Here is a 133,859-nt window from a genome sequence, read left to right on the forward strand (position 1 = left end):
CATAACTTAGTCATCATTTTTTCTTCTTGTTTTCAACTTTTGGCCCAGAGGGGGCGTTGAACTTATTTGGCAAAAGGCGTTCCGATTGCCACAGCATTCAAATGGAATCTCCACACATTTAGACAATTTATGAGCGGCCCCAAGATTCCGATCTTCAATTATGAATACAACAACAATAAGTGCTGCCGGCCCTTTATGGATAAAAGCCATCACAGACAAAGTATGTGCTAAATGCTTACACAATTATAAATGCTCTCAATTATTATTAGATGCTTTGATCGGCACACAATGCACATTGTTTATTAGTATGTAATGTACATATAGCAAATATTTGATATGGTATAGTCAGAGCAGAGACTATGGCAATACGATTTCATGCCCCTCAAACAAGTGCTATCGGCAACAATTGTTAATCAAGCCTCAATGATCTTTCACAAAATTGTAACAAAGCTTTATCATCATATATGCTTTGATAAATGCCGCCCAAAAAGAATATTTCCAATTATTGCAAACTCTGTTGTGAACTTGAAATGTTGTAGAAAATCAAAATATGCTTAAAGCTCTTCAACGAATTTCTAGGGTACTAGAAGTACATAGGCTAAAAAGATTTCGCACTGCAGTTGATTTAGTTTACAATTTAAGCAAACGTGAGCGTGTTAAAGAACCCACAAATACTGGTTTACATACACGGCCATAACACTTAAGCAAAAGGCTCTCAGGGTTCGCGGTGCACATTTAAAATTCAATGCTGGCACACAATGCAAAGCAGAAATAAAATTTTCTCAGCTCATATTTCACCCAGGCTGGGCATAATATTACGCCCAATTTGGCGCTGGCAACGGTGCTGGACCTGGAACACGTCTTTGGCTGGGGCCCCTTGTTAACAACAGGCAGTTACAATGGGACAACGTTAGCTGTTTTTGTTTGTTATACCCTACAATGAGACCTAAGCGGGTATTGTCAACTAAATTGATTGCATATAACGGTAAACAGCAGGCTAGACACACAATCAATTCAATTTGTACAGCAGCTTGGCAATTGGGTATTGGCTTGTTTCTAGTATTGGTGGATAATTGTTTGTAAAGAAATAAAAGATCAATATGGAATATGTATTAATTTGCTTTCGATACTGAGTACCTTTTATTCAAGTACTCTTTATACATATATATTTATTAGAAATTTATAAATAAAATCAATCCATACTATAGAAGGTATATTTTTGATTTCCCACTTAAATATATAGCTTGGCCCATTCACAAGCCTGGGGCTAAGAACCAGGCTATATGATCAACTTAAGCATTCCATAACTAGACAATTAAGCGGCCCTGCCCCAACGGGGCTGGCAGTTAACGAAATTGTATCATTAACCTGAGTAAAATCACTCGTACAACGGGCAAATTCAAAAGCTTTCCGCTGCCGTTAAAGTTACTAAATTATACAGGGTATCGAATGTGCGGTCCCGCAAGCTCTGCTGGCTGTCTTATTTTGTATGTTTTTGGCAACTTAATCAGCAGGCAAAGGTAAACGTTAACGGATGCTTTAGAATTCACAGAGTCAGCGAGAAGCGAAGGCATGGAAACACGACGAAGCTCAACGCTTGCGGTCCACGACCCAACCATAGCCAGCTAAGCAGGCAGCCAGTTGGGTTGGCAGGCAGTCAGAGGGGGAGGAAGCCAACTATTCACATCTTGCAGCCAAAGAGTTATTGGTAGCTTCTCTTTTTTTTGGGGGGGTTTTTTTTTTTTGGTTGAACCTTAATTGCACAAAGCAAAAGCAGACATATGCGACGTAATTAAAAGTATTTTTCGCTCATTAATTTGCAAAGCGAGCAAGAAAAAACAAATGACTTAGGCAACAAACTGACACAAAATCAGCGCATTTATTGGCCATACAATTTGCAGCTGCTAACGAAAGCGTCGCAATTTTCATTTTCACCCCGAAAGGAAAGTGAACAGCGATTCTTTTTTGGAAACAACAAACAGCCAAATAATGCACCTGCCGTTGGCGAATCGGTTGTCAAATCTTTGAAGCTCATCAACAAAATCGCCGCTGCTTAAAGCAGCTGCCTTTTGTCATTGTCACAGACATTTCTTGTTGTTATTGCTGTTGTTTTGACGGTGAAATGCAAATTGCCTTTCTCAAATACAATAACAAACTACCAACTAAATACTTGTAAGTAAATATTTTCGGACATATTTGATGGTTTGCATTTCCGCTATCATCAAATGATGAAGTGCGAATACTTAAATAACATTTGAACTTCCTTGCGCGACACATTCATGTCCATTGCCATTGCTATTCCCATTTTTATTTTCATTTCATTTAGCAATTCTCGCCTTAACTGCTGCTGCTTTCTCCAGATCGTGATGATCATCTGTGCTGTACCCAAGTAGACGAGCCCATCAGTATGCGGGGGCCATTGTCGCAGTCATTCATTGAAAGCGAAAGGTCGCCGTTTGATGGCAGCAGCAGTCGCAAGCGCAGTCGCAGCTTTAGCCACAGCAACAGATCTTTCATCAAATTCAAATTGATTCATTTTGAGTTTATGATGGCCTTTTCTTGATTTGATGCTTTTGATGTTTGTTTACATTTCAAATAGACGAGTTCATTGCTTTAAGCTTTTAATCGTTAAATTTATGAGCTGAATATGCAAATGTGTTAATTGAATTGTTCGATAAAATGTTATCCCACACAATTGGACTTTCGTTTTCACACAGGAATCAATGTATATCAACTTTCTTCAGCATAGGCATCTCGCTTAGTACCCATAAAGAATATATTGTGAATACATCTAAGTTTATGCATTTCGGCCGTTACCTTTCTCTAACAAAGCAACTGACTTCGTTTTGGGCTCCTAATTCAAATAAACTGTGTACTGCTGCCGGACAGTATTTTTCTGTGCAGTTTTGTAACTTTGTGGAGCATAAAACGCACGACAACCAACACCGCCTTTGGCTGACCACAACTTTGTGAAGGCCCAATAGAACGTGTGCAAAAAAAACTATAGAACACAGAAAATATGGAAAATGTGTAACGAAAAAAAAATGCATAATTATAATTTTCATGTACCAATAACTCAGCTAAGTGTACGGTGTCTAACTTGAGAAATTGATTTTCTTTACCAACTTCTAGGTTCCCAAGCCGACCATGCACTGGTCTCAATTTAATTAATGATTTTGAACGTCGTGTGCCCGTTTTGAACTTTTCCAAAGTGGATTTTGTAATCACTTGATGGGCTCTAAAATTATGAATGAAATCAGGCATACGGAAAAAGAAAGAGTACTCCCAGCAACACACACGCGCCGCGAAGAGAGATTGGGAGAGCGCGCACGCGAGCGCAAAAGAATGAAGCAAACAGCTTTTTCTGACTGCGCCGAGTGAAAAGCTGCACAAAGTCTAAAGCCAATTGTGACTTTTCCACACTCAAAAGCAAACGCAAACTCAAACACGAAAGCAAACACAAAATGCAGCTCACACTCAAAACGTTTGAGCGGTTTGCTTGTCCGCGCGCTCATTTCTTTGGCTTTCTTTGTTTGGTTTGCTTTGTGGCTTTCTTTCGCTGCGGCCAAAAGCAACGCTCGCCGCTCAGCCCCAGCTCACAACCATTGCCATTGTCAAGGCGAGCGCACGGCCAGCCGGAGCAACTCTCAACAGCAGCAGCAACACCAGCAGCAGCAGCAACAACAGCAACAGCAGCAGCATCAACTGCATCAAAGCCTTCAAACTTATATAACGACCGATTAGCCCGACGTTTACTTTAGTTATTCGGTCAACTCTCGACGGTCAAGTTCGCAACGCGACTCGACTAGTTCGCAAAAAAAAATAAATAAACAAAAAGAATTTGCAATAATACGCACTAAATATATGCATACACATATTTGCCAGGAAGCGTGTCTTAACTTTCAAGTGCAACTGTAACAACAACTAATCCTATCTAGAGTGCAAAGTGAATGAAGCTGTGCAAAGAATTTAAAAAGAAAACAGTGCAACATTTTAAAAGAATAAATTAAAACTCCGATTTTGTTTGCAAATATCTCAAGGATATTTGGCGCTGGTGACTTTTGGCAACATTGCAAGAATTCTTGTAAATATCAAGTGAGTGTTTAGAAATAAAAATATTAAATCTTAGCTGAAAACCACAATTATTATCCTTTGAAATTAAATCAAGATTTTTTTAAATTGTATGCAAATGAGCTCAAGTACTTTCTGTGTCCAAGACAAATCATTTTTCACAGACCACCTTCCGAACCTTCTGTCAAACATATTTTTGTTGGAAACCAGAAAACTTAAACTAATCTAAATCTATATCATTTAAAGGAACATATTCTTTTACCTAAATACTAAAATTCCACTATACTTTGCATTGTTAAGCATATATAGATTTCAAACAAAGCATTAAGAACTAAAAGCATACATGTTTGCTTTTATATTACTTATGAACATTTTCATCGGATAGTTTATTATAAAATAGAAATATATATTTTTTTCAACTACAATTTGCAGTGTTTGACTTTTGTTAAACTCACATAAAATATATATAACATATTTTAAATTTAATGGACTTAGGATAGGAATATGTAATATTTTATAAATAGGGTGCCTTATGGTCGAACAGTCTGAACTAAGCTATGTGAGATGAGATTGACAAATGGGTTCTAAGATCTTTTTTCTTTTTCTTTTTATTTAAAAATGAAGTTCATTTTCTTAAAAATTAGAAGCACATCAATTTTTTTTTTGTAAATCTTATATACGTACGCCAATAAAAACAAAGGAAATTTTGTTAACAAATTTACAGTTTTTCCAAGTTTTTTTTCAAAGATTCATACAAGTTATTTTAATAAAAATTGAGTTGGCCTTGGAAATCTTTAAACAAATCTAAAAATGTGTAAAATAAATGCACTTGTGGCAGCTGCATTTAAATGCCAATTATCAGCTCATCTTGGAGCACCCTTTGGAGATTTTTATAATTCTTTTAGATAATCATGAATTTCTCAGGGCCCTATAATTAATGTAACACAACTTGAGGGCAATTAAAATAATCAAGACCTGCGCACTTTTGATATGGTGTGAAATCTGCAATGAAACGTGTCAAAATGCTAGACTCTTGTCTCTGAGCAAGAGATGGACAAAGACCACCAGCCGAAATGATGCATTGAATGTCAGATTGAAGCAGCTACTGTCTTAGCTAGGGTTCCATTACCATTACCATTACCCAGTGCCTGCCACTGTCATGAAGATGCCACCACAACAACAACCTGCGTTGGTATTTAAATTTGCTCACATAATTGCACTGGCCATGACTGGGCTGAGCCGCAATCGCAGTTGCTGCCGGAGTTGGAGTTGCACTTGGAGTTTAGCTGGAGCCGCATCATCGTCATGATGACATGACAGTTACAACACAAAACCGATGGGTAATCTTATCTGCCGGGTGGGTTGGCTGTTGGCTGGGTTCCTTGGTTAGCCGGCCGGCTGGCTGGTTGCCTGCCTGGCAGCTATTAATTTACGCAGCCTGCCAGTCGCTGTTGATTAGACGAAGCGTGCGCTTTAATTGCCGCCAAATGGGCAAATCTGCAACACGCTCTTCGCTGGGCCCTGGCTTGCAATTTGTCATGTGCATTTAATATTTGCCCAGCTCACAAAGGCCCCACTGTACACAGGCACAATGAAAACAATTTGCGTTTGTTTGTCCAGCTTGTTTGTTGCAGTTAGCGTTGATTAGCGTGCAGAGAGGCTCAATCGCAGTGCAGGTTTCATTGCAATTACAGCTATAGCAACGGTTGCAACAGTTGCAGCTGCGGTTTCTTGCGGTGGGCAGTGGCACGCCTCTTGGGCAGCATTTAACGCAGCAGCTGTCAGTCAGCAAAACAATTTCAAATGTCCAAACACACACACACACTCACACACATTAGATTGGACCCACCGCATTTAGGCGTTCTGCTGTGAAATTGAATGAATTGACATTTGGCGCAAGTCTTCCTTTTACTTCCACCAAACCAGCTGGTAACCGGAGTTGTCTTCTTTTTTTTCACTAAAACCGCTTTTCAATAATAATTCTGACATTCTGTAATTTACTTTTGCGGCTGCTGCTGTTGCTGCTGCTGTCGCCAACTAACTAATAATGCTCATAATGGCAATCGAGCGGCTAATCAAGCTGTCGTCAAAGAAATCGGCATCGATTCTGAGTAAGAGCCGCAAAATAGTGAAGCGTACGGTGTGCGGCAATTGTCATGATTGATCAAATTATGTTGCGAAAACCGCTTCCGTTTCAGTTTATTAAAGAAAATTGATTGAGTCGCCGGCATTGTAGAAAAAGAATTAACCAATCTCTACTCGAATACGGCCTTTGGGCAAACTTTTCACTACCACTATTTTTTATTTTATTTTTCTTTTTCTTTTTTGCAGTTCTTAAGATCTCGTTTTTTTACCGTTTGCCTCGTTTGCCATGCGCCAAATTTCCGTTTCATTCATTTAAATAGTTGTTTAACTTTTGGGTCAGTTGGTACAACGGCCGTTGCTTGCTTTGGCAATTAGAAATGTCTGTCAACAATAGATGTCTGGGGCCACCAAACCTAACTGTCCAGATCCGAGAGAATCTTTGTCGCCAAATGGGTTAATGCTAATTTCGCCCATAACCCAGGGCCAGTTTTCCTTTTAACAGTAGCTAATTTATGCCTAAGTAGCCGATAGTGGGAACCATTTGATGGAAGGAAACTGACAGACAACAAGAAATTGCAGTTCATTTATATGCAAAAATCGAAAACTGAAACTTTCGTTTCAAACAGGAAGACGGCAATTAGACCCTAAACAAAGGTTTGCGTTGCAAGTGAAAGCCAGACAGAACAAAAAAGCCAAATATGCAACTTTGTATAAACTTCAAATAGTTCGATAACAGCGTGAATAGTTAAGAAATCTTTAAACATAAACAAACTGGTAAATCCAAAAGGGCTTTAGCGCGTTGACAGATTTGATTGGCTTCGATTAACTGTGTATGAATCATAAGTCAAATATGCAAAATGCATGCCTCCCAACGAGGTCATGCGGGTTCGTTGCCGTCGCTTAAGGCAAATCAGATGGTCCGGCCGTGAAACCAACCCACATTTCAGCTGTCACTCAAGACACGAAGCAGGCAGGCAGGAGTTAAAGCTGAGAAGCTAAGAGTCAGGCTGATACTGAGACTGAGACCGATACTGAGACTGAAACTGAGACTAACACTGAGACTAAGACTGAGGCTAACTGCTTGTTTGCCACTTGATTGGTTGGCTTCGCTTTCATTGCCAAATGTCTGGGAGCTGCAGCTTCACTTGCTCGACTTGACATGCAGTTTGGCTAATTCATCCAGAAGTGCTGCCCGAAATAATTTGCGGCTGTGTGAAAGTATTTTTTGTTTGTTTGTAGCAGTATTTTGCTTTAGCTTTCGTTTTGCCAGTGCTCTATAGTATAGTATTTTAATTGAATATTAATTGAAAAATAAAAGTTTTGCCACATGCAGCAGCAGCATCTGCACAGCTGGCGGCCAAATACCCACACCATATATCTAAGTTCATATCTGAATGCGGCTTTCAAGAGTTTCACTTTTCAAAATATCAATGAACTTTTGCCAGCTGAACTTATCCCCGGGCTGGCACACACAATGGCAGGAGTTGAAGTTGTGCCGCCTCCAAACGCCCAACTCAGCGGCAATGACACAAAAACTCTACAGCAAGCGGCATCACGACAATTTTTGGGCAGAAGCTGCTGCCGCCAACAGAAATTACAAAGAAATAATCGTCGAAGAATTTGACTTTCGCTTGTTGGTGTCTACAGCTTGGCCATAAATAAAAAGGCCCCCCCTAAAAGATTTGTGATTGTCGCCGATTAAATGCGCGAAAAATTGCCAAACGAAATGCACACAAGAAAAAAAAATAAACGCTTTGGGTGCAACTCACAATTGCCACGACGCGGCATAAGCAATGGGAAATGGGGAAGGTAGAAGCGTGGATTAATGGTAATAATGATGCCTAGTCGTTTGTATTTGTTTAAACTTTGACTTTTGGCAGCTGTGGCTGTGCATATGGTCGCATATATCCCATCAATATGCCAATAAAAAAGTAAAAGTCCACTCAATATTCTTCAAGACTTGGTTAAGCTTGGAAAAATGATAATCCTTAAAGAGTTGAATTTATATGTAAGATACTGAGTAAACAGTTCACGGAAGAAAGATTGATGAGAACTATAGGTTATCTGAAGAATATTTTTATTGAATTAACATCCAATTTTTAAATTAAGTTAATTACCAACATCTTTAGAACAAACATAGTTACAGATGATTAAGTTTTTTGCTATCGCGAGCTTTTTCGAATCGGAAGTTAATCAGTTTCTCAGGCAATGTCTGATGCCCGGTATTGCTAGCCTTGAACGCCAAGGAATATTATTTATCTATATACAATTTTATAACCTCTTGTATTCAATACTGGTAGCACCTATTTATATTTAACCTCTGACTCATAGTTTTTTTCGTAGGGGGGGAACACCACTCCAAAAAGGTTTCACCTATTTCGATGGCATTCAATTTCGCTTTCAAAAAATTGACTCTGCTTATATTTTTTTGCGCTTCTTGTTAAATTGACAATAATCCAATAAACGTTAAACGCGCCAGAGTCGTGACAAAAATTCGATGCCGCGGCGTGAAAGCGCCAGCTAAACACTGTGAGTCCAAGTCAAAGTTTTAGTGTCCCCGCTTCCCTCCCTCGCGATATCGCATTTAAGCGCTGTTAACATTTTGACATCGACGCGTTCCATTATAAACTTCTCCCAGCTGACCCCCGTGAGCACATTAATAAGCTCGATTTTTTTTAGTCGCAGTGTTTAATGCGCTGTTCAGCTGAGCCATTAGTTGGAGCTCTTCTTCTTCTTTCTGAATGCCGCTTGGAATTCAGTTGGCATTGCCGCTTCTGTTGCTGCTGCTGCTGCTGTCGGTTGCTCGTTGCCGGGGCAGCGGCTGGCAACGTGCCTGCCGCTTGAGACTTCTATTTGTATTGTGGTCTGTTTTGCGGTACCCATGCATGTTGGCACTTGGCCGCCTTACGACTTTGGCTTTGAGCCACACAACGCACAAGTATTTCTTATTTTTTTTTCCTCTGTGCCTGTGCCTCATTCTACGCCCATTCAATGGCATTTTTTAAGTAGTCTTCTACTTTTTTTTATTATTTCTTTTTTTTTTTTGTGACCCTAATAGAAAGTGTTACAGTTCAATGTCTGTTGCTTCCGTTGCTGCAAGTATTCAGTTGATTTAAGCAAGTAGATGGCTCTTGTTAAGCATGCCTGACTAAAAGACAATCTGTAGTCCGATCTGAATACCCTAAAAACTCACACACAAAAGAACTTTTCCTCTTTCAGTATTTAGAGATCAGATGCAAGCATATACTTAGAGCGGATTAGAAAGTTTTCCTGATCAGGATACTTGAAGGACCATTATCTTGTTAGCCCTTTTTCATTGCTTTTTATTACAGGGTATATAAATATTCTCAGCACCAGCTGTGACTTTGATGTGTCTATCAGAAAAGCAAAAGTGCAAATCTCGTTGAATACAAGTAGTTAGAATGCCGGCACTCAATTTGGGCAATTTGCATTTGGAAACACAAAAGAAAGTTGCCTAAAAAAAACTGAAAAACCCAACTGAAAACAAAATCAAAAAAAAAAAACATCAAGAAAACACTAAAATCATGAAAGACATTTCGAGTTGCTAGCGGCGCGTGCGTTGCATCTTTAATTGTATATATTTTAAGTTATTTAGCTCGATTGAGCTGAGAGAGTTGACGCATTGCGCAGAGTCCTCGCGATTTTAAGCTGCAAATGTGTTAAAATTGGCAGCCTTTTTAGGCAAGTGGCAGCCGCTGTTGCTGCTGCTGTTGCAGCTTGCTGCTGGCCATATTTAATTTCGTTATTTATAAGCAAATTTGCTGCGCTGAGTTATGCCCCGACCAAGGCCTAGCGACACCGTCGACTAGGTCAACTTTCGCTAGCATGGAATGCGAAATGCAACAACAGCAGCAGCAACATGAAGCTACAACTGCAACAGCAACATTTGCAACAACAGCGACATTGCCAGCCAATAATAAAGCAAAAGAAGTGCTCTGGCTGACTGACATTGTCTGACTTGGCTGACTTTGGCTTGACTTGGCTGTGATGCTGCCACAGGGAGCTAATAATACGCCAGTCGGGCCTTTTTTGTCCGGCACGAAGTCAAAAAGCGGGTTTGCTTGGATTTCTTTGCCTGCTTCGTTTAAATAGTTGCAAATAAATTGTGTGGGTAGCGACGAGAGATGTGCAACAGCAACTGCAACAGCAACAGCAACAGCATCAGCAACAGCAGCAAGTAAATTACTTCAATGTCACCTGCTGATGATTCAAAGTTGAGATAAGCGATCCAAAAGAAAGAACCTCGTCGTCGTCTTCGTCTTCGTCTTCGTCGGCAACGTTGTCTTTGGCTCCGTAGTTGTCGTCATGACGGATATTTTCAGCATTGCAATTGCCTTAAGTTTTCTCTTATAATGAAATTATCGCTGCATCTCATTGTTTGACTTTTGTTGTTCTTGTTGTTGTTGCTCATGCTGTTGCTCTTGCTGTTGCTGTGGCGTTGCGCTATCTAAGATTTTGTCTGTTAGAGCAGTGGTAAAATTATTTATTTAGTTCTCGTTTTCACGTTAAACGTTGTCACACTAAACTCAATTGCTGAACTACAGATGCCTATCGTCAGTCAGGCCACTGATAAGACCAGACACTGGAAATTCAATGCCCGCTACCCCCACTCTCCCACATTGTTTTCCACCACCTTTTGTCGTTTTATCGTGCAGCTGAAAAGCCTTAAGTGGGTTTCTGGCTCAGAACGTACTAGTGTAGCCGTACTCGTACTCGTACTCGTACTCTTACTGACTTCAAGCTAATATTTATACAATTTTCATTTGTTTGCTTGCAGATCACACAGCATATATAAACGAATTCTCTGTTACGAGTCGAGAGTGGGGTGCATTAGATTCCTGCAACGTTTATTTGGCCAACAATAACAATAGCTAAGGTATGTGGAAAGCAAAGATAAAAGGTTATGTTAAGTTCAGAATATGTTACAAGATGCAGCGGCGATGCCAACCTAATAAAAACTAAGAACGGCAAAACTCTAGGAATTTTGAAATCTATCTTACAATCACCCAGTTAAAACTTGCATTATGCAAGATAAATGATATTATAATCGATAGCGGTCACCTAAGGTCTAGGCGTATCTGATGCTTGCCCATAAAAAGCATCATTTTGACATTATGCAGCAGTGCTGTCAACTCCACAGAAATTCAAATCATGCAAATCTTTCGAAATAAATAAATAAAAAAAAAAAACGTAATAAAATTGTCGTAGGCGTACCTAATAATAATTTACGTTTGGCCGTAATTGCTAATGCCACGGTTCTATGCAAAAGTGCTGCCAATCTATTGAAAATGCGAAAATTTCAACTTTATAGATACTTCATAGAAAATTTTATGATCAACTACAACTTACTCTTAGCGTAGTCGTGTCTGGTAGCATTTAATAGTCAGCTGTTACCACTTTTATGTTTTCCCATAAATATTTAACAATTTGCCAAGCTTAAATTTATAAACAAAGGCGTGCTGATCCATAGACGTTAAGCAAAGCCGACCAAAGTACACACACACCTTCAAGCTAATCCCAAATGCAAATTGAGTTCTGTGCAGATGCAAGACAAGCTGGTAATTCAAGCTCAGCTCAAAACGTTTTTGGCCAATCTGTGGGCCATCGATAATGTTTATTAAATGCAAACAAAGTGAAATCCGTTTTGGTTAACTTCTTTATTCAGACAGGAAATGTGCGCTGGCCGCATCTGCTTCTGCCTTGACTGCGGCTGCAGCATTCCAGCCGGCTCCAATGCCCGGTGCATATCATCGACCCAGTTTTGGCTTTTTCTTAGCCAACTTGAGAGCAGCAAGCGGCGTGCTAACTGGGCGCTGAGCACAGTGTTTAGTTAAATAGAAAATAATTTGGCGTGGGCCGCTCTAAAATACAGATACAAAAGTAGCTAACAAGAACTAGGCAAAGCATCTGAGGCCACCGCTGCCACAAACTAAAGTAATTTCTTTAGAAATATTTTTGTATACCCTGTAGCCATAAAATGGGTAACAAAAATGGGTATAATCAAGTTGTGTAAGTTTTTTGTAACAGGTACAACAGCCGATCTAAAGAAGAAAATGATTTCTAGTCAAGAGCTCTATATATTTCTTATATATAAGTATAAGAGCATAAATGAGCATGAACGTATGCTAGAGCTTGTTACAGGCTATCTTTTAGTCGAGCACAGTCAACATCCTCTAACTTGGGTTTCTATAGACGCTCTTTTCACACAATTCGCACACAAACACTGAATAAATTAGCGTGCTATATAAACAATATGTATATTGTACGTATATATAAGGCAAGGCGTAATTGTGCAATGAATATCAACAGAAATGGAGAACTCTGAGGCGGCAGCAGGAGCAGCAGCAGCCTCTGCTGCCACTGCACCAACACCGCAGCCTTTGCCTCTTAGCCAAGATTGCATGCGCCTGCAAAGCCGTTGGCTGTCCCACTTGTGCGCGGCCTTCAATGGTTTGGCTGGCTGGTGGTGCTGGTGGTGCTGATGGTGTTGGTGGTGTTCCAGAGCCTCGTCTCGTATTCCACAATAAACGGCACGCAGAGCAGTGACTTTAATATTTATTGCGTTTTAAAAGACGCATTGAGAACGGTGGCTTTTGGTGCCCAGAAATGGGCAACTGTTGCTGCCAGCCTATTGCCCGTTGCCTGGTGCCGAGTGTCTAGTGCCTGCCAGTTCCCCATAAATCTCATCCAGCTCGGCCGCCAATGGCTTTTTATGTGCAAATTATATAATGAGTGCTGCACTTATGCGGGCTACTGCAATTGGGCTACTGGCCATTTTTGGCCAAAGTGTTTGTCTACTGTTCCAGTTGACCAAATTGCCTCTATGTTTCTCTTTTTTGGCCATGACATTTATCTCTTCCGTTGGCAACACCTGAACCGGAAGTGCAAAAAAAAATATAAATAAAAATAAACCGCAGCTGGGTTTGAGATATTGATTTTGATTGCCCGAGAGACGATCGGTATGGCGTGTGTGCATGTATGTAATGATGGCTAATAAATCAACAGAGATTGCCTGGAATCTGGAATCTCTGTGAGCGCTGGCCACGTCGTCGGCATTTTTTGTCTGGCATGCAGCGTCTGCATTTCCTGCGCCGCGTTGCCAATGCCAACAAATTAGCGCAACGGCGTCGGCAAAGGCAAAATCATAAGGCTAAAGCCCCAGCCAAGACAACAGCGTATAGACCAAGCAACAGTTGGCATAGCGCATAGAACTCGGCACTCAGTCTATCAATCAGTCAATGCAACTGGCTAACAAAACAAATGCAATGGCTTTGTTGTTATTGCAGTTGTTTTTACCTGTTCGGCGAGGCCAATCTTAATGTTTGTGCAACCAAGTGGACACGACAGAAAAAACTTGTTGCACTTCTTGTTTGAGCTGCCGAATGCCGCTTAACCCATCAAATGCCACAAAAACCAACAAACAGAAAATATATATATTTTTTTGTCAAAGGCAAGAAGTTTGGGCTATAATTGATCTTAAGTTGAACAAACGCTCGATCCGAAAGTTGAATATACGTCTGTTAGGATAAAATGTTTGCTCTCATCTGAGACTTATATCTCAAGAGGTGTCCAGAGACAGAGGAATACAGGCAAGTGTACTTTAGTCAAGTTTACTTGACTGCCAGATACCAGCTGTTCACAGTTCCAGTATTTACATACATTCCATACAGTTATACACACACTCAAACATGCACATACATGGGTATTTAGGAGCGTGCGGTGCCTGCTTTCGACAGAGATGCAGCTTCATACCAAACGCTGTAGTACTGGAATTTTTTGTTTCTTTAATAAATCCTGTATGTAGCATGATTTTCTTATCAAATTTGTAGAATTCATAGTCGGCATATTAAGCTAAACATATACTAATATTCAAGGTTATATCTTAATAGTGATAGACATAAATATAAAAAAATTATATATATATACATATATTATATATGTATCGAAAGATATGTAATAGTAAATTCTTATGGAAATTTGCCATTACTTGACAACTGCCTGATAGTTTCTGCTCTATTGAATTATTAATGTGTCTGAATCGAGGTTTGTTAAATCTCTGAAATTGTTTTTATGTGTGTACCATAAGGAGGATCGTTGGTCGTCGAACGGTTAAGGCCGAAAAAACTTGTATGCAGTTTGAAAGTTTTGTCGCCTGTTTGTTTTTTATTTTTATTTTTATTTTTCTTCTCTTTTTTTGTACATGCTGTGTGCATCTGCCGTGCCATGGTTAGGCCAGTTGGAAATGGGTTAATGGCACATTCTAATAGTCAGGCCAGGAAAGTAGGCAGGCCGTCATTTGAGCTAACAAATTTATTAGTCAGCTAGTATGCAGCTACTCAGCTTCAACGTTTGGCGTTTGGTGTTCGGCGTTGAGAATATTGTTTGCCATGAATATTGCGCTCAAATTGGCTTAAATGCCAAGCGTTGGCAATTAGCTGCGCAGCCGGTGGGTGGGTGGTACAGTGCAACAGTTTACAGTTAGCTTGCGCCATGTTGACAGTTACGTGCACCGATGCTCAGCAGCAACTTGGCAACAAGGCAATGGCGTTGCATAAATTAGCCAACAATGTGGAGCAAAGTCAGGCAGCCGCATTGTTGTGGCCGTTGTGGGTTGCGGTGGTGCGCTGTTCGGTGGTGCGGGGGAGCAAGCTGCTGCTGCTGCTGCCGCTGCCACAATTCACAGCCTTTTGTACTTGCGTAATGCATTTTCACGCAATTTATAACAGTTTGTAGAATTAGGTCAGAAGCAGGTGGCCGCCCAAAGAAATGTGCTTAAAAATGCATTTGCATTTGATTGAGTCGTAAATTGGCAACGCACACACACACACACACAGATATATATATGCTACAGTTAGACATAAATCTTTGACTGTGGGAGTTGCCACCCGTTTCGTCGTTCTTAAATTTATTTATGACTGCAACTTTGCCGCTTCGACCTGGTTTCAACAGCATCATTTCCAGCAACCGGAGCCAGTTGTTGCGACTTCGACTGCGACTGTTGCTGCTTTGGGCTGCAGCTGATGATGATGCGGCTTTGGCGTGCGCTTTTCAATTTGTTGTCCGCCGTTTCCTACTCATTTTTTTTTCTTTTTTGTATGTTTTGTGTGTGCAACATTTGGATTTATGTGTGCTGTCAGCTTTTCGGCTCTTCCAGCTTTATGAATTTTACTTTTAGGCCAAGAATTTAGGAGCCGCAGCAACTAATTATACGACACGTGCTAAGCTACAGCGCTACAGCGTGCCATTAGAAATTGCATACAGTTAGGAAATGGAAAAATACACCATTTTGCCAACAGTTTACATTTAATTTGCCTAATATCCGCTAGCTCTCAGCTTTCTAACTATGCATAATTCTATGATTTGAGCCAGTTTTCTAGAATTTTTAATTGTGCTTAAGCGTTTTTTTATTGACTCAAATTAGCGCTCAAGTAGAATTCGATGCCACGACGAATGAAAGTGTCAACGCTTCGAAAGAACGGCGGAAAACTAGGCTGCAACTTTCATAAAGCTGGCCGCGTCGACGACCCCGAGCCAAGGGCCAAGTTAAAGGAAAGCGAAAAGTGTGTGGCACACGCTGCACAGCGATACGAGTTGAAAGAATGCAGGCTGTAGAATCGCAGAGCCGCACAACCTAAAGCCAGTTGTCATAAAGTTCTCTGTCACGTACCTCAAATAAAATGTGTTTTTATGGCGCGATTAGTGCTGGATTTTATGGTGCCTAAAGCATATCACAAACAACAACAAACAACAATGTCCACAAAAAAAAAAGTGAAAAGAATGTCAAGTGTTAATTGCCTACCTATGGACGTGTCTCTACTGTCTGGGCGGCTGATGAAGATTAAGTTGTAGCTAGTGTCTTTTTATGGGTTTCTAAGTGTTATGCTTATGGGCATGCGGCTCAAACATGGCTCGATCCATCAGCATCACAAAACGTTTGTGTGTCATTGCATTATAAATGATCATAAATGATTATAAATGGCAAACACAATTAGCCAAGCCAATTGGTTATGTGGAATTAAGGGACAAACGGAAAAGTTTTCTTGTTTTCTTAAAGAGATAAACCTACAAAGCTAATTTCTAGAAAAATATGGATAATGGATATGCAGCTCCTATAAAAATTATATACCGTTAAAATTGTAAAACAAATAACGATTCTTATACACCAATCACAATTCGATAAAAGGTTTTATAAAGTTCTCCATCAACGTATTAAAAACATTAAAATAATATATGTCAAGAATATATATGGCTTATGGCTTTATATGTATCTACTAATATCTTATTTTATAGCAAGTTCTTCAACCAATTGAAAAAGAAACGGTCCGGGTTAAAATCCTAAACTAGGATCCGACATTGCTTTAACTCATTTATACGCAACATTAAGCTTTCTTATATGTGTTTTTCCATGCTTTCCACATTTTTGTAGGGATATTATCCTCATAAGGAGAACGCAGCATCTCCTAAAAGCTTCATTATATTTCGCGAAAATATACAGAAGCCTCACAAGAATGAATTTTACCTTGACTAACATGGGAAAAACGGCTAATTAAGTTTTTTAAAATAATTAAACGCCCCAAAACCCATCAAGTGCTTTGGAAAATGCTCAAACAACTTTATAGGAAACGTACCTATGGATGAAGAAGTGTTTATATTTCACGTGCATATACAATTGATTTGCATGCAAGGCCCAAAAGTTTCCAATTTTAAATTAACATTAAATTGATTGCTAATTGACTTTTAAGCCATAAAATTCAGGCATTTTAAATATAGTAAAAAAAAATCCACACTCTCCCATGCACAACAGTCAGCCACAACACAAATGCACGCAAACGAACCCAATATGAGATATTAGGCAAAAGCTGAGAGCCCATGATAATAAATAGAAGCCTTTGTGGTGCGCTGAAAAATGCACGGTCAGGCAATGCTGGAAAGGAAACAGAATATTATCAAAGCTGGGCAAAGTGCTGACCGTGAGCAGAGCAGCGTTCAAGTCGGCGGCATTATCATAAACTAAATATAGCAGCAAATATCAATTTGATTGTGCGCGGGGAATTGCGGTCTTGCCGGCAGCAAATTGAGTGTGCAGTGCGGCTGTGCATTGTCTGTGGCAAGTACCGTTGAGACCGTTGAAAAGTCTGGAGCAGTTCACGTGCATGTCCGGCTGCTGGTCAGTGATAAATTATCACTGTTGGCTGGCCATTAGTTTTCGGAAATGTACGAGGTGAGCAAAAAGCTTGCCGCAGTGGCCGCGTGCAGTCAGCGGTCCGTGTTACCAATTCACTTGACGCTAAAACTTATTGCCGGCAATGAGAATGCGCTTTACCTAGGGCAAGCGCTTGAGCTGGACAGGCCAGTCAGGCCAGGAAGGGGCCATGAGCATGGCCAAGGCGTTGGCGTTTATTATGCAAATATTTCAGCTTTAAGTTGTGTGAGGTAAATTAATATGCTGGGCCGATTTACCTGCTGGCTTTGACTTTGCTTTGGCTTCACCTCGCTTGGCTACACAATGTCGCATTCATTTAACGGCACTTGGCTGATTGTTATTTAAAGTTCAGTTCATAACAATTGTTGCTGTTGCTATTGCTGGTCGACCGTTGCAATTTATTGCTTTGCATAGTTAACAACTTGATTGGTAGCGCTGGGCACTTGGCTGACATTGAAATGTAGGCCTGCCATTGATGCCCGCCAATGATTGTCCTCCATCGTTGTTGTCTTTCGTTGTCGTCGAGATGTTGCAGTTGTCATGCAGTATAAGTGGACTCCAGCTGTTAGTTGTTTCTGCGCGCTGTTGTTGCATAACTAACAATGTATGCAGCGCATAAATACATAGCGCGATTGGCCAACAACAGCAACTGAACGACTGAACCAGCTAAAGTAACGGGAGCCCCACACAAATGCGCCTGACATGCAAAAGAATTTCAACAATGCGCCGCGATTATGCGGGGCGAAAAGGATAGAGAAAATGAGGGGGGGCAGTGAGAGATACAGAACGGGTCCCCATTTAGCAATGCAAATGGCGCTGTTTAGCTTAAAGATAATGTCATTCACAATGCAAGAAACTATGGCAAATATGGTTAAAGAACTCGAACATGTTTTCAACTCTGGAACTCTATTTCGGATGCTGCACATTGATAACAGACAATCGTAGAGTCGGACAGATGACATGCAAAAACAATTAGCGAGTGCGTTTAAGCATGATGTGCATAATAATTAAAGAGCTTTTGATTAGTTAAGCACGAGTAAGTTCGTTGCCTAAGTCATTTGTTTTAATGGTCAGCTCCAATTGAATTTGATAAGCCCTTCGGCTAAAGGTCTAATTGAATTTCAATTTAAATGAGTTTGAATTGGAGCTTGTGGTGGTGGCCATAGTGTATGGGCCTGAAATTGGGTTAATGGCCGCGCAAAATCCATTCACAATACAATTGCAAGGCCTAGATCAAATATCAATCACATCATGTTCGTTGCCTAAGTCTTTTGTTTGTGCGAATCTAATGATTTTAGATTGAGGCAGAGAAAACCATTAGCCATGTAATGGAACGGTGAAGCAACCCTTCACTTATGATTATCTTTAGGATTAGCTGCTTAGTTCAAGTTCTTTGGCCAGAACCTCTCATACAGCACACATAGCTCATCGAATAACTCAAGAGCATTAAGCTGCTTACAGGCAGCCACAGACATCAAGCCTCACCCCAAAGAAAGACCTGTTTACAACGTGATTGATAGATGCGCCGAACAGAATCCATAGCTGGCAGCTACCGGCTCCCAAGGCGATCGGCTTGTTAACGTTCAATTAATGAAATTGATAGACATATCTATGGAAAAACATCAACGGAAACCAAAACAGAGTCCAGAACCAAGATACGCAAGATCCAAAACAGCCGAAACGTTAAACCCCAAATTACTTCAATGTTAATTAAAATGTTTTTTTTTTCGCTTCTTTGGGGACTTTGATATGGTCACTCAGATGGAAATTCGTAATACGCAGCAAGGCCCCCGGTATGAAGCGTCGACCACAAGATTCGATTCTAACCGCATGCCACACACATACCGCATGCGTGTGTACCGTTCGTTTCTTAGTTTTTTAACTTATATTATTATTTTTTAGTTTTTCCTTTTGTTTTTTTGTTTTTGTAAGTAGCTGTGCCCGCTTTACGGGGCGCTCGGTCAATGGCTCATTATATTTGTGGGTTAGCAGGTGATGCCGGGTCTGAGGCCGCGCAACAACAATGAAACTTTTACAAATCTTGCCCAAAATATAAGCACAGCCAGTGGGTTATTAAAAGCGTGTCGGTCGATGGGACGCCGCTTGCCTGGCAGCCTATAATTAGCATAAATTCATTCATAGAACTAATTGCAAGTGGAAGTGAGTGTTCCCGTAATGAATCGGGTGCCAGCTGAGTTTTACCAATTCCGCAGCCCGCACTTTTTTCCCTATTTTTCTAGTTTTAGTTTATGTGTGTGTGTGTGTGTGTGTGTGTGTGTGTGCGAGTATTGTGTTTCAGTACAGGTCTTAAGGCCTGTTATTAACTTAACGGTACTTGTCGCTGTTGTTTGGCTTTTCATAATTTATGTGTGAGCGCGGCAGGCGGTGCACTTGTTTTGCATGCCACGCCGCTAGATGGCGCATCGAACGCACCCCCGTAATTAATTATGTAACAGAACAACAAGTGCCGCCGCGCCGCACATTATCATGGAATTCTATCAAAACATATTTCCCACGCCACCCTCTTATTAACAGCAAAAGCTGTTGTTGCTGCCAGTGTCGATTGCCTGTTGCAAATACTGAGCAAAGATTATCTCACAGCTGTTGCTACTACACAGACGCCCGGCGAGGTTTTTTGTGGCCTTTTGTTTGCCACTCAACACACACTCGCACACACAATTAACTGTGTTTTGGCCATAAAACTGAACACGTTGCAGAGCAATCAGAGTAAACAATCTGCGCTTTTCACTTTCACGCAGTTAGGATTGCCAGATTAATGACAGACATAAAAAGTGTGGACTGCCAGCATTGTAATGTATGATTGCATAAGCGAGAAAGCTTACAAAACATATATTGCCAAAGAACTTAATTCAGCCCGTACATAGAAAGCATTGAAGATATCTTCCAGATTGGTAAATGTGTTGCTGATGCGATTTATATGGCCGTAAAATGTTTTGATTTCGTGGTAGGTGAAAATGGTGTCTCACAGCTTGATATCATTTCAAAACGCCTACACACAGACTCCCCCGTAAGCTGGTTGCTCTCGATTGCGGGTCAACAAAAAAGTGGCTCTACCTTTCCCAGGCGTCAACACATTTCACACATCCAACTTGCCCGTAGCGGCGGCCTTAAACATTTCTTTTTATTGTTGTACAATAACAAGCGCAAACATTGCTAGCCAACTGTTGCTTTAATTAAACTCTGTAAGACCTTACAAGCCAAGCAATTAATGCTTGCGCACACACAGCCAACGTGCAACATCTGCCGGAGACAGGCGCACAAGCAGGAACAAAAAAAAAAAAAAAACAAAAAAAAACAAAAAAGTGCCGTTCGCTCAGTTGTTGTTGTTATTTGTGCACCACATGCAGCGTGGCAACCTAATATGCAACAACTAATAAAATGCACAACAGGAATTACATAAATTACGCGTAACGTGAAATTAGTTAGCCTAATTAACATTTTGCCAATGCCCCCCGACTTACGCCTGCTCTCTATTTTTCTGTCTGCTCTCTTCTAGGCAAAATGTTTCTACGCCGTTGCACTTTTCTGCTGTTGCTCTGCCTAATTGCGAGTGACGCCAACGCCGTGCGCAAAACGAAGCGTCCTGTCAAGCCGGCCAAGCAAACAATTCCACGCACCAATGTGACGCCAGCGCCGGCAGCATTAGCTGCCACAACAAGCAGCAGTGCCAGCAGCAGCAGCTCCACGACAACAACCACCACCAGCGAACAGAGCGTGGAGGCAGCACCGCTGGTCAGCAGCACCAACAGCGCGATTAGCAACAGCGAGCTGCCCAAGCCGCTGCAGCCACAGAATGATGCACAGCCGGAGCCAAAGACAGACAAAGCGCCTGAGACGGACGAGGAGTGCGATCCAGATATGATTGGCTTCGAGATAATTACGGGGTAAGTGTCATAAGCCTAAGCAGAATGCCAAAGCAAAGTCAAATTTCAAAGCTGACGCAATTGAGAAATGTGTCTTATTTTCACTTTTACTTATATTCCAATCGGGCTTATTTCCAGCCAAATTAATGTATGTTAATGAACTGCAAGCTAAAGTCTAAGATTTAGTCCAATTAACTAATTTGCATAGGATTGGGACCTAACGGCATCCAATGCAAATGTTAAAAGGCCCAAAGCAGGTGGCAGGAATTACGGCGGGAAGGGGTCGTTTTATATGGGCGAAACGAGGCTTGTCTAATCACATGGTTTGTTTGGATGTCGGGCAAGCACAATACACTAGAGGCGCCGACGGCAGCTGTTTATGAGCTTTCTTTCATCGCAGCAGCTGCTGCCGGCAACAGCAAGTTCGTTGCTTGAGTCTTTTGTTTAGCCGCTTACTCATAAGCCAGTTATGCGGGGGCACCATGACGTTATATTTGGTAAATGCGATTAAGGTATACTTTCGTTTTTCTTTTCGACACGCTCGAGCTGTTACTGGCTAATCAAATTGGATTAAGAGACTTTACGAATTAATCAATTTAAATTAATGTTTACCGCTTGGATATTGATGAGCATTTGAAGTATGGAAAAAATTGGTCTAGTGTAAAATGGAAGTTTGTGAAATGTGTTTGTCAGAGCTTAAGATGTAATTCTTCCAAATGACATACAAAAATTCGTTGTTTACTTTCGACACCAGCAGGGATTAGTGTCATCAAGTTTTGACGCATTATCATCTCTTTTCATCTCTTTTCTCTCCTGCAGCTATGTATTGTCGGCACCCTCAAAAATGTTGGATACACTACCCGGCACGCTGATGCTTACGGACTGTTTGGAGGCTTGTCAGAGCAACGAGTCCTGCAGTTCTGTCAACTATGAAACCGGCTTGTGTGTGCTGTTCAAGACAACTGCCGATAAATTGCCAGGTGAGTTAGAAAGTGTGAGAATCTGTTGCTGTTGCAACTTGTGCTGTTGCAGCTGCTGTTTTGTGTGCCAAAGAAAGTTCAATAATTTAGTTGGCCACTCGTTCATTCAATTATTGAGTTCTAGTTCATGGTGGCCAAAGCGCTGGCGAATAAATCACCAGCGTCAGCAGCAGTGCGAAACACGCCTTTGGTTTTACGCATGATTTGGCAAGCAAGCAGGCAGGCAGACAGAGCGACGACGACGGACGGCAGACGACAAACGACAGACGACAGACGACGGCTCCAAGTTGGCCTGGGCCCAAGCAAACTAGATTTTGCCTATTCTGCAAACTGGCTTTTGGCATTGGCGTTGCGCTAACGCATAATTTCAGGCCAGCCTTGTCGCTGTTGCCGTTGCTATTGCAGTTGTCGTAGCAGTTGCCGTTGCCGTTGCCGTTGCATTTACTGCTGCTATGTTTCTCAACGCCTGTTACTTTGCAGTGAAGGGGCGTGTGCGTAAAACGCACCACACGCATTATACGCACCACATGCACCACACACTACTAGCACCATTTAATGTTTTTGGCTTGGCTCTTTTGCAGGTTCACTTTCGCGCTCACAATTTCCGGTTTTCACGATCTACGCACAGAAATCGTGTTTGGGTGTGCGTCCTTGCTCCAAGGCCTGGTGCGTTGATCGCGTTCAAGGTTACCGCCTGCCCGAACATGTCAAATCTAGTCAGACGGTGCTGTCACGTCGCGACTGCTTGGAGCTCTGCCTAGGTGAAACAGAGTTTACGTGCCGGTAAGTCAACTGAAGATGAACAGGATGCAGCCATCAGCTGTTTAGATTGCCATTACATAATCTCTACACAAGTTGATCCAGTTATGTATATTCAGAAACATGATATCGCGATGCCACAGGTGTTACTAGGCTACTAAACAGACACTTTAAATTGAGAACTGGTTCGATCAAGATAAAAGTGTAAATGAACTGTAAAATCCGATACCAGAAATGGCATTGATTTGTGATAAGAAGCTAAGCAGAAGCGCCTGCCAAATTGATTTAGATTTCAATTGAGATAATGTTGAGTGCAGATATTATTGATGAAGTACACAGAGGAAATCCTAACTCTTACCAAAAGATAACAAAAATGCACACATATCATATAAACACTAACGATATACAGAATAATTTAAAAGAAAGATTGCAGTGATAAAGTTTATAAATACAAGAATCTCTGTAAGGTTAGTTCACATTAGAGACTTGTTTGGATAAAAGATAAAGTCAGGAGATAAATAACAGAATTAGCGAGCTAAATACAAAAATGTTGTAATGGCTAAGTAGAACAACGAAAACTTAATTTAGCTATCTACTCTTAAGTATTTCCTCTAATTACTGGAATCATTATTCTATTTTAATTGAGCTAGCTTAAAGTAGCCTGCATAGATATGGTTTAACGACAAATCTTCACTTGCTTCGAGTAGCTTTCTATATAACTGGCACCTTTCTACACACTGTACCTAATGCTATATCTTCGCATTCTTTCTTTATCTTCCTCTTTCTAAAAACAAAACAAAAATATCTTCAACCTATTCTACTGCCTATCTCAATGCGTACACCTCTGCCGCTCATAACTCTCGCCTTGCGCAGCTCGGCCAACTTTTATCGCCACTCTGGCCTGTGTGAGCTCTCAGACATGGATCGCATCACGCTATCGGCGGGAAACAGCGTTGAAGCTTATGAAGGCGCCGACTATCTGGAGAATAATTGTGCTGAGGAGCCCAGCAAGCTGTGCGAATTCAAGCGTATCTCGGGCAAGATTCTAAAGACAGTGGATTCCGTTTATCAGGACATTAACACAATTGATGAATGTCGCGATCTGTGCCTTAACTCGCCCTACAGGTAAAGCCAGCGCATTAAACAAGTAAATGAATGGTTCTCACAGCTCCGACTCTGACAGATGCCACTCGTATGACTACAATGACACTGGCGACATGGTCTGCCGTTTGTCGCATCACAGCCGCGCCACATTGACGGATGTGATGGATCCCTATCTCGATGTGCCCGAAGCAGCCACATATGAGCTGTCCGCCTGCTACAATGTGTCTATCGAGTGCCGTTCCGGTGAGATGATCACCAAGATACGCACCTCCAAGCTGTTCGATGGCAAGGTCTATGCCAAGGGAGCACCCAAGTCTTGCTCCATAAGCGTGGACAAATCGCTGGAGTTTGATTTCCGCATGGGTTACAACGATCTCGAATGCAATGTGCGCCAAAGTGCCTATGGTCGTTATATGAACGATATTGTTATACAGCATCATTCCATGATTGTCACCTCCTCCGATCTGGGCCTGGCTGTCAGCTGTCAGTATGATTTGACCAACAAGACGGTGCTGAACGACGTGGACTTGGGTGTCACTGGCGAGATCGAATCGTCGCTTAGCGAGGAGATAACCATCGATTCACCGAATGTCATTATGAAAATCACCTCACGCGATGGCAGCGACATGAAGCGCATTGCCGAGGTCGGTGATCCTCTGGCGCTCCGTTTCGAGATCGTTGAACAGAACAGCCCGTACGAGATCTTTGTGCGCGAACTGGTCGCCATGGATGGTTCGGACAGCGCCGAGATAACTCTGATCGATGCTAATGGCTGCCCTACCGATCAATACATCATGGGCACCATACAGAAGCTCTCGCACAATCGCAAGGTGCTGCTCTCTCAGTTCGATGCGTTCAAGTTCCCATCCAGCGAGGTGGTACAGTTCCGCGCCTTGGTAACGCCCTGCATTCCACGGTGCGAGCCTGTCATTTGTGATAGTGAGGATGGCGCCAGCGGCGAACTGAAATCTCTTGTCTCCTATGGCCGCAGGAAGCGCTCCGTGGTGAATGGCACCGATGGTGGTAAGTATCGCCCAGCTGCTGACTGACTTTTGGCTTCTGGCGGTGGCTCATTACGTTGCTAACTGCTTGCAAATTCACAGGCGAGTTCATGGTCAGCACACGCCAGCAACGCGAGCGCCGCGATGTTAACCCAGCCCCAGCCGATGATAACATACTGCTCGTGCAGTCCATACAAATCACAGACAAGTTTGGCTTCCAGGCCGAGGATGGCAGCGACGCCGGCCAGAATTCTGCCGAGCCCCATGAGAAGGCCTACGCGGGCGTTCCTCAGGACAAGCTCACTTGTCTTAATGGCTATGGTAAGTTTTGCTCCCTCTGTGAAAATGCCCAATCAAGAGCGAATCAAAGCATCCAAAGTTGATGCTGCTGCTGTTCCCGCTTCAGCTGCTGCTTCTGCGCGCTGATTTGCATAGACAAGCAGCCGGAGAACGTTGTTGACGTCGTGCTGCTGCAGCCAGCGGGTGGCGGATGGCTGCAACTGAGGATGCGAATGCGTTTTGGGGGCTGCGGCCAGCTGTCCGCCTGCCAGATGCCTGCTGCGTCGTGAGCCAGCGGCTTGTTTTGGCCATTGTTGGCTGCTCGCTAATTTTGATAATGAATCAATTTTTCATCATTGCCACTGACGACTGACTGCATGAGAAATAAATTGGATTCTCTAGCTATGTGGCTCATGTCCAGAACGTGTACAGCTCTGGCTGCCAACAAGTTATGATGCAAATGCTAATGCCGAAACCAATGCCGATGCCGATGCCGATGCTGACGCCGCAGTGTCGCCGGCTCACGACCAGGTCACTGGTTCAATGTGATGTGCTGCGCCAGCTGTGCAGGATGAGATGCTGTGGCTGCGGCTTTTGCTGCCGCTGCTGCTGCTGCCGCTGCCGCATTACTGCACGCCTCATTTTCGTGCGGCGCGAACAGTTTGCACAGTTAGCTAACCCCCCGCGCTGCCCCCCTTTCTCCATCGTTATGCAGTTGTCATTGTGGAGCATTGTGGAGGTTTGTGGAGCAATTTCCATGCGCGTTGGACATGGAGCATTAATATCAAATGCAGCGTTGAAGCGTTAAATTTACAGCTTGTTAGACGGCAGCAGGTCCAGCTGCTGTGGCTGCTGCTGCTCTAGGTCCATTTGGTCCCCAGATGCAGCAGCGGCAGCCACATCAATTTCTGTTGCAATTACGCGCTGCACAACAAAGCGAAGCGCGTCGAGCTCATTGGCCGCAATTAGAGCAACGGTTTCCTCCTCAGTTTAAGCTCATTTACCACACACATTGAAGATTTAGAGCGAGAGCTTGAGCTTAAGCTTGAGCTTGAGCGAGTGCCCGGTTAATATTAATGCGTGTGGCATGTGGCATGCGCAATCAATCTAGCGGCCAGCTCTAGCTATACTCCATAATTTATACAAATTTATTTGAATTATGCATTCTTCATAACTCCATTCCAACGATTCTGTCTGTAATCTACCTGGCCATAAGCTTAAACTGATCAATTTATAAGACTACAATTTGAAGTTTATAGAACGCTTCAATTATCATTAAATTTGTTTTGGTTAAGTTATTATGTTTGATGTGAATGCAAACTATTGGGAAATTTAAAAAGAAAAATGGCCTAAAAACATAAAATTACTCTACACACTTATTCCGACATATTTATACGAAAAATCAATGATCTTATACTCATAATTTAGTTAATTTTTATTTAGTTTGATTTCGATTTTGAGCCTCGCATTTTTCTTAAGCTTCCACATAGTAGCGTTTACACAGAACAAGAACAAGGATTCTCTTTATGAAAGTAGGTTTTAAATAAGTTCTGTCAATTTCATATTACTTTATATCTTTCTTAAACTTGTATAAGTAGCAATGTTTTTTGAAGCTCATCTTAAAATACTTTGTAACGGGCAGGCAGAAATCAGAAGTCATTAATTAAAATGCAAAAAATTTCCCGAAATCCCCCTTTTAATTCACAGTTCCTATAGGCAGACTCATAATGTCTCTATTATTTCTTATTGCACTCAAACCCACCGATTGACTCTCCTCACTTTCATTTAATATCCCTTTTCCTGATTGGTTTCCTTCACTTTCCCCGCCAATAATAATAAGTCCAATGTTCAGCTTTTTCAATATGTGTCCAATCAAGTTTTCCTCGCTTTCATCTCAGATGCAACATGATGCACGTCCGATTTGTGCACTGGTTCCCATAGTGTTAAAGTCGAAAACAACAACGTGCCGATCTTGTTCATTGTTCTAAGCTGTTTGTCTTTATTGTTGTTGTTGTTTTGTGTTTATTTTGAAATTGTATACTATTTGATTGCTTTTGTGGGTGCCCCCGAGCTCACTAACTTACCGTTTATCGTAATTGTAATAATTTCATGTATTTGTTGTTGTTGTGCGAGTCATACGCACAGGCAGACTGACAGACAGAGAGAGAGAGAGAGAGAGGCAGACCGACAGACAGACAGACTGAGCGAGAGGGTGAGAGAGATGGACAAACAGATAAAAGGTAAACCAAGCACATAAATAAAGGCTCAAGTGCGTGCGCTTTGTTATTGAAACTCGTTAAAGTCATTGCCAACAGACCACGACAACGATGACGACCACGACAACAACAACAACATTGTTATTTGTTGTTGCTCTTGTACGTTGGGTTACATTTGGCTGTTTGTGTGTGTGTTTGTTGGCCTTAAGCCGTCGGCGCTTACTTTTTATGGGCATTTGATGTACAACACCACCAACAACAACAGCCACAACAACAACGGCAGCATGCATATGTACGCTGTAATCTGTGATAGTCATCAGCAAAGTCGTCGTCGTCATCATCATCATCATAATCATCATCATTGTCGTTGTCATCGTTGCTCTTAAATTCAGAATTTCGTGAACTGGACGACAACGCATGCAAGCAAACGAACGGAGGAACAGTTTGCTCTGCACTTTGTCGGCACTTTCACCCGATTTCTACCATTGGCATTGGCATTTCGAATTTCCTCTGTCCATTGGCCGTTGGTTTTACTCCCAATCTACCATCTCCGGTCTCTCTGTTGCGGCTTATTTATGTGGCATGTTGCACTTTTGAGTGCATGCCCCGCCGCGTGTAGGAGAGCATGAAAAGTGAAGCCTTGGCCGAAAAAAAAAACAAAAAAAAAACAAAACAAAAACAACAAAATAAATAAATAAGAAAAAAATAAAAGAAATATGCAACTCATGCACTAAATTGTCGCTGCTTTATTTTCTCATTGTTTTTGTTGATCTTCAACTTGTTGCTGTCAAAGTTGGTCACTTGGTCGGTCGTTGGTTTCGTTTTTGTTCGACGCGGTAGCCCAAGGCAGCGCCGCTCTTGGCCAGAGCTTAGCGAGTGAACTGGGTCAAGTGGTGTACACTTTTGTTTTCTTTGATAACTAAGTCGGTTGGTTTCGTAGTTGCTTCCTTGTTGCTTGCACTGGTTCCTCATTATCTGCCATTCGCTCTTGCTCATTTTCCTGTTTTGATAAGCATGCCGTTAATCCAGTTTGGGTTCTAATCTAACTCTTGCTCTCTCCCATCTTCATTTGCAGGTCTGATCTTTGCCGGTTCACTGTTTCTGCTCGCCCAGCTAAGCATCTTTGGCATTTGGAAGACCGTGCAGCGACGCACCCGCAAGGAGCGCTATCTGTATCAGCAGGACCCCACGCCAACCATCACATATGGTGCGCCCACCATTCTATATGGACCACCCCCACCATCGGGTGGCAACGCTGCAGCGTCGCATGTGAGCAGCGCCAAGGATACGCTGAGCAAGCTGTACGACAGCGGCATGAATGGACGCTATGGTCAGCAGTACTAAGATGGGTATCGGATAGCTCTCACAATTAGCTGGGAACAAACGCAATATGCCTCGAAAGCTTCAAAAGATTCGATGAGACTTGAATAGCACATATACATACATAATCGCCAAGCAGCGATGCATGAAAATCATTTGAAAAATTCATAGTTTAATTCTACGTAAAATTTAGTTTAAGCTTAATTTAATTAACACTTAATTTAATCGAATACGCAATCGAATACGCGAAAATTAATCGAACTGATTGCATTTCAAATGCGCGCTTTTAAATGCACTGGAAGCAATTTTCCAGCATTTTAAAACTGCGCATTGCATAGACAAAATCAAGAATTTAGCAGCAAAAATTGTAGTAAATTTTTAGAATTCTTCTCTCTAGCGGAAATTAGGCTAATTTTTTTTTGTGTGTAGTGAATATCTCTTGCATATGAGTATCTAAAATCTAAGTCTATAACTGAGGCAAATTGAAGTGCATTTATAACTTTTATTCTACCATTTTATTTATTGATTGTATTATTTATTGATGCTTCGAGCTGCTTTATACGTATATGTAGGAAACGTAGCCATAATATTTCCTGCAGATTTGCCAAATAATTTTGTATCAAAATGTTTGTGTCAAATTTCATGCATTCGGCTGCGTTTCAAAAACTCGAATCGACTATTTATTGTACTTAACTACTATTTATCACTAATTTATTTATTGCTAATGGCTTAATGCTAATTTATTGCCGAAACGCAGAGAGGTGCTAAGTTTTAGGTGCTTAGTATGGGGCTACACATCAGCAAGACATCAGCACAAAAAGGCTAAAGTTTAAGGATCTTAAGTTTAAACGAGACAATTCATACACATGAAGAAATATATATTTTTCTAAACAAATTGTACTGATTAAGTAATGCAATAAACTCTATAAACATCTCTAAATATCAAGTGTGTTTTCATTCATATAAAAAGTTTTGGTTTGTGTGTTGAAGAAGTTTTTGTATAAATAAAAAAGATTATTTATATATAACACTAGCAGGCCTTGCTCGTGGCACGTATAAAATAAATTCTCTCAAAGATCTTTGAAAATGAGTTTAAGGCCGATCGGAAAGTTAGCAACAACTTTCATACAAACGTTTTTCACAAATTAACCACTGTTTTGGGTGAAATTTTCCCAAGTCGGTGTAATCCGCATTCATAAAGTTCTTGTGTAGAACTTTGAAATAAGTTTGGAGCAATTCGAAATATACAAAAAACTTCTCCAAAAAAATCTTAGAATCGCACTTTCCAACGAGGAAGTTTGGATTCTGTGAAACGAGTGAAACACGTCTCAAATGATTTTTCATATAGATCCTTGGAAATGAATTTGAGCGCAAAACGTCACCCACTAAATCTTTAACCACCATTTCCACCAAGGAGAAATGCATTTTTCAGCAAGTGTGAAACACCCCTCAAATGAATTTGAACAAAGATCTTTGAAAATGAGTTTGAGGTCGGATGGTTAACAAAAGACAGAAAGTTGCATACAAAAGTTTTTAGCGATTTTTCCACACTTGCGGGCGAAACCACGTCTTAACGTGCACCTTCATCACATAAGGTAACTACAGTGAAAATGTAAGCTTCCTAGCTCTGTGCGTTGATCACCAATCAGTCATTCTTAAGTCAGTCAGTCAGTCAGTCAGTCAAACAGTCAGTCGGGACAAACAGTTCTATAGAGATGAAATAGAAAAGAATACAGGCTGTTTCATCTTCCCAATATACTCAACAATATAATATATGTTTATATATATATATATATATTATATATATATAGATATATATAATGATATATGTATAATTATGTTTATTTTGTGAATTATTCTGCAATAAAATGTAATTAATTGTAATTTCTCAAATGCATAACGTTTGAAAACTACGAGATTTGATTGGAATTGAATTATTGATCAGGCCCGCATTTTATTCCATCAAGTTTAGAATCAAACCCTGAGAGCCACAAATCATAAACCAGCGGCAATATTTTGCATATTATTCAAAAATAAGAAACAACTCTTATTCTTAACGAAAGTTTATGGCCCATTGTTCTAGTAAAGTGAAAATAATATTGTAGATAAGGTTTTTTTTTTGTATGAGGAACTCTTTGAAGCGCCTAGTTGATGAGTTTTCTAAAGTAAAACAAAAGAATTTACTTCTAAAATAAATGCATTTTTACCGGAACGAAACGAAAACGGATCGACTGGGTCCAAGTATATAACGCCTACAGTTAAAAAATCAGAGCTCGACTAATTTCTAGACGAATTTGCATAAAAACACACAGTTAGAGAAACGTACAGACGGATATGACCGTAGCGACTGGGCTATTAATTGTGAGTACATCATTCCAATAAAAATTAGAATACTCAGTGAAATTGTACAAAAAGCATATTGTATTTATGTAGCTACGTACAATAGGTACTGAAAGAACGGCTCCACCCGTCATGCCCCATATTCATAATGATATATGTGTTTTTTTTCCGCATCCATTCTTTATAATCCAAAACACGAGTCAGCTTAATTAACATTCTGTAGTTGAAATTGGCTGACAAATTGCTGGTTGAATAAATGTATTACCACATGTAGCTGCTGCTGAGGCCTCTTAATGGCAATATGTCATTAAAGCAATTGATGGATTGACAGAGTGTCGACAGTAGCAGCCCTGCAGACAGACTGACAGCAACTGGCAACTGGCAGCTTCTCGTTAGCAACTTTAAGTTTTGTTTGTCAAAGCAGTTAAGCCTGAAGTATGACAAGTGCGTTCGCAGGTTAAGTGAAATGCTAAAATGGCAACAAATTATAATAATTTCACGGCTTTGTAGGCAGTCAGGCACACTTCGGGCACACAGCACACAACTGCCATATCACTCACACACACACACTCGGCTGCTGGACTGGGCCAGCAGACCAACATAAGTGTTAATCAAATTATAAAGCATAGCAACAAGTTTACCGAGGCGTTTTACGATCTCTTTAACGCTTCAGCTACGCACGCCATTAACAGCGAGAGGCTGGGCGCTGAGAACTCAAAAGCCGAGCGGCAACTGATCAAAAATTCAGAGTTGTAGCACTTGAAAAACTGAAACTGAAACTGAGACGACGGCGGCGGCATCCATTAATCAAACGCACACATCAACGATCTGTGCGAATAGTTGAGACGCGTGCCGCAACGCTGAGCGCTAAATAAAGACATCGACCAAAAGATCTGGAGGACCGAGACCTGAAAGCGTGTCCGAGTAGGTGCCAAGACGCATGTGCGTCGTGCGTTGGCTTGAATAAAACGCCCCTATTAAAAAAGCATCAACAACGCGTTGAGCGTTGACAATTTTTATGGCCAACTCTGGTGCGTATTTGGTCTTAGACCGAGCTCGTATAGACCAGGCCACTCTTGTCAGCGCGCCGCATGTGGCTGGCTATAAGAGCCGGCTGCACGACGTGGCCAAGTGTGGGCATTAACGCTGACAGCTATGCAAATACCTGGCCATTAAGTCTTTGTCATTTAGCAATGTCTTTTAATTAGCGGTGTGGCCTGTGGCCTGTGGCCCGCTGTTGCCTGCAGTTGACTGTAGTCAATATGCCCAGGACTAGCTTTCTAAATACAATAGCTTTTTGGCTGAAGTAGGAGGAGGCCCAGTAACACCCACACTTCTTGACACTCGGTTTGGTTGCATTGACAAACGTTTTGCTCGCCTTTTGGCCCACATCGCTGCATAAAGCTCGCATTGAACACCCTCACGCTTTATGGCCATTTGCATTTGCATTTAAATGTTTTTGACGGAGCTGATTTTGTTGCACAGCGCTTCCTGAGAGCGCATCCGCCAGCGTTTGCCATGTTGGCCACATCACGATTTCTTGGCCTGGCCGCCTGTTGCTTTCTTGGTTTCTTCATAGTTTGCCGTTTGTTTACAGCTGCTCGCATTGATTGAAAAATTATGCACTTGCCATGAGACGATGGGCAATGTCAAATGCCAAATGCTAAAAAAGACCAACAGTGAAATTTTCACAATCGGCACACCGAACCTTATATGCCCAATCTGGCATAGATACATATATATATGGGAGTATATACGGTTTCAAAGGGAAGCCAAACTTATTCAAACTATGCCTCAGACCAGTCATATTTTAAGGCATCCATACACTGCACGAAAGCAGTTGCTCATTTGTGGTGAACGGCCTTTTTTTTAATAGACAAAATAACATAGGACACCTTAGAAGGCTTTTTCAAGCAGTAAAAAAACGAATTCACCTTTATTTCACGAAATTACCAGGCGCAGCCAACTTATTGCACCAAAGTAAATGTGCAGTGTTGCCAGATTGCTTAAATAATAACTTGACGCATCTGAATTCAAATTCAATTCCAGCCAAATGCATTTTATAGAAGGCAAGACAAACTCTTTGACAATGTGATAATACCCTTTCGTACAGGGTATGTTGCAGCCGTTGGTAGCTAGGAATTTTAGCACTTCAAACGAACAGCATTTTCCATTTTGGCAACCTGAAAGCAGAAAGCGAGGCCGGGCCTGCTTACTTTTCTTTTCGCCAGCTTGTCCTGCTCATTAGCAAAGCAGGCAGCGGTGTCTTTTTAGCCCATGGGCAATGCCAACACTGGCGACAGCTGTTAGCCAGTTTTCACCTAATTAAGCAAACAAACGTGTGGGAAATCGACTACATAGCCGCTGCGCCACACCACACACACCCCACCCCACTGAAGCTGATAACTTTCGCCTAGACTAGACTGTTTGGGGCTGGGCCAAACTAATTGCCTTGAACATGGGGTTTAAGTAGGCCCAAGGAATGCATCCAAACATTTGTCTCTAATTGCAGCGCTGCCCAATTGGGCAGGCCAAATTAAATTAAATGCAGCTCGAACCAAGCAAACGGGCCCAGGGGTGTGGGGGCAAAGGGGCAACGCGCAACGGCAACTGGCAACGGCAGTGGCATCAACAGCAACAACAACAACAACAACAACAGCGAGAACAGCAAACAGCAACAACAATTTGTGCAAAAATACAAATTGGAACATTTGTAGAAGCTGTGCGCAGGCGCAACGCTGTGAGAATTTATGGCCCTGCCGGGGTCACTGCCTAGTGGGGATAACATCTGTTGACGCGTCGTGCGCGCAATGCGCATGCAAGGCGCACCAGACCAAAGGACATTGACCAGACAGGGCCCACTGCCAGTGCCAGTGCCAGTGCCCAGAGCTCAGAGCCAGCCAAGCAGCCGTAGAGCTAGCCGAATTGGCAGACAGACAAAACCGTTGCGGAATTAGAAATTGCAAAATGGTTCAGTTCGGCCGCAGTTTTTTTACTGGCAACAATGTGCTATGAGCCAGAAATGCCTCCCAAATGCCGTTGCGAAAAGATAAAACGACCGCTACAATGTTCGAGTCCTTGAAGTCTTAATTTACAGGACAACTAAGTGTGGGAATATGCTTATCATGGCTCCTACTAGAGCTGACAATAAGAATAGTGTGTAATCTAAGCGCTACTTGGACTTTGGTAGTAATAATAGTAATAGAACTCATTTATAAGCGGTGTAAAATGGATTAAAAAATCACATTAGACACATTTGCTTAGTTCTCTTATTCAGTATATTCGGCTGCCGTAGCTTAGATTAGGAAATAATTTGTAACTCTAGAAAGCGTATGAAATTTATAAAATTCCCAAAAATTCTTTCTTGCATAACGATATGTAAATAGGAATGAAAATGGAAAATAGAAACAAAACAATGTTTAATACATAATAATACAATAGTTTAATAAAAAAGAAGTATTTAAGTACACACTATTATCTAGCTGAAAGCCCTGGTTGCCTTCATTTATTATTTACTTTTAAGTCTATAATAAATGAATATATATAAAATAACTATTTTTTAGGTTCATGAATTACTATATGCCTTGCCTCCACATTTTATGCATTTGCAAAAAAAGTTTCCTTTTTTTGTAAATTTTTGAATTTTTCTAGGGTTCTTCCCTACTACTTTGGACAATATGTATTCATTTATTATTGAATACAAATTTTAAGAAACAAAAGCAAAACTAACCCTATTTTCATCTCAAATTGCAGACATCATCGCGTTTCTCAATCATTAAATCCTAATTTTAACATATTGAAAAACTTAAATTTTTCCTTTTAAGTTTTGATATTTGTAGATCTATTTAGGAAGTATTATAACAAAATGCAAATGATTAATTGCAGTTATTTCTTAAGGCTGTTGATTGAGTTTGCGTTTGCAACCCTGGGCAAAGTTACTTCCGCTGCCCGATCTTGCAACAGTTGGTGGCAACTGTGCGACCTTTTGGTTTGCCGAATGGTGCTGCGTATTCAATTTGGCAATGGCTTGGGATCTTCCTTGTGGTTGAGGGCGTGCGTGAAGATTGCTTCGCTGCACAAGGAAGGCCGCTGGCTAGTCTCCCTCTTCTGAAACCAGCATGGAGAGCATGGAACGTTGGTCCATGCCCAGGCCCGAGCTCAGGCTCAAGTCCAGGTCTGGGGTTCGGGTTCAGGACAACAATCGCAGTAAGTGATTACGTAACCAGTGCATTGTTCTTTGGCTGCGTTTTTATTTCATTGAACAACGCAATGGAGGAGCGTCTGGAGGCCGCTTATCAGCATCAAACGACGCGAGGAAGCTGCAGCGAGCCAAGAAGAAGCTTGCAGCTAGCCAGAAAAATAATTTATTCACAGCCATTATGCGCTGCGAATTTATGCCACTTCCTGGTGGAACAACTACAAATAGCCATTTAAAATGCGATAAAAATAGCGCCAACGGGCGCAAAACCAAAACCAAAAGCCAAACGAAGATGCTGCACAATGCGCTCGCATCGCATCACACACAACTGGGGCGTGGCCAAGGCGTTTGCGGCGTTTTGCCGCAATGACTGCCAAGCATGAAACCGTAAAATGGTTTTTCAATAAACAGGCCCAAACAACAACGTAGCTGGGCCGAGTGTGCTGAGCCAGAAACTCGTAGCCGGCCAAACAATGCGACAAATATTTGAATATGTTAATTAGTTTAGCAATGTTGCAGACGGTGTTGTTGCAACTGGCAGTTGCTGTTGCATTTAGCTGGGCACGATCAGTTCTATCGGCGGACGTGCATCGGGGCAGTCTAATTTCATGTGTTGCCATCTTGTTAGGACAGTTAGGAGCAGTTAGTGTGTTGCAGTTGCAGTTGCAGCCAAAGCGTTTTGCATCTTCGCACCACAAGACTAACGAGCTCGAACGCCTGCCCCACGCCTGCACTTGCATTGCGATTCATATTTACGAGTATGCCACATTCGAGAAGTCGTACATATTTATGATTGGTATGCACTGGCCGGCTTTTGCTTCTGCTGCTGCATTTGCTTTTGCTTTTGCTTTTGCCCGGCTGTCATGCCCAGCGGCCTATGGCCACACACATGCAGCCAGGCCCAATAAAGCTGCCAATGAGCCGGGCTCTAAACAACTGACAGCCGACAGCAGCAGCAGCCTTATAAAGTCACAGGCCAGACCGAACAGCCAAGCGACTCCGCATTTTCGCCAATTGCACGCAAAGCTCAGATGGAGATGCTTCAGCTGATCTGTAAGCGGATGCCTCTGTGTGTGTGCCGCAGTGTTGGGCTGCACAGAAAGCAAGCTAGTTCTAGGAGAGCGGAGTGAAAATAGCTAGATTTTTGCATTGAAAAAGCGCTGCTTTGAGTTTTTTATAATTTCTTTTAGCATAATCAAAACAATATCTGCTTCGACAACACATTCATTTGCCAATTATTGGGTAGATAAAAAATATAAATGAAATTTTGAATAAATATTCCGCAATATTAAAAAAGAGAAAACGGTAAAACTCTAAACAAGTTTTAAGTGAAGCTAAAACTTCGGCCAATCCCCTTTGTCAGCCTTTCCAAAAAGCTTAGATTTGGCCAAAAATAAGTTGAGCTGGCAACACTGGCGTGCTTGCACACTCACCTGTGGCATTCTTTGCGTGCTGCGGCTGTAGGTGTTGCCCGGCACCAGCTGATGGCTTTGACAGCTACTAAATTCAGCTTTAAGCGCGCGAGACGCACGTTCCTTGTCCAATTTTGGGCAGCGGCCAAATGGTTTGGCCGGCCGGCGCTTATCGCTTGCCCATAAATTTATGTACGTCGTTGTTGTTTGCCAAATATTGCCAACTCGGAGGTCCTAGGCCAATAACTTGCCAAGACGACACGCAATGAAGTTGTTTGCCTTTGCCTGTTGCTACGCGCGGAATTTTGTTTGGCGTAAAAATGCAATTAACGGCACTTGTTCGCCATCGCTTGAAATTGTTGTTCTCCTGTTCTGTTGTATTTTCACTGTGACACAGCGCACACGACACGACCGAACACGTAACAGCATACACAAATTGCACGAAATCATTATAATAAAAATGCACTGATTGATTTTAATTACATTCCATATTTCACCACACTCCTATTTTACACTTGCACTCATTTTTTGTCATTTTCAGAAAAAAAAAACAATTTAGTGTTGTCAAGCGAGTGCGGGTTTGAGTATTAGCTAGCAACTATGTTTGCCAACCACTCAAATACAGCGTTGCCAATCATGTGGAAAGTACGTTAACATTGAACTGCATGTCATGATAAAACAAAAATGCTGTGACAGCGCTGTATTCAACACTTTTTCAATTAAAATGTCATTAATTAAATAAATAGTTAAAATTAATAGTATAGTGTATAGCATTAAAATATATACGATTTTCAAAATAAGCGGCACTCAATTAACAATAGTAAACACAGCAGTGTTGCCGTATCACCAAAAAAGATTTCGCTCTTCCGCGTGCGCTCTCACTCGCTCGCTCTCATATTATCTCTTCCTATTAGTATCTCAGGTAATTTTTAGCGTATTTCTCAACAATTACAAGGCATTTTTTAGCGCATTTTGCATGTGTATTACAGTGAAAGTGAAACCTGCGCCACAGACGAATAAAACACTGGCTACATTTTTTTTGTTCAAATTTAAGAATTAAACAAAATTAGGCAATTATAAAATAGCACGACAAAACAAAAGTTCAAACAAATAGCAAAATGTGTGGTGGTTTTACCTGCTCCAAGAACGCGCTCATTGCGCTTAACATTTTGTATGTGGTAAGCAGAAAACAAAAACCAACAACAAGAACAACACGAAAATTGCGTTGTGTACACAGGAAAAAAATTTGAAAATGTGCATTTACTCAATGCTGGTTAATTTGTGATTATTTATGATGGCTTTTGTTTCTATTTGGCATGATATTTTTCAGATGATTGGTTTCTTGCTGATTGGCGTCGGTGTCTATGCACGGGCGGCCTCCGTTGTCACGAATCTGCCAATTGTTGGTGGCATCCTCGCCTGCGGGGTGATACTCATCTGCATATCCATGCTGGGCCTTGCTGGCGCCGTCAAGCACCATCAAGTGATGCTCTTCTTTGTATCCTTTTTACAACGACAACAACAACAAAAATGCCCTACACACAGGTCTACATACCATATTTATCTTTGTATGTGCAGGAAATCTGCACGCACAAGTGAGCTTTGTCTATGCAATGTGCTCCTCCAGCCGCAGAGCTGAAGGTCAACGTATGTCGATGAGGCTGACATTTGCTCTAACTACACACATCCGCACATTTCAAATAGAAGCTCATAATTATGAATGCCCGTATGTGTGTGTGCAGGTCTGTGTGTTAAGTGTATTCCAGTTGGGCTTCAGCATGACGCAGCTGTTGGCATGAATCTAGTTACTTGGCTAATTGCTTTCCTCGGACTTCCGTACATTTAGCTATTGCGTCAGGTGGGGCTTATCAGAGCGTCTGTTTATAATAATAATATGAACTGATAACCAAATAGGTTAACTAAAGTATCGATAACATTATCATTCGTTGGTTGACCTTAACTCTGCTCAATGCAGTACATGATCATTTTGTTCATGCTCTTCCTCATCCAGTTCTCGATTGCCAGCTCCTGTTTGGCCGTTAACTCCGAGCAGCAGCAACAGTTCGCCGAGCAGGGCTGGAAGACGGTGCCACCCAAGCTGCGTAAACAGGTGCAGGACAGCTTCCTTTGCTGCGGCTTCAATGCCACCAGCAACAGCGTCACCAATGGCGAGGAGCCCAGCTGCGAGATAATCAATAGAGAGTGCTGTGCCGACTCAAAGGATCCGTTGTGCCGTTGCAGACCCTGCGGCCCCTTGTTGGAGGATAAAATTGATTATGCCTTCAAGCTGTGCGGCGGTCTGGGCATCTTCTTCAGCTTCACTGAGGTGAGTGTGTGGCGTAGTTCGGTTTCTTATATTCCAAACTGTAATCTCTTGCAATTGTATCTTCCCATGGCATGCATTCAGTTCGTTGGTGTCTGGCTAACAGTGCGCTATCGCAATCAAAAGGATCCGCGCGGCTTGCCCAGCGCCTTCCTCTAAATTGCATACTAAACAAATAATATAATTAACAAATACTAATTGCAGACGCACAAGCGCTCAAAACGCATGTGTCTCTACTGAAAAGAAAAATTAATGTCAATGTGTAAATTTCATATTCATGCAACAATCGTGGGTCTATCAGATCAACTTTGTGGCTAGCTGCTATCATACAGCACACACATACGTACACGCATACATAATATAGAAACATATTTATATTTACACAGGCATCTCTTACACATGCATAACTGCATGCCAACATACATACTAGGAAGTACTTTGTACTTACGGGATGTGGTCAAACATAACTAAGTACGCATTATGCATTAGGCCATACATACACACATTTACAACTCTAAAAATACTACATATACATCTAGAATACTACATATATATAATATATATATATATACAAGATATAGATGCGTGTTTAATCCTTTATAACAAACACCAGCAATCAAGTGTTTTTCGGTACTGAACATTAAACATATTTTACATCCACATACTTGCAAACATCTGTATGTCCCATATAATTCTTCATACACTAACAAACTCTTTGGCGAAGTATCCTAACTAAACTAAAGTATCTTAGAAAATTTAAACTCGGCTAACGCATCTGGTGAGACATATTCATATAATTATTACAATAATGTTTGGTTTTCTTAAGTTATTTCTATTCTTTTGTTTTAACATTATATTTATGTTTATTTCGGGACATATTTTCTAACTCATTTTCCACATTTTCCACAGGTTTTGGCCGTTTTTCTGGCGCGTCGCTATCGCAACCAGCACGATCCCTGCTATTTGCCCGCACGCGCTGTTTTTCCACACAACTATCAGTACTAAGTGGGCCACATAGGAGCTGCATAAGATCAAAGAGCCAAGGCGCTGGCAATTTTTAGTCAAAGGGACGAAGGCTGATTTATAATTGTGTACACAAATTTCCTAGCATGAACTGAGACAAAGCTAAATTCAGAGACCTCGTCTAAATGTCCTTTGAATATGTGCATTAAGCGCTTGATCAGTTTCTAGTTTTAATTGTTAAAAAGTGTTTAAGTTACCCAATTGAGATTATAAATGTGTTTGCTGTTCACTATGTAATATTTGTATATTTTATTATAATTGTACAATTTTTTCTTAATTTTTTAAGTTAGCTTATTATAAGTATTTTAGTTCTGTTTGCAACTGGCAACAATCAGAAAACACAACTGCTGTACCACTAATGAACAAAAAAATAATAATGAAAAATAGCTTAAAAACCATTTCGAACCTGATATAAGCGTAGAACCAAGTCAAATGTAACTAGCAACTGTAACTGTGTTTTAACAAAGCGTAACATATACATAAAGCAACTTATATACATCTACATACTATATATATATATATATACATATAAATATACATAAATAATTCAAGATATAGATGTTAGATGTGTGTTAAAACTTTGAGATTAGTTCTTATATTGCATAAAAAAAGAAAACCAACAATACATGTCAAGAAATATTTCTAAAGTCTTAAAATATCAAATACCCTTCCAAAGATAAAACACCTTGAGCTATGTTTTGCCTTCTTTGCTTCATTTCTTCTCGTTTTCTTACATCATCTGCATCTATCTATACATTTTCCAATTACTCTGCGGCGCCTACTGCTGCCTCCGCTGCTTGCACCCACGCAGGCAAACACACAAAGCCTTTAGCTATGCTCTTCTTCTTGCCGAACAACAACAAACACCTAAACCAATACATGCACACACACACACACAAATACAAACACCCACACACACAATACAACCAACAAGTTGAGATAGTTTTTCTCATGTGTTTCGTTTCGTATTTCCTTTCGAGCGACAAAGAAACCATTAAATAAAAATTCTCTGTATTCTGTGCTGTGATTGAAGTAAACATGATCTTTAAAAACCAAATAAATGCTCGAGTTTCATTTCACAATTTTTCTTGACGCTTAATTAAGCAAGCTGCTGTCTGTTGCCTGCGTCCTTCGCGTAAGGTTTCGGCTTTCTAAATGGACGCTGTATCCTTTTATTATTTGTGGTCGATAGGAAGCACTGTGGATGGAAGTGATTGCATGAAACAGAGTCTGAAAGATTAGTTAAGTGAAAACTAAATTGAATTGCTGCATACTCAAAGGTAGAATTTTCAAAAAATGTATTTTTCACTGCATAGCTGGGCAAGGATTTAAAAGGTAAAGCCTTGATATAAGCCTTGATGACTGGCTGAGCGACTGAATTATTGAATGACTGCCTGACTGATTGATGACAAAAGCACGCAAAAGTTTATTTTTTGGCTTCAAGTTTATAAAAAGACTAACATGTTTCCAACTAATGGTTTTTCATTCTACGAACATTAAACATATTTTCAGACAGAAGTGGACTTCAAGAATTACAGGCAGAATTGAATTTCCACGGAGGGAAAACTGAGTGAAAAAGTAATATTTAAAATCTCAAGCACAAACCCCTATTTATTTGTCATTATTTGGAATTATCTATAAGCATTTCCATCATACTCAATTCCTGAAACATTAACGGCTTATACAGCTTCAATTAAACAGTGAAAATGTTTTAAATGACCAGGTGTCGGCATTATTCTGCTGGCACCTATACTTAAATCCATTATGCAAATGAGGACCACGGTGCGCATGGCCGCATACCACAAGCCTGCCCTAGAAGATTAACGCACGCAGTTTGTTTGACACCTCCCCGGGGAGCTGGACTGGGAGTTGCTCTCGCTCGGCGTGTGGATAACATTTTGGGCAGACTTGACTGGGATGACGCAGCGTGGCCCAAACACATACCTAACTAATTTTCAGTGGGCACATGCCCCTGCGCTGTCACGAAGAGGCTACCAAAAGTGTTTCACTCAAACTTTTGGCCAACTGCGCTCAAACGAGGCCAAGTTCAACGCACTCGCGTCCGACTGAAATGGTGGAGCGCGCATTTAAGAAATCCCAGCAAGAGAGAGAGCGCGGGCAAGCTGAGTGAGCGCAATTTTTGTGGGCCAAGCAGAAACTGTTTGGGTTATGTAACGGATGCGCAGTCAGGTGGTGCCAGCTGGGTGGTGCTGGAGTTTCAGGGCACGATTGTGGGTGTCGGCTGAGCAGCGGGCTGTGGCTTCTGGGTTCCCAGACGATTTTTTTTTTGTTATCCTTCGCAACGGAAACGGCTGTTTGAAACAACATTTTGCTTGAGCTGTGGGCACTTATTCTTTACATGTCATGTTAACGAATGGACATGTCATGCACTCTTGCAAGCCCAAATGGGATATACATAGAAATATATATATATATTTAGCTAGTATCTATCTAGACTCTAGTCTTTGTGTGCACAAGTGTCTCTAAGGCAATCGAGTCCTGACGTAAATTCATTTATGCGCATGTGATTATCAGTTGCAGCTGCTCAACAGTGCCTATTATTGATTTTAAGTGAATCTATTGTATTTTCAAGAAATGCCCATTAAAAATATACATAAACATATATATGTGCATGGCAACATTCCATTTGTATGCGTGCAAGCATTCCACATGCTGAATAATAAATGAAATACCATAAGCTGTCCCAATGCCCGAGATCCTTAAAGCCTGTTGTCTGCTTATTGCCGACTTATGCGTAAAATGGAGGCAACGTTGCGTATGAGCAATGCTTTACGCGTCACGTTTTTTTTTTTTTTATGACATACTTGAGTAATGAGCGCACAGTGGGCATGGCACTTGTCGGAGCTCATTGATGTCGCTGTAAAACGAAAACAATAACAAATTAACTGGGCCGACGAAACAGCGTAAAGATAGCTTTAACCGAAAGTAGATTGTCTAGTCTGTTATTGAAATAGAAGAGGGTATATGTAACACGAGTCGAGCAGTAGTTTTTCTCTAAATTAAAACACATGCCCAAAATGACATCGGTTCAGTTTTGGCAGTTATACATAAAAGCTTTAAACTATACAGACTTCTTATTATGACTTGAGAACTATAAATGTTAAGAAAATCAAATTTGCAAATTGCAAAGGTATTTCTTTATGTATATCTCGTCTGGCTTTTACAAGTTTCCAAATTCAAATTGAAAGAAAAAACTGCTTGTCCAAAAATAAGTAACTTAAGATCTAAGAAATGTTGACGAAATTTACTTTATAAGCTAAGTTAAATTTCGAAGCTTAGGGTATTTTATCGCCGTCCCAAACACAATGCATAAAATATCTCGTCTGGCTTTTACTCGTTTAGCGCGCTGTCACAAAATATATTCGTTGTCTTCCGTCTGTCTGTTTTCTATATCGCACTTGCTGCCGGATCTTGATTCATTTTATGTCTCTATTTAAATATACTTATGCATACATTCGCCATGTACTAGATAAATGTACCTAGTCCCATCCCCTCGGTAATCGTGTGTACTGTTCCAGAACGGTGTCGTTGGCCGTCGGGCAGCCTTTGAAGCGTGGCGAGGCGTGGGCTTTGTGCGTGTGTTTGCGGAAGAGCGACAGAAAACTAGAAATAGAGCAATAAATAAAATTTAGTTGAGTAAAAATTTGAATGTCAATGTCAAATTAAAGTCACACTGTTAATTAAGTAGGCTAAAGCCGTCATAAAGTAAATGCACGATAATTAGTGAGGCGCCACGTGTTTTGTTCTCATGAGTATTAATGTAGAATTCGAATGGAGCTGAAGCTCACGTGAGAATTCTATGCCAGGTGCTAACTAAGCTAGCAATAAAAAACAATAGTACTTCTTGTAAACAATAGTTTAGTACGCGAGATATTTGGAATCGATTAAACCAAACCGAAGTTTGTTGGCATTGAAATGGTTTCTTATTAGTTGGAGATCTACTTTATTATTGATTTGTAAAATGAGCTTGAAACAATATCAGAATTCAGTTAATACAGGATATCTAGTTGTCGACTGCTAGTCCAAGGCATTTCAGCATAAATACTGCCAACATGCCAGGCAAATATATACAAATGCAAATACATATCCATGCACATTAAGTTCCCGTGAATGCTTTTTATGAACGCGGCACATAAAAAAAAATGAAACAATTTTCTGTTTTATGAGCTGCAAAAGATACGATTTCCATTTCTAAGGCAGCTGAACTATGTTTAATACAGCCTGCAATGAAGGTATTTTAAATTAAATCTTACGGCGTATGCGCAACGCATATTACGTATACGCCCATTGGGCCGCTGGGCAGACTGGACGCTTAGACTGGACGTTAACGCTTCGGTAGCTCAATGCGTGATTTAATAAGCGCCACATTTGGCACTTAAATGGAACGCTTTAAGAATAAAAAACCATTAATGTCTCGTCCCCAACACCACCCGCCACACACTTTGAGGCAAGGACGGTCTTTGAGGAGGGAACAGCCGAGTGGTAGCATCGCTGCGCAGCTGTTGCACGCAGCAGGCAGAGCAGCAACTGGGCAACACGCCACACCCCCTTATCATACCAACAGCTATGTGACCGAAAGTGAGCGAAATTTGAGCACAAATTAAAAACAAAGCCAAACAAAAATGTAATTTGTCTTTCTTTTCTATGAACATGCTTTTGTGTGTGTGTGTGTGTGTGTGTGTGTGATAATTGTCGGTTCATGTTTGTAGAGTATAATTAAATTTTGCCGTAACGCACGGAAATTTAAACAATTCGCTGAATCACACTACCAATTGTTTAACATTTGGCGTCGTTTGAGTGAGTTTCATGGCAACGAGCTTCCTGTGGAAAGTTGAGTTGAGTTCAGTTGGCAGCAGCGCAGCGTCTGCAGGCAGCAGACAGCAGGCAGCAGGCAGCAGGCAGCGGCAGCATTTGAGTTTTTATTGGTCTCTTCTCTCATTCAGTCGACGTTGAACTTCGCCACGCCACGGACGTCAACGCCTCAGCGAATTGTAACAGTGTGCGTGTGCGTTTGCGCCAGAGTAAGAGAGTGAACGCGAGTAAGCAAGAGAAAGCTCCTGATATTAACACGTAACATTGTGGTTGTCGCACGTGAGCCGCAGCAGACAAGCAAATAAACAAAGCAGCAGCAAAAGCGCAAATAGCTGAAGCAGGACGCAAAGACAAAAAGTCGATTTACGCGCGTTTTTCTGTTGCAGCCAACTTTGAACAAATCAAAGCTCGAAAACTTTTACCTTTACGTAAGTACAAAACATTGTTTTGGTTTTTATTATGTTTGTTGTACTTCGCTAAGATAAACAAAAGCATTGCCCACGTTGTTTGATTAAACGCTCAAGTTTTCACGTTAGAAAATCAATAGCTCGTTATCCTAAAAATGGTTTGGTTTGCTTATATGGCCTGCTCTTTGAGCATGGCCTGACACATCTGGACTTGTTTTCGTATGCCAACAGCAAGAGAGGGTCTTACTTATATCATTAATTGAAAAAGTTTTCCTGCTTTAAATATGCGCCAGTTTGCAGAGCTGCTAACGACAACAAATGGAAATTTGCATTGTTGATGACTCTGCAATTGTTCATTGAACAGTTCAGCAAACGATTTCAAGGCTGTTCTTATTTACTGGGTCACCCGCAGCCTGCAAAAGGCTTGCAAACAAAAAAAAACACACACTCGAGCATACAAAAGTTTTCCTCGTCAGCAGTTCCACGAATATGCTAAGGATAATAAAATAAATATGCTCTCCTCTGTTGGCAATATATGATAAGCAAAATATTTGTCAAAGAGTACGGTCGAAGAGTATGGTCGCAAATGTGCATATGTATGTAACAGGAAAGAGAGAGTAACATATACCTACCCTTTATGTTCTTGATCAGCAACCCCCGAGTCGATCTACTCATGCTCACATGTCTGCCGCGTTGATCTAAAGAACTTTTAAGGTTTTAAATAGAAAAATGAATTTTACGGCAAATCACACGAGGTTTAGGGTATCTTATAGTCAAGCATTCCCGACTTCAGCATTCTTATTTGATTATGTAGACTATGTAACATATTAAAATAGTTTTAACTATAGTCATATTATAAATCTCAATCACAAGCGTCGCAAAGTATGCAATGATTTTTGACAATCGAAAATGTTCTCGAACCGCGCTTGCTGTTGTCCTATAAAATTTATTATTTAAATTATTTAAAAGCTCTTTGCTCAGTATCAACAAAATATTTAATAGCAGAATAGCGCCAGTCAACGACACTCAATTTCCGGCTTTTCTCCCTAGCATCAGCTTATGGTAGCCTTGAACTTTAGCACTAAAAAACTCAACGTCAAGAACCACAGCAACGGTAACAAGTTGTCCGACTAGTTGAATACCCTGCAACAAGTTCCTGACTTTAAAATAATGCCAGCCTGTGAAATTGTTTCGCATTTTGTAAGATAGAGCTGTAGATAGAGTGTATCTCTATATGTAAGCTAGGGCATACACTTCCCGCTTTCGACTTGCTGTACAGGGTATATAAGCTGACAATTTAAACTGTAGCCTAACTTTAAACGCGTTAGACGCATTTCGGACTGCTTAAGCTTTCCCTGGCACACGTCGGACGTGTTCAATCTACCAAAATCTTGTTTGCGCAGCGACTTAATACAAAATGCAGCAGAGTACGAGCCTCAAAATAAAGCATCTCAACATTGGGCCCATTGGAGTGCTTGCTAGCCGCGAGAAACTAGTGCAGCAGCTGTGGAATTTTTCAAGGACTTTACTCCTGTGCGGGCTACTGCGGCCAGGCGACTGCCAATTACCTAAACATACACGCACACTCACACAAGCACACACACGCATGCCACAACGATGCCCGTCATAACCGTCGTGGAACGTGACGCTTTGCATTGTCGCTTTTTAATTAAAAGCTGTCAAAACGCGCTCCGTTTGCCCCGGCCCCCAACAAAAGTCATTCAGAGTTTTGTTTATGTCAGGACTCAGGCCTGCGCTACTTGAACCTCTACTAGTTTTTTTGCTAATACACTACATAAAACTCTCCTAAAGTTTTCTTCTGGTATTTTTTATTTACAGCGCCGACCGCAAGATGTCGCTGCTAACGGGCAACAGTCACTCGCTGTCCGAGGAGGAAATCGATGAGTGAGTGAAAAAAAAAACAAAAACAAGCCAAGTAAAACTTGCTGCTATCAATTTAAATTGCATGGCACGAACTTTTGTTTAGTCAATTTTCAGGAAGAAGCACAAGAACAATGCGTCAGCTTTAGGCAAACAATTTGCACTTAGAACTTTTGTGTTGGCTTTTTGGCGGGGGCAGCTGCAGCTAAAGTTTTCCTAGTTGTTTCTAGCCATGGGCCAGAGGGGCGGGGGCAGAGTGCAGCTAGAACGCATTAAAGACAAAAATAAGTAAAGCTGAAACGCAATTGTTTTGCAAAACAATTTCTGTTAAATTGCGACTGGAAACAAATACTTAGCATACTTTTCGGCGTTGGCCAATATAAATTGTGTTAAGGCCTAAGCACTTAATATGCCAAGCCACAAAACTGGTCAACTTAATTAGTTCAACTGCTGTCAAGGGTGCGCAAAATGTGTCGGTGTCTAAAATTACACATGCCACAAAGCATTCCGTTCCAAGTTTGTCAGCATTTACTGCCAACTAGTGTGCGTCTGTGTCTGTTTGTGTGTGTGTGTGTGTGTGTATGTGTGTGTATGTGTGTGTATGTCAGCGTGTATCATACGGGATGGGGAGCTTGGGAAACGTTCAACAAGCTTTGATAATTCAAAACCGTCGTAGCCCATTGGCATACACATGAACATAATGACGTTTATATTGCTCATACGCACAGTAGTTCGCACTTAGTTAAACATTTTAGTATGCGACCAAATACTACCCTGTAAGCACACGAAAATAAATGTGCTAACTTTTAATTTCGAAAATATTGGAACCATTCAATTTCACAATATCTATATATCCACATCTATATCTATGTCTATAAAAATAAATATTTAAAGTCTAAATATCTTAATGGGATTCTCATCATACCCCATTAAGCCGCAATCTGCTGGCCATACGAAAGCAATATCAATGACAATGCCCATGCCAATGAGTTTAAGCCCGAACAATGGAAACATTATCGATTGGCCTTTTTGCCGTTGTATTCGAATTTTGACCAACGGCCATCGGCCCGTCAAACAAAATTCTGCTTTCAATTTGGCAGCAGTCACGCGTAAATAACGTAAATTCTATTGATGGGATTGGGATGACATGACACTTGCCTCCTGGTTGGCGCTTTGACTTTGAGCTCCTATCACTGCCGTGGTACATAAATAAAAACACTTTGCCCAAGGATTTGCTGTTTGCGTTTCCATTTCTCCTTTGGTGGCATATATTCCTTTATTTTTCCATTAAAGCTTACATAGCCAACCTGCTCCTTTGACCTTAACCATGTTCTTAATTTACTTAATCTGAGCTGTTTGCATTTTACTGCACCCTTTGCAACTACGTGATAATTGTTGCGTAGGCTCCCATATGAAATGAGAAAGGTTAGAAGCTCTAGTAAGGTGAACTGGAGGATACCTTGTGATAAGCTAAAGTGCAGCTTACATTTACAATTTCAAAACGTTCCTAAAAGTATGCCCTATATTAATTCCGAAAGTATTTTCTATTGGCTGTAACATATCTTACGGCAACTTACAGGTACAACCTTTTACTCATTTTTTAGTTGTATTACAAGCTTACCTGCAGCTTAACGTGTTTGCTTTTACTTATTCTAGAGCATTGCCCTTATCATTTATTATGTAATGCTTACACGGATTTTCATGTGATTTATGATATTGAAAGGAACCTACATAAAGTCCATGGAATGGCTATGCCAAATGAGAACTCAACGAGCTGGCAAAGGCTTTCATTTCTATTCAACCGAGTTATGATAAATTTGTACTTTATTATCACTGTCAGCTGCTCTGCTCTGCTCTGCGTGGGAGCAAAGTGCAGCATGTATGTGGTGTGTATGTGTGTGTACGTGTAAAGCTTGCATGTATGTGTTCCTGTACACATCCTACGCATATAATTCAAGGCCAGGCATTTATATGACTCACCAGCTCGAAGGAACTGCGGCCACAACAACTGCTCAAACAAAGCAAGGAAAAATTAAATAACAATTACGTTGGGTATCGGAAAGGGAAGAAAAAGCATGGCAGCAAGTCGACCTGTATATGTTGCATTGACAGTTGACTTTTCACTTTACAATTCGCTGACCTACATACATGCATCTCCTATTGTTATATCGAAGTGTTCAATTTATGTGGAAATTTAAAAGTTACTGGCTTTTAAATTGGTTTATAGCGAATCACATGCCACAACACATGCATGAGTTTTCTCAGAAAAGTGTCAATAGAAAATCGAAATGCAATTAAAGAAGCATTGTTTAATTCGTTTCATTTATACGTGCAGGTGCAATATTTCAAGTTTTGTCTAAACAGGCTTAAACATGTTGTCGGGTACGCAATTTGGCTTACAACACACTGTTGAGTACCCAGACAGACCTTTTGATTAGATTGCAAGATAATGCAGTTGCGTATTACAAATACAGCCAGGTTAATGAATCAGTTAATAGGTGGTTACACTATACTTAAAGAGCATATGCGGACCCCTTTAAAGTTAAAACCTTTTCGACGACCTCCAAATTTGGCCGCGAGTTGTCACGTAGCTGAATGTATGCCGCAACTTATGTAGTCTTACTGGATCCCCGGTCCACTCATTTTAAGCTTTGTCTCAATCTTGCCCCCACTTTCTCTCTCTCTCTCTCTCTCTCTTACTCTCTCTCTTACTCTCTTTTGCTTAGGTCTAGCTGCAGAGTCGAGCCCCCTTTTTGTACCTACATATATTGCTTTGTTCGACTGCTCATTGACTCTGTTTTTACTCTTTTTAGTATATACAAGTTATATTTTTTCGTTTTGTTTGTGTTTATATATTCGCATTGGCGGCCGCCTTTGGTCATGCTTCGCTAAAAGCGTGGTATATACATTTGTGCACATACATATATACGTCTAAATGTATATTTTATGAGTTGGCTTAAGAAATGAAAGCCATCGGCGATGACGCAGGTCACTTCTCTGCTATATCAAAAAAGCACTTTGTTTTGAATGATGCCAATTGTAAATAAGCATAGCTTCATACAGGGTGCTTTTGGATTGGATGGAAGAAAAAAAAACGCATTAAGTCAAAAATGAAACAAAACTTTCTGCAAAAAATTTAACAATAAATATATATACTTTATCTATAAAAATGATGTTTAATTTGTAGCAACCTCTTTGTGAAATATCAAAGTTAAATATGCTAATTAGATTTAATAGCACAGACCGGTTGAAATACGCTTTAAAGATCATTGAAAAAAATTGGCACAATTCATACACATGGCTATCGAATGTACGAACATTTGGGGCACCTGGTGACATATTACAAGTCAGCACCCTGTATTCTGAATGAAAGCATTCAAGACTCAATAAAAGCTACGCTTTAATTGCAATTGAATTGTGAAACGACAATTGCATTGCACAAAGTAAATTACGCAAAAGAGTTATTCACGCTATGCTGTAATCTAGTTTAAACTGCCATCAATTACGAATAAGATGCACATAGATGCCTATTCAGGCAACCTTGTAATATAGAGCATTTAAATATTTCTAAAACTAATGTCGTTCTATTCTGACATTTGAACTTCCGTCAGAGTCTTATCTATGTTATACGCTAACATGCGCAGTTAACAGTGGCTTCGGCATGTCTCTCTGTTAGCATGCCTATGTACATTAACAGTCAGGCAACCTATTGTGTGTTTGTGGCTTTAGATGTATTGGTAAGCGCTGCCTATATAACAGCCTGCCGCGCTCAACAAATTTTTTAGTTTCTCGACTTCCGTCGGCGTATACAATACGTTTCTTGTTGTTGTCTTATAATTTTTTTTTGGTCTTGCGCTCATGCGCAAACATTAAGTGTTAAGAAATATTTAGGCAGCTGACGCAGCTGTCGTATGATGTACTAGGATACACTTCAAGGACAATCTTAGACTGACATCATGCCACCCACAATTCAGGCGCATGAATTTAAGGCACACTGTCGTACAACGCCAAAGGACGATGAGGACGAGACGGATGTACATATGCGTAGCAAAACGCGGTAAGAATACAACAAACTGACAAACCGGTCCAAAAGAAATGCATATAGACAGCTGCCGTTGCCATTCCCGAGGGTTGCAGTTGTTGTTATTGGCGGGAAGATTGTCTTAGGCAAGCGTATTTCGCAAATACATATACAAGTAGTTTGTATATAGCTGAGTTGGCAGCTGACGCAAAAGTCTGTGACGCTACGTGGTTATTAAATCGCCTAAAATGCGCGACAAGCGTAAAACTAAATGATAACAAGTCAGATTTCTCTAGACAGCAGTGTCTGACGAAGGGACACCCTTAACCCTCTGAGGACCCACGTTCAAAACTTCAAGTGTGCCGCTCTAATAGGATATGAGTTCAACGCGTTGTTCATACATACGGACGCACAGATTCCCAGTCGGACAAACAGGACTAAATCGATTCGGATATAATATTCTTTGTTAATACACTGCTTTTTCTTAAATGTAAACTGTAATCTGCTTCTCTATAGCCAATCTAACTGTTTGCTTGTGATGTGACCTTTCCAAGTCATCCTCCGGTCCAAAGTTAAGCCAAGGTACTTGATTGTACGATGGTGACTGGTGGACAATTCAGTTTGCTTTCATAATGGTCAATTGTAAGATCGAAGTCCGTACGTGTGGAAAGAGAGTTGGATCTGGAGAAGGCAATTCCCAGAATGTCCGGAGTTTTCAGGATATCGGTAGACCAATATGTCGACTGTCTAAAGTGTTCAGCGAATTTCCTTTGGGGTCTGAGACTCTGTAGATTCACCAATCGTTTCTGGAATTTGATTTGGCTTCCTATTATAGAGCGGTGACCAAAGTGCTCAGGCACCTGCCGGAACATAAGGGGACTGATTAAGTGATTTGGCCGGAAAAAGACTGCCGCCACCTTGAAGTAGCTCGACACGGTTCTGATAAGGTGTACGAAATGAGGTAAATAGATTGCAGAAGCACTTGAACAAACACCCACACACCTGCAAACATTTATTGAAGTGGGTGTGTCGTTTCGATATCAAGACCTAGACCTACACCTAGAACTGAACACAGACCTCTAGATCCCCTGCTGTTTTTGTGTTTTGACAGTTATTAAGCGCTCAAATTTCATTTGTTGAATGATTCGGCAAAATTTGTTGATAAACTTGACACCTCTGGATCTATGAACCTAGCTAATTTATGGATCAGATGTTTCACAGAAATCTAATCATTTTTAAAATTTTGCTATCAAGGTTAATACATATTTACATAAAACGTACATATACAAACACCCCAACATATTAAAATCTATATATTCAGCTCTTTTTAGCTACTCAAATATTTTGTTAGGTGGTTGATAAGGCTAATCAAATGACGCGTACAATTTTGGGGCTGTGCTTTGGCGGGCTTGTACGCATACATAAAAGTTGGCTTCGTATCAACTTACATTCATGCACCCATCCATCATATATGTGCAAATAAAATGGAATGTTTGGTGATGAACTCATATGGTACTCTCTTTTGGCAACTTAAATTTGTGTCCTATTGGAAATTAACATCCAGATGGTCGAAAAACGGTTCTATTTTTTTGTTTTTTTTTTAGATACTCATTGAAAATAGGTAACAAAAAACGGTGAATTAAACTTGTGCAAATTTATGTAACAGACAGAAGCGGGCTTCTCTACAGTTTAAAGGATAATTATATTATTTCTCATCATCTTGTGTGACCGACAGAGCTTTTCAGGTTTCGCTTAAAGTTGTTTTATTTAAGTGTTTTATTATACCGATCTAGACATATGGAATTTATATTGTGTATGCCAAAGGTCGTTGGTTCGAAACTCTTCTATTATTGTGGAGCTAAACATCGTCTCTGTTATCAAAATTGTCAACTAAACATAAGGATCGAATATCGACATCCTGTTTGTTTTTTAACCATATTTGATATACAGAACTTTATTCTTTTTTTGGGATACACTCATTCAAATAGTATAGTTTGGTCTTTACATTTGGTTGCCATTATGTGCTCTGAAATTCTCTAATGTTCAGAAAAATATATTGTAAATATAGTTCACCCTAATAATTTGTTAAAGGGTATATTAGCTTTATGCGATGGTTCCAATTCTTGGAATTCACAATTCTCGGAAATAACAATCTTATCGGGAAATCAACTGACGCTTACTATAATTTCCGTCTAAACATGTTTACGAATGCACTTTATTAATAACTGATTACTTTTGATTGTGCATAGTGAAATATTTTATATTAAGATTATTTGTATTATTGATGAATTCACCTTCTATTAAAAACAAATATGTATATATAAATTATTATACAGTAGTTGACATTGCGCTTATTGCTTGCAGATACGCCGATGGCACAGTTAAATTACGCAACCCCAATATTGAACTTATGGATCAGGATATCTTATATCACGTAGCGCTCGGTAGCGAGAGCCATGATCTGAGAGAAATGTTTGGCGATGTTAAGGTGAGTGTTGAACAAGCTTTGATCTTTTAACGATTTCTTCTTAAGACTTCTAATAATAAATTAGTATTTTATATGTACATATATGCTTTGTTCAAAGTTATGTCAAGGTTAACTGACATTTGATTGAGGAGAATGGCTCATAGTCACCATTATCATAAATACTTTGGGTTAAGAATACTTTGCATTCTAAACACGCTAATTAGTGGTATACAACTAAACCCGATCAGATTACGCAAGTGAGAGTTCGAAAAAAAAAACAAGTTTGCCGTTTCCAGTCTTAACTTAATATCCATTATCGATTCACTTTATAAGACATGTTAATTGCCCTTGATAATGAAAATCAAGTTAATATTTTTAATTTTTTCGAATTATTATTTAAATTTTTTAAACGGTATTTCATATTCTGCTCTTTCAATGCGTTCACAACCAGTTCGTTTGCATGGGCGGCACACCAAAGCGCATGGAGAACTTCGCACACTTCATTATGGATGAGATCGGCTATAAGCTTCCCGCTGGAACACAGCTGCAGGATATTAGCGAGTTCTCGTACCGCTATTCCATGTACAAAGTCGGTCCGGTGCTATGCGTCAGTCACGGCATGGGCACCCCCTCGATTAGCATACTGATGCACGAGGTTATCAAGCTGATGTACCATGCCAAATGCATTGATCCCATATTCATACGCATCGGCACCTGTGGCGGCATTGGCGTCGACGGCGGCACCGTCATCATCACTGAAGATGCGTTGGATGGGCATTTGCGCAACTCTCATGAGTTTGTAAGTGCATGTTGTCTGGGCTTACTGCTGATTTATTTATGATAATTGTCAATTCTCTATAGACAATTCTGGGCGAGACTGTGCATCGTCCGGCTAAGCTGGATAAGAAGCTGGCACGTGAACTGAAATCGCTGGCCAGTGCTGATGATCCCTACGACACCATCATTGGCAAGACGCTGTGCACAAATGACTTCTATGAGGGTCAAGGACGTCTGGATGGCGCCTTCTGTGAGTTTACCGAAACCGATAAGATGAACTATCTGGAGAAGCTGCGCGACAACGGCGTCGTCAACATCGAAATGGAGAGCACCATCTTCGCAGCGCTAACACATCATGCGGGCATCAAAGCAGCCGTTGTTTGCGTTGTGCTCCTGAATCGCCTAAATGGGGACCAGGTCAATGCGCCCAAAGAGGTTATAAATGAGTGGCAGCAGCGTCCACAGATACTCGTCTCCAGGTATATACGCAAGGTGCTCGCCCAGCATGGCCAACTGAAGTCGCTCTTTGGACAGCATGGATCCATAAAGTCACCGAGGCGCTTCAAGCTGGTACAGCAGGAATCACAGGCCCATGACTAGAGCTAGCAGCCAAATACAAAAGATCATTGCATATACATCGGATATATGATTTCAAGTTACCTTTTGACTCATATGTCAAACCAACTCTCATGTATACAAATATTCCTTTAAACACTCCATAGTTTAATTCACTTTAGGTTCTTATTTTATTTCCCCATATGTGTATCTATGTACTATACGTATATCCACTTCCTCATTAGCTTATTTAATGACAAGCATACTGCAGGTATTGGCGTATAAACGCTAAAAGCTGAATGAACTTATCCAAACTAAATATTAACATATTAATATTAATAATAAACTCAATGTGACGTTGTGTTTCAATATAAACTAAATCAAATTGTTGTTAATCGCATCGCTAATTGCAACTATGGTAATAAAGAAAATGCAAAAATATAAAAAAAAAATTGTTAATTGTTATGTTGCATATTCCAAATGAGGCAAACCAAATATTAATATATGTATTTCAAATCGTAATATAAAATTTCGTAAATTATTCTATTACACATATTGTGCTGTAATTCCAAAAACAATTGTTATGCGCATTCGCATATTCGCATGTTGCTAATCATACGCTATATTAACAAAAGTTGATCTTATTCAATTCAAAAAAAAAAAAATAAATAAAAAATCAAGTTGTACACGTAAAAATTCAGCTGAAGCAAATATAAAATCGGTTTAAATGAAATCACAAACATTTTATGAAACTAATTGGTATATTAAAAGCAAAATGTATTTCAAAACTTAAAGATTGTTTGCTTTGTCGTCTGCGTAATCTCTTTGTCATATTGTGCGCTGGATTTGATCAGGAGGATTTGATCAAGCGCAGGACTATGAAGCAAGGGCATAGTTGTATGTACACTGATGGGATATTTACAATGAAACTCTTGTGGACATAGCCTAATAATGTAAGGGATTCAATCGATTGCCCTAGTTAGTATATCGCAGGTATATCTTTAGGGAGCGCCGCTCTGTAGTAGGGTCAGTCAGGGCGGCTGCTGAAGAAATCGAGATGATCTCCGAACTTTGTTAGGCGCAGACCTGCTTCGATGGCATCGCTTGTGCCGCACCATGGGATGCCGGCTACCTTACGGGCTGCCTTAGCTTGAACCATTCTTTTTCGATGAAGCTGTTGTGCTGATGCTGTGCCTCAGGCTTAGCCGGTGTGGGTCCATCATTTTGATGAGTAGTGCCTTTGCCTGCAGCAGTCATTCAATCTTTTGCAGCCTTTTCAAGCTTCTGGCTCTGCTTGTACGAAACGAGGCACAGTGACGCGTGCCACACTTGCCTTAATGCCTTTGAGATTAATGCTGAAGTTCGTATAAAGTATATTATCTATATAAAACTTTTTGTCCTGACAGACTGGCCATCAACGCTCAGCTCAAACCTAAGAGCTGGGAAGCTGAAATTTTGACTGTAGCTTGATAAATTCCAACCCTCAAGTGTAGAAAATCGCCAAAAAGAATTGTATGGATATTTTTGGCTCACCATCCAAAGCCCACATAATCATTTTCAAATATCTATGGCCAAATTAATTTGAGTGATGTTTCACAGTTGAGGGAAACAACAAAAGGAAACTTTTATTTTTGTTTTTATTTCTCGATCTTTGTTTTCATTTGGTACTCTTAAAAAATTAATCAGACTTTTCTAAGAGTTTAAACTTTGTCAAGATCTATGAAATATGTATCCTTAACTTCTTGATGTGAGAATTTACTCAAATACAAAACTTTTCTAAATTCTAAATATATTTCAGCTATTCAAAATTCTTTTTCGGACTAAAATCAAATTCACTTAAAAGCTTGAAAGAATGACGACCAAATGTAGTAAAGATATTGAAAAAGATGTCTGCGAACTGAAAGGTGAGCAAATATTAGTCTTGTGTGTCATTCCTATAACTCAACTATGCAGCCATGGTTAAATCACAAAATAAACGCATTGATGAACTCATAAAGCACATCAAGGACGGTTGCAACCCCGAAGAACCGCAAGAATTGGAGTCCACTTTAGGCAACATAAACCCCTACGTCGAATGCCTTAATCCGGATATTTTATACCATCTTAACTTGGATACAGTAACAACTGATTTTCCAAAGGTTTTCGGAGATGTGCGCGTAAGTTGAGTTAAGTAACGCTTCTTGGTAGGGTTGCCAATTGCTGAATTGGCTTTTGCATCATTGTTGATGATGAAATAGATGAAATAGAAATGTACATCGATTTACCGGTGAACATCAAAGCTCAATATCGATGCATTAGAATAAAACATTGATGCATATTGTTGTGGCTTACATTTTGGGCTGCCGGAGAGCTCTTTAGATAGAGTAAGGTAGCAATCTTTCAAACTTATATGCCTCACATAATTTCCAATTCGAGAATTATATTCACTCAGTAAAAAATTATAATCGATTATTGTTTCCAGCGGCAACAGGCAAAAGTCTTGTCGTCTGTCTTTTGTTCCTGTAATTTAGTTTAAGAAATAATATTTGCTAATAATAATATTTGATAAATGCGCACAATTATACGCACATAGTGAAAAAGAAAATGTCCGGCAAAAAATTCGTTAACGTTAGGAAGGGGAATGCTGCCGTTCGAATAGAAGTCATCTGGAATATGGAATTTATGTTTGCTGATAGAAAATAAATTGATCATTACCACAGGATAGGTTTATGTGCAACGGCAACAACAAGGAACCCGCCGAAATTTTGTTAGCTTTATTTTTGCATTGTTTTGTCACTAGCCTTTGTTTACGTTTTTGAGTCAACTGCTTAGTGATGTGCAGATTTAGTTTAGTGTTGTGCGATTGTTCGTGACGGTGGGCAGGAAATGCCCATCCCTAAAGAGAGTACTGGCTGGCCGGCGTTGCCGTAGTAGTTAATGTAGACACATAACAAACGCTAAGTATCGATGCTTCAACAAAACAAAACAAAGTAAAACATCAATACATTTTTGTAAAACTTCGTCGATTCTCAAAACTGAATGGAAGGAGCGCGTTTTTGGAGAGTGACGTTAAAAAATCGGCATCTACTTTGTATGCACACATACATATATTGTAAATCGGTCGTTTCTATGGCTATTTTTTCACTAATAGATAGAGGCTTCAAAGGGATCTCAAATATTTCATTCAACTGTAAAAAGAGAAGCACCGCCGACCCCTATCGTCCGCGTAGTACATGGTTATTTCCGATAGCTTGCCCTGTTTCCAATCAATCGATAAAAATTGAAATTCTATTTTTGAGCGAATTTCAAATATTCAGGGCAAGTCACCAAATTTGTATGTTCACATCAAGTACTTTTATTTTTTAGCTATCGTGGAAAGGGAGAAATTCATTTATTGTTTTTTTTTAAATTTATTTTTTATTAATGCTAAGGCATATTATTGTTCGGCGTTACTCATTTTAGTACGTATATTATTCAGTTTTTGGAAACATCCTAGTCGGACATTATCGACTAGAGCAACCTTTCTTGCTTATTTATCAACTGTCATGGCCACAGTTCGTATGCTTGGGCGGCACGGAATCGCGCATGGAGAAATTCGCCAATTTCATCATGAAAGAGATTGGACTCAAGATGAGCCAAAGCGTTCAGCTAAAAAACATTTCCGCGGAAGGCCATCGATACGCCTTGTACAAAGTTGGGCCAGTGCTGTGCGCCAGTCATGGCATTGGCGGCCCCTCAATCAGCATAGTATTGCACGAGCTCATCAAGCTCCTGTTCCATGCCAAGTGTCAGGATCCTGTCTTTTTTCGCATGGGCACCAGTGGTGGCATTACTGTTGAGCCTGGCACCGTGGTGATTACTTCAGAGGCTCTGGATGGCCAATTGCGACCCGTGCATGAGGTGGTCGTTCAAACTCAACCCCAGCTACGGCCCACAACACTGGACCAGGACTTGGCCAAGACGCTTAGATCACTATCTAATCCCTGTGGAGATGGCTATGACACTGTCTTGGGCAAAACGCTCTGTACAAATGATTTCTATGAGGGACAATCACGTCTGGACGGTGCCTTTTGCGATTACACGCCAGAGAAAAAGATGGCATTCCTGGAGAAATTGTCTCAGAGTGGAGTTGTCAATATCGAAATGGAGAGCACCACATTCGCAAGCCTCACAAATCAGGCCAATATTCGTGCCGCTGTCGTCTGTGTGACCCTACTCAATCGCATGGAGGGCGACCAGGTTTGTCTAATCTATGCCCAGTCGCGGACACTGATCATCGACCTCTTGGCTTTTTGCAGATAGACTCACCACCAGCGAGACTCAAAGATTACGACACAAGACCTCAAATACTAATCGCTCGCTACATACGGAAGGCAATGTACGGAGAGCCCCCGGCTGAAGACAGTTCTTACACATGTGATTGCAGTGGCGATCAGAACTAGTTGTCAACACTAACTGTATAAGAATGTACTCCTTTATTTATTTATTTTTCAGTAAAATGTTTTTTTTCTTATGACAACCAGTTTCAAGTATATGAGCGAAGTCTTAGTTACAATTGCACTTCGCAGCATCACTGTATGCGAGAGATAGAGTGAGAGGGAGAGAGAGAGAGCGCGAGAGCGAGAGAGAGAGCGAGAGAGAGAGAAAAAAAGCGAGACCTCCAGCCGATCAATGCGAATTGTATACTGCAGTATTTAAAGCGACGTCGTAGCGATCACAGCGTGAAAACTTCAGCAAAATGTAAGTGTAGTTTTATAAATAGAACGTATTGAAAGTGTGTAGAACAGGTTATATAGTTGTGACAACCGAGCCAATCTAGTTGAATGTGTGAGCCCGCGCAGATCAAGTCAAGAGCTTGTAACACCAAGTCATGTCTAATTTACACATATTTCGAATAGTTCACTTTTTGAATACCTTAGCCGTTCCCTTCAACATTTTAATAAACTTATTTGTAAAACTGCGACCGTGATGTTTGGTATTTACATATATTTAGATTTATCTCTTAACAATTTCATAAAGATCGGATAATAGGCACCGAATTATATCCCAAAATAGTAGCCGGAGACTTTCGAATAGATCTATCTTTCTTGTCTAAATATATAAATATAAATATAAATATAAAAGCGTGTATATAAAGTTTTGTAGATAAGATGTATGTATGTGTAAGTTCGTGACAAATATTGTTATTGATTTCTTGCCGCTCATTTTTTGCCCTTTAGCGAGGTAGTTTTAGATATTTATTTGCTTTACTGCAAAGCAAGAACGAATGGATTGCTGACTATTAAATACCATTGCATATCTGCCATATATGTTGTTTTGTTGTTTTGTTTACGTCCCAGCCTTTCACATGGACGGTTCTTGAAAGAGCTTTCCAAAATAAAGTGGTCCGAAAGTGATAAGATTTCGATCATATATTAGGTACATTATGAAGCCCATGGCAACGCAACTGAATTGAATTGAATAATAACCAGAACCTATCGAAAATGGACAAAGGGGGTAAATTGTCTTTGTGCAAATGTAAATAACACGCAGTAGGAAGCATCCCCGACCCTCGAAGTATACAAATATATATACAAATATTATAGATCGAGTCGATTCAGCTATGTCTAAAAAACCTAGGCAACAAATTTGTCATATAACTATCCTTCAATACATTTCAAATAAATAAATCAATTAGAACTGTCTACCAACTTAAGACAAAACTTTAATGCTATTGTCTTTTTGAGACTGTATAAACATTCTAGTACAATTACATCAAGTTCGGACAAAAAACAAAGAAGTGTGCATTTGCATTCCACATGCTGAATGCATGTTCACACACATATTCATGCGCGTCAATTTGAATTCTATAAATAGCATTGCAATTGTATTGTAATGCATTCGTTGACATTGTGACATTTTAATAAGTTTTATTATACCCTGAACCCATTAAAAATGGGTATAAGGGTATATTGTATTTGTGCAAAATCCAAATATATGTAACAGGCAGAAGGAAGCATCTCCGACCCCATAAAGTATATATATTCTTGATCAGCACCAATAGCCGAGTCGATCTAGCCATGTCCGTCTGTCTGTCCGTCCGTCCGTATGTATGAATGCAAGGATCTCAGAACCTATAAGAGCTAGATACTTTTAGATGTAGATAATCCTAGTTGCCGCGCAGATCGAGTTTGTTTCCGATAATCGATAACCTACTCCGTTTCCAAGCAATCGATAAGAATCGATATCGATATCCTGTTTTTTGCGCAATTTTGGTAAATAATAAGAGCTAGAGTCACCAAACTTGACACAGCGTCTAAAATAGAATATATATATGCATTTGATGTTGAAAGAAGAGGGTTCAGGGTATCCCCTAGTCGGGAGCTCCCGACTAGAACCTCTTGTTTTTTTATTGCAGTTGGGTCGTTCGTCTGGCTGTTAAGTTGATAGCAAATATTGAAATTCTTCAGAATTGCCATAAAATACGTGCATTTTTGCACTTCTCTTCTTCTTCAGCCAATGCAACGAGTCATACAGCAAAGCATATATGCATACGTATATTTACACAGAAAAATGAGTATAATAAGATAAGGGGTCTCTGTTGCGATTCCGCGACGCAGCAAAAAGTCGGGCGATAACGCTATACAGGGACTGCTCTTGTATCGGAGAACAATAAAAATATATTTAGAACCTTATTATGAAGTTAATGTCGAGATAGCAATTGAACTTAAGTTAAATTAATATAAAGATAAAATATAATATAATATATATCAGTCTCCTTCTCTCAGTTTTAAAGCTATCGTCTTGGAACTTTGCACTTGTCCGTCTTTCTGCGGGCAGTACATATATCGAACAGCCCGGATGGGACAACTATATATCATAATAGCTGGCATACGAAAGTGCTTTTTGTTTTTCAATATATCTAGACCAAACTCGGCATTAACTAAGCTGTTTTTATATGAGCTAAGTCACATCAAGATATAACTACTATTTAATGTAGCTCTATAGAAAGAATCGGTCGAAAAATGAGGTTCATTAAAGCCTTTTTTATTTTCATCCAATCAAACTTTACGAAAATCCATTCTGTTATGTCAAATGTAGGTTGAAGATTTTACAGGCCACTTATACAAGTTAGATAATAACATTATTTATAAGCTTTAAGCTTATAAGCTATCGTCTACCCATTTTATTTACCAATGAAATAATATGACATTATTATCTTGAAATTATTTATAGCGTTATCTAGTACTAACACACAATGTTAAGAGGGTAAGTGGACATTGCGTTACATGGCAAAGTGCATACGAGCTTTAAGTATTTTACCCACAGCGTAAATCTGAAAAATCCCAATCTCAATAAGATGCCCTCTGATTTTCTATACCATCTGAACATCAATGTGCCCAATACAGAGGATACTAGCGATATTCAAAAGCGATTCGGCGATATAGTCGTGCGTGAGATCTTCGAATAAATTTGATTGCTGAAATATTTATAATCCTTCCCCTGCTTAGGCCGTATGCGCGGGTGGCACTTCGAAGCGTATGCGGGAGTTGGCTATTTATTTGCGTCCCATATTGGGCATAAAGGACGACAGCGAACCTGTTGATCTATGCGAAAGTGGACAACGCTATGCTGTCTACAAGGTGGGCCCCGTCTTATGCGTCAGCCATGGTGTCGGCTCCTCAACGTTCTCGGTGGTGCTGCACGAGCTGCTGAAGCTGGTCAAGTATGCCAAGTGTCAGGATCCCGTATTCATACGCATTGGCACATGTGGCGGCGTGGGCGTTGAGCCGGGCACCGTTGTAATCACCAAGGATGCGTATAATGGTTACTTAAAAAACGAACATGAGATTGTAAGTGTGCAAGTTACGGAGTACCTGCTCACTCTTAATGATTTCTTGTTTTATTTCTGGCGTCTGGCTAGGCCATTCTGGGAAAGCGTGTGGTGCGACCCGCCAGTTTCCCAGACACACTTTGCCAGGAGATCCTAAAATATGGCGCCAAATCTGACGATGGCTTCAACACCATAATTGCCAACACAATGTCCACCGATTGTTTCTATGAGGGTAAGTGCTGACCACATGAAATGACGACAAATATGCAACTTTATTTTATCTATGCAGGTCAAGGACGCACTGATGGCGCTGTGTGTGAATACAGCGACGATGAAAAGATGGATTTCCTGAAGGAATGCCAAAAGAAGGGCATATGCAACATCGAAATGGAGGCCACCATGTTCGCCTCGCTGACTCAAAAGGTTGGGGTCAGGGCTGCTGATGTTTGTGTAACGCTCATTAATCGCTTGAACGGCGATCAGGTCAGAGTCCTTCCAAAACATATGGTTATATAAAGTTCAGCTCTCCTTTAATTTGTTTCTGCGCATAATTTTTTCACAGGTGTCCATTACAATGCACGAAAAGGAAACATTTGAGCAGCGCCCGTTTTATATTGTGGGACGTTATATACAGCATTTATTACATTGAATTCAATAAATATCATATATATCAATAAATATTATTCTTATATCATAGTATTTCCTGTATTAAGAGCTTGTTGTTGTTGCCACTCTTGTTACTCTGCGGCAGACGCAGCTCCGCCTGCGCTGTGGACACCCCTTGCATCATCTGCTGCAGCTGCTCCTTTTGGGCGCTGGCAACGGGATTTCTGGTTTTCAGTGTGCCTCCTAGTGCTTCGGCAGCACAAGCTATTTTGCTTTTAATGACCCGATTTGGCTTGACCAGCTCGGCCAGATCATAATCCTTGGGCGGCTTCTCCGACTGCCCAATATGTCGACTGTCTAAAGTGTTCAGCGAATTTCCTTTGGGGTCTGAGACTCTGTAGATTCACCAATCGTTTCTGGAATTTGATTTGGCTTCCTATTATAGAGCGGTGACCAAAGTGCTCAGGCACCTGCCGGAACATAAGGGGACTGATTAAGTGATTTGGCCGGAAAAAGACTGCCGCCACCTTGAAGTAGCTCGACACGGTTCTGATAAGGTGTACGAAATGAGGTAAATAGATTGCAGAAGCACTTGAACAAACACCCACACACCTGCAAACATTTATTGAAGTGGGTGTGTCGTTTCGATATCAAGACCTAGACCTACACCTAGAACTGAACACAGACCTCTAGATCCCCTGCTGTTTTTGTGTTTTGACAGTTATTAAGCGCTCAAATTTCATTTGTTGAATGATTCGGCAAAATTTGTTGATAAACTTGACACCTCTGGATCTATGAACCTAGCTAATTTATGGATCAGATGTTTCACAGAAATCTAATCATTTTTAAAATTTTGCTATCAAGGTTAATACATATTTACATAAAACGTACATATACAAACACCCCAACATATTAAAATCTATATATTCAGCTCTTTTTAGCTACTCAAATATTTTGTTAGGTGGTTGATAAGGCTAATCAAATGACGCGTACAATTTTGGGGCTGTGCTTTGGCGGGCTTGTACGCATACATAAAAGTTGGCTTCGTATCAACTTACATTCATGCACCCATCCATCATATATGTGCAAATAAAATGGAATGTTTGGTGATGAACTCATATGGTACTCTCTTTTGGCAACTTAAATTTGTGTCCTATTGGAAATTAACATCCAGATGGTCGAAAAACGGTTCTATTTTTTTGTTTTTTTTTTAGATACTCATTGAAAATAGGTAACAAAAAACGGTGAATTAAACTTGTGCAAATTTATGTAACAGACAGAAGCGGGCTTCTCTACAGTTTAAAGGATAATTATATTATTTCTCATCATCTTGTGTGACCGACAGAGCTTTTCAGGTTTCGCTTAAAGTTGTTTTATTTAAGTGTTTTATTATACCGATCTAGACATATGGAATTTATATTGTGTATGCCAAAGGTCGTTGGTTCGAAACTCTTCTATTATTGTGGAGCTAAACATCGTCTCTGTTATCAAAATTGTCAACTAAACATAAGGATCGAATATCGACATCCTGTTTGTTTTTTAACCATATTTGATATACAGAACTTTATTCTTTTTTTGGGATACACTCATTCAAATAGTATAGTTTGGTCTTTACATTTGGTTGCCATTATGTGCTCTGAAATTCTCTAATGTTCAGAAAAATATATTGTAAATATAGTTCACCCTAATAATTTGTTAAAGGGTATATTAGCTTTATGCGATGGTTCCAATTCTTGGAATTCACAATTCTCGGAAATAACAATCTTATCGGGAAATCAACTGACGCTTACTATAATTTCCGTCTAAACATGTTTACGAATGCACTTTATTAATAACTGATTACTTTTGATTGTGCATAGTGAAATATTTTATATTAAGATTATTTGTATTATTGATGAATTCACCTTCTATTAAAAACAAATATGTATATATAAATTATTATACAGTAGTTGACATTGCGCTTATTGCTTGCAGATACGCCGATGGCACAGTTAAATTACGCAACCCCAATATTGAACTTATGGATCAGGATATCTTATATCACGTAGCGCTCGGTAGCGAGAGCCATGATCTGAGGGAAATGTTTGGCGATGTTAAGGTGAGTGTTGAACAAGCTTTGATCTTTTAACGATTTCTTCTTAAGACTTCTAATAATAAATTAGTATTTTATATGTACATATATGCTTTGTTCAAAGTTATGTCAAGGTTAACTGACATTTGATTGAGGAGAATGGCTCATAGTCACCATTATCATAAATACTTTGGGTTAAGAATACTTTGCATTCTAAACACGCTAATTAGTGGTATACAACTAAACCCGATCAGATTACGCAAGTGAGAGTTCGAAAAAAAAAACAAGTTTGCCGTTTCCAGTCTTAACTTAATATCCATTATCGATTCACTTTATAAGACATGTTAATTGCCCTTGATAATGAAAATCAAGTTAATATTTTTAATTTTTTCGAATTATTATTTAAATTTTTTAAACGGTATTTCATATTCTGCTCTTTCAATGCGTTCACAACCAGTTCGTTTGCATGGGCGGCACACCAAAGCGCATGGAGAACTTCGCACACTTCATTATGGATGAGATCGGCTATAAGCTTCCCGCTGGAACACAGCTGCAGGATATTAGCGAGTTCTCGTACCGCTATTCCATGTACAAAGTCGGTCCGGTGCTATGCGTCAGTCACGGCATGGGCACCCCCTCGATTAGCATACTGATGCACGAGGTTATCAAGCTGATGTACCATGCCAAATGCATTGATCCCATATTCATACGCATCGGCACCTGTGGCGGCATTGGCGTCGACGGCGGCACCGTCATCATCACTGAAGATGCGTTGGATGGGCATTTGCGCAACTCTCATGAGTTTGTAAGTGCATGTTGTCTGGGCTTACTGCTGATTTATTTATGATAATTGTCAATTCTCTATAGACAATTCTGGGCGAGACTGTGCATCGTCCGGCTAAGCTGGATAAGAAGCTGGCACGTGAACTGAAATCGCTGGCCAGTGCTGATGATCCCTACGACACCATCATTGGCAAGACGCTGTGCACAAATGACTTCTATGAGGGTCAAGGACGTCTGGATGGCGCCTTCTGTGAGTTTACCGAAACCGATAAGATGAACTATCTGGAGAAGCTGCGCGACAACGGCGTCGTCAACATCGAAATGGAGAGCACCATCTTCGCAGCGCTAACACATCATGCGGGCATCAAAGCAGCCGTTGTTTGCGTTGTGCTCCTGAATCGCCTAAATGGGGACCAGGTCAATGCGCCCAAAGAGGTTATAAATGAGTGGCAGCAGCGTCCACAGATACTCGTCTCCAGGTATATACGCAAGGTGCTCGCCCAGCATGGCCAACTGAAGTCGCTCTTTGGACAGCATGGATCCATAAAGTCACCGAGGCGCTTCAAGCTGGTACAGCAGGAATCACAGGCCCATGACTAGAGCTAGCAGCCAAATACAAAAGATCATTGCATATACATCGGATATATGATTTCAAGTTACCTTTTGACTCATATGTCAAACCAACTCTCATGTATACAAATATTCCTTTAAACACTCCATAGTTTAATTCACTTTAGGTTCTTATTTTATTTCCCCATATGTGTATCTATGTACTATACGTATAACCACTTCCTCATTAGCTTATTTAATGACAAGCATACTGCAGGTATTGGCGTATAAACGCTAAAAGCTGAATGAACTTATCCAAACTAAATATTAACATATTAATATTAATAATAAACTCAATGTGACGTTGTGTTTCAATATAAACTAAATCAAATTGTTGTTAATCGCATCGCTAATTGCAACTATGGTAATAAAGAAAATGCAAAAATATAAAAAAAAAATTGTTAATTGTTATGTTGCATATTCCAAATGAGGCAAACCAAATATTAATATATGTATTTCAAATCGTAATATAAAATTTCGTAAATTATTCTATTACACATATTGTGCTGTAATTCCAAAAACAATTGTTATGCGCATTCGCATATTCGCATGTTGCTAATCATACGCTATATTAACAAAAGTTGCTCTTATTCAATTCAAAAAAAAAAAAATAAATAAAAAATCAAGTTGTACACGTAAAAATTCAGCTGAAGCAAATATAAAATCGGTTTAAATGAAATCACAAACATTTTATGAAACTAATTGGTATATTAAAAGCAAAATGTATTTCAAAACTTAAAGATTGTTTGCTTTGTCGTCTGCGTAATCTCTTTGTCATATTGTGCGCTGGATTTGATCAGGAGGATTTGATCAAGCGCAGGACTATGAAGCAAGGGCATAGTTGTATGTACACTGATGGGATATTTACAATGAAACTCTTGTGGACATAGCCTAATAATGTAAGGGATTCAATCGATTGCCCTAGTTAGTATATCGCAGGTATATCTTTAGGGAGCGCCGCTCTGTAGTAGGGTCAGTCAGGGCGGCTGCTGAAGAAATCGAGATGATCTCCGAACTTTGTTAGGCGCAGACCTGCTTCGATGGCATCGCTTGTGCCGCACCATGGGATGCCGGCTACCTTACGGGCTGCCTTAGCTTGAACCATTCTTTTTCGATGAAGCTGTTGTGCTGATGCTGTGCCTCAGGCTTAGCCGGTGTGGGTCCATCATTTTGATGAGTAGTGCCTTTGCCTGCAGCAGTCATTCAATCTTTTGCAGCCTTTTCAAGCTTCTGGCTCTGGTTGTACGAAACGAGGCACAGTGACGCGTGCCACACTTGCCTTAATGCCTTTGAGATTAATGCTGAAGTTCGTATAAAGTATATTATCTATATAAAACTTTTTGTCCTGACAGACTGGCCATCAACGCTCAGCTCAAACCTAAGAGCTGGGAAGCTGAAATTTTGACTGTAGCTTGATAAATTCCAACCCTCAAGTGTAGAAAATCGCCAAAAAGAATTGTATGGATATTTTTGGCTCACCATCCAACAGGCCCACATAATCATTTTCAAATATCTATGGCCAAATTAATTTGAGTGATGTTTCACAGTTGAGGGAAACAACAAAAGGAAACTTTTATTTTTGTTTTTATTTCTCGATCTTTGTTTTCATTTGGTACTCTTAAAAAATTAATCAGACTTTTCTAAGAGTTTAAACTTTGTCAAGATCTATGAAATATGTATCCTTAACTTCTTGATGTGAGAATTTACTCAAATACAAAACTTTTCTAAATTCTAAATATATTTCAGCTATTCAAAATTCTTTTTCGGACTAAAATCAAATTCACTTAAAAGCTTGAAAGAATGACGACCAAATGTAGTAAAGATATTGAAAAAGATGTCTGCGAACTGAAAGGTGAGCAAATATTAGTCTTGTGTGTCATTCCTATAACTCAACTATGCAGCCATGGTTAAATCACAAAATAAACGCATTGATGAACTCATAAAGCACATCAAGGACGGTTGCAATCCCGAAGAACCGCAAGAATTGGAGTCCACTTTAGGCAACATAAACCCCTACGTCGAATGCCTTAATCCGGATATTTTATACCATCTTAACTTGGATACAGTAACAACTGATTTTCCAAAGGTTTTCGGAGATGTGCGCGTAAGTTGAGTTAAGTAACGCTTCTTGGTAGGGTTGCCAATTGCTGAATTGGCTTTTGCATCATTGTTGATGATGAAATAGATGAAATAGAAATGTACATCGATTTACCGGTGAACATCAAAGCTCAATATCGATGCATTAGAATAAAACATTGATGCATATTGTTGTGGCTTACATTTTGGGCTGCCGGAGAGCTCTTTAGATAGAGTAAGGTAGCAATCTTTCAAACTTATATGCCTCACATAATTTCCAATTCGAGAATTATATTCACTCAGTAAAAAATTATAATCGATTATTGTTTCCAGCGGCAACAGGCAAAAGTCTTGTCGTCTGTCTTTTGTTCCTGTAATTTAGTTTAAGAAATAATATTTGCTAATAATAATATTTGATAAATGCGCACAATTATACGCACATAGTGAAAAAGAAAATGTCCGGCAAAAAATTCGTTAACGTTAGGAAGGGGAATGCTGCCGTTCGAATAGAAGTCATCTGGAATATGGAATTTATGTTTGCTGATAGAAAATAAATTGATCATTACCACAGGATAGGTTTATGTGCAACGGCAACAACAAGGAACCCGCCGAAATTTTGTTAGCTTTATTTTTGCATTGTTTTGTCACTAGCCTTTGTTTACGTTTTTGAGTCAACTGCTTAGTGATGTGCAGATTTAGTTTAGTGTTGTGCGATTGTTCGTGACGGTGGGCAGGAAATGCCCATCCCTAAAGAGAGTACTGGCTGGCCGGCGTTGCCGTAGTAGTTAATGTAGACACATAACAAACGCTAAGTATCGATGCTTCAACAAAACAAAACAAAGTAAAACATCAATACATTTTTGTAAAACTTCGTCGATTCTCAAAACTGAATGGAAGGAGCGCGTTTTTGGAGAGTGACGTTAAAAAATCGGCATCTACTTTGTATGCACACATACATATATTGTAAATCGGTCGTTTCTATGGCTATTTTTTCACTAATAGATAGAGGCTTCAAAGGGATCTCAAATATTTCATTCAACTGTAAAAAGAGAAGCACCGCCGACCCCTATCGTCCGCGTAGTACATGGTTATTTCCGATAGCTTGCCCTGTTTCCAATCAATCGATAAAAATTGAAATTCTATTTTTGAGCGAATTTCAAATATTCAGGGCAAGTCACCAAATTTGTATGTTCACATCAAGTACTTTTATTTTTTAGCTATCGTGGAAAGGGAGAAATTCATTTATTGTTTTTTTTAAATTTATTTTTTATTAATGCTAAGGCATATTATTGTTCGGCGTTACTCATTTTAGTACGTATATTATTCAGTTTTTGGAAACATCCTAGTCGGACATTATCGACTAGAGCAACCTTTCTTGCTTATTTATCAACTGTCATGGCCACAGTTCGTATGCTTGGGCGGCACGGAATCGCGCATGGAGAAATTCGCCAATTTCATCATGAAAGAGATTGGACTCAAGATGAGCCAAAGCGTTCAGCTAAAAAACATTTCCGCGGAAGGCCATCGATACGCCTTGTACAAAGTTGGGCCAGTGCTGTGCGCCAGTCATGGCATTGGCGGCCCCTCAATCAGCATAGTATTGCACGAGCTCATCAAGCTCCTGTTCCATGCCAAGTGTCAGGATCCTGTCTTTTTTCGCATGGGCACCAGTGGTGGCATTACTGTTGAGCCTGGCACCGTGGTGATTACTTCAGAGGCTCTGGATGGCCAATTGCGACCCGTGCATGAGGTGGTCGTTCAAACTCAACCCCAGCTACGGCCCACCACACTGGACCAGGACTTGGCCAAGACGCTTAGATCACTATCTAATCCCTGTGGAGATGGCTATGACACTGTCTTGGGCAAAACGCTCTGTACAAATGATTTCTATGAGGGACAATCACGTCTGGACGGTGCCTTTTGCGAGTACACGCCAGAGAAAAAGATGGCATTCCTGGAGAAATTGTCTCAGAGTGGAGTTGTCAATATCGAAATGGAGAGCACCACATTCGCAAGCCTCACAAATCAGGCCAATATTCGTGCCGCTGTCGTCTGTGTGACCCTACTCAATCGCATGGAGGGCGACCAGGTTTGTCTAATCTATGCCCAGTCGCGGACACTGATCATCGACCTCTTGGCTTTTTGCAGATAGACTCACCACCAGCGAGACTCAAAGATTACGACACAAGACCTCAAATACTAATCGCTCGCTACATACGGAAGGCAATGTACGGAGAGCCCCCGGCTGAAGACAGTTCTTACACATGTGATTGCAGTGGCGATCAGAACTAGTTGTCAACACTAACTGTATAAGAATGTACTCCTTTATTTATTTATTTTTCAGTAAAATGTTTTTTTTCTTATGACAACCAGTTTCAAGTATATGAGCGAAGTCTTAGTTACAATTGCACTTCGCAGCATCACTGTATGCGAGAGATAGAGTGAGAGGGAGAGAGAGAGAGCGCGAGAGCGAGAGAGAGAGCGAGAGAGAGAGAAAAAAGCGAGACCTCCAGCCGATCAATGCGAATTGTATACTGCAGTATTTAAAGCGACGTCGTAGCGATCACAGCGTGAAAACTTCAGCAAAATGTAAGTGTAGTTTTATAAATAGAACGTATTGAAAGTGTGTAGAACAGGTTATATAGTTGTGACAACCGAGCCAATCTAGTTGAATGTGTGAGCCCGCGCAGATCAAGTCAAGAGCTTGTAACACCAAGTCATGTCTAATTTACACATATTTCGAATAGTTCACTTTTTGAATACCTTAGCCGTTCCCTTCAACATTTTAATAAACTTATTTGTAAAACTGCGACCGTGATGTTTGGTATTTACATATATTTAGATTTATCTCTTAACAATTTCATAAAGATCGGATAATAGGCACCGAATTATATCCCAAAATAGTAGCCGGAGACTTTCGAATAGATCTATCTTTCTTGTCTAAATATATAAATATAAATATAAATATAAAAGCGTGTATATAAAGTTTTGTAGATAAGATGTATGTATGTGTAAGTTCGTGACAAATATTGTTATTGATTTCTTGCCGCTCATTTTTTGCCCTTTAGCGAGGTAGTTTTAGATATTTATTTGCTTTACTGCAAAGCAAGAACGAATGGATTGCTGACTATTAAATACCATTGCATATCTGCCATATATGTTGTTTTGTTGTTTTGTTTACGTCCCAGCCTTTCACATGGACGGTTCTTGAAAGAGCTTTCCAAAATAAAGTGGTCCGAAAGTGATAAGATTTCGATCATATATTAGGTACATTATGAAGCCCATGGCAACGCAACTGAATTGAATTGAATAATAACCAGAACCTATCGAAAATGGACAAAGGGGGTAAATTGTCTTTGTGCAAATGTAAATAACACGCAGTAGGAAGCATCCCCGACCCTCGAAGTATACAAATATATATACAAATATTATAGATCGAGTCGATTCAGCTATGTCTAAAAAACCTAGGCAACAAATTTGTCATATAACTATCCTTCAATACATTTCAAATAAATAAATCAATTAGAACTGTCTACCAACTTAAGACAAAACTTTAATGCTATTGTCTTTTTGAGACTGTATAAACATTCTAGTACAATTACATCAAGTTCGGACAAAAAACAAAGAAGTGTGCATTTGCATTCCACATGCTGAATGCATGTTCACACACATATTCATGCGCGTCAATTTGAATTCTATAAATAGCATTGCAATTGTATTGTAATGCATTCGTTGACATTGTGACATTTTAATAAGTTTTATTATACCCTGAACCCATTAAAAATGGGTATAAGGGTATATTGTATTTGTGCAAAATCCAAATATATGTAACAGGCAGAAGGAAGCATCTCCGACCCCATAAAGTATATATATTCTTGATCAGCACCAATAGCCGAGTCGATCTAGCCATGTCCGTCTGTCTGTCCGTCCGTCCGTATGTATGAATGCAAGGATCTCAGAACCTATAAGAGCTAGATACTTTTAGATGTAGATAATCCTAGTTGCCGCGCAGATCGAGTTTGTTTCCGATAATCGATAACCTACTCCGTTTCCAAGCAATCGATAAGAATCGATATCGATATCCTGTTTTTTGCGCAATTTTGGTAAATAATAAGAGCTAGAGTCACCAAACTTGACACAGCGTCTAAAATAGAATATATATATGCATTTGATGTTGAAAGAAGAGGGTTCAGGGTATCCCCTAGTCGGGAGCTCCCGACTAGAACCTCTTGTTTTTTTATTGCAGTTGGGTCGTTCGTCTGGCTGTTAAGTTGATAGCAAATATTGAAATTCTTCAGAATTGCCATAAAATACGTGCATTTTTGCACTTCTCTTCTTCTTCAGCCAATGCAACGAGTCATACAGCAAAGCATATATGCATACGTATATTTACACAGAAAAATGAGTATAATAAGATAAGGGGTCTCTGTTGCGATTCCGCGACGCAGCAAAAAGTCGGGCGATAACGCTATACAGGGACTGCTCTTGTATCGGAGAACAATAAAAATATATTTAGAACCTTATTATGAAGTTAATGTCGAGATAGCAATTGAACTTAAGTTAAATTAATATAAAGATAAAATATAATATAATATATATCAGTCTCCTTCTCTCAGTTTTAAAGCTATCGTCTTGGAACTTTGCACTTGTCCGTCTTTCTGCGGGCAGTACATATATCGAACAGCCCGGATGGGACAACTATATATCATAATAGCTGGCATACGAAAGTGCTTTTTGTTTTTCAATATATCTAGACCAAACTCGGCATTAACTAAGCTGTTTTTATATGAGCTAAGTCACATCAAGATATAACTACTATTTAATGTAGCTCTATAGAAAGAATCGGTCGAAAAATGAGGTTCATTAAAGCCTTTTTTATTTTCATCCAATCAAACTTTACGGAAAATCCATTCTGTTATGTCAAATGTAGGTTGAAGATTTTACAGGCCACTTATACAAGTTAGATAATAACATTATTTATAAGCTTTAAGCTTATAAGCTATCGTCTACCCATTTTATTTACCAATGAAATAATATGACATTATTATCTTGAAATTATTTATAGCGTTATCTAGTACTAACACACAATGTTAAGAGGGTAAGTGGACATTGCGTTACATGGCAAAGTGCATACGAGCTTTAAGTATTTTACCCACAGCGTAAATCTGAAAAATCCCAATCTCAATAAGATGCCCTCTGATTTTCTATACCATCTGAACATCAATGTGCCCAATACAGAGGATACTAGCGATATTCAAAAGCGATTCGGCGATATAGTCGTGCGTGAGATCTTCGAATAAATTTGATTGCTGAAATATTTATAATCCTTCCCCTGCTTAGGCCGTATGCGCGGGTGGCACTTCGAAGCGTATGCGGGAGTTGGCTATTTATTTGCGTCCCATATTGGGCATAAAGGACGACAGCGAACCTGTTGATCTATGCGAAAGTGGACAACGCTATGCTGTCTACAAGGTGGGCCCCGTCTTATGCGTCAGCCATGGTGTCGGCTCCTCAACGTTCTCGGTGGTGCTGCACGAGCTGCTGAAGCTGGTCAAGTATGCCAAGTGTCAGGATCCCGTATTCATACGCATTGGCACATGTGGCGGCGTGGGCGTTGAGCCGGGCACCGTTGTAATCACCAAGGATGCGTATAATGGTTACTTAAAAAACGAACATGAGATTGTAAGTGTGCAAGTTACGGAGTACCTGCTCACTCTTAATGATTTCTTGTTTTATTTCTGGCGTCTGGCTAGGCCATTCTGGGAAAGCGTGTGGTGCGACCCGCCAGTTTCCCAGACACACTTTGCCAGGAGATCCTAAAATATGGCGCCAAATCTGACGATGGCTTCAACACCATAATTGCCAACACAATGTCCACCGATTGTTTCTATGAGGGTAAGTGCTGACCACATGAAATGACGACAAATATGCAACTTTATTTTATCTATGCAGGTCAAGGACGCACTGATGGCGCTGTGTGTGAATACAGCGACGATGAAAAGATGGATTTCCTGAAGGAATGCCAAAAGAAGGGCATATGCAACATCGAAATGGAGGCCACCATGTTCGCCTCGCTGACTCAAAAGGTTGGGGTCAGGGCTGCTGATGTTTGTGTAACGCTCATTAATCGCTTGAACGGCGATCAGGTCAGAGTCCTTCCAAAACATATGGTTATATAAAGTTCAGCTCTCCTTTAATTTGTTTCTGCGCATAATTTTTTCACAGGTGTCCATTACAATGCACGAAAAGGAAACATTTGAGCAGCGCCCGTTTTATATTGTGGGACGTTATATACAGCATTTATTACATTGAATTCAATAAATATCATATATATCAATAAATATTATTCTTATATCATAGTATTTCCTGTATTAAGAGCTTGTTGTTGTTGCCACTCTTGTTACTCTGCGGCAGACGCAGCTCCGCCTGCGCTGTGGACACCCCTTGCATCATCTGCTGCAGCTGCTCCTTTTGGGCGCTGGCAACGGGATTTCTGGTTTTCAGTGTGCCTCCTAGTGCTTCGGCAGCACAAGCTATTTTGCTTTTAATGACCCGATTTGGCTTGACCAGCTCGGCCAGATCATAATCCTTGGGCGGCTTCTCCGACTGCCCAATATGTCGACTGTCTAAAGTGTTCAGCGAATTTCCTTTGGGGTCTGAGACTCTGTAGATTCACCAATCGTTTCTGGAATTTGATTTGGCTTCCTATTATAGAGCGGTGACCAAAGTGCTCAGGCACCTGCCGGAACATAAGGGGACTGATTAAGTGATTTGGCCGGAAAAAGACTGCCGCCACCTTGAAGTAGCTCGACACGGTTCTGATAAGGTGTACGAAATGAGGTAAATAGATTGCAGAAGCACTTGAACAAACACCCACACACCTGCAAACATTTATTGAAGTGGGTGTGTCGTTTCGATATCAAGACCTAGACCTACACCTAGAACTGAACACAGACCTCTAGATCCCCTGCTGTTTTTGTGTTTTGACAGTTATTAAGCGCTCAAATTTCATTTGTTGAATGATTCGGCAAAATTTGTTGATAAACTTGACACCTCTGGATCTATGAACCTAGCTAATTTATGGATCAGATGTTTCACAGAAATCTAATCATTTTTAAAATTTTGCTATCAAGGTTAATACATATTTACATAAAACGTACATATACAAACACCCCAACATATTAAAATCTATATATTCAGCTCTTTTTAGCTACTCAAATATTTTGTTAGGTGGTTGATAAGGCTAATCAAATGACGCGTACAATTTTGGGGCTGTGCTTTGGCGGGCTTGTACGCATACATAAAAGTTGGCTTCGTATCAACTTACATTCATGCACCCATCCATCATATATGTGCAAATAAAATGGAATGTTTGGTGATGAACTCATATGGTACTCTCTTTTGGCAACTTAAATTTGTGTCCTATTGGAAATTAACATCCAGATGGTCGAAAAACGGTTCTATTTTTTTGTTTTTTTTTTAGATACTCATTTAAAATAGGTAACAAAAAACGGTGAATTAAACTTGTGCAAATTTATGTAACAGACAGAAGCGGGCTTCTCTACAGTTTAAAGGATAATTATATTATTTCTCATCATCTTGTGTGACCGACAGAGCTTTTCAGGTTTCGCTTAAAGTTGTTTTATTTAAGTGTTTTATTATACCGATCTAGACATATGGAATTTATATTGTGTATGCCAAAGGTCGTTGGTTCGAAACTCTTCTATTATTGTGGAGCTAAACATCGTCTCTGTTATCAAAATTGTCAACTAAACATAAGGATCGAATATCGACATCCTGTTTGTTTTTTAACCATATTTGATATACAGAACTTTATTCTTTTTTTGGGATACACTCATTCAAATAGTATAGTTTGGTCTTTACATTTGGTTGCCATTATGTGCTCTGAAATTCTCTAATGTTCAGAAAAATATATTGTAAATATAGTTCACCCTAATAATTTGTTAAAGGGTATATTAGCTTTATGCGATGGTTCCAATTCTTGGAATTCACAATTCTCGGAAATAACAATCTTATCGGGAAATCAACTGACGCTTACTATAATTTCCGTCTAAACATGTTTACGAATGCACTTTATTAATAACTGATTACTTTTGATTGTGCATAGTGAAATATTTTATATTAAGATTATTTGTATTATTGATGAATTCACCTTCTATTAAAAACAAATATGTATATATAAATTATTATACAGTAGTTGACATTGCGCTTATTGCTTGCAGATACGCCGATGGCACAGTTAAATTACGCAACCCCAATATTGAACTTATGGATCAGGATATCTTATATCACGTAGCGCTCGGTAGCGAGAGCCATGATCTGAGGGAAATGTTTGGCGATGTTAAGGTGAGTGTTGAACAAGCTTTGATCTTTTAACGATTTCTTCTTAAGACTTCCAATAATAAATTAGTATTTTATATGTACATATATGCTTTGTTCAAAGTTATGTCAAGGTTAACTGACATTTGATTGAGGAGAATGGCTCATAGTCACCATTATCATAAATACTTTGGGTTAAGAATACTTTGCATTCTAAACACGCTAATTAGTGGTATACAACTAAACCCGATCAGATTACGCAAGTGAGAGTTCGAAAAAAAAAACAAGTTTGCCGTTTCCAGTCTTAACTTAATATCCATTATCGATTCACTTTATAAGACATGTTAATTGCCCTTGATAATGAAAATCAAGTTAATATTTTTAATTTTTTCGAATTATTATTTAAATTTTTTAAACGGTATTTCATATTCTGCTCTTTCAATGCGTTCACAACCAGTTCGTTTGCATGGGCGGCACACCAAAGCGCATGGAGAACTTCGCACACTTCATTATGGATGAGATCGGCTATAAGCTTCCCGCTGGAACACAGCTGCAGGATATTAGCGAGTTCTCGTACCGCTATTCCATGTACAAAGTCGGTCCGGTGCTATGCGTCAGTCACGGCATGGGCACCCCCTCGATTAGCATACTGATGCACGAGGTTATCAAGCTGATGTACCATGCCAAATGCATTGATCCCATATTCATACGCATCGGCACCTGTGGCGGCATTGGCGTCGACGGCGGCACCGTCATCATCACTGAAGATGCGTTGGATGGGCATTTGCGCAACTCTCATGAGTTTGTAAGTGCATGTTGTCTGGGCTTACTTCTGATTTATTTATGATAATTGTCAATTCTCTATAGACAATTCTGGGCGAGACTGTGCATCGTCCGGCTAAGCTGGATAAGAAGCTGGCACGTGAACTGAAATCGCTGGCCAGTGCTGATGATCCCTACGACACCATCATTGGCAAGACGCTGTGCACAAATGACTTCTATGAGGGTCAAGGACGTCTGGATGGCGCCTTCTGTGAGTTTACCGAAACCGATAAGATGAACTATCTGGAGAAGCTGCGCGACAACGGCGTCGTCAACATCGAAATGGAGAGCACCATCTTCGCAGCGCTAACACATCATGCGGGCATCAAAGCAGCCGTTGTTTGCGTTGTGCTCCTGAATCGCCTAAATGGGGACCAGGTCAATGCGCCCAAAGAGGTTATAAATGAGTGGCAGCAGCGTCCACAGATACTCGTCTCCAGGTATATACGCAAGGTGCTCGCCCAGCATGGCCAACTGAAGTCGCTCTTTGGACAGCATGGATCCATAAAGTCACCGAGGCGCTTCAAGCTGGTACAGCAGGAATCACAGGCCCATGACTAGAGCTAGCAGCCAAATACAAAAGATCATTGCATATACATCGGATATATGATTTCAAGTTACCTTTTGACTCATATGTCAAACCAACTCTCATGTATACAAATATTCCTTTAAACACTCCATAGTTTAATTCACTTTAGGTTCTTATTTTATTTCCCCATATGTGTATCTATGTACTATACGTATAACCACTTCCTCATTAGCTTATTTAATGACAAGCATACTGCAGGTATTGGCGTATAAACGCTAAAAGCTGAATGAACTTATCCAAACTAAATATTAACATATTAATATTAATAATAAACTCAATGTGACGTTGTGTTTCAATATAAACTAAATCAAATTGTTGTTAATCGCATCGCTAATTGCAACTATGGTAATAAAGAAAATGCAAAAATATAAAAAAAAAATTGTTAATTGTTATGTTGCATATTCCAAATGAGGCAAACCAAATATTAATATATGTATTTCAAATCGTAATATAAAATTTCGTAAATTATTCTATTACACATATTGTGCTGTAATTCCAAAAACAATTGTTATGCGCATTCGCATATTCGCATGTTGCTAATCATACGCTATATTAACAAAAGTTGCTCTTATTCAATTCAAAAAAAAAAAAAATAAATAAAAAATCAAGTTGTACACGTAAAAATTCAGCTGAAGCAAATATAAAATCGGTTTAAATGAAATCACAAACATTTTATGAAACTAATTGGTATATTAAAAGCAAAATGTATTTCAAAACTTAAAGATTGTTTGCTTTGTCGTCTGCGTAATCTCTTTGTCATATTGTGCGCTGGATTTGATCAGGAGGATTTGATCAAGCGCAGGACTATGAAGCAAGGGCATAGTTGTATGTACACTGATGGGATATTTACAATGAAACTCTTGTGGACATAGCCTAATAATGTAAGGGATTCAATCGATTGCCCTAGTTAGTATATCGCAGGTATATCTTTAGGGAGCGCCGCTCTGTAGTAGGGTCAGTCAGGGCGGCTGCTGAAGAAATCGAGATGATCTCCGAACTTTGTTAGGCGCAGACCTGCTTCGATGGCATCGCTTGTGCCGCACCATGGGATGCCGGCTACCTTACGGGCTGCCTTAGCTTGAACCATTCTTTTTCGATGAAGCTGTTGTGCTGATGCTGTGCCTCAGGCTTAGCCGGTGTGGGTCCATCATTTTGATGAGTAGTGCCTTTGCCTGCAGCAGTCATTCAATCTTTTGCAGCCTTTTCAAGCTTCTGGCTCTGGTTGTACGAAACGAGGCACAGTGACGCGTGCCACACTTGCCTTAATGCCTTTGAGATTAATGCTGAAGTTCGTATAAAGTATATTATCTATATAAAACTTTTTGTCCTGACAGACTGGCCATCAACGCTCAGCTCAAACCTAAGAGCTGGGAAGCTGAAATTTTGACTGTAGCTTGATAAATTCCAACCCTCAAGTGTAGAAAATCGCCAAAAAGAATTGTATGGATATTTTTGGCTCACCATCCAAAGCCCACATAATCATTTTCAAATATCTATGGCCAAATTAATTTGAGTGATGTTTCACAGTTGAGGGAAACAACAAAAGGAAACTTTTATTTTTGTTTTTATTTCTCGATCTTTGTTTTCATTTGGTACTCTTAAAAAATTAATCAGACTTTTCTAAGAGTTTAAACTTTGTCAAGATCTATGAAATATGTATCCTTAACTTCTTGATGTGAGAATTTACTCAAATACAAAACTTTTCTAAATTCTAAATATATTTCAGCTATTCAAAATTCTTTTTCGGACTAAAATCAAATTCACTTAAAAGCTTGAAAGAATGACGACCAAATGTAGTAAAGATATTGAAAAAGATGTCTGCGAACTGAAAGGTGAGCAAATATTAGTCTTGTGTGTCATTCCTATAACTCAACTATGCAGCCATGGTTAAATCACAAAATAAACGCATTGATGAACTCATAAAGCACATCAAGGACGGTTGCAACCCCGAAGAACCGCAAGAATTGGAGTCCACTTTAGGCAACATAAACCCCTACGTCGAATGCCTTAATCCGGATATTTTATACCATCTTAACTTGGATACAGTAACAACTGATTTTCCAAAGGTTTTCGGAGATGTGCGCGTAAGTTGAGTTAAGTAACGCTTCTTGGTAGGGTTGCCAATTGCTGAATTGGCTTTTGCATCATTGTTGATGATGAAATAGATGAAATAGAAATGTACATCGATTTACCGGTGAACATCAAAGCTCAATATCGATGCATTAGAATAAAACATTGATGCATATTGTTGTGGCTTACATTTTGGGCTGCCGGAGAGCTCTTTAGATAGAGTAAGGTAGCAATCTTTCAAACTTATATGCCTCACATAATTTCCAATTCGAGAATTATATTCACTCAGTAAAAAATTATAATCGATTATTGTTTCCAGCGGCAACAGGCAAAAGTCTTGTCGTCTGTCTTTTGTTCCTGTAATTTAGTTTAAGAAATAATATTTGCTAATAATAATATTTGATAAATGCGCACAATTATACGCACATAGTGAAAAAGAAAATGTCCGGCAAAAAATTCGTTAACGTTAGGAAGGGGAATGCTGCCGTTCGAATAGAAGTCATCTGGAATATGGAATTTATGTTTGCTGATAGAAAATAAATTGATCATTACCACAGGATAGGTTTATGTGCAACGGCAACAACAAGGAACCCGCCGAAATTTTGTTAGCTTTATTTTTGCATTGTTTTGTCACTAGCCTTTGTTTACGTTTTTGAGTCAACTGCTTAGTGATGTGCAGATTTAGTTTAGTGTTGTGCGATTGTTCGTGACGGTGGGCAGGAAATGCCCATCCCTAAAGAGAGTACTGGCTGGCCGGCGTTGCCGTAGTAGTTAATGTAGACACATAACAAACGCTAAGTATCGATGCTTCAACAAAACAAAACAAAGTAAAACATCGATACATTTTTGTAAAACTTCGTCGATTCTCAAAACTGAATGGAAGGAGCGCGTTTTTGGAGAGTGACGTTAAAAAATCGGCATCTACTTTGTATGCACACATACATATATTGTAAATCGGTCGTTTCTATGGCTATTTTTTCACTAATAGATAGAGGCTTCAAAGGGATCTCAAATATTTCATTCAACTGTAAAAAGAGAAGCACCGCCGACCCCTATCGTCCGCGTAGTACATGGTTATTTCCGATAGCTTGCCCTGTTTCCAATCAATCGATAAAAATTGAAATTCTATTTTTGAGCGAATTTCAAATATTCAGGGCAAGTCACCAAATTTGTATGTTCACATCAAGTACTTTTATTTTTTAGCTATCGTGGAAAGGGAGAAATTCATTTATTGTTTTTTTTAAATTTATTTTTTATTAATGCTAAGGCATATTATTGTTCGGCGTTACTCATTTTAGTACGTATATTATTCAGTTTTTGGAAACATCCTAGTCGGACATTATCGACTAGAGCAACCTTTCTTGCTTATTTATCAACTGTCATGGCCACAGTTCGTATGCTTGGGCGGCACGGAATCGCGCATGGAGAAATTCGCCAATTTCATCATGAAAGAGATTGGACTCAAGATGAGCCAAAGCGTTCAGCTAAAAAACATTTCCGCGGAAGGCCATCGATACGCCTTGTACAAAGTTGGGCCAGTGCTGTGCGCCAGTCATGGCATTGGCGGCCCCTCAATCAGCATAGTATTGCACGAGCTCATCAAGCTCCTGTTCCATGCCAAGTGTCAGGATCCTGTCTTTTTTCGCATGGGCACCAGTGGTGGCATTACTGTTGAGCCTGGCACCGTGGTGATTACTTCAGAGGCTCTGGATGGCCAATTGCGACCCGTGCATGAGGTGGTCGTTCAAACTCAACCCCAGCTACGGCCCACCACACTGGACCAGGACTTGGCCAAGACGCTTAGATCACTATCTAATCCCTGTGGAGATGGCTATGACACTGTCTTGGGCAAAACGCTCTGTACAAATGATTTCTATGAGGGACAATCACGTCTGGACGGTGCCTTTTGCGAGTACACGCCAGAGAAAAAGATGGCATTCCTGGAGAAATTGTCTCAGAGTGGAGTTGTCAATATCGAAATGGAGAGCACCACATTCGCAAGCCTCACAAATCAGGCCAATATTCGTGCCGCTGTCGTCTGTGTGACCCTACTCAATCGCATGGAGGGCGACCAGGTTTGTCTAATCTATGCCCAGTCGCGGACACTGATCATCGACCTCTTGGCTTTTTGCAGATAGACTCACCACCAGCGAGACTCAAAGATTACGACACAAGACCTCAAATACTAATCGCTCGCTACATACGGAAGGCAATGTACGGAGAGCCCCCGGCTGAAGACAGTTCTTACACATGTGATTGCAGTGGCGATCAGAACTAGTTGTCAACACTAACTGTATAAGAATGTACTCCTTTATTTATTTATTTTTCAGTAAAATGTTTTTTTTCTTATGACAACCAGTTTCAAGTATATGAGCGAAGTCTTAGTTACAATTGCACTTCGCAGCATCACTGTATGCGAGAGATAGAGTGAGAGGGAGAGAGAGAGAGCGCGAGAGCGAGAGAGAGAGCGAGAGAGAGAGAAAAAAGCGAGACCTCCAGCCGATCAATGCGAATTGTATACTGCAGTATTTAAAGCGACGTCGTAGCGATCACAGCGTGAAAACTTCAGCAAAATGTAAGTGTAGTTTTATAAATAGAACGTATTGAAAGTGTGTAGAACAGGTTATATAGTTGTGACAACCGAGCCAATCTAGTTGAATGTGTGAGCCCGCGCAGATCAAGTCAAGAGCTTGTAACACCAAGTCATGTCTAATTTACACATATTTCGAATAGTTCACTTTTTGAATACCTTAGCCGTTCCCTTCAACATTTTAATAAACTTATTTGTAAAACTGCGACCGTGATGTTTGGTATTTACATATATTTAGATTTATCTCTTAACAATTTCATAAAGATCGGATAATAGGCACCGAATTATATCCCAAAATAGTAGCCGGAGACTTTCGAATAGATCTATCTTTCTTGTCTAAATATATAAATATAAATATAAATATAAAAGCGTGTATATAAAGTTTTGTAGATAAGATGTATGTATGTGTAAGTTCGTGACAAATATTGTTATTGATTTCTTGCCGCTCATTTTTTGCCCTTTAGCGAGGTAGTTTTAGATATTTATTTGCTTTACTGCAAAGCAAGAACGAATGGATTGCTGACTATTAAATACCATTGCATATCTGCCATATATGTTGTTTTGTTGTTTTGTTTACGTCCCAGCCTTTCACATGGACGGTTCTTGAAAGAGCTTTCCAAAATAAAGTGGTCCGAAAGTGATAAGATTTCGATCATATATTAGGTACATTATGAAGCCCATGGCAACGCAACTGAATTGAATTGAATAATAACCAGAACCTATCGAAAATGGACAAAGGGGGTAAATTGTCTTTGTGCAAATGTAAATAACACGCAGTAGGAAGCATCCCCGACCCTCGAAGTATACAAATATATATACAAATATTATAGATCGAGTCGATTCAGCTATGTCTAAAAAACCTAGGCAACAAATTTGTCATATAACTATCCTTCAATACATTTCAAATAAATAAATCAATTAGAACTGTCTACCAACTTAAGACAAAACTTTAATGCTATTGTCTTTTTGAGACTGTATAAACATTCTAGTACAATTACATCAAGTTCGGACAAAAAACAAAGAAGTGTGCATTTGCATTCCACATGCTGAATGCATGTTCACACACATATTCATGCGCGTCAATTTGAATTCTATAAATAGCATTGCAATTGTATTGTAATGCATTCGTTGACATTGTGACATTTTAATAAGTTTTATTATACCCTGAACCCATTAAAAATGGGTATAAGGGTATATTGTATTTGTGCAAAATCCAAATATATGTAACAGGCAGAAGGAAGCATCTCCGACCCCATAAAGTATATATATTCTTGATCAGCACCAATAGCCGAGTCGATCTAGCCATGTCCGTCTGTCTGTCCGTCCGTCCGTATGTATGAATGCAAGGATCTCAGAACCTATAAGAGCTAGATACTTTTAGATGTAGATAATCCTAGTTGCCGCGCAGATCGAGTTTGTTTCCGATAATCGATAACCTACTCCGTTTCCAAGCAATCGATAAGAATCGATATCGATATCCTGTTTTTTGCGCAATTTTGGTAAATAATAAGAGCTAGAGTCACCAAACTTGACACAGCGTCTAAAATAGAATATATATATGCATTTGATGTTGAAAGAAGAGGGTTCAGGGTATCCCCTAGTCGGGAGCTCCCGACTAGAACCTCTTGTTTTTTTATTGCAGTTGGGTCGTTCGTCTGGCTGTTAAGTTGATAGCAAATATTGAAATTCTTCAGAATTGCCATAAAATACGTGCATTTTTGCACTTCTCTTCTTCTTCAGCCAATGCAACGAGTCATACAGCAAAGCATATATGCATACGTATATTTACACAGAAAAATGAGTATAATAAGATAAGGGGTCTCTGTTGCGATTCCGCGACGCAGCAAAAAGTCGGGCGATAACGCTATACAGGGACTGCTCTTGTATCGGAGAACAATAAAAATATATTTAGAACCTTATTATGAAGTTAATGTCGAGATAGCAATTGAACTTAAGTTAAATTAATATAAAGATAAAATATAATATAATATATATCAGTCTCCTTCTCTCAGTTTTAAAGCTATCGTCTTGGAACTTTGCACTTGTCCGTCTTTCTGCGGGCAGTACATATATCGAACAGCCCGGATGGGACAACTATATATCATAATAGCTGGCATACGAAAGTGCTTTTTGTTTTTCAATATATCTAGACCAAACTCGGCATTAACTAAGCTGTTTTTATATGAGCTAAGTCACATCAAGATATAACTACTATTTAATGTAGCTCTATAGAAAGAATCGGTCGAAAAATGAGGTTCATTAAAGCCTTTTTTATTTTCATCCAATCAAACTTTACGGAAAATCCATTCTGTTATGTCAAATGTAGGTTGAAGATTTTACAGGCCACTTATACAAGTTAGATAATAACATTATTTATAAGCTTTAAGCTTATAAGCTATCGTCTACCCATTTTATTTACCAATGAAATAATATGACATTATTATCTTGAAATTATTTATAGCGTTATCTAGTACTAACACACAATGTTAAGAGGGTAAGTGGACATTGCGTTACATGGCAAAGTGCATACGAGCTTTAAGTATTTTACCCACAGCGTAAATCTGAAAAATCCCAATCTCAATAAGATGCCCTCTGATTTTCTATACCATCTGAACATCAATGTGCCCAATACAGAGGATACTAGCGATATTCAAAAGCGATTCGGCGATATAGTCGTGCGTGAGATCTTCGAATAAATTTGATTGCTGAAATATTTATAATCCTTCCCCTGCTTAGGCCGTATGCGCGGGTGGCACTTCGAAGCGTATGCGGGAGTTGGCTATTTATTTGCGTCCCATATTGGGCATAAAGGACGACAGCGAACCTGTTGATCTATGCGAAAGTGGACAACGCTATGCTGTCTACAAGGTGGGCCCCGTCTTATGCGTCAGCCATGGTGTCGGCTCCTCAACGTTCTCGGTGGTGCTGCACGAGCTGCTGAAGCTGGTCAAGTATGCCAAGTGTCAGGATCCCGTATTCATACGCATTGGCACATGTGGCGGCGTGGGCGTTGAGCCGGGCACCGTTGTAATCACCAAGGATGCGTATAATGGTTACTTAAAAAACGAACATGAGATTGTAAGTGTGCAAGTTACGGAGTACCTGCTCACTCTTAATGATTTCTTGTTTTATTTCTGGCGTCTGGCTAGGCCATTCTGGGAAAGCGTGTGGTGCGACCCGCCAGTTTCCCAGACACACTTTGCCAGGAGATCCTAAAATATGGCGCCAAATCTGACGATGGCTTCAACACCATAATTGCCAACACAATGTCCACCGATTGTTTCTATGAGGGTAAGTGCTGACCACATGAAATGACGACAAATATGCAACTTTATTTTATCTATGCAGGTCAAGGACGCACTGATGGCGCTGTGTGTGAATACAGCGACGATGAAAAGATGGATTTCCTGAAGGAATGCCAAAAGAAGGGCATATGCAACATCGAAATGGAGGCCACCATGTTCGCCTCGCTGACTCAAAAGGTTGGGGTCAGGGCTGCTGATGTTTGTGTAACGCTCATTAATCGCTTGAACGGCGATCAGGTCAGAGTCCTTCCAAAACATATGGTTATATAAAGTTCAGCTCTCCTTTAATTTGTTTCTGCGCATAATTTTTTCACAGGTGTCCATTACAATGCACGAAAAGGAAACATTTGAGCAGCGCCCGTTTTATATTGTGGGACGTTATATACAGCATTTATTACATTGAATTAAATAAATATCATATGTTTATTCTTATATCATAGTATTTCCTGTATTAAGAGCTTGTTGTTGTTGCCACTCTTGTTACTCTGCGGCAGACGCAGCTCCGCCTGCGCTGTGGACACCCCTTGCATCATCTGCTGCAGCTGCTCCTTTTGGGCGCTGGCAACGGGATTTCTGGTTTTCAGTGTGCCTCCTAGTGCTTCGGCAGCACAAGCTATTTTGCTTTTAATGACCCGATTTGGCTTGACCAGCTCGGCCAGATCATAATCCTTGGGCGGCTTCTCCGACTGCACTTGCTTTGGCTGTGGCTTTGCCTGTGTCTTGGGCTTATTGTCAGCTGCGGCTTTCTCCGATTGCAGTTCCTCAATGATCATACGTGTAGCATGTGCAGGAGCCAGTTCGCCCAACTGTTGACGCAATTCGTCAAGCGCCTTTTTAGCACTTATATTATTGGGCTCCAGAGCAAGTACGCGTTGATAAAAGCCATAGGACTGACAGAAGATAAGTCAGGATATATCATGTATGCATTGAAATTGCTACAAACCTCGCGACGACGTCCCTGGCCATAGTTGGCATCGGCCAAACGTAGAAGTGCCTTCACATTGTCGGGCTCGAGCCGGAGGCAGGCTTCGCAATCATCTATAGCTGGCAAATAGTTTTTCTTCTTTAAGTCTGTCGATAAATCAGATGATTAGGTATATATATATATATATATAGGTATAGGTACGTGACTACTCACACGATACGGCGCGATTGTTGTAGGCGCGTGCAGCTCGTGCCGGATCGTAAACTATAGCTAGTGTATACTCCTCAATGGCATTGTCATACTCCTTGGCCTTAAAGTACTCGTTGCCCCGCAGACGATATCTGTACCGCATTAAATGTATATACCAGTACATCTATATAAAGAACTGGACTCTACTCACTTCTCGGCATATTGCTCGCGCTCGATTTGACTTAGTTTCTTGAGCTGAGCCTGCAGGCGCTGCTCGTCGGCGCCTTTTTCACAAATTTTAATGTGCTCCTCTTTTGTTGTTGTCTCAGTTTTTCGTAATTTTATTTTTGCATGCTCTTTCGAACGTTCCTCTTCCAAATCCATGCGCAAGATTTCCTCATCTGGATCGTACTTGTCCCATTTATTGTAATCCGTAGATTTGATGCGCTCTTCATTTGTTGATTTCAACTGTGGCTTTGCGTTCGGCTTAGGCACTGGTCCAGAATTTTGGGTCTCACTCTCCTCCTTGTCAATTTCTATTTTGCATGGCTTTCGCACGGGTGGCAGATCCGTTGCCAATTCAGCCGATTCCTCCTTGAGCTCATTCAACGCGCTGTCCTTGTTCTTGATGTCATTTGTCCAGTCCTGGATAACATTATCATTATTGCACAAATTAGCTACATTTCACATGGAATCTCATCTGAGATATTTACATATATGGGCTTGAGTTCCTGTTTGTCCAGCATATTACTGGAACGTATTTGCTCCTCGATGCGAAACAATTTACTGTCTGGCTTCAGCTGCTTTAATTTCTCCTCGGCACAGCGTGTCAAGTCAGGAAAATAACCTTCTTCACCGGAACGTAAAATCATTACAATCTTTTCCATTTCGCGTGCATTTTGGCATTTTTCCACGTACGCAAAATCCAGATGATTTATTGGTATTTGATATTTCTCCAACAGCGTTTTACTCTTCTCCATCTCTTTGAATTATCAATTTGCACTCTATGAAAATAATAAATTTTAGTTAACTATTTAAAATTGTTTTGATGTATGCTTCTCTGCTATTATTGACTAAACAAAAATTTGTATGTTGCTTGACAACGGCGTATCGATATGAAACGTATTTGCTTTCGTATTTTCAGTTACATTTAATATTTAAATTTGCCTCAATAAAAAATACTAAAAATATCAGATGTCATTTATAAGTACCAAATAAAATGTTAACCAAAAGACATTTTACAATACTGTAACATTGGCCATAACAACAAAATTAGGTTTTAGCAGTCGATTTTCAACCTGGTTCTATGGTGTAATGGTTAGCACTCTGGACTTTGAATCCAGCGATCCGAGTTCAAATCTCGGTAGAACCTGTTTAATTTTCTTTTTTGATTGTTATTTTCACTCTAAAAATATTTTTGTTTTGAATTTTAAAAATTGAAAGTAAAATTATTTAAGTACATAATCTAAACATTTCCAAACAATTTTTACCTTCTTAATATTTTAACAAAATTGTGATCAGGAATTTATTATACTAGGCTCTACACCGTCACCACGGTTCTATGGTGTAATGGTTAGCACTCTGGACTTTGAATCCAGCGATCCGAGTTCAAATCTCGGTAGAACCTTGGCTACCTAGTTGCCAAATAAAATTTTTTAAATTATTTTTTTACCTAAGTAATTTTAACAGAAGCTGTTGACAGAATATATTATTTAAATAATAAAATAGTACAAAAAGTGAACTTTCGCCCAACGTGGGGCTCGAACCCACGACCCTGAGATTAAGAGTCTCATGCTCTACCGACTGAGCTAGCCGGGCACTTGCAGCCAAATTGGATAAAAACTTATAAGTATGGCCTCTTCGGACATCCTGAACTGAATAAATTGTTAAGTGCACCGATTTTCAATACAATGTTGTTGCGTTTTCTTCAATGTAAAAATAAACATTGCTTTGTGTTTTGCCTTTTATTACTAAGGTTTGTATAAATGAAAATATTTTTTAAATCATTCGGACATTGCAAAGAGTTCAGTATATTCTTATAAGTAAACATTTAAAGATACGTTATTTTTAATGCAAAAATCTGAACATGAATGTTAGTAATATTTTTGTTGTTAATAGCGGCGAAATTTTAATGAATATTTAATATAACAAACTTCGTCAAATATTATAATATAATTAAAGATAAAGACAAGCTGATTAACATTAAATATGACATATATTAAGAAAGTATACACAATGTTTTGCTTATAGCAATTGACCAACAATTGGGCGAATCAATCGCCTTCGTTGCTTTACTCCAGCACAGAGTAGACCTCTCCGTAACGCTGAACACGATCAAAGATGTCGTCATCGCTGCTACTGGAACTGGAAGACTCATAATCCACAGACTTGGCATCGGAGCACAACATAGCCGTCATCTTCGCCGTGGGACGATAATAAATCGAGTAGCGACTGTCAAAGCTGCGGCTGCCCACGTGATACTTAAGAAACTTGCTCGCTTTTCGTTGTCCAATGATGGGGCTGAGGCTGTGCTCGGTGAGCGTAAAGTTGCTTGAGCTGCAGCTCTGCGCCCGATCGGCCGGCGCATACAGTAAAATTCCTTTTTTTGTTAACTTAATATTTGGACGTGGGACCACAGCTGCTGTCTTGGTGACGGTTGCAGGTGGCTCGCAGTTAGTTGTAGATGTTACCACAGTACAGTCGGCATCACCATCTGTCTGGTTCCGGCAAGTGTCAAATGCAGAAGCGAAATCGGAGGTACAAAGATCAACCACCGCTTGTGATGTGCTGGCTGCATGTTTAATTGGCTTCTTGGCCGATTTTTTCAGGACACGTGCGCAAGCCGTATCATTGGACATAGCCGTCGAGTTGCATGCCACGCTTTGGTTGTTAAAGCTCGATTGCTCCGGCAGCTGTGGCGATGCTGCGGCTTCAACTTCTTCTTTTGGCTCCGCTTGTTGCCTCAGTTTTTTGCACTCCTCCAAATATGTTTGCTTCGAAAGCGCTAGCGCACGCTTGAGATCTAATTCGGGATCATTTGTTTCATTTGACACTTGCTTGGTTTTCTTAAGCTTTGACTTTGTGGTGCTTTCAATTTTTTCTCCGGAAGTGTTGTCCGTGCGTTTCGCTTTACTCTTGGCATTGTTTTCAGCTGCAGTCACTTTTTTTGCAGATTTAGGTGGCTGCTTTTTGTGGCTAGACGCTTTGGACTTGTCAGGTTTAGCAAATGGTTCCTTATCGACACTGCTGTCAGTTTTAATGGATTCTTTGCTCATCTCCGACAAACTAGTTGTGCTTGTCAGCTCTTTTTTGTTCGGTTCAAGCTTTGGCATTGGCACAGAGGTGGATTTCACAGATGCAGCTTTGGGAGTTGGTATGGGGGCTGCCTCTTCCAAATTTAAGAATTTAACTGATGCTTTTTTCTTAGGCTCTGCTTCGGGCAGTTGCTGCAATTTGGGGGCTGTCTTTTTCATCAACTTTTCCTCCTCTGTGTCTTCTTCCGATTCTTCGTCAATTAAACAAATCTGGTTATTCTTCGCTTGTACTTTTGGCTGCGGCGTTTGCTTTAATGTCTTGGAACGACTTGTCGAGGCCTGCGTTCGGCATCTGGGTGTGCTCGGCTGCACTGGGTCGGGACTGCTTTTATTCTCCACCAGCCATTCTTCTGTTGAGCTATTGGCAATGTGCACCACATTTGAGCAGAGTCGATCTTTGTTGCAACAGTTACAATCGCTCTCCAACAAACGCGGCCGCAAGTCCTCTTCAAAGGCATGTTGACGCCGTAACTGATGCACGCTGCGCTTGAATATGCTGCGCGAGCCCAATTCAAGTCGCTGATGATGATACAGGCTGTGGCTGTGACTGTGATAGCTGCGATAGGCACAATATGGGTGGGTCGTTTTGGAAAAGGCCCGCCTCACGCATGCACTGCAGTCGCAGCGGGTATGCCCACGCTCATCTTCGCTGGAGGATGATGATGGAAAAAGTGGAGAGCTGTCGCGTCGCTTGCGCAGCTGCTTGCGGCGCTGCTGGCCATGAAAGCTGGCAGCCACACTATACGGATAATGCCTTGGACTCGTATGGTAAATCAGTTCGCGCTCACGATTGCGCCTATGCATCTGGTCCCGACGATGACGAAGTGCCTGCATGTGATGACGATGCTCCTGCTCCTCATTGTACTCATCACAGCCGTACTTGGCACGCAACTCGTCGCGCTTGCGTGGCACCGTGCGATACATTTTGATTGTTGTCATGGGACTGCTGCATTTGGTGGCAGTGGACACGGTGCGCTTGCGACTGGCGCGTATGTAGCGGGCTGTGTCCACAGAGTGCATCGATTCATTTTCGCTTTCATTGCTCACATCCGGCGAGTAGATATGATTTTTGTAGCGTTTGTGGCACGTCTTTGCTGGAGACATTTGCAGCAATGTCTTATCGCCGTAGGCACTGTTGTGGCGACGCAACCAGTCGCCCACATGCTGCTCGATCTTCTGCGCATCAAAAGTGTTCAGTATGCGATCCAAGCCAGCCGCCTTCCATTTGCGCACATGCTCCTCAACAATGGGCAGCGTTTGATTTAGAATCTCTTTGTTATCACCGCTGCAAAGCATCAGAGTAAGTTCGGCCTTGCTCATACAGGCCGTTGTATTGTTTATATCGTTCGCCACATCGTCTTCTTCCGCCTCTTCAATAACGCCTATACTTTCCTCGTCCTGATTTTTATATAGATCCTCGATTTGACTGATATCAATTTCTTCGCTGTCTTCGTGTTCCTCACAACTCTAAAAAAATAAAAAAAACGAGTCTCAATGCTAAGGCGACGATCAGGTATTAGATATATGTATATTTGAGCTCACCTTAAGAAAGTTGGACCAAATTTTCGAACGCTCATAGGTTAGCGTTTCTAATGTTTCCTCATCTACTAAAATTTGCGACATTTTTGAAATAAATCTAATTCCATGTACAGGCTTATTTTTTTTTAATTGTTTGCACTCTAGCTTCTTTTTCGAGGAGAGATGCCAGATCAATTGCACAAAAAACTGTCATACTTAATTGTCTTATCGACCACCACCATATGGGCGGTAAATTTAATTTCGACTACAAGCAACATTTTCATTTTTGTTTATAATTTACATAATATGTTCACAATTTACTCAATAATTTATTAACGGAAGACCTTTTAATTTTGCTACTATTGCAGTTTAATTGAATACGATAACACCACTAACCATACAAAGCATTGCGTGGCTAGTGATTACAATTACAGTGTTATCGACCAACCGCCACAATGTATAGCTGCGACGGGCGCTAAATTAAATTCCGATCACATTTTGCATTTTGTTTTATTTTAAAGTTGCATATGTTTTACATTATATTAATAATATTAATATTGCAGATAAACAAACGAATACATCTTGTATGCCTAAATAACTGTTGAATAAACATTTGCCACATGGCTCAGTTGAAATACGTACATGTACAACTACATAAGTATATATAAACTTTCGTTTTTCATAAGTCTAACGCTGCTAGCTCCATTGGCCACTATGTCGGAATATGTTGGTTGCCGTTGCTGCTGCTGCGGCTGTTGCTGATGTTTTTTGTTGTTTTTCGGGATTTATTTAACACGTATAGTATGTATATAGAATATATATATATATGTTTATGTAAGTTTTGTTTTGGAATTTGGTTAACCGTTTCACGGCCTATTTGCGGTTACGTATGGCGCGATCCATAATGTTATTGATGCGCGTCTCCGAATAGCCGGGCATCAACATATGGATTAGCTCCTTCATGAACAGATCGCTAACGCCCGGACTGGAACGCTCGGCCAGCTCAAACACGGACTTCAGATCGCCAATGTCACTGCCCACGCCCACGCCGTGCATGCTCTGCAAATTCTTGCTGCTGTTGCTGTACTTGCGCTGTATGTCGCTCAGCACTGGGAAGAGCAAGTTGTTCAGGCAAGCGCTGTTCGTGTGATGCAGCATTCGCTGTCCCTGACTGGTTGCCAGCTTGCCGTGATTGGATTGATTGGAAGCCAAGGAATCGTTGTGTTCGGCAGCGTTGCTGCTGCTGCTGCAGTTGCTCACATTGTTAGCGCTTATCGCATGGAATGATTCACGATTGTTGCTACGACGCTGTTGCTGCTGTTGATGCTGGTCCATGCTTAGGGGTAGGCCCAAAGACGCGCGACGCTCCTCCACCTGATCCAATGTGGCCACAGAGCGCGACTGACGGAGCTCTGTTTTAGAGCTGGCACGTTTCTGCACAATGTCATTGGCCGAGTTAGATGTGCTGACAGGCAACATCCTCCCAGCGCCGGATGACGCATTGCTAGCTGATGCCACTCCTCCTCCACTCAATGGCGCATTTAGCATGGTAGTTGTGGCATGTTTGCTGTTCAAGTTGTTGTTGTTGCTGTTGTTGTTATTGTTATTGTTGTTGCTGTTGCTGTTAACCGACGCTGGTGTGTCGCTGGCAGCAGACGCCACCGTCGCTGCAGTTGCATTACCCACGCCAGCTGCATTCGCGGCTTTGACGACGCCTCCAATACTGTTGCTACTGTTGCTGCCCGAAGCGGTTTGGTTGCTGCCGCTGGAGTTGCCCGAGGGCGAGTGTGTGGTGGCCATGAGTTTCTGCATGGTCAACTCGTGCTCCTGCAGCTGGAAGCTGTTAACACCAGCACGCGGTGCGCTATTGATGTGCAAACCCTTGACGGTCATTATCCAGGGCTCGTCGTGGCTGCTACCGCCGCCACCGCTCTGCTTGGCGTCCGAGTCGGAATCCGAGTTCTCCGATTCGGTTTCGCTCTCATCGCCCTTGGAAAGTTTCCATTTCTTGAAGCGATCGATTAAGTCAATCAGGTAGGCATTCTTTTTGGCCTTCTTGATAAACGGATACTTAAGCAACTCCTTGGCCGTGGGTCGATTCTCGGGATCCTTATTTAGGCATGCCTCGACAAAGTCCTTAAATGACTTGGTATAGTTACCTGTCAATTGGGGCGGATTGTTTTTCGGTATTAGAAAGAGCACGCGCATTGGATGCAGCTCCGAGTTGGGCGGCTCGCCTTTGGCAAGCTCAATGGCCGTGATGCCCAGCGACCAGATGTCCGCCTTGGAATCATACTGGGATTGCTTGATAACCTCCGGCGCCATCCAAAAGGGTGTGCCCACGAATGTGTTGCGCTTGGATGTCGTGTTGGTTAGCTGGCCAGCTACTCCAAAATCGGCTAGTTTTACGTCTCCCAGTTCGCTGAGCAGTACATTGGCCGCCTTGATGTCGCGATGGAGCTTGCGTTCTGAGTGCAAATAGTCGAGACCCTTGAGCACCTCGCGCAATATAATGCCAATGTGCATTTCCTCAAAGGAGCCCGCTTTCATCAAGTCCAATGCGGAGCCACCCCCCAAGTACTCCATAATGATCCAAAGCTTAGTGCCCTTCAGATAGGATCCATAGTATTTAGTCACATACGGCGAATCACACTGTGATAGCACCATGATCTCCTGCTGTATATCATCGATCTCATCCTCGGCTTCCTCCAGATCAATGATTTTGATGGCCACTACTTGCTGCGTGCGATTGTCAATGCCTTTGAAGACCTCACCAAAGGAGCCCTTGCCAATACGCTCCTGCTTTGTGAAGATCAACTCCGGATCTACTTTCTCTGTCCAAGACATGTTAGCTGTTATGAAAGGTCACGCCACCTGACTTCAAATTTCGTTGCGTCTACAAAATGTTCAAGCAAAAATAAAAGCAAGAAAAGGCAGCAAATGAAAATCCCAAAGCAAAGTGAGTTACGGCTCGGGTCGGCTCTCGCTCTCTTTGTTGTTGTTGCTGCTGCTGCTGCTGCTGCACGCACTCGTACCTGGTTGCGTTGCACTATTGGGGTACTGAAACTTGCTTTGATTTTCTACACACACATACACACACACACACATCAACTATTTGCCGTTTTTAATCCCTTGCGTTCACATTTAAAAGCATTTGGACAATGTAAGTTCTGTGTGTAGGAAGAAGGTCCAAAATTTTCGCAGTTGATTTCGTTGGCTTTTCTTTTGCTTGATTCTTCTTCTCTCCTTGCTTGTTGTTGTTGCGCTGCGCTGGCTGTGCTAGTGGTGTCCGACAGATATATCGATATGTTAATTTTTTAAGCGTTGAGCATCGATATTTAAAACAACTACGCTGTTCACATAACAGGATTTTTATACGTACTTTACATTTGATTGTATTATACTCGATTATATACAATATAAATTATACTAAAACAGCGTTCTTTAGTGCGATCAGCCCGTTCGAAAATTAAAATACCATGGGTTTTACAAATCCAATCGGACATCTGTGTGTAAGTCGATAAGAAATAATTTATCGATATATCTCAATTTCCCAGCACCGCAACAGCACGTAAACGTAATTTTGATATGATTTCGTAAAACGAGTTCAGTTTATTTTAATACTCAATCCAACCAATGAATGAAACTAGCATCACAGCTAGGTCGAACACTGCAACAGGAGCTGGCACGGCCAGAGTAGAGGAGTAGAGGAGTCCAATATTTAGAAGGCCCTCAACGAAAATGATGTACCTGCGCCGCCTATTCACCCAAGAACTATGTCCTGCCACCCAGAGCGACCTGTTGGGCTGCCTTCAGCATGCACCGCAACAGTTATTGTGTGGCGGATTTGCAGGCTCGCCCGGTTTGGAGAGTCTATCCTGGTTACACAATCTGGCGCCATGCTTTCCTCTTCGAGGCGATCAGATACAGGTCATACACGAGCCTCAACACTTCTATCAAACGCTGATACAGCGCATCGCTCAGGCCAAGCGACGCATTGTGCTGGCCAGCCTGTATCTGGGCACAGGTCAGCTGGAGAGCTCCTTTGTGCAGACGTTGCGTCATAGCCTGCAGGCGGAGTCTTCATTGCGCCTAAATGTGCTATTGGACTTTACACGCGGCACACGTGGTGCGGCGAACTCCAAGACCATGCTCCTACCTCTGGTGCGCGAATTTGGCGAACAGGTGCAATTCTCGCTGTACCATACGCCGGATTTGCGCGGCATGACCAAACGACTGGCGCCGCCGCGCTGGAACGAACTACTGGGACTACAGCACATGAAGGTGTACTTGTTTGACGATGCAGTGATCATATCTGGGGCTAATTTGTCCAACGACTACTTTACAAATCGTCAGGATCGTTACATACTTATTGAGGACAAACCGCTTGCAGATTTCTATGCGCAGTTCATTGAGCGTGTGCAGGAGTTCAGCCTGGCTGTCGGCGCAGATGCGGTAGAGGGACTGCATCATAGCTGGCGCATACTGCCATACGAAGGCACAAAAGATCAGTTCATTCGTCTGGCCAAGGAGCGTATTACAAATTTCGTTCAGGAAGCGTACCAAAAGCAATTGCAGCTCAGGGATCAGAACACACAAGCGGACACGTGGGTGTTTCCTCTGCTGGAGATGGGCCAGATTGGCATACACCATGACAGCGTGGTGACTAAGCAGTTGCTCTCTAAATGCATTGCTGGTTCACGCCTCAAACTGGCCACCGGCTACTTCAATCTCACGCAGGAGTACATGGACACCATCACGCATAAATGTCTGGCGCAGTGTAGCATTCTCATGGCTCATCCAAATGTAGGTGGTGTCATCTCGGTTTTTTTACTTTACGTGACATTTTCTTCTTGCTTCCTTGTAGGCCAATGGTTTCCAAGGTGCCAAAGGACCCGCCGGAGGCATACCTGCTGCCTATACACTGATTGCGAAAAGCTTCTATGAGAGTTTGGTGCGACGAAAGCAAAATCATCGAGTCAATTTCTTTGAGTACGAGAAACCTGGCTGGACGTACCATGCGAAGGGACTCTGGTATTATTTGCCCGAGGCTCGACTGCCCAATTTGACGCTAATCGGTTCCTCAAACTTTGGCGAGCGCTCGGTCAATCGTGACCTGGAGACGCAAGTTTGCCTGGTGACCGCTAACAAAGACCTCAGCCAACGCCTTCAAAATGAGGCGGATCGCTTATACGACATGTCCACGACAGCGGAGCGTGAGATTGTCCAGAGAAGTGTGCCTCGATGGGTGCAGGCTGTGGTGCGCATATTTAGAAATTTTTTTTAGTTAATATAGTCCACATACTTAGTTCAATTTGTTGATCTTATGGGTCAGTTACTATAGTCTCCAATATGTGTATTGTTTTGAGTTCTGGTTGTGCATATTGCTGTAAATTAATTTTTTACTCAGTCATCCTGTAATAATTAAAAAAGTTTGTAAACAACATGCCTTTGCAGTATATTAATAATGTTTCTAGCATAAATATTTTTCAAAAAACCCAAAAAAGTAACAATTCTTATCAGAGTTCAGTTTTTATGGTTAAGTTTGTTTGGTTCAATTACATCATGTCCTAACATTGTTCGCGATAAGCGAGTTTGAAGAGCACACGCCAGTGAATTTTTCGGCACGAAATGAACTGGGTGGCAACTCTGTATAACGGCGCTGGCTTTGGCATTTGTCTTGTTCTTGCTATTCGGTTTGAAGAGAAATTGAAAAAAAAAAAAACAAATTACGAATTGGAATTGCGAATCGACGTACTTACATTGCCATAGCGTAAGTTTTAATTGGAATTGTTATCAAAAATATAATACGAGAGTGGATTTACGACTCTTAACTTTATTTAAATTTATAACATTTAAGGAGGCAGCAAGATGAGCAAAGTCACAGATCAGCGGGAGCCCTGGCTGATGCCGAACTTTGAATATGGCAGCGGGGTAGCCGCACTCCATCAGGAGATCGAGCATTTTTACAACTACATCGTATCGACGCCAACGGAATATATGATGCGAATGGAAGCAGTGCACCGTATCGAGAGGGTTGTCCTCAGCATTTGGCCGGAGGCCTGCATTGAAGTCTTTGGGTCCTTTCGCACCGGCCTAAATCTGCCGATCTCTGATATTGATATTGCAGTTAATAACTTTTACTGGCACGGCGCACCGTTGCTCGAACTGAAAAATGCGCTGATGGCGCGAGGCGTTGCCGACAATGTGAATGTCCTGGACAAGGCCTCAGTTCCGGTCGTAAAGTTTACGGAACGCATTTCGGAAATCAAGTTTGACATTTCATTTAATACGACGACGGGCGTGAAGGCGGCGGAGCTGGTTCAGCGGTTTATCGAGCAGTTTCCAGAGCTACCCAAGCTGGTCATAATTCTAAAGCAATATCTAATGCTGCAAGGCTTAAATGAGGTATACAGCTCAGGCGGTATTTCCTCATATGCCGTCACCCTCATGTGCATCAGCTTCCTGCAGCAGCAGTCTCTAAGCGAAACGAAGACCTGTAAAAATGATAACAAATTGGGAAAGCTACTACTTAAGTTCCTGGACTTTTATGGACGCAAGTTTGACTACTTTAAGTATGGAATATCTGTGCGAGGCAGTGGTGGCAGCGTGGAGAAGTGTGTGCTGCAGAGCACCTTCGGCGATTACAACTGGTTGTCGGTGCTGACGATTGAAGATCCCATCACGCCGACAAATGACATAGGACGCAGTTCGTTTGGAGCACTTGATGTGAAGCAAGGCTTTGAAATGGCCTTTCTGAAGCTGTCGAAGCTAGTGGACTTGGACTCCTCCAAAATTAGTGGATCCATATTGGCCAGCATTGTAAAAGTGCCTCAGTCAGTGATAAACTACCGAAATTGGGTGCACTATAAATTCCGACATTTGGTCACCATCAGCACGCAGCCCATCAACGGATTTGAACGGTATTTTGGCTATGCCGTCAAATTGAAGTTTAATGCCACGACATTGCAAGATGAACAGGAGGAAAATAAAGAGATTGTTAGCAATCTTAATGGCATGCCTTTGACCCACAATGGCTGTCAATACAAAGGCTTGGGATGTTAGTTTAAGTTATGCTTATCCTCAATTATCTTTACATCTCTTTTAATCTACTACTCGATTTTACATTTTACATTTATTTTATACTTAGCTACTAATTACTACCATACTTACTATGAATTTACCTTGTATGTACATAAACGCACAACAGTAGCTTACAAGCGCTACTGAAACTTTAAAAGGTTTTTTTTGGCGCCAAGCTTTGATATTCGATACTTTTATTATCGATACTTAAGCTGTGATTGGTGTGTTATCGATTTTAAATTCACTTTTTTTTAGACTTGAGTCCAGCTATAAAAATATATTTTAATTTGCAATTTGATTGATGTAAAACTAAAACAGACAAAGGGTAAATTACATTAAAATTAAACTTTTCACAGCTACGATATATAAACTCAATAGGGGCGATAGCATATATCGGCTTTTAGAGTAGTAAGGAAGCAGAACAGCTGAGAGTGTTGTGTAAACGCTGGCTGCCGAAAAATTTGGCCGCACGCATTTTTCTAATTGTAAATAATAATTAGTTTTAAATTCGTATTTAAGACATGTTGAACATATTGCGACAGCGCCATGCGGCGCTTGCGAATGCCGCGCAACGTTGCTTACACTCTACTCCCTGCCGGCCGGGCTATATTGTGCTGTAAGTGTTGGGATTCGGGCTGCGGACCAAGTACAATTAATACATTTTGCCGCTTGCAGCGTGCCCGAAATCGGCGAAGATGGTCAAATGGGCGAGGGACTACTTATGCCAAATGGGCTGCCGGCATTCAGCGATATCACCATCGAGATGTGTCTGGGCGCCATTGGCCAGCAGGCGTCGGCCGTGGAGAAGTCAGTCAAATTGCTTGAGCAGGATATCAAAAGTGGCAAGCAGCTCAAAGGTGCCGATATATACAGAGAACTGGATGCAGTTACTGCGCCATTGGAGACGACCTGGGGTGTGGCCAAAGCGCTCTACCTGGGCAACAGCACGCTGATACCTACCAAGTCTTATATGAATATACACGAACGAGCGCGCAATGCACGTGCTGCCAAATTCTGCAACAAAACAGTGTACACGGCTCTGCTGGAGCAAGAAGATCAAGCAGGTGAAGCTGAGCAACGTTTGCGCCAAAAGTTTTTACTTGAGGGCAAATTAAATGGCCTATCGCTGAGCAAGGACGGTCAAGATGGGCTCAAGGAATTGCTAACGCAGTTGGGCCGTGAGCGTGGTAACTTCAAAAATAAAGTTAACATGGCTGTGCACGCATTTGCGCATGTGGTCAATGATTTCCAGCTGGTTCGCGACTTTCCGCCAACGCTGCTGGAGGCCACGGCCCGGGATCCCAGTCAACCACTCGAAGGTCCATGGAAAATAACGCTTCAGCCGCCAATTGTTGAGGGCTTTCTCAAATACTGTCCCGATCGTCTGCAGCGCTGGAATGTGTGGCGCGCCAATGCTCTAAAAGCATCTCAGCAACAGGATAAAGCACTAGAGAACAGCACGCATCTGGAGAAGATACGCGCCTTACGCAAGCGCCAGGCTAATCTGTTGGGCTATACCAACTACGCAGACATGTCCATGCAAACTAAAATGATTGGCAGTGTAGAAAACCTGAAGCAAGTCTTTGCCAAGTTGCTGAAATTCGCGGGACCCGCTCAGAGTGTAGAACTTGAGGCGTTGCAAAAGTTTGCCAGCTTAAATGGTGCTGAACACAAACTGGAGGCATACGATATTAGCTATTGGGCGCGCAAACAGCTTGTCGCCGAGCATCAGCTGGTGGAGGACAAGCTGCGAGAGTACTTCCCCCTGCCACGCGTGCTCTCCGGTCTTTTTGCATTAAGCGAAAAGCTCTTCAATATACGCATTTCGGAGCAGCCCAAGACGGAGGTGTGGCATCCGGCTGTCAAGTTCTTTAATGTGTACGATGGCGATGCCAGCAACAGTTCAACGCCCGTTGGCGGCTTCTATGTGGATTGCTATTCCAAGGAGCATAAATTTGGCCGTAACAATGGCTGGATGGTGGGCATACGCAATAGCAACAAAACAGCCGGCCTCACCCCACTCTGCGCACTCATCTTTAACTTTACAGAGCCGACGCAGGGCAAGCCCACGCTGTTGGGCTTCGACGATTTGCAAATGGTATTCAAGACCTTTGGCACGGCGCTGCAGCATCTGCTGACGCAAGCGGGCTACAGCGAACTGGCGGGTCTATCCAACATTGAGTGGGATGCCTCGCAAGTGTCGGGTTATGTGATGAGCAACTTCCTAGACGACGCCGCAGTGCTGCAGACTTTGTCCGGTCATTACGCCAACGATCAGATCATTGATGCTGAGCTTGCCCAAAAGACGCGCCTGCTGAAAACGCAGCTGTCAGGGTATAATCTGTGCCAGGAATTGTATTTGGCCGATCTGGACGTCGAATTGCATCGCTCTGGCGCCTTTTGGCTGGAAATTGTACGCAAAATCTGGCCAGTGTATCACTGTATGCCACTCGACAAGAAAGACGCACATCCCTGCTCCATGACCGACATTTTTGCTGGCGACTGGGCGGCGGCACATTTTAGTCATTTGTATTCCAAGCTAATTGCCGCCGACATCTCGAGCGGATTTGCGGAGCAGCGCAACGACGAACACTACGCCACAGTGGGTAAACGCTATAAGCAAACTTTCCTCAGTTATGGCGGCTCTGTGCCCACGGCGGAAGTATTCCGTCGCTTCCAAGGCCGTGATCCGTCAGTGGAGGCGCTACTTAAATCATTGGACATATTCATAACTTCCCAAACCACCGAACACAATTAAAGCGTCACCCTTGCGGCTGCCATCGTGACCAGCATTCACCGTTATCTATTTTTAACCATTAGTAAGTAGTTAGTGTAGATAATGGTTGGCATTAATAAATCGAGGTGCCGAATTGGTCGCGTTGGATTAACTGATTACCGAGTCAACAGACGACGCCTTATCGTGCACATTGAGGAAGGCGATACCGCAGGTGTTACTGAATGTACATGGATGACTCTTTACGATTGTTTCAACCACAACTCAACAGTTTGCTTTATTTAAATAATACTTTACCAATAAATTGCGTAAACTTTATAACATTTCTCTTTGGATTGCTCAGGTCTTTTTTTGGCGGAACTCAACGAGTTCTTTGTCTGAAGATTAGATATTGTGGGTTGATTGCGCATTTTCCGTCCCATTGTTGTTTTTTTGTAAAAGTATATCACGCAGCTGTTAAAAAATATTCGGACAACCGCTCCAGTCTTGGGCTGCCTTGGCCTTCCAATATGTATTCTTGGAGATGTGCAAAAATTCTTTGCTACCCTCCTCTCTCTCGCGCTTGAACCACATGGGCTCATATGCTGGATAAGATCGTCCTTCCGCTGCCGCCTGTTTTTCCTTCTCCTCCCGCTGTTTTCGCGCCGCTCGCTGCTTTTCCTCGAGCCGCAATTTCTCCTGATTGCTTTTGTCCCAGGCGCCTTCCTCCATGCAACGCTGATCGGGTCGCAGGCGCGAGTCCGTGGGCGCGACACCTTCCTCCGGCTCGTTAAGCTGACAGGCAAACGTGGGAAAGTTGTAAAACTTTTCCGATTCTGGTGCAGCTGGCCGACGCTGCCAGGCAACCTTGTACTCGCCAGTGGTATAGCTGGGGCTCTTATGTGTGCCACTGGTGTGCAAAACGGGTGCTATTTCGATTTTGTCGTCCCAGGTGCCACGCAGCAACCATTTGGCCTCCTTATTGCGATTGAGTACAACGCCTTTGATGCTGCGCTGCACCTCACGGCCGAAGTATGAGTATGGTATATAGTTTAGGATGCACTTGTATCCATGCGCCGCACCACTGCCAATGATTTCCATTTCTCCGTGCAGATCCACCCAGAGCTTTCCGACGATAATGTTGTTCACAGTAGTTGTCACACGACGCCAGCAATAGCGACGTCCGGTGCTGGGGAACGAAACGTAGGCGCCGCCAACCGGATTTACCTGCTCAAGCCAAAATGGAAGGTGAGTAACGAAAATGAATCAGCTACGTATGGGAAAAACTTACCTGCAAATACTTCCCACGGAACTTACTCGTCAGGGAGAACTCTTGCCAACTAACCCACTCCTTGCTCTCGCAGTGCAGTGCGGCTACGGGCGGATGATGCGACACCTGCTCGGCCAAGCAGCGCCAGCCAAGATCGTCCGTGCGGTCGCATTCATAGGTCTCGCCTAGCAACGGATTAAAGGGTTTGTTGATGCGACTCGCTGCCGTCGCATACGCCGAAACTGTAAAGGCCGCCAAATAGGCCAATTGCTCGCACTCATCAGTGCAGGCGGCGGCAGTGTCCAGCACTTCCGAGTACTCGTAATCCTCGACTAGGCGCTGTAGCATGGATATCGGCTCGTTGAAATTGATGGGCATAGGTATTTTGGACAGATCCTTGCCAATGCAGTTCTTCATCAGTGTCCACAGGTTGAGCGGATAGTTGGGCTTGTCCGGCACACGCGTGCGCCGACACCTGATTTGCACCTGCTTCTCGCTGGCCTCGTTCAAGCCACCTGTTGAAGGTGGATTAACGATTTCATTCGCTTGTGTGGCCGTGGTTCTGGCCAGCTCCAATGATGCAATCCATCTTTTACGTTCCACCTCACTTACGGCTTTGATGCGAAAGGTTTGTTGGCTACCATCGGAAATGGCAAAGGTGCAAGGGTCCACGTTTTCAATGAGGGCAGCTTTGAGCGCTATCGAGCCGCGAGAGGTTTGATGGACTTCAGACTGGTCGAGGTAGTAGCTGAGTACACCGTTGGAGAGCACAAACCAGCGTCGCTGATAACCCTTCACGTAATTTGTGTACTTTAGCAGCCAGCCCTTCATTTCCGGGTTGCCTTCGATTGAAGCATGACTGGCAGCTCGCCCTCGTCTGCGTGACTTTTGGGATGATCTTAGTTTGTTGCCACTGGAGGTCTCGATGGCGCAGTCCGTGCTCATGTTTGAGCTGTTCCGACGCTGTCGGTGCTGCGCTCGCTCGCCAGACATATTCAATCCCTTGCGAATTATTGAATACAACTGACAAACGACGACTCCCCAGTTGGCATCGAGACCACATTCAGCTCTTATCTGCCAAACATTTTGCTAGTCAGCCAGATAAGGCCTCAGTTTTGGACACTGACTCAGTAGATAGTGCATTATCGCGGACGCTGAGAAAGGTGGTGCCACGGGTGTTGTTTTGTAGCTGAGAAATGGTTGAACCGTAGGTTAGGATTTGTGAACGGGTATTCTCGTATGTGTAAGCTCATTGTTTAACCACATTATTTTTGCTTTATTTAAAATAATACTTTAATAATAAATTGCATAAATATATAACATTTAACATATTCTCGTTGCATTGTTTAGAACCTTTTTCATTCTCTTTTATATATTTATTTATATACACAACAAAGGCAAAAACAATTATCGGCTACCGGAAAACTCATTTCGTGTGTCTTCTTCTACTTGTTGTTGTTGTTGCTGTTGTTATTCTTTAGAGTGAAAAGCTGGTTCGCTTTTCACTTGCACATGTCTACATATGTATATAGATTAGATATATGTATGTATATGTATGTTTAATTTTTGGATGGTAAGGTCTATGTGCCATAAGTAATTAACTGATTAAAGCAAAGATTAAATAAAAAACCGAACAAAATACAATTTGATAAACGCAATCAATGCGATGCGATTTTGAGATTAACTTGCCATAAAAACATTTCAGTTCCAACATTTGCAGCTACATTACAATAATTAATTTATATATGCACTAAGTAGTTGAAAAAATGTTATTACATCGATTAGTTTATAGTTCAGTAAAAGTTATTTATGCTTGACTGTGAGTGTCTTGGGGAGTTGTTTCTTTTATTATTTTTTGTTTGTTTGTTAAGGGATTGAGAGCGAAGTTTCGAGGCTTGCGTATTGAAATAATTCACATAGAGTTCAGCTATTAGTAGATATCTGGACAGCCGCTCCAGTTTTGAGCCGCCTTAGCCTCCCAGTATGTGTTCTTGCAGACGTGCACAAAATTATCGCTACCCTCTTCCTTTTCACGCTTGAACCACATGGGCTCGTACGCTGGATAGGGTCGTCCCTCGGCAGCAGCCTGTTCGGCTTCAGTTTCACGTTCTCTTCGCGCCGTTCGCTGTTTCTCTTCAAGGCGCACTTTCTCCTTGTTGCTTTCCTCCCATAAACCTTCCTCCATAAGTCGCTGATCGGGACGAAGACGCGAGTCTGTGGGCGCTACACCTTCTTCCGGCTCGTTAAGCTGACAGGCAAATGTGGTGAAGTTGTAATACTTTTCCGACTCTGGTGGAGCCGCGCGACGTTTCCATGCAACCTTGTACTCGCCAGTGGTGTAGGTAGGACCCTCCGCTGTGCCGCTGGTGTGCAAGACGGGTGCTATTTCGATTTTGTCATCCCAGGTACCACGTACCACCCACTTAGCATCCTTATTGCGATTGACTACCACGCCTTTCACGCTGCGCTGTACATCACGGCTGAAGTAGGAGTAGGGTATATAGTTTAGGATGCACTTATTTCCATGCGCTGCATTGGTGCCCACTATCTCCATCGTTCCGTGCTGATCTACCCAGAGCTTGCCGACGATTATGTTATTTACAGTGGTTGTCACTTTGTGCCAGGAGTAGCGATGACCACTTTTAGGGAACAAAACGTATGCCCCGCCAAGCGGATTAACCTAAACAAACGGATGGGTAATTTTTTTTTGGTCAACTATGAGAAAAACTTACCTGCAAATATTTGCCGCGAAACTTGCTCGTCATGGAAAACTCCTGCCAGCATACCCAATTCTTTCCCTCACAGTGCAAAGCAGCTACGGGCGGATGATGTGACACCTGTTCAGCCAAGCAGCGCCAGCCTAGATCATCCCTACGGTCACATTCGTATGTCTCACCCAGCAATGGATTAAATGGTTTGCCAGTGCGAATCGCTGTCGTCCCATACGCGGATACCGTAAAGGCCGCCAAATAGGCCAACTGCTCGCTCTCATCGGTGCACGATGCAGCATGATCCAAGATTTCGGCATACTCATAATCCTCGACTAGGCGCTGTAGCAAGGAGAGCGGCTCGTTGAAATTAACGGGCATAGGTATTTTGGACAGATCCTTGCCAATGCAGTTTTTCATGATTGACCAGAGGCTTAGCGGATAGTTAGGCTTGTCCGGCACAGACGTGCGCCGATTCCTGGCCGGCACCAGCTGCTTGCTACCCCCGCTCGCCCTCGCACTGCTACTTGGTAATTCATCTGGGTTGGCGTTCGAGACGCGCTCAACTTTGTCTGCTTCGTCGTCGTCACCGGAGGCCACGCGTGCTGCGCTGATAAGACACACTTGCTGTACGGTTTGAATGGTGCGCTTCTGCTCGTCGCTTTCCGATGAACTGCCTGTCTGGCCCTCGGAGCCGACGTGATCCTCGGAACTGCTGCGTCGTTTGTTAAGCTTCAGTATGAACGTGCCGTCTATTGGCGATTCGCCTGTTCGGCCGTATCCGTATTCCTCGGCATCGAAAAATTCGGTCTCGTCGTCTGAGGTTAAATTCGTGCCGGGGGGCCCTGAGTTTATAGACATAGTTGTGCTGGACGATGCCAACGGCAGCGGCTTGTTGCGGCGCACCAGCACGGCAGCCTGCTCCATTTGCGACTGCTGCTTGGCCATCTGCTCAATGATCTCTTCCAGTCGCTGGCGCTGCTCACGCTCATGGTGTAACATCTTGGACCATTTGTGGCCTTGCGATTCAGCCGATCGCAGATAGTCATTGCCCGCATTGATCATTGCATTTGATGTGATTCTGAAGAGTGTGGCGCGCTCGTTGACAATCTTTGTACGACTCGCCAGTGATTCCTCCTCATTTGATTCCAGATCGTTTAGTGCTCGCTGAAGTGCTGCGCCGTGCTTGGTTATCAGATCGTAGCATGTGCGCATGTTCTCCAGGCGTTCGGTGAGGTCGCGCACCACAGTGTTGATCTCCTGACTGGGCACCACCTGCGCCGTCTCCTCGGCCTCCTCCTCTTCGCTTTCAATGGCGCGTATGGCCTTCACTTTGGCCAGCTCCAACGATGTCACCCACGACTGCCGCTCGACCTCATTGGCCGCTTTGATGTGGAAGGTTTGTGTGCCGCCGTTTGAGATGACAAACGTGCACGAATCCACGGTGTGTATGAGCGCACCATGGAGCGATATCGTACCGCGGCATGTGTGATTGATCTCTGATTGGTTGCGATAGTAGCTCAGCACACCCTTGGATAGCACAAACCAGCGACGCTGGTAGCCCTTGATGTAGTTGGTCCACTTGAGCAGCCAGCCCTTCATTTGGGGATCGCCTCCGCCCTTTTCGGCCGCTGGCTTTGCCGCAGCGTCCGCCATGCTCACAATCGGTCTGCCCCGCTGCCGTGCTTGAGCCCACCGTGACAATAAAAATCTATTAGTACTCGCTTGCCTACGACCTCGACCGCTTGTTGACCGATTCAGACTCAGATTCGGTTTCGCAAACGCCACGTACAATCGTAACGGAGGGGATGGGTATGACAACAACTCCAAATCCAAGTCCGTAACAAAATATTTAATTAGCTGCTGTTTGTAGCAGCTGCTGGCATTATAAATTACACTTTGGCAGCATTCGTAATCGCGTACACAATAAATTTCGTTACTTTAGCGGCAATACTAAGTACTTTTTTTCTGCACAAAATAAAGAAACTGTGGAAGTCAAGTGCGCATTTGTGTGCGTGTGTATTGGTGTATGTGTGTGGCTGTGTTGTGTGAGATATTTGTGGTGTGACCGAATTTGGCAACTGCAAATATACTTCTTTTTTAACTAAATGCATGTTATTAGTTCAGTTAATTAAAATGCTTACTTAATAAATTAATTTTTTTATTGACAATATGTTTACTATGTAAGCAGTGTGCTCAAGCTCATTATAGCATTGAGTTTTCAGTTCCTTTTCTTATTTTTTAAATACTTTAAACAGCTAGTGCTGCCAACTGTTCTTAAGAAAATACTGCACACATACACCAAAACTTTCGCCAGAACCGCGGCAATTTAAATATGTTCTTTTGTACATGCAAAAAATATAAAATCTAGGTGTAATTTTGTTAACGATAATTGAAAACAGCCAACAGTTGTGCAATTTATTTTCAAACTCAGTGAGCGATGACGCTAAGTATACCTGAGTAATCTGATACATTTTAAAATTACGACTCAATATGGGCCGTGGGCCTGTTAATTAATTGGAAGTTGGCTTTTACGACTGCCCCTCGCAGCTGCATGTGGCTGACACACACACACACACACTCACAATGACTCATTTCTCTTGGTGGCAATAAAATAAATATATTTATTAATATTGGTATCGCGAATTGACTAACATATCAAATTTTATAAATTAATTAATTAAATATGTTTCGTGGATAGCTCGTTAAAAGAACATAGGTGGGGTGACATCAAGGTTCGGTGGTTCACTTCTTGCACTCGGCCCAGGAGTAGCGAAACGTGGCTATCATGCGGTAAAGGCTGCAAATACAAACTTGGTCGTAAAAGCTGATGGCAAAGTTCATTGGACGGCACACAAAATAAATACATACGCACACACACATACAGATAAACAAATATAATGCGACTGAGTCAGCTAACGGGCACAGGCACAGGTGGAGTCAGAAGCGAACGAATGAACAAACACAATTCACCACATGAAATACATATGTGTATACACATACATACATATATATACAATAAATCATTTATTCGTAGGCAGTTCTTGCATAATATAAAATAAATATATGTATATAGTTACAAGTAATTTAAAAATACAAAATACAGTTTCATTTTCATAGTTTGTTTTTGTTTTTTTTTTTCGTCCCTGACGGCACTTTTCACAAAACATTTAGATATTGAATGTCGAAATGGATGTGGGTTCTGTGGATAGGATCACTAAAACAAACGCTTCACAAATAAACAATTTAATGATGGATTGTACAGAGCTTTGAATAGAGACAGACAGTGAGTGAGAGAATGGGCGGGGGCGTGGGCGAGAGAGACACAAATGTAACGCAACGTGAACAGTGAATAAAAGCAAAAATACATATAATTAATACAAATAATAGGCAAGTGTCGAGCTGAAAAGCAAAAATAATAATGGCTTTAGTACTGCTTAGTTACTATTTTTATGAGTTCTGTGTCAAAATGTGTGTCTGTGTGTATGTATGCGTGTGTGTGTGTCCGTGAGAGAGAGAAATAGAGAGAGAGAGCGAGAGATAAATTGTGTGTAGTAAGAAAGAGCATTCCTTTACATGGTATTGTATGCAGCGGTGTTGAAGCTTTGCTTTGGTAAACTTAGCCTAGTGAGTGGATGGGTCTTTCCATGCTGCGCTAGACGGCGATGTTGCACTTGTTGTTGCTGCTCAGATTGTTGCAGATGAGCTATGGTGTTGTGCTGATGCTGTTGCAGCTGGTTTAGATTAGTGGCATTGTGTCGGGCAGGTGCGGGCGGTGGTCGGTTCTCGCTGTAATCGTGTGCTCTGTTTGACAGCGATCGATCGTAATAGGAGCGAGGGCGTTGTCTCAAACTAGGGATGCTTATGGTGCCGCTGATGGTTGCGGTGGTGGTATTGGTGGTTATGTTGTTGGTGGGTGGCGGCAGTGTTGTGGTTATTGGCGTTGCCGCAGCAGGATTGTTACTATAGGAAGTGTTTTGATATTTATGCACTAGACCTTTTACATTACGATCATAAGTTTCGCTTACGCTGGAGTCGGACGAGTTGGCTGATGTGCTGGACGATGACTTGGTCGTCGTTGCATTTGCAGCCACATTGTCCACCAACACATGATCCGCATGCTGAGCAACCGGTGAGGAGGGCAGTGATTGATGTGTCGCTTTCTTGATTGGAACAGTTGCAGTAACATTAGGGCCGGCAGCTGTGCTGCCAATGCCCGGCGCACCCACCACTACCGCTTTGGCTTCAAAGTTTTGCTTGAGTATTTGCACATTGCCCGAAATCCGCTGATCTTCGGCCACAGCAAGGCTTTGAGTGCGCATTACTACTACTAAATCGGCTGCTGTGTTCTTGTTCTCGATATCGCTTGTGTGCATGAGCTCCTCGCTGTTGCAGCGCAATGGCTGGCGCTGGCGCGTAGTGCTCGCCGAGGAAGCGCTGCGAAATAGATTGGCACATTTCTTTTCACCTGCCACCGCCACCGCTGCTGCCGTGTCTAGATCATCCAGTTCGTTCTCCTGACAGCGTTTCTTCAGTGTCGTGTTCTCCTCCAATTTCTGCTTGGTGCGCTTTACTGTGCCCAGCTGCGATTCACTGGCATTGCAGTTGCTCGTAGTGGTGCTGCTGCTACTGCGCTTTAGATCCTGAATTTCACCCTCGAAAATGGCAGTGGTGTTGCGGTTGCTGTCATAGTAGCTGCAGGAACTTGTACGCAGCGGCAAGCTGCTGCGATTGTCGCCCGATCCCCAGCTGGCATGGCGTGAGGGCTGTCGCGGACCGCGCGTTCGAAGTACGGCACTGGGTGTTACATTTGACTGCTGGGGCACTGCGTCAAGAATGATCCCACCGCTGGGTCCAAACGATTCCGTCCAGGATTGCGTTTTGCGTCGTTGACGCTTCTCCCGCTCATCCGCCTGCCCCACAGCCGAGGTGAATACTTCCGAAGTACTAGAATCGCGACGCGAAAAAGATGTTTGTGTAATCAGCTTGGACAGTGAGGTCCACACAGGTCCTTGTGTTTGCGTTGGCTGCGTCTGTGCTGGGGCCTGCGACAGCAGACTGGGACGCGGTGGCTCGTGATGAGCCTCGAGATCATGGACACGCGTACGCACTGACAAGGGCGTGTTCTTCTGTATGTGCAGCACCTGATTCTGGGTGACGCTATAGTTTTCGCCATTACTGCCTGGAAAGCGCATGTTTTTCGGCTCCTCCGCCACGCTACGTTCTGGCGTTAGATTCTCCATAGATTGGCTTTGCTGCTTGATCACTTCCACGGCACATTGTGTCTTGGGCGATGTGCTGCTCGAACGACGCATCATGCGACGCTGTTTTTGTGCGCTGCTGCGACGATACTGACCACGCTCGCTGCTGTCCCGTTGCTCAGCGGTCGACTCGCCAGTTGATTTCGATTTGGCCTGATTGAGCGCCTGTATCAGTGGCGTTGGCTCACTGCCCGGCAGAAGGCGTGCGTCCTTTGTGCTTTTCAGATTGGTCTCACTCTTGCTCCGCTGCAGCTTCTCCTTATTCTTCATTGCATCCAGCATTCCGCTGTACGTTTCCAACTGATTGAGAAAGTTCTTGTTCGGCTTAATGCAGTTCCGACGCTTCTTTACATGCTCCAGGGCGCGCTGGAACTCCCATTTGTATGCCTTCATTGCATAAGCAATGACCACAGAAGCAGATCGACTTACTCCCATTTTACAGTGCACCAGCACCTTGGAACCTTCGGACTTGGCGCGAGTTATATAGCGAAATGTGTCATCCCAGTACTTAAGTAGATTCGTTTTCTCGTCGTCATAGACTCGCACATTGAAGTACTCAAAGGTGCCCGGAAAGAAGTTATCAATCTCGCGGGTAACGTTCAGAATGTGTCGAACACTGTGTGGAAAATAAATATATATAAATATATATTCGCTGGCTTCAGCATTAACAAACTTGGTTTCTTTTCGAACTTACCCATTTTTTTGCAACTCTTCCAAATTGCTGGCATTCCATTCCGAGCCCAAATAGACGTGATCAAATATTTCAGTGGGCGCATCCATTTGGCCCAATATACGCAGCATTTCGGCATCAATAAATGACTTGTACTCGCCCAGATCCATATCTAATAAATCTTCTAGACGGCCGCGTATATACTTGGAGGTAACTTCATCCAAATCCACCGACATCATGATTGCTTTGAGCTTCATTTTAATGACACTTTCAGTTTCCTCCTTGGCGGTTGGCCTGCAAACAATAGAGGCACAGATTTAAAACATAATCTATGATCATGTTCTGTACAAAAAATTTTTAAACGATTCGCAAAGCAGTTAAATCTGCTGGCAACTGGCACAAGTTTAGTTTAGTTTCCTACTTGTTTCTTATGGCATCTGGTGAGGGCGGGCGCCGACTCTCGAGGGCATCCATGGCATTCCATTCGTTTAAACACGACTGATCCGACTCTATGCGACTTTCGTAGATGGATAGCCAATCGTGCGATGGTCCGCTTGGATAGAAATTGTTTTCACGAGCCTTTCGAGACACTTTGTGCAGCGTTTGCAGCGCTGACCTATAGTTATAAGACCAAAGAATGAATGAAATAGTTGTGAATTTAGAGTTCTTTGAGAAAATAGCTTACCACATAGCTTGCACCGATACGGGCTTAAATATGTGGGTCTTCTCGTAGACGGCGACGCTGAAACCACTGCAAAAAATGAATTAGAATAATGGAATTTGGACAGTTAATTCGAAACCCACCCGTCGCCGTCCAGGTGAATTGTGGTATCCGCGAGTATGGGCACGACTAGGCCAATGGTCGTCCGCTCGTTGCAATCAATGCCCAGCAGGCATGATTCCTCCATACCCGAGGTATTCTTGTTGCTGTCGCCGGCGCCAGCAATTGTCGTATCCCGACCATCGGCATCACATTTTAGGCTTTGACGATTGGCGTTAATCGCTAGATGCTTCGCCGTTTCTTCTTGAGCGAGTTGCTGTGTCTTGTGGCTATCCACGGATAACTGGCGTTGCGCAACAGGTGTGCCGGGCGGTGCTGGCGTTGCGCTAGCCGTCGACTTAACAGAATTATGACGCATGATTTTAGTGCGTCGCTCACTACTGGCCGCCGTGCGGCAACAGCTGCGCGAGGCAATCACAAGGTAGCGTGTACGATTTGAACGCTGCGACTCCAGTTTGACAGCCTGTAAAGATAAGAGCTGTATGAGCAATTGATAGTCCAATAAATAGATATTCATTGTACTCACCATTTTCAAGGTGTCCTCACGTTGCAGTAAATAGAACATGGACTGTAAATGCAGCTGTATGTCCGAGTTATTGCTTTGCGTACTATTGCTGGATCGCGTCGAGTCAGTGCTAAGGCGACGCTCCGCGTGTTGCGGTATGTCCTTGAGTGCCAACACCAGAGCGGTGCCTTTGCCAGCAAAATAGCATTCACTCCTTTCGCTTTTATTGTTACTGTTGCCCTCATCGTCATCAGCCTCGCCATCCTGTAAAGACATTCCATATGTTGTTTATTTCCTTATTCAATTTCTTTCACTTCTTCCGCGAATTGCGATTGCAGCTAAGTGACTCAGACTCACCCAACGGTGTATACAAAATATAATATCTGATTCTGACATTTTTGGAGTTAAGTGAAATTCGTAACCAAACAAACTTTTGATGATGAATTGCTTTGCAGTGAGAGATTTAGAGAGAGAGAGAGAGAGAAAGAAAGAAGCGGAGAGCAGGCGAGCGTAGCCACCTACATGGTGGGTAGCTTATGTTTACAATATTGTCTAATGAATAAAAATTCCAAGGGCAGGCCGTAGCCAAGGTCTTGAGAACTATTTTTGGGGGGGCGAGGACGTTGCCGTCACTGCGCTAACGGAACCAGCAAGAAAAATCACAGAGCGACGTTGACAAAACTACAAATAAGGTAATGCAAAATTTTCAATTTATTGAAAATGGAAGAGAGCGCGCGCGAGACATGGTGCGGCAGCTGCGACGTCGAGACGTCTGCTCGGATTTGGTTGAGTTACAACAATAAATAACAAGAAAAGAAAAGAGCACTCTAGTCGACGGTTCCCAATTAATAGATACCCTGTAATCCGATTCGAGCTGCCATAGTATACATTCGAATACTTGACGAAAGCCTACCTTTATACTTCTTATATTTTACGATATATGCTCAAACACAAAAGGCGGATACGAGAGTAGTTGTTAATAATTAAAACCCTTCTATAAGAAGTTTGATATAGAGGAACGTTATATAAATATCCAGCTCTAAAAGTTCCCGCACTATCTACTGCTCAAAGTGTCTGAAGCAAGCCGACGGACATGGGGCGAGGAGATGCCTCCTTCTGCCTGCTACATATATTTGCACAAAACTATTATACCCTTCTTTTTTTTTTACCCATTTTCAATAGGTATTGGACATAAAAACAACAACAACAACTACCACATCAAACAACAAACAGATGCGCGAATCGTGGCGCGACTGATGATGACGCTGACAAAACCGCCCACAACAAGACAAACAGCCAGAGAGCGGCGCGTAGTGCGAGACTGGAGCGCTTTTGATGATATTCGCATTTAAATAAATTGGCCATATGGGCGCGAGGCACACGTATACACAACAAAAGGATCACTGACTAACACGGAACACGCACAGGAAGTGGTTATAGGCGGTGGCCAAGGCACGCGCACACACACAAACACACACACACACCACCCAACTCAAATGAGCTACATTAGCAACGCGTAACCAAAACAAAGCAAAATCATAGAGAGAGGGAGAGAGAGCGCGAGCGAGCGTGTGAGTGTTTGATTACAGCGCACGCATACACATACACACACACAAACAAATAAACAAATGCGTAGCTGGTTGCAGCTGTAAAATTGCACCTTACATAGAAATGGGGCAACTCACATATTTTGCAGGCCGCCCGTTGCGCCCACTTCCTACTTCACATTTACTGCACATACATACATATATATATTTATATATAAATTCATACAACTCACCGAATTCGAGCAAGAGCCCGCCACACTTGGCGAACGTTGCACTGTAACTAGCGCCATTGTGTTATGTTGCTGTTGGGTGCTTCTTCTGCTGCTACTCCGTATCCAAGGCCTTCGTTATTGCCTATGCTGGCCGCGTGCTTTTAACTATCCTTTGCTGAGGTTCGTTGGGCTTATGTGCGTGTGTGTCTGTGTGTATGTTGAGTCAAGTGTTGGGGCGAAAATTCACAAATGCATTTTCATTTTGTCGACGTCGTTTCCTCTCCGTTGTTTTTGCACTCGGCACTTCGTCTTGTCTAACTTAAAAGGCTAAGATTATGGCGGCACGTTGCACCGAACTGCAAAAACAGCACACGCCCGTTTAAACTATTAACAGCGCACAACGTATACGAATAAATATGATAAATGTTTTTACAAAAAAGTTTTCGTCAAAGAGCCAGAGCCAAAGGCAGTTTAGCACGACGACGCCATATTTAATTTTATAGTCGATAACAGGTACTACGAGTTCTGAAACTAATCGAATAAGTACAAACTTGCGCATATTTGCACAGGTTGGCAGCTCACGATAACAAAAATATATCGACTGTGGCGGCGAATTAGTGAGGTTGTGGTGCGGCGTGAACAGATGGCGAAATTACTTAAGACGAGGAAGTTATTGACTTACTAATATACGTTTCGGTGGCTCCTGCCCATTAATTAAGCAAATGTCCGGCTTCATTGAGGAAAAAACCTGCATGTTGCCACGCATAGCGCTCATAGCGTGTGGATGCTTTAGCCCTCCAACGCCTATGCATTTGCGTTTGTTCGGTAAGTAATTTGTTTACGACGGCCCGGTGATAATCAATATTGACATTGACATTGAATCTCATGTTAAACAGAGATAGCACGAGATTACTTTGAGCTTCGTGGTACACACAAGGTTGTGGGTGGCATTATATCACCCACACATGATTCCTATGGCAAGAAGGGACTGGCGCCTTCGATGGATCGCTGCGCCATGATAAAGCTTGCGGTTCAGACCTCCAACTGGATACGTTTATCCGATTGGGAGGTACACCAGCCGCAATGGATGCGCACACAATCCGTGCTGCAGCATCATCAGAACTACCTAAACAACTATATCAACTCGCCGGGCGATGAGGAGCAAAATGGCCTACTACCTGGTTGGTTGCCACTTGGTCTTCGCGAACGTCGTGATCCCATAAGTCTAAAACTGTTATGTGGTGCCGATTTACTAGAATCGTTTGCAGTGCCCGGCTTGTGGGCCAATGAGGATGTAAGACACATGTTACATAGCTGAGAAATAATAAATAATTCTAAGTTTCTGCTAGATTGAAGAAATAGTGGCGAACCATGGACTAGTTGTCATATCCCGTTGTGGCTCAAATCCTGAAAAATTCATATTTGAATCGGATATTCTAAGCAAATATCAGGTGAGTATGCAAAATGCTAAACGGATTACCTATATTAATACGCATTCAATTTTGTAGCGCAACATAACGCTTATTACTAACTGGGTGCCCAACGAAGTCAGCTCTTCTCTGGTGCGTCGTCTCCTAAATCGCGGTGAATCGGTCAAGTACCTTCTAGATGAGCTGGTGCTCAGTTATATAAACCGTCAGGGCTTGTACAATGTGAAATCGTAAGTGCCCACTTTTGTTCAGCCCACTATCCATTCATTTTTGGCACCACGCTTAAAACTTGATACGTACACTGATTGGACATAGTTAGCGCCACAGGATGCAGCATCCTGACATTGCCATCGACTCTCAGCCACACTCTGCCCGAACATAGCGACCATGTTATTGCACCAAAACCAACTATTTATAACTCTCTCTTTTGCAATGATTTCATACTGAAGGCAGGATACTCCGCCTGAGGGCAAAGCATGACGCTGTCTGCACTGCACCTTGCACCATTTAGAATTAGCACCAACAGATCGACAAACGCAGGAGCACCACCAACATCAGCACCACCATCAGCAACAATATTACCACTATCAGCAATCAACTCAAGATCTACTCGTGCAGTGGCGCCTGTTCATGGAGTGTGAGTGTGCAAAAGCAGAGAATTCATAATAGAAATTTTTAAATTTATAGTTTGACCATTTTCTTGCTCTTGCATGTAAATATACACTCTTTTGTAAATACATAACAACACGTATGTACACTTCTTATACGCCTGATGTTATATGGTGTTCCAGTGTACGTATCAGCTTAGGTTGCACCCAATTACTTTTCAAGAATAACCCATTCATATAACACGCTATAACTTGTTGTTGTTGTTGTATTGACACGCATACATTTATGATGGATTGTAGTAAGTATATAACGGATGCAGTGCGTCCAAATCATTTGAATTTCAATCGCGTTTACATGGATAATAACAAGAATTCAGTGAAATTGGACAATGATCAATCGGAACAGCTAATGGATGAGTCGGACAGTCTGCTTAGGCAGCAGACAACGCGCGTCTTTTGCTGTGGCGAAACGCCACGGGCCACCACCAAGCTGCTCCTGAATCGCTCAGGACCGGGTCAGGCGGTGCAGGTAATAACAGTACAGGCCAAGGACAACGGCAGCAACGACGCCTTGGAGGTAAGTAAAAGATGTTAAATTTATAAAGCCGAGCTAATGATATCAATCGAAACTCTTGCAGCAAACACAGGCCAAGAAACAGAAGATTGCCCAAGTGCAGCAGGTCTAAAGTGCTCAAACGAGAAATTGCGGAATAATACAGGCTGGATACTTACAAAGGACTATGTTTTCGGTGTTGTAGATATCATATTGTAAAAATAAATAAATGTTATTTACTGGTTAAATGTTGCTTAGCTCCCAGTGACTAGAAGGCGCATTTCTTTCTCCTCTTTGGGTCAGTCCATCAACTGGAAGGCATTGAACTTGCTACCTCCTATTGAAGTTCTTGCGCGTTCTTGTTACGTACATTGACATTGCAGCAAGAGGGCTTCCCAGTTGCTGCACACCCTCGCCCAGTTGGCATATCATGTGTCAAACTGTTGCAAGCTGCTTGCCATTGTTTGATTCTGGTCTTGGAGGCACCATCAGTTGCGCGCTTTCAGTCGCCGCGTTTGGTTCGTAGCTTGAGTGAATGTTTTTCTTTCGGCGTTCTAATGTCAAGCCCCCGCCACGCCCCTCGCGAGCACCGTCCTTTGCATTACCTAAGCGCCATTCGCCCGTGCTGTTGAAGCCCTCGCATCAACACGATCAGCTACCATTTTTGAGACGCTCTCGGTTCAGCGCCTTGCCGCACTTTCGCGCCTACGAGGATGAGCCGGAGAGCCTTTCCTTGTTCATTGCCATTCTCTATGTGGTGGACCTGTTTGGTATCTTCCCGGTTTTGACGCTGCCCTCACTGCTGGTTCGCTTGGGTTACTTTGGCTTGCTCCTAGTCTTATCCATCATCTTTCTGCAAATGTACACATCCTTTCTGCTGTCGCAATGCTGGACTATGGCCGAGTATTTGGATCCCTCAATACTGCAGAAACGCAACTACCCATATGCTGCACTCGCAGAGCTGGCCTATGGACCCTATGTGAGCCTGTTGGTATCGGTGCTGCTGGACCTGAGCATCTTTGCCATGGCTGTGCCCAGCATTGTCATGGCTGCCGAGAATCTGGAGGCCGTCGTGCTCCGCATGAGCGCTGGCCAATACAGTTTCTCCTACTGCTATTGGGCCATTGTTGTGGGTCTCGTTATCTGTCCACTCATGTGGCTTGGCAGTCCCAAGCACATGCGGTAATACGATCTTTTTACAGGCAATGGCACTTAAGGTCCTTACAGACACTAAAAACATAATGGCTCGTAGGAGACTAATCCGATTTCATTATGAATATTTATTCTTAAGCAAGCTGGCGTATGAAGTTGATATATTCATTTAAGTTTATGTAGCTGTTTGTCTGCTTCCAAACATTCTTTTAATTTTAAAGCTATTGCAATATAATTTTACATGGATCTGTTGAGATTAGTCACTTGTGGTCGGACTGGAACACTACATTATATAGTTTCCATAAAAAATTTGTAAAACCTTTTGGGTAAATTATCTTATAAGCATATTTCTCCTTATCCATAAAGAATTTTATTATAAATAGTTATAACTATGTCAACTATGCTCTTCGCCTAAAACAATCCTATATCCATACACTTGCCTGGAATCGAGAACATATTCTCGTTGTTGAGAAGAAAATCTTATATGTATTGATATACATTTTTAGTACACTCATAAATAATGAGAATGGGAAATATTTATTAAATTTGGACTATTAGTACTTACGCAGTTGTCGAAAATTTATAATATTTCCGAACAACTGTTTTGTTTTTCAAGATAACTTAACTATCTTGATAAGTAAAGTACTCTAAGTAAATTCTCCATATGTCTGCAAGGGTATTGAATCTTCGGCAATCCGTAAATATTCTCACCTGGTTAATTCCGAAATTTATTTTCTCACCTATCAGCGGCCTGGCCATTATAGCCGCTTGTGTATTGATTATAATTGTGGGGCTGCTCTGGTATTGCCTGCTCGATGCGGCTGCGATTGGAGCGCCGTTTCAAGGAATCTCGATGGGTGCGCAAGCTCCCACTAAATAATATAAATGTATGTGTATATATTTGTTTGGTTTTACAGAGCTACCTGGTTTTCTGACCATCCTGAGCAGCTACAGCATTCTGGCCTTCCAGTTCGACATACATCCCATGCTGCTCACGCTGCAAATCGATATGAAACGCAAATCGCAAGTGTCCTGGGCGGCGCTCGTTGGCATTGCCAGTAAGTGAAGACTTGTTGGACTAAAAGCGGCTGCCGCAACACGTTGATCTCCATCTGTTTAGTCACTTGCAGCGTGGCCATTGTTGGTGCCATCATAGCCGCCTACAAGTTCGGTGCCCTGGTTGCCAGCAATCTGCTGCAGTCGCTTCCCACCAGTGTGCCCTTCTATGTGATGCTGATACTGATGTCGCTGCAGCTGTGCTTCTCGGTGACTGTCGCCAGCTCGGCCATGTTTCTGCAGATCGAGAACTTCTTCAAGTTGCCCGAGTGTGAGTCAAGGAATGGCATCCAGTCTCTAGCGGTCGCTTAAGCTCTTTCATTTAGCTCTTTCCTGCAAACGCATTCTCATACGTTCCTGTGTGCTGGCCCTGGAGGTGCTGGTGGCCGAGTTTGTGCCCAGTTTTGATACGCTCATGGATGTGGTTGGTGGCACTATCACCGGTCCCTTGGTGTTTATTCTGCCGCCCTTGCTGTACCGTCGCATACGGCGCATGGAGCGCGTGCATCAGCGGATTGCTGCCGAGGCCAGCTATGGCAGCCTGCCGCTGGATCTCAACTACGATCCCATTGAGCTGGAAATGGAGCCGCTTTTGGTGGCGGCCAAGCCGCATACAACGCAAGGCTGTTGGTTGCGTCTGGTGCGTCTGTTGCATCGCTTGGAATGCGACATATCCTGCACCATGGGCGTGTTGATATTTGGTTTATTGGCCACATTTCTGTCCACCTATCTAAATTTGTTTACCCTTGCGGATCTGTTCAAGAACAATTCGCCCTGCCTGAGCAATCTAACGGCGCATTAGTGGAAGTTTTCTCGTAGTTTTAGTTTGCCATGCATGGATTCACCCTGAGCTTAAAGTTAAGATTTAGACATCTCTATTAATATAAACTATCATCAACTATCTTGTCAATGTTGATGCGTTGAAAATATAGTTTTTTATTTCCGTCCTTCGACAAGTTCAAAAACCTCAAATGCCAAATTTGATGCAATATTTGTTTAATTATTATGTTTTATAATATAAACTACAAATTTAATAAATTTTTTATATTATATAAAAACACGCAAATATGTACTACCTGTGTGCTTGAGCTTACACCTGCTTGTGTGAGTGTGTGTGTGTGTGTGTGTGTGCGAGTGTGTTTAATTAGTTAAGCTTTATTAAAACATACGTTAAACACAACTATTTTTTGGGCAACTGCAGAACTGCGCATCATTTATCATTTTTTGGTCGCGTCGCAAATGTTTTGTTTGCCAAATTGTTGTTGAAAACTAAAAAAAGGAGGTAAAAAACTAATGAGTGCTCTAGTCAATGGTGTTCGACTAGAGAATACCCTGTACACTAAACAGTGCACTGATGTCAGTTCGTTATACAATTTTCAGAGCAAAAAGATGGTTTTAAACAAAAAAGGAGGAATCTATCAATAATTTCATTTTGGAGCAACAGTGAGATATCCATAAATAAAATATATTTCAGATCCTTCTAAACAAACTGTGAACCTATATTTCAAATTTCGTATTTTCGAAGAGCAAGTGATATAAATCGATATTAATCGAAATAGTGTATAAGCTCCAGCTAATTTCGGCCTCGGCTTAACGAACTGGTCGGCTAGATATATATATATATATACGTACATTATGGTATCGGGAATGTTTTCTTGTTTTCTGTCACATACATAGGCACAGCTTTATTATGCCCTATTTCAATAGCTACAGGGTATATAAAAAACAAATGAAATTCTGTACGCTTTGGCAGCAATTTGAGACCAGTTCAGTTCCAGCTACTACGACTATGCTGTGATGGAAAGTAAGCCCCATAGAAACAGTCGTAAGCTGATAAGGCCTTTCGCAGCTATCTTCGGGTTATGGTTATGGCATGCCAGAATAGCTGAGCTCAGTGTTTAAATTTAAACACAGCTAAGATGTTGATGTGTGTAAAGATTCTTCTGCCAGTCCAGAACGACCGACTCGTCGCCAGCCCGCGCACCTGCTTGCCTGCCTAGTGTTGGCCAGCGCCTGTGCCTGGGTCTTATAATAAATTTAATTTATTCTTTGGCAGCTGTTTACCTCCATGCATAACGTTTTTTTTATTTGCGTATTTGTATACAATTTCGTTGTTTTTTTCCTGGCATTCATTTCCGTCTTCAATAATACGTTTTTAACCATGTTAAAGATGACTCAAGTCTCTGTCTAGCTAACCAATGCAAAAACCACAGCAACAGCAACAAGAACAACAACAACAACAACAACTACTACAATAACAACAACAATAGCACAAATAGGCAAATCTTATAGTAATATTTTTAATGTGATTATTTATGAAAATTAATACTCATTGTTCATTGATAGCAACGTTGTTGTCGCGTCATCAGCCGCAACAAATTTAATGTGCCAGCTCGGCCCTTTCAGCACACACACACACACACACACACACACACACACATGTTCACACCTGTTGCTGTGGCGCTTTTATTAGCTCGTTATTTTTATTCAGTTTTTACTGTGGTTGTTGTTGTCGCTGGATTTTATGGCTTAAGTACACACAAAAGCTCATGTAACTCCGTTGCCGTTCCACGCACCCTTTTTTAATTACGTCAAACTTTGGTTTTACATGCGAGTATTTCCCTTCTGGGTTTATTTTATTTCTTCCATTTTTTGTGGCTGTACTTTTTTTTTAATATGCTTTTCTTGTTCATCTCGACTGAGTCGCAGGTTCCAATGCGTCAACCCAAACTGCAGAAGGTCTCGTTTAGCACGAACTCTGTGTTTACCAATGGATGCTGCTGATCGTCTCTTAGATGAGTCACGCTTGAGGCTAGTCCAGGTACTTGGAGCCGCAGCTGGAACGAGCGGAACTGCCGCCGGGTGGCAAGCTTTGTGGCAGCAAGTGCAACATAAATCGTGCTAATTGATTATATCGTAAAGCGTTTGACAAGCATTTTTTTTTACAATTTACACAAAACATGCATAATTAATAGTTATTAACTTTTATTACTTATTGAAAAATGTTAACAAAAATTATTCAGAAAGCTTACCAATAACCTTGCCAAAGGTGTGTTGTTTGCATATATCTTTGTGATGGCTGCAACTGAGGTAAACTTCTTTTATGGACTTAGGTTGTATTCTAACGTATACTGAAAACTAAATCATTCCAAAAATATATGTATATACTGCTTTAAACTTAATTTCGGCGGCATTCATAACACTAATGTGTGCAACTATATTGTGTTTCTTCGGATCTGTAAAATTAATCAAAGACGAGCTTTTCTTTTTTAGATGATCGTGATTCACAGTGGGTGCAAGTATAGATAATTTGTTATATTTTCACAGAAGAAAAATGGGTTAGGATGGGATGCTTAAAATTTAAAGATAAGCCCTGACGGGCTATACATTTGTTCTCTTCAACCAACAGCAGAGCAAGTTTACTTCCCGCTGCGCTGCACCAAGCGACTTTGTTAATAATGCCGCTCTATGCGATTCTCATGAAATCAAGTAACACTCAGAGCATTTTATGCTGTAGTAAAAAGTATTTGGTATGTATGTTAACAAGTTGTGTTGGCAATATAATAAGCCTTAACTCTGCTAATACTCACATATTCATGGTCTTTGTTATATTTGCCAAAATTGCTGTCAATGATTAAATTAATTAATCTTATAAGAAACTTTCTAAATGTGTTCCCTCAATATTATTATCTTGTCTCATAAGAATTGGAAACTTTCTTCGACATTATTCTATTGGATCATATTAAAATAAACTGATTAAGCATTTCGCTTGAACATAATCATAGCTTCAGCATGTCAAATATATTATTCCCAATTATATCCATAGTTGGTCAATTTCTTTACACGTTTCATTGGTTTTTAACGTGACCATCAGATCGGCAAAGTTGTTGCCTGGAGGCACTCTTGTTGCTGTCAAAGTCTGATTACACGGTGGCAATTTTCAAGTACTCAACACAAAGGCTTAACCCAAAAATTAATGATATTTAAATTGCCAGTTCCTTTTGCCAATACCCCCAAAATGTGGTCGTGTGTGTGTGTGTGTGTGTGGAACAAAAGGCAATCGGTCTTTGGTAAGCTTTAAGTGAAATTTCACTTTTCATTTCCTATTGACCCCAATTCATTGGCGCACTTCTTTCTAATTTCGCTGAGCATGGTTCTTCAGTTTGCTTTTCAAGTGTCCCGCAGTTCTTCAATAATTTTTGATTCTATTTTTTTAACTTTTTTTCTAGTTATTTTTTTTTTTGCTTATCGAACTTCGCATCTATCGATCTGTAATGTCTTTCGAAATAGCATTTATGCGTTGTATTCGGTTGCTTTCTGCAGCAATTGAATACTCATTAGGCACATTCACACGTGCACGCTGCCCAAGATCCCTTTATGAAACTGGGTGCCCGGGCATCTATCGTGCGATGATGACTTTTTGATTTCGTTTGTGTTCACGCACAGAATCTGAGCACAAAGTATCTTAAAAGATTACCTAGTTTATTATTTTATATATATATATTGCTGCTTAATATTGCAAAGGGGTCTTTGCATACTACTTCGTTGTCTCTCAGAGCCTGGAGCACTCTATTCATGGTCTGCCTTTGTCCAACTCTGTAGGGGTACTTCTATATAATTACACCCTGTCCTTGTGGCCTGGCTACTAACCTGGCCCATTTAGCAGTAGCCACATACGCAATTAGCATACACAACGCATTTCAACATACATAATAAATGAACTAATGTATTTAGGCGGTAATAATATTATTTATAAATAAATCGATGACGTTAGAAGTGATTAACTATCAGACAATACAAATTGTTTGCTAATAGTTAGACATAGTATGGCCAACGTAGATGAGCGTCTGAGAGATTCGCATCGCATTATTCACATCAATTACAATATTCGGTGAGCGCTCAAAACGTGAGCTATAAAAGCAATAAAAACAATAAACAACAACAACAACAATGGAGAGGCTCAATAATAAGCAAATATATATAATTACAGACCCGTTCCGATAGCTAAATGCACAGTCAAGGACGTTGAAGGCCATTCAACGGCGCTTTGTGCTTTTTGGGGGTTGCGGTAGCCCCCTTATACCCCCTTCTACCACGACCCTGGACCATGCCATAGCATGCTAATCAAGACGCAGCAGCATTAAGCCAACAGATTGATGCTGGCCCATAAATTTGCCCCGGGCCAGCCAAAGGGGGCGGCAGCAGCAGAAGCAGCAGCAGCAGCCGCTGCAAGGCCGCAGCCAAACTGTAAATAGCCTGCAGCTCATTACCATTAGCCGTTGGATGCTGTTGACTGCATTGCACTGCCGCATCGTTCAGTTTATTGTCTAAAAATAAACATGCAGACCATCGACATGGCCCAAAGCCTAAGCCAGGGCTCGAGCCATGTCTTCCTGCTCCACGTACGTTTTTATACCCTTCCAGAGGCTATTTTCGTGTACTCACAAGCTGTATTCCGAATAGAAGAAGAGATTTTCAAGCCTACTAAGTAAATATATTCTTGATCATCTTTTTATTATATTAGATAGAAACAACCATCGGTTTTTTAAAGCATCCTAACCGCAATCTTTTCAACATCGGACTACTATATTATATGTTATATGATTTTCGATGTTCGGACATATTTGCAAAACCTAATCAGATTGAATCGGACCTTATGTTATATGGCTATTATAGGAACAATTGGCAGGAATAGTATTAAAGATCTTCTAACACAAAGCGTATTAAATCTTCGGCGTGGCAAAGATCGGCATTCTCGCTTGTTTTTTATTATTATTAATTAGCACGGCTCATTGGCGTGGCTTGGCCAGAAATCTGACAGGAATGTTGAGTACGTGCGGCGGTGCGGTGCGATGGTTAAGGCTGTATAGCATATGGTATATATACTATGGAGCATATAAAGCATGGGGTGTTGGCGCTTTGGCGCCTCTCATCAAGGCGCCCAGACAGCGTCGGGCTGCAGCAGATGCAGCAGCAGCAGCAGCAGCAGCAGCGTTTGGACAAAGCCTTGTTGCAAATTAATTGGCATGGCTTCTTACCAAAGACAGTCAACGTAACCGGGCAGAAAACTTTTAATGGCAACACTTAGGTGCTGCTATAAATAAAACTACCTTCGCATGGGTTACCCGGCTTCTAGTTTGTACCTCATTTTCATTGTCAATCCTTCTGTGTGTTCTAAAATCAAGAATTTCCCCCTGCTCATTAAAAGCCTTGAACGCTGGCATGAACCAACGTTGAATTTTTTTATTGATGCAATCAAAATGTGGGAATTAACAAAAAAAAAAAAAGAAGCAATACACAACATATCTGATAAAAACTCTTTCTAAATGCAGCCAGCGGCAATGGATCTTCTTGTAGCTCGTAACGCATATAATGCCCATCTAGGAATTGGCAAAAAGCCCAAATGGTATGCTCGGCCGTCTAGTGTGTTTATGTGGCCAGGACTCATAAAACTGTAAGCTCTTGACGGCTATTGGATGCTGTTTTTGCTTTTAATGATGTTGATGATGAAGAAGACAGGAAATGCCTATTCTTTAGCTTAAGTGCTCAAAGTCATCGCAGCGATGAGGTCGTAATAAGTTAAAGAATTGCCTCAAGTCACTGCCAGAAATTTAATCAGCTAATACAGTCAACTGAAGGAAACCCTACACCCTACAACGTTTTTAAGTTGAAGAAATTCTGCTGGCCTTAGTTAACTTTATGAGAATCGCATAGAAAGGTCGATTGAGTATTGATTTTACTTACTCAAGAGCAAGTAAGAAAGCAAGCGAATGCTAGAGACAAAGAGAGCAATCGACTAATAGAAACGCTCCGTTCCATGCGATTCTCAATATAGTCATGCATAAAAAACACATAACTAGAACGATTAATATTATGGAGTGATAGATCTCTATATTATACATGAACATTCATATATCCTCTATCGGAAGTCTCTAGCGAATGCAGACATAAAATGCATATACATATACATATACATATACATATACATATATATAAAGTTTTGACTCTTACATACATTTGCACAACTTTATAATACCCTACCTATATATAATGGGTATAAGCTATTAAGAAAAAGACTTGAAAAAGTGCGTCTAACTAGCCAAGAGATTCCATCGAAACCGTCCCAAGTTAGGCTTAACTGCTACTATAAATTATTGTCACTCGTTTCATCAATGATTTATATAAAACCCCCGAAAATTGTGGGTACACAGCGGATACCAGTGCAAATACGAAGTGAACTTATAAAAAACCAAAAGAGTGATAAAGAACGAAATAGAACACTTTGCCAACTTAACTGCCAGCACTTTATGTGGCTGGTTGAATAAAACTATAAACGCACTTCTAGGGAGCTCTCCAAGCGAAGCTCGCTTATTCATAACATTTATAGCTGGACAGTGGCCGGTCGGTTTGTCGACTGGCGATCGCATGCTGATGATTAGATAAAAACACCGTCGTACGGTGACCGCGACGAACGCAACAGGCCCGAATCCAGCGACCTGGGCCAGACCCAGAGACGACCCAGCCATTTGTGCACGCAACAACTGAACTGCGGCCGGAGTTCACTTTTCTCAGCACTGAAGCATTATAATTAAAAGTAAAAAGACACTCCCGACAAACGGGAGAATTAGAATTAGAATTATGTTTCCTTAATGAGTGCCACCAGCTGCTGCCGCTAAACATCATTCGATATGAGCGAGAGGTTCAGTGAACTTCGCGCCCGGCTTTGGGGCACTTTCCCAACCCAATGCGAAAAAAAGACTACCAAAAATTAAATACAGAAAAAAACCCAAAGAAAAGAAATAAAAACAAAAAAAACACTCAACGATGCCGCCTTCAACTGTAAATATATTTAAAGATTCAATTTTTCCCTGGTTTGGTTCTGTTTGCGAGTTTTGAAATTTGCATAAATTTAGATTTTGCATTTTGAAAATACTGTGCGAATTTGGAGCTACGCGTTCGAGTGTTTACATAACACTACAGTCGATATTCCATGAATGAACCTGAACCGTAATGTAAACAGCTACGGGTTTTACTATGCCGCCAGCCAAACATATAAACACACACACGGACCGAAATTTGCATCAGTTTCGACAGGCCAAATTAATCAAATGCCCCAGGTTGTTGCCAAGAGAGGCACTGAGATCCACAGTGGGACCGCGTGCCCCACTGAGCCCCACGGTAGCTTAGCCCCAGTTTACGCCCAATTACTCAAAATGCTTGAAGGCGTTCTAAGGGTTATCCCATGTCGGGTCTGACATATTTACTCAACAAACCAGCCGCAAGCGACGCTCCATACAATTCTAAAAGTTCTAATCAAAAACTTGTACCTATTTGGGGCGTCTGCCTGGGTATTTGTGTGTGTGTCAAATGCCCAAATAGCTTCGTGAATTACTTGGAGGCGCCATAAATCAGCCAAGTGGCTAGGAATCTGGCAACTGGCGACTGCTAGCTGTAATTGTCGCATTAGAAACGCCAGCAAAACGCGCGAATAAATCAACTAACACCTACGCGAAATCGTTAACGCGGCTGTACGCTAGGCGGCGGGGTTAGGCGGGTGCATGTGGTACGTGGACAGGCACTACCGTTTTACAATTTAACGCTGTTGAAAGCATTTGCTAGGCAAGCAAAATGAGCATAAATGCCAAAGCGGTCACGCCTCTTTTCATTTTGGCATAATTTGTCGCCCATTTGTCGCAGTCTCGTAAATTTGGTTGGCGCTGCGCGTGCGCAAATGTTGCCAAAACGTATCTAAGCAGTTACTCTGGCTGTCACGTAGTGGGCCAAGGAGTTGACCCAGGAGAAGCACCTGCTAGTATCTAACTGCACTTCCGACTTCCGGTCCCACAGCCACTCCCCAAGTCGAGCTCATCGTCTTTGGAGCTGGCTTCAAGGAAGCAATTAGCTGCTGGAACAGACGCCGCACAAAAGCCATCAAACTGTTGTTGATCATCATTGGACGGTCGGTCGAGCGGTCGAACGCAGCTAAATAAACCTGGCTCAATGCAAAACAAATACGGGGTAAGTGTGTTTAACAGTTTAAAAAACAAATCTATGAGGCAAATTGATTCGACAAGTATTTAAGTTTAATTGAATTCGACGTTAGTTTTCGGCCAAAACGCTCCAAGGCTGCTGATCTCCAGCTTCAGCTGGCTTCCACACATCATAATCATCGCGAGCTCGCGCACGACTTCACACACACACACACACACACACACACGCACAATTAGTCAAAAATAATATTTTGTATATGCGATTATTGGCAATCTAGGAAATCTGCTTTGGCATCAGCGGCCTTAGAATTCGGTCTGGGTCTATGCGAGAAACCCAAGATTGGGTTAGTTGCCCATGCAAGCGGTGGCGCTGTCTATGGGGTCGGCCGACTTGGCTGTGTTTAAGGCGCTTTTCGATATTTCCGTTTGCCAGACGCCATTAGAATCCGCTTTAGCGATTCCCCAAATGATTACACGAGATTCGACTGGCATTAAGTTGTCAAGTGTGGGGTGTGCGCGTCGGGCATGATAGTTTGTTAGAAACATTGGGATTTTTACTTATGACAAAAACCTGATGTATATATAACTGTTTGTGCTGACTGACTGATTGATGATTATAGCACAGCTCAAACCGTAAGCTGCGTTTCTATTTGAAAATTTGAAAAATAACATGGTTATACTAACTATTTTTTTTTTCAACCTATCGGTTTAAAGCTTAGTTTGACCGCCGTTTAAAATTAAATTTAAATATGTATATTAAACAATATAATGAGGAATAAATCTAAATAGGGTCGCATGTTCACAAATTTGTAATTTCAGAAAAACATATGTTCTGCTATGTGAATGTAACATATTCATTTATTAAATTGCATTTATAAAAAAAAATATTTTATAAATATATAAAATATATATTAATCTATTAATTCTAAATTTTGAGTTATGTTTTTCGAGAATTTCTCGATAGCGCACTCAGACTTCTCCTACAGTTACCCAGGGCAATTTTTTGATGTATTCTTTTATAATTTGTGTGTGCTTTTTTTTTGTTATTAATATGAGTAAGAGTTGTTTGGGCTGATGATTTAGGGTTCTAAGTTCGCCAAATCCAAAGCAAACCAGTTTTTCATTTGTAACTTATTTTCGTTTGTTTCACATCGCCTTTATATATGTATGTATATATATTTTTCTTCCCCATGCATGGCGTGAGTTCTTCGTATGTTTTTCTCTTTCGTTAAGGTCTATTTCAAGGTTCAACGGCCGCATCAAATGCCAGCTCTTAATGGATGTGTTAGAGTTCTTCGAGCTCTGCAAACGTTGATCTCCTTTGAATGCCACAGACGATGTCTGCCGTTGTCTCATTAAAAGCTTAAGCGATTCAAGCAAATGCAGGCTCAGCTGCAACTCAGCTCTTCAATTGTGTTCTGTGTCTTGTGGCATCGTCATCGCCAAATTAATGTACAAAGCAGGGAAACGCTTTCCAAATCTTCAAATCCGAATCCGAATCCGAATCCATTTCAAGTGCAGCTGTCAAAGAGTGTGCTTGATGGACCGCTGTTGTTGTCTCTTCTCCAGTGTCAGGGCCATTGTCGTCGCCTCAGAGAGTCAACAACATTTGACAGCTGCTAATTGGCCAACACGTCGGATAAGCATTCGAGGCGAGGCAACACCCACACATTGCCGGGGGAGCAGTGTCCGAGCCAAGAGCTCACGCCTTTAGCCTCTGCGATAGCCCATTCATATCTGCGGCTTATTAATGGCTTTTCTATTGACATGATTTTTACGCACGCAGCCAGGTTAGCATTTGTTTTTCTTTTATTAACTTTTTTTTATTTCTTCGGCTGTTGTCCGTGTCTGGCCCTGCCCCATGGCCATATTTTGCGGCTGTCAAGGCCAATTGCATTAATTTCATAATTTTATCATAATCGCGCACAATTATTTGAATTGGAGCCATGCGCCTGCATTGTTTTTTCGAAATTTTCGAATTTTGCTCACGCGTCAAATCTATTTTTTTTTTTTTTTGATACTCGAATAGAAATGGATTGGGTCGGTGGCGCTGCTGCTGCTGGCTGCCATTCACTTTTCACCTAGTGAAGCGTTTCGGGCACTCATAAAAATCGAACCCATTCCCGGCTAGCTTGCAGTTTTTTTTGTTTTCATTTATTTTGAAAAGTTCTCTACCACTCGTAACGGTACATTTGTTACCATGCGCAGGGCAATTTGTTATTTGTATGTAAGTATTTCTATGTATTTGCTCTAATTTGTATGTATGGTAAAGCGGGGAGGGGGCGATACAGCTGACATTTTTGCTTGTGCACAAAGCAAATACCAAACTGTGCCTAGCATGGCTAATTAGAACTCGTCTAAGCGTGAGCGCCGACACACACACACGCACACACACACACACACTCACAGAGAGTACACGCGTGTAGCGACATACAGAAAGATATAGATACAAAAGTATCTTGGTTTGACCCACGCAGCCAAATACAATACGTTAAGTTCATTGTTTCTGCTTTTCTAACTGTTGCGAATCTATTTGCAAATTTCACAGCTTGACAACATTTGTCCTCTGCCCATTTGTCGGAAATCTTTTAAGATGACAGACACGTTGCCATCGACGCGTCGGTGGCGTTGGCGTCATGCCTTTGTTAAACCAATTTCGTGGCTCTCTGTTCTGGCCGCACTTAACTAGGCCACTTAAGCGCTGCACTCTGCGGCATGGGCCGACACGGACAACGAGCCACGGGCAATGGGCAATGGGCATGGGAACGGGCACTGGTACGGGCATCGCGGCTGGCAACACCTGGCGACTTAATTAACCCAAAGTCGCATAAAATGATGCGTGTCTTGGTCAGTTGAAACTCAAAAGCGCATCAAGAGACTTAATGGAATACTCAGCAGAAGAGCCACACAGCACACGCCGGGGGCCCCGCTTTTTAGATTGTGCCTGTCTGACGTAGACGAATTGCCATCTACAGAGGGGGCGTAGCGACCATTTCAAAGTAATTAAAAACGCACAGAGTTTTATTAGTTTGCCATGTTTACGAAATGGGTTCTGTAGGCAAGAGATTGTAAATCAGTTTATCTATATATAGTAAATTGCATGTATGTTTCGATTGTTATAAACATTTTATTGCTAAAGATCATCAAAAAGATAACCGAAAAAAAACCCGTATCCTTGAAGTAGTGCAGAGCTTAAAAGCTTAACTCGGCTTGCCGAAAGTTCAAGGACATATCAATTATAAGACGTATATAGATTTTCTTTCTTGAAATGCGGCATATGACATCAGTTGTTTTTTTTGCGCAGCACTTTCTGCAGATCTTGTCTTAAAATTATTCCTTAATACCCTATTTACTTGCTGCACATCTGCATACTAATAATCGATAATGCGTTGTCTTTTGTCTTTTTAAAAGCTTTAAATTGCCAAAATTATAATCTGCTGCAGCACCTTTCTAATGCCACTTTCAAAAGTCTTCTTTGGGCTTCAACGATAGCAGGCAATTTGAAAGAACTGGCCAAATATGATTGCTTTCTTTGTTTCAAGTGAGTTATTAAAGCGTAATTAATAGCATTTTAAATTAATTAATTCTGCATACTTATAAAACAATTAATGAAGTTCGTAGAGCATTTGGCGTCATTAATAAAAAATAGAAGCAAAAATACAAAAACAAAACATAATCCACAACAACAATAATGCTGTTGCTCATTGAGCTCTAAACTTGGCGTGCGTTGAAAGTTATTTCTGATTGATGACAAAATATTAAAATAAAAGAAATTAATGAATTCCTTGTAAGCCCACAAAAATAACACAGAAATAACCATGAAACATCCAAAATACCGAATAGCAAATCGTTTCTTGGTCTTTCAGAACGTTGCTGTTGCCTGTCAATTTATCCAAATACTTATGAGATAGATGTATTTATTTGTTTTCCAAAAATTTGTTTAATTATTATTATGTAAAATCGTGTATTATTTTTGGCGCTTCGTTTGTTCGTTAAAAGCGATTAGGACGCACGCTGACTGCCTTGGCTGGGGATTTGCATAGAAAACTAGTTGCTGGAACTGAGACAGAATGACTAGAATGTTGCGTGAGTCAGCAGCTTCTGCGTGTTACCATATTACGTTATTCCCGCACTTCTCGGGGTAGCTACTTTAACTATTTATATAACGATTACGAAATGAATTTGCATTACAAAACGTTTGCTGGCAGGGGACAAATCTATTAGTGGTGCTCAAAACGACATTTGTGTATCACCACGCCCCAAGTCGTTGACTTGAGCGATGACCAGATGATCCCCTTCCCATCATAGCACCGTTATCAAGATGCTTATCCAATGTGGACGTTTAAAGGTGACGCACAGATAAATGTAAAGGGCTAACGACCTGCAAGAGGTTGCCCATTGTCAGCTTTTAATAGTCGCCAGTGGCAAGTATATGTACTAAAGTGTTCTATTTATGGAACATTTGGATTGCTTTTGAGTCACAAGCAAACGGAAATTCTTGCCGGCCGCACAAAATATTCAGTTTGTGTCCTAAGTCTTTTGTTTTAAGACGCAAATTTTA

General features: G+C 41.4%; 22 protein-coding genes, 3 long non-coding RNA genes and 3 other non-coding genes across 49 annotated transcripts; 18 read left to right on the top strand and 10 right to left on the bottom strand.

Moving 5' to 3' along the window:
• Positions 1-20,902: 20,902 nt before the first annotated feature.
• LOC115771660 lies at positions 20,903-29,412 on the top strand. The gene is made up of 7 exons (XM_030717470.1): positions 20,903-21,285; positions 22,084-22,244; positions 22,826-23,027; positions 23,877-24,128; positions 24,187-25,130; positions 25,211-25,429; positions 28,679-29,412. Exons 1-7 carry the CDS (start codon positions 20,903-20,905, stop codon positions 28,945-28,947), a joined length of 2,430 nt encoding a protein of 809 aa, XP_030573330.1. The 3' UTR covers positions 28,948-29,412.
• Positions 29,413-37,630: 8,218 nt separating this feature from the next.
• LOC115772047 (tetraspanin-13) lies at positions 37,631-41,280 on the top strand. 3 transcript variants are annotated; one of them, XR_004019017.1, is made up of 6 exons: positions 37,631-37,795; positions 37,863-38,051; positions 38,204-38,371; positions 38,849-39,199; positions 39,281-39,974; positions 40,106-40,186. XR_004019017.1 is itself a non-coding variant. In XM_030717986.1 (5 exons), exons 2-5 carry the CDS (start codon positions 37,992-37,994, stop codon positions 40,199-40,201), a joined length of 675 nt encoding a protein of 224 aa, XP_030573846.1. In that variant the 5' UTR covers positions 37,632-37,795; positions 37,863-37,991; the 3' UTR covers positions 40,202-41,280. The 3 variants fall into 3 exon arrangements, 2 of the variants coding, with proteins under 2 accessions (XP_030573846.1, XP_030573847.1); XM_030717986.1 differs by lacking the exon at positions 39,281-39,974 and having other exon boundaries at positions 37,632-37,795; positions 40,106-41,280; XM_030717987.1 differs by lacking the exons at positions 37,863-38,051; positions 39,281-39,974 and having other exon boundaries at positions 37,632-37,795; positions 40,106-41,280.
• A 1,559-nt stretch (positions 41,281-42,839) lies between these two features.
• On the bottom strand, positions 42,840-58,533 carry LOC115771819. Of its 5 annotated transcripts, XR_004018982.1 has the most exons (5): positions 57,855-58,533; positions 57,729-57,805; positions 57,492-57,659; positions 43,720-43,843; positions 42,840-43,097 (listed from the first exon to the last, which is right to left on the bottom strand). It is a non-coding gene; the product is annotated as an uncharacterized LOC115771819 (long non-coding RNA). The 5 variants fall into 5 exon arrangements; XR_004018980.1 differs by lacking the exon at positions 42,840-43,097 and having other exon boundaries at positions 43,388-43,843; positions 57,855-58,528; XR_004018981.1 differs by lacking the exons at positions 42,840-43,097; positions 43,720-43,843 and adding an exon at positions 52,130-52,221 and having other exon boundaries at positions 57,855-58,008.
• Positions 45,227-55,612, top strand: LOC115771807 (uridine phosphorylase 1-like). 2 transcript variants are annotated; one of them, XM_030717684.1, is made up of 5 exons: positions 45,227-45,480; positions 47,299-47,364; positions 53,726-53,849; positions 54,280-54,627; positions 54,690-55,612. In XM_030717684.1, exons 2-5 carry the CDS (start codon positions 47,312-47,314, stop codon positions 55,203-55,205), a joined length of 1,041 nt encoding a protein of 346 aa, XP_030573544.1. In that variant the 5' UTR covers positions 45,227-45,480; positions 47,299-47,311; the 3' UTR covers positions 55,206-55,612. The 2 variants fall into 2 exon arrangements, with proteins under 2 accessions (XP_030573544.1, XP_030573543.1); XM_030717683.1 differs by lacking the exons at positions 45,227-45,480; positions 47,299-47,364 and adding an exon at positions 51,150-51,397.
• Positions 56,891-59,745, top strand: LOC115771809 (uridine phosphorylase 1-like). 2 transcript variants are annotated; one of them, XM_030717687.1, is made up of 5 exons: positions 56,891-57,064; positions 57,114-57,316; positions 58,695-59,378; positions 59,438-59,596; positions 59,663-59,745. In XM_030717687.1, exons 1-4 carry the CDS (start codon positions 57,013-57,015, stop codon positions 59,579-59,581), a joined length of 1,083 nt encoding a protein of 360 aa, XP_030573547.1. In that variant the 5' UTR covers positions 56,891-57,012; the 3' UTR covers positions 59,582-59,596; positions 59,663-59,745. The 2 variants fall into 2 exon arrangements, with proteins under 2 accessions (XP_030573547.1, XP_030573546.1); XM_030717686.1 differs by lacking the exon at positions 59,663-59,745 and having other exon boundaries at positions 59,438-59,652.
• A 69-nt stretch (positions 59,746-59,814) lies between these two features.
• On the top strand, positions 59,815-63,648 carry LOC115771814 (uridine phosphorylase 1-like). Its single transcript, XM_030717693.1, has 7 exons — positions 59,815-59,879; positions 62,355-62,387; positions 62,448-62,568; positions 62,630-62,971; positions 63,043-63,184; positions 63,242-63,435; positions 63,515-63,648. Exons 2-7 carry the CDS (start codon positions 62,377-62,379, stop codon positions 63,599-63,601), a joined length of 897 nt encoding a protein of 298 aa, XP_030573553.1. The 5' UTR covers positions 59,815-59,879; positions 62,355-62,376; the 3' UTR covers positions 63,602-63,648.
• Positions 63,649-63,736: 88 nt separating this feature from the next.
• Positions 63,737-70,399, bottom strand: LOC115771818. 3 transcript variants are annotated; one of them, XR_004018977.1, is made up of 4 exons: positions 69,664-69,816; positions 69,538-69,614; positions 69,301-69,468; positions 63,737-64,028 (listed from the first exon to the last, which is right to left on the bottom strand). It is a non-coding gene; the product is annotated as an uncharacterized LOC115771818 (long non-coding RNA). The 3 variants fall into 3 exon arrangements; XR_004018978.1 differs by lacking the exon at positions 63,737-64,028 and having other exon boundaries at positions 69,141-69,468; positions 69,538-69,592; positions 69,664-70,399; XR_004018976.1 differs by lacking the exon at positions 63,737-64,028 and having other exon boundaries at positions 69,141-69,468; positions 69,664-70,386.
• LOC115771813 (uridine phosphorylase 1-like) lies at positions 64,110-67,632 on the top strand. Its single transcript, XM_030717692.1, has 4 exons — positions 64,110-64,129; positions 65,533-65,656; positions 66,087-66,434; positions 66,497-67,632. Exons 1-4 carry the CDS (start codon positions 64,125-64,127, stop codon positions 67,010-67,012), a joined length of 993 nt encoding a protein of 330 aa, XP_030573552.1. The 5' UTR covers positions 64,110-64,124; the 3' UTR covers positions 67,013-67,632.
• LOC115771811 (uridine phosphorylase 1-like) lies at positions 68,701-71,548 on the top strand. 2 transcript variants are annotated; one of them, XM_030717689.1, is made up of 5 exons: positions 68,701-68,873; positions 68,923-69,125; positions 70,503-71,186; positions 71,246-71,404; positions 71,471-71,548. In XM_030717689.1, exons 1-4 carry the CDS (start codon positions 68,822-68,824, stop codon positions 71,387-71,389), a joined length of 1,083 nt encoding a protein of 360 aa, XP_030573549.1. In that variant the 5' UTR covers positions 68,701-68,821; the 3' UTR covers positions 71,390-71,404; positions 71,471-71,548. The 2 variants fall into 2 exon arrangements, with proteins under 2 accessions (XP_030573549.1, XP_030573548.1); XM_030717688.1 differs by lacking the exon at positions 71,471-71,548 and having other exon boundaries at positions 71,246-71,460.
• A 72-nt stretch (positions 71,549-71,620) lies between these two features.
• LOC115771815 (uridine phosphorylase 1-like) lies at positions 71,621-75,456 on the top strand. The gene is made up of 7 exons (XM_030717694.1): positions 71,621-71,686; positions 74,163-74,195; positions 74,256-74,376; positions 74,438-74,779; positions 74,851-74,992; positions 75,050-75,243; positions 75,323-75,456. Exons 2-7 carry the CDS (start codon positions 74,185-74,187, stop codon positions 75,407-75,409), a joined length of 897 nt encoding a protein of 298 aa, XP_030573554.1. The 5' UTR covers positions 71,621-71,686; positions 74,163-74,184; the 3' UTR covers positions 75,410-75,456.
• LOC115771806 (sperm-associated antigen 1) lies at positions 75,443-88,997 on the bottom strand. Of its 2 annotated transcripts, XM_030717682.1 has the most exons (6): positions 88,641-88,997; positions 88,139-88,572; positions 87,952-88,079; positions 87,757-87,884; positions 87,461-87,703; positions 75,443-75,664 (listed from the first exon to the last, which is right to left on the bottom strand). In XM_030717682.1, the coding sequence occupies exons 1-6, from the start codon at positions 88,905-88,907 to the stop codon at positions 75,452-75,454; spliced, it is 1,413 nt and encodes a 470-aa protein (XP_030573542.1). In that variant the 5' UTR covers positions 88,908-88,997; the 3' UTR covers positions 75,443-75,451. The 2 variants fall into 2 exon arrangements, with proteins under 2 accessions (XP_030573542.1, XP_030573541.1); XM_030717681.1 differs by lacking the exon at positions 75,443-75,664 and having other exon boundaries at positions 87,225-87,703; positions 88,641-88,995.
• LOC115771812 (uridine phosphorylase 1-like) lies at positions 75,918-79,441 on the top strand. The gene is made up of 4 exons (XM_030717690.1): positions 75,918-75,937; positions 77,341-77,464; positions 77,895-78,242; positions 78,305-79,441. Exons 1-4 carry the CDS (start codon positions 75,933-75,935, stop codon positions 78,818-78,820), a joined length of 993 nt encoding a protein of 330 aa, XP_030573550.1. The 5' UTR covers positions 75,918-75,932; the 3' UTR covers positions 78,821-79,441.
• LOC115771808 (uridine phosphorylase 1-like) lies at positions 80,510-83,267 on the top strand. Its single transcript, XM_030717685.1, has 4 exons — positions 80,510-80,680; positions 80,730-80,932; positions 82,310-82,993; positions 83,053-83,267. Exons 1-4 carry the CDS (start codon positions 80,629-80,631, stop codon positions 83,194-83,196), a joined length of 1,083 nt encoding a protein of 360 aa, XP_030573545.1. The 5' UTR covers positions 80,510-80,628; the 3' UTR covers positions 83,197-83,267.
• LOC115771817 lies at positions 80,948-81,735 on the bottom strand. The gene is made up of 3 exons (XR_004018975.1): positions 81,471-81,735; positions 81,345-81,421; positions 80,948-81,275 (listed from the first exon to the last, which is right to left on the bottom strand). It is a non-coding gene; the product is annotated as an uncharacterized LOC115771817 (long non-coding RNA).
• On the top strand, positions 83,428-87,245 carry LOC115771816 (uridine phosphorylase 1-like). Its single transcript, XM_030717695.1, has 7 exons — positions 83,428-83,493; positions 85,970-86,002; positions 86,063-86,183; positions 86,245-86,586; positions 86,658-86,799; positions 86,857-87,050; positions 87,130-87,245. Exons 2-7 carry the CDS (start codon positions 85,992-85,994, stop codon positions 87,214-87,216), a joined length of 897 nt encoding a protein of 298 aa, XP_030573555.1. The 5' UTR covers positions 83,428-83,493; positions 85,970-85,991; the 3' UTR covers positions 87,217-87,245.
• Positions 88,998-89,227: 230 nt separating the features above from the next.
• Trnaq-uug lies at positions 89,228-89,299 on the top strand. Its single transcript has one exon. It is a non-coding gene; the product is annotated as a tRNA-Gln (tRNA).
• Positions 89,300-89,482: 183 nt separating this feature from the next.
• On the top strand, positions 89,483-89,554 carry Trnaq-uug. Its single transcript has one exon. It is a non-coding gene; the product is annotated as a tRNA-Gln (tRNA).
• Positions 89,555-89,672: 118 nt separating this feature from the next.
• Trnak-cuu lies at positions 89,673-89,745 on the bottom strand. Its single transcript has one exon. It is a non-coding gene; the product is annotated as a tRNA-Lys (tRNA).
• A 306-nt stretch (positions 89,746-90,051) lies between these two features.
• LOC115772066 (flocculation protein FLO11) lies at positions 90,052-92,929 on the bottom strand. Its single transcript, XM_030718017.1, has 2 exons — positions 92,784-92,929; positions 90,052-92,708 (listed from the first exon to the last, which is right to left on the bottom strand). Exons 1-2 carry the CDS (start codon positions 92,862-92,864, stop codon positions 90,219-90,221), a joined length of 2,571 nt encoding a protein of 856 aa, XP_030573877.1. The 5' UTR covers positions 92,865-92,929; the 3' UTR covers positions 90,052-90,218.
• Positions 92,930-93,271: 342 nt separating this feature from the next.
• LOC115771618 (serine/threonine-protein kinase svkA) lies at positions 93,272-96,050 on the bottom strand. The gene has a single exon (XM_030717396.1). It carries the CDS (start codon positions 95,604-95,606, stop codon positions 93,633-93,635), a length of 1,974 nt encoding a protein of 657 aa, XP_030573256.1. The 5' UTR covers positions 95,607-96,050; the 3' UTR covers positions 93,272-93,632.
• A 263-nt stretch (positions 96,051-96,313) lies between these two features.
• Positions 96,314-98,173, top strand: LOC115771619 (CDP-diacylglycerol--glycerol-3-phosphate 3-phosphatidyltransferase, mitochondrial). The gene is made up of 2 exons (XM_030717397.1): positions 96,314-97,565; positions 97,627-98,173. The coding sequence occupies exons 1-2, from the start codon at positions 96,501-96,503 to the stop codon at positions 98,044-98,046; spliced, it is 1,485 nt and encodes a 494-aa protein (XP_030573257.1). The 5' UTR covers positions 96,314-96,500; the 3' UTR covers positions 98,047-98,173.
• A 271-nt stretch (positions 98,174-98,444) lies between these two features.
• On the top strand, positions 98,445-100,033 carry LOC115771620 (inactive non-canonical poly(A) RNA polymerase protein Trf4-2). The gene is made up of 2 exons (XM_030717398.1): positions 98,445-98,532; positions 98,620-100,033. The coding sequence occupies exon 2, from the start codon at positions 98,631-98,633 to the stop codon at positions 99,822-99,824; it is 1,194 nt and encodes a 397-aa protein (XP_030573258.1). The 5' UTR covers positions 98,445-98,532; positions 98,620-98,630; the 3' UTR covers positions 99,825-100,033.
• Positions 100,034-100,271: 238 nt separating this feature from the next.
• On the top strand, positions 100,272-102,897 carry LOC115771794 (oligopeptidase A). Its single transcript, XM_030717664.1, has 2 exons — positions 100,272-100,458; positions 100,518-102,897. Exons 1-2 carry the CDS (start codon positions 100,364-100,366, stop codon positions 102,598-102,600), a joined length of 2,178 nt encoding a protein of 725 aa, XP_030573524.1. The 5' UTR covers positions 100,272-100,363; the 3' UTR covers positions 102,601-102,897.
• A 95-nt stretch (positions 102,898-102,992) lies between these two features.
• On the bottom strand, positions 102,993-104,860 carry LOC115771795 (oxysterol-binding protein 1-like). The gene is made up of 2 exons (XM_030717665.1): positions 103,847-104,860; positions 102,993-103,782 (listed from the first exon to the last, which is right to left on the bottom strand). Exons 1-2 carry the CDS (start codon positions 104,816-104,818, stop codon positions 103,033-103,035), a joined length of 1,722 nt encoding a protein of 573 aa, XP_030573525.1. The 5' UTR covers positions 104,819-104,860; the 3' UTR covers positions 102,993-103,032.
• A 235-nt stretch (positions 104,861-105,095) lies between these two features.
• LOC115772036 (oxysterol-binding protein 2-like) lies at positions 105,096-108,627 on the bottom strand. The gene is made up of 2 exons (XM_030717973.1): positions 106,558-108,627; positions 105,096-106,505 (listed from the first exon to the last, which is right to left on the bottom strand). Exons 1-2 carry the CDS (start codon positions 108,187-108,189, stop codon positions 105,756-105,758), a joined length of 2,382 nt encoding a protein of 793 aa, XP_030573833.1. The 5' UTR covers positions 108,190-108,627; the 3' UTR covers positions 105,096-105,755.
• Positions 108,628-109,132: 505 nt separating this feature from the next.
• On the bottom strand, positions 109,133-115,994 carry LOC115772034 (protein phosphatase Slingshot). 8 transcript variants are annotated; one of them, XM_030717969.1, is made up of 8 exons: positions 115,531-115,994; positions 113,772-114,014; positions 113,269-113,708; positions 113,150-113,215; positions 112,886-113,080; positions 112,489-112,758; positions 110,562-112,410; positions 109,133-109,333 (listed from the first exon to the last, which is right to left on the bottom strand). In XM_030717969.1, the coding sequence occupies exons 1-8, from the start codon at positions 115,585-115,587 to the stop codon at positions 109,214-109,216; spliced, it is 3,240 nt and encodes a 1,079-aa protein (XP_030573829.1). In that variant the 5' UTR covers positions 115,588-115,994; the 3' UTR covers positions 109,133-109,213. The 8 variants fall into 8 exon arrangements, with proteins under 8 accessions (XP_030573829.1, XP_030573824.1, XP_030573826.1 ...); XM_030717964.1 differs by having other exon boundaries at positions 109,210-109,333; positions 110,110-112,410; positions 115,531-115,992; XM_030717966.1 differs by lacking the exon at positions 115,531-115,994 and adding an exon at positions 114,108-114,238 and having other exon boundaries at positions 109,210-109,333; positions 110,110-112,410.
• A 100-nt stretch (positions 115,995-116,094) lies between these two features.
• Positions 116,095-118,344, top strand: LOC115772037 (nicotinamide/nicotinic acid mononucleotide adenylyltransferase 3). Of its 3 annotated transcripts, none has more exons than XM_030717974.1 (6): positions 116,095-116,334; positions 116,406-116,803; positions 116,859-116,960; positions 117,018-117,169; positions 117,848-118,124; positions 118,186-118,344. In XM_030717974.1, the coding sequence occupies exons 1-6, from the start codon at positions 116,232-116,234 to the stop codon at positions 118,231-118,233; spliced, it is 1,080 nt and encodes a 359-aa protein (XP_030573834.1). In that variant the 5' UTR covers positions 116,095-116,231; the 3' UTR covers positions 118,234-118,344. The 3 variants fall into 3 exon arrangements, 2 of the variants coding, with proteins under 2 accessions (XP_030573834.1, XP_030573835.1); XR_004019014.1 differs by lacking the exon at positions 118,186-118,344 and adding an exon at positions 117,389-117,576 and having other exon boundaries at positions 116,103-116,334; positions 117,731-117,930; XM_030717975.1 differs by lacking the exon at positions 118,186-118,344 and having other exon boundaries at positions 116,103-116,334; positions 117,389-117,930.
• Positions 118,345-118,635: 291 nt separating this feature from the next.
• Positions 118,636-121,110, top strand: LOC115771694 (sodium-coupled neutral amino acid transporter 1). The gene is made up of 5 exons (XM_030717511.1): positions 118,636-119,282; positions 120,000-120,109; positions 120,170-120,310; positions 120,373-120,579; positions 120,635-121,110. Exons 1-5 carry the CDS (start codon positions 118,636-118,638, stop codon positions 121,108-121,110), a joined length of 1,581 nt encoding a protein of 526 aa, XP_030573371.1.
• Positions 121,111-133,859: the final 12,749 nt, after the last annotated feature.

This window comes from Drosophila novamexicana, unplaced genomic scaffold (assembly GCF_003285875.2).
Source record: "Drosophila novamexicana strain 15010-1031.04,08,12 unplaced genomic scaffold, DnovRS2.1 tig00000108-arrow-pilon, whole genome shotgun sequence".
Classification (NCBI taxonomy): domain Eukaryota; kingdom Metazoa; phylum Arthropoda; class Insecta; order Diptera; family Drosophilidae; genus Drosophila; species Drosophila novamexicana.

What these genes read in the sequence shown, in the direction of transcription:
- LOC115771660 (XM_030717470.1), top strand. Translation starts at nt 20,903, where the DNA reads ATGTTTCTACGCCGTTGCACTTTTCTGCTGTTGCTCTGCCTAATTGCG. An exon ending in TGCCTTAACTCGCCCTACAG is followed by an intron (nt 24,129 to 24,186) that starts GTAAAGCCAGCG and finishes CGACTCTGACAG; the next exon opens with ATGCCACTCGTATGACTACA. An exon ending in GGTGAATGGCACCGATGGTG is followed by an intron (nt 25,131 to 25,210) that starts GTAAGTATCGCC and finishes GCAAATTCACAG; the next exon opens with GCGAGTTCATGGTCAGCACA.
- LOC115772047 (XM_030717986.1), top strand. Translation starts at nt 37,992, where the DNA reads ATGTGTGGTGGTTTTACCTGCTCCAAGAACGCGCTCATTGCGCTTAAC. An exon ending in CGCTTAACATTTTGTATGTG is followed by an intron (nt 38,052 to 38,203) that starts GTAAGCAGAAAA and finishes GATATTTTTCAG; the next exon opens with ATGATTGGTTTCTTGCTGAT. An exon ending in TCTTCTTCAGCTTCACTGAG is followed by an intron (nt 39,200 to 40,105) that starts GTGAGTGTGTGG and finishes CATTTTCCACAG; the next exon opens with GTTTTGGCCGTTTTTCTGGC.
- LOC115771807 (XM_030717683.1), top strand. Translation starts at nt 51,297, where the DNA reads ATGCCACCCACAATTCAGGCGCATGAATTTAAGGCACACTGTCGTACA. An exon ending in CATATGCGTAGCAAAACGCG is followed by an intron (nt 51,398 to 53,725) that starts GTAAGAATACAA and finishes TATTGCTTGCAG; the next exon opens with ATACGCCGATGGCACAGTTA. An exon ending in TGCGCAACTCTCATGAGTTT is followed by an intron (nt 54,628 to 54,689) that starts GTAAGTGCATGT and finishes AATTCTCTATAG; the next exon opens with ACAATTCTGGGCGAGACTGT.
- LOC115771809 (XM_030717687.1), top strand. Translation starts at nt 57,013, where the DNA reads ATGACGACCAAATGTAGTAAAGATATTGAAAAAGATGTCTGCGAACTG. An exon ending in AGATGTCTGCGAACTGAAAG is followed by an intron (nt 57,065 to 57,113) that starts GTGAGCAAATAT and finishes TCAACTATGCAG; the next exon opens with CCATGGTTAAATCACAAAAT. An exon ending in ATCGCATGGAGGGCGACCAG is followed by an intron (nt 59,379 to 59,437) that starts GTTTGTCTAATC and finishes GGCTTTTTGCAG; the next exon opens with ATAGACTCACCACCAGCGAG.
- LOC115771814 (XM_030717693.1), top strand. An exon ending in AGCGATTCGGCGATATAGTC is followed by an intron (nt 62,569 to 62,629) that starts GTGCGTGAGATC and finishes TCCCCTGCTTAG; the next exon opens with GCCGTATGCGCGGGTGGCAC. An exon ending in ATCGCTTGAACGGCGATCAG is followed by an intron (nt 63,436 to 63,514) that starts GTCAGAGTCCTT and finishes ATTTTTTCACAG; the next exon opens with GTGTCCATTACAATGCACGA.
- LOC115771813 (XM_030717692.1), top strand. An exon ending in AAATGTTTGGCGATGTTAAG is followed by an intron (nt 65,657 to 66,086) that starts GTGAGTGTTGAA and finishes GTTCACAACCAG; the next exon opens with TTCGTTTGCATGGGCGGCAC. An exon ending in TGCGCAACTCTCATGAGTTT is followed by an intron (nt 66,435 to 66,496) that starts GTAAGTGCATGT and finishes AATTCTCTATAG; the next exon opens with ACAATTCTGGGCGAGACTGT.
- LOC115771811 (XM_030717689.1), top strand. Translation starts at nt 68,822, where the DNA reads ATGACGACCAAATGTAGTAAAGATATTGAAAAAGATGTCTGCGAACTG. An exon ending in AGATGTCTGCGAACTGAAAG is followed by an intron (nt 68,874 to 68,922) that starts GTGAGCAAATAT and finishes TCAACTATGCAG; the next exon opens with CCATGGTTAAATCACAAAAT. An exon ending in ATCGCATGGAGGGCGACCAG is followed by an intron (nt 71,187 to 71,245) that starts GTTTGTCTAATC and finishes GGCTTTTTGCAG; the next exon opens with ATAGACTCACCACCAGCGAG.
- LOC115771815 (XM_030717694.1), top strand. An exon ending in TAAAAAACGAACATGAGATT is followed by an intron (nt 74,780 to 74,850) that starts GTAAGTGTGCAA and finishes GCGTCTGGCTAG; the next exon opens with GCCATTCTGGGAAAGCGTGT. An exon ending in CACCGATTGTTTCTATGAGG is followed by an intron (nt 74,993 to 75,049) that starts GTAAGTGCTGAC and finishes TTATCTATGCAG; the next exon opens with GTCAAGGACGCACTGATGGC.
- LOC115771812 (XM_030717690.1), top strand. An exon ending in AAATGTTTGGCGATGTTAAG is followed by an intron (nt 77,465 to 77,894) that starts GTGAGTGTTGAA and finishes GTTCACAACCAG; the next exon opens with TTCGTTTGCATGGGCGGCAC. An exon ending in TGCGCAACTCTCATGAGTTT is followed by an intron (nt 78,243 to 78,304) that starts GTAAGTGCATGT and finishes AATTCTCTATAG; the next exon opens with ACAATTCTGGGCGAGACTGT.
- LOC115771808 (XM_030717685.1), top strand. Translation starts at nt 80,629, where the DNA reads ATGACGACCAAATGTAGTAAAGATATTGAAAAAGATGTCTGCGAACTG. An exon ending in AGATGTCTGCGAACTGAAAG is followed by an intron (nt 80,681 to 80,729) that starts GTGAGCAAATAT and finishes TCAACTATGCAG; the next exon opens with CCATGGTTAAATCACAAAAT. An exon ending in ATCGCATGGAGGGCGACCAG is followed by an intron (nt 82,994 to 83,052) that starts GTTTGTCTAATC and finishes GGCTTTTTGCAG; the next exon opens with ATAGACTCACCACCAGCGAG.
- LOC115771816 (XM_030717695.1), top strand. An exon ending in TAAAAAACGAACATGAGATT is followed by an intron (nt 86,587 to 86,657) that starts GTAAGTGTGCAA and finishes GCGTCTGGCTAG; the next exon opens with GCCATTCTGGGAAAGCGTGT. An exon ending in CACCGATTGTTTCTATGAGG is followed by an intron (nt 86,800 to 86,856) that starts GTAAGTGCTGAC and finishes TTATCTATGCAG; the next exon opens with GTCAAGGACGCACTGATGGC.
- LOC115771806 (XM_030717682.1), bottom strand. Translation starts at nt 88,907, where the DNA reads ATGGAGAAGAGTAAAACGCTGTTGGAGAAATATCAAATACCAATAAAT. An exon ending in AGGAACTCAAGCCCATATAT is followed by an intron (nt 88,573 to 88,640) that starts GTAAATATCTCA and finishes AATGTTATCCAG; the next exon opens with GACTGGACAAATGACATCAA. An exon ending in CGCGAGCAATATGCCGAGAA is followed by an intron (nt 88,080 to 88,138) that starts GTGAGTAGAGTC and finishes AATGCGGTACAG; the next exon opens with ATATCGTCTGCGGGGCAACG.
- LOC115772066 (XM_030718017.1), bottom strand. Translation starts at nt 92,864, where the DNA reads ATGTCGCAAATTTTAGTAGATGAGGAAACATTAGAAACGCTAACCTAT. An exon ending in TTTGGTCCAACTTTCTTAAG is followed by an intron (nt 92,709 to 92,783) that starts GTGAGCTCAAAT and finishes TTATTTTTTTAG; the next exon opens with AGTTGTGAGGAACACGAAGA.
- LOC115771618 (XM_030717396.1), bottom strand. Translation starts at nt 95,606, where the DNA reads ATGTCTTGGACAGAGAAAGTAGATCCGGAGTTGATCTTCACAAAGCAG.
- LOC115771619 (XM_030717397.1), top strand. Translation starts at nt 96,501, where the DNA reads ATGATGTACCTGCGCCGCCTATTCACCCAAGAACTATGTCCTGCCACC. An exon ending in TTCTCATGGCTCATCCAAAT is followed by an intron (nt 97,566 to 97,626) that starts GTAGGTGGTGTC and finishes GCTTCCTTGTAG; the next exon opens with GCCAATGGTTTCCAAGGTGC.
- LOC115771620 (XM_030717398.1), top strand. Translation starts at nt 98,631, where the DNA reads ATGAGCAAAGTCACAGATCAGCGGGAGCCCTGGCTGATGCCGAACTTT.
- LOC115771794 (XM_030717664.1), top strand. Translation starts at nt 100,364, where the DNA reads ATGTTGAACATATTGCGACAGCGCCATGCGGCGCTTGCGAATGCCGCG. An exon ending in CGGCCGGGCTATATTGTGCT is followed by an intron (nt 100,459 to 100,517) that starts GTAAGTGTTGGG and finishes TGCCGCTTGCAG; the next exon opens with CGTGCCCGAAATCGGCGAAG.
- LOC115771795 (XM_030717665.1), bottom strand. Translation starts at nt 104,818, where the DNA reads ATGTCTGGCGAGCGAGCGCAGCACCGACAGCGTCGGAACAGCTCAAAC. An exon ending in TCCGTGGGAAGTATTTGCAG is followed by an intron (nt 103,783 to 103,846) that starts GTAAGTTTTTCC and finishes TGGCTTGAGCAG; the next exon opens with GTAAATCCGGTTGGCGGCGC.
- LOC115772036 (XM_030717973.1), bottom strand. Translation starts at nt 108,189, where the DNA reads ATGGCGGACGCTGCGGCAAAGCCAGCGGCCGAAAAGGGCGGAGGCGAT. An exon ending in TTCGCGGCAAATATTTGCAG is followed by an intron (nt 106,506 to 106,557) that starts GTAAGTTTTTCT and finishes CCGTTTGTTTAG; the next exon opens with GTTAATCCGCTTGGCGGGGC.
- LOC115772034 (XM_030717964.1), bottom strand. Translation starts at nt 115,587, where the DNA reads ATGGCGCTAGTTACAGTGCAACGTTCGCCAAGTGTGGCGGGCTCTTGC. An exon ending in CGGGCTCTTGCTCGAATTCG is followed by an intron (nt 114,015 to 115,530) that starts GTGAGTTGTATG and finishes ATGTCTTTACAG; the next exon opens with GATGGCGAGGCTGATGACGA. An exon ending in GTGAGGACACCTTGAAAATG is followed by an intron (nt 113,709 to 113,771) that starts GTGAGTACAATG and finishes TTATCTTTACAG; the next exon opens with GCTGTCAAACTGGAGTCGCA.
- LOC115772037 (XM_030717974.1), top strand. Translation starts at nt 116,232, where the DNA reads ATGTCCGGCTTCATTGAGGAAAAAACCTGCATGTTGCCACGCATAGCG. An exon ending in GCTTGTGGGCCAATGAGGAT is followed by an intron (nt 116,804 to 116,858) that starts GTAAGACACATG and finishes AGTTTCTGCTAG; the next exon opens with ATTGAAGAAATAGTGGCGAA. An exon ending in GGCTTGTACAATGTGAAATC is followed by an intron (nt 117,170 to 117,847) that starts GTAAGTGCCCAC and finishes GATGGATTGTAG; the next exon opens with TAAGTATATAACGGATGCAG.
- LOC115771694 (XM_030717511.1), top strand. Translation starts at nt 118,636, where the DNA reads ATGTTTTTCTTTCGGCGTTCTAATGTCAAGCCCCCGCCACGCCCCTCG. An exon ending in GGCAGTCCCAAGCACATGCG is followed by an intron (nt 119,283 to 119,999) that starts GTAATACGATCT and finishes CTCACCTATCAG; the next exon opens with CGGCCTGGCCATTATAGCCG. An exon ending in GGCGCTCGTTGGCATTGCCA is followed by an intron (nt 120,311 to 120,372) that starts GTAAGTGAAGAC and finishes CCATCTGTTTAG; the next exon opens with TCACTTGCAGCGTGGCCATT.